Consider the following 144,179-nt stretch of genomic DNA (forward strand, 5'->3'; position numbering starts at 1 on the left):
ATTAACTGATTTTCGCGAGGACTTTATTTTGCCCTTTTTTACGTCGAGATTTAGTGTCGTATAATTCTACTGTACATTTGTTCAAATCATCACCGCGATAATTTTTCACTATTGCGAAATGGCCTCGACATAGGCGTTTTATCGTTTTATTGCACGGAGAAATATATTGTTTTGGATCGCTTATAATATCCAATTCAAGATAAATATGGTATTATTGGATATATCAGTATTGGTATTGGTATATCAGACTTGGTTACCACCCCCTTTTCTTCTTTCGTTGTTCTTAACAATATCGAAGTCAATATATATATTTTAATTATATACTGTAATCAGATAACATTATTTAACTTCGTTTAACAAGTTACCATGAAAAAATACCAGGAAAGTAAGTTTTTCCTTTTGAACACATTATAAAGTTTTGAAAAACCGAATAAAAATGTATAGCGCAAAGTAGGGTTAAGTTTCACATTTTATTCAAAAATCAAATTTCAGGTATTAACTTGATATTATTTGAACCAAAAAAAGGAAAGAAAAGAACTAAAATTACTATTACTAAAATAAAAAAACTATCATTAAAATTACCATAAAATCTCGATAATCAGCCTGAATCGAAAATAGGCCAGTTTTGAAAGTATGCCTTGTGTTTATTCACAGTCAAATGTATCTTGAAAATACGGAGGCTTTGAAAATAGGCCGGCTTTGAAAATAGGTAGGCTTTCAATATAGGAAGCGCTGCAAGCTAGGATTCCTTCCATGGAAATTATCGAAAAAGAAGTCGACTTTCATCTGAAGTGTGAACAATAAAATATTATCATCACGTTTTATGTTGTTATTTATGTGCATACATATACATGTATAAATAAAATCCAGATTGCTGAGCAGTTGAAATATTCCATACCATTTTGATTCACATATATTAACATAAATTATGAACAGACGCCATCTTCCTTCACCCAATCTGTGCATCCCTTCCTGTTTCCTACCCTATCACCTCGGTACTGATAATTTATAGAAAACATAATCAGTTCTGTGTTATATATATGGAGACAGATTAATATAAGAACTAGTGTACTTGTTTCTAAATTCAACTTCTCATGACATGTGTGTTATACTGTAAGCCTTATTGAATAAATTATTGTTAAAACTATTATGAATTAATACTTTTGATAATATATTGATATTAAGTTATCATTTATGGTTTCTTGTAGATTACTATCAGACAAACACACGACAATAGGCAGACTGTGCTTACATCGATGATGGTATTCCATTTTTGTCTTTATCTATCGCCTCATCAATACCATATCACTATCATTTAATATGTCCAATATCATTAAAAATATCATGTTCTTTTATCATTTATTTTTAAATTTTGGTTCCACATTTGTTTACTGGTAGAACTTCCGCATTTGGTAAATTCATTCTATTTTGAGTGGTTTTGTTATCATTTGGAGATATTTTTCAAAAAAATGCTTTTAGATTAATTTCATGCATCGCGTTTCATCTTCCTCTCTTGTATCAGGTTGGTGATGGAAATCTGATATCACTGATTCTGGGTTTTTACCGAGATATCATCAGGAAACATATTTGATATACTAAAAATATCATCAATAAAATCGATATAGCTTCTGTTTCCGTTGTAATGTTCGATTGATTGTCGACATTTTTTTTCAAATTTCGTACTATTCCGGTCAATTCAATTCAATTCTTTAATTGATTTTGGGTCAGTGACCCATCAGTACAAAAGTAGATATACACAATGTGTACAACATACATTATAATAAAAAAATTAACAAATTTACAAAAAGTAGTTAAATTATTATCAATAAGTACAGAAATAGAGTCATCATGAAATGTACTTTTGTACAAATATTGATCTATTTTTCATTTCTACTTACAAAAACAAAAATTATATAAAACATTTTTATACTAAATTTTCGGCTTCATAGCCTTTGTCGTGAAAACTCTTTGCAACTTACTCTTCAAGTCACCATCTTGTTAAAAATGTAATTTCAATAAACAATGAACCCGTTATGAAAACATAGAAATACTGTATAATTATTAATATTCAATTCTAAATGTAACGAGATTCATGCCTACTAAAGTTTATGAAATAAATATTTCAGAATCCACAAAGTCAATATTTGAATAATAGGTATCATATGAGTAGGCGTCCACATTCTGTTACATTTATACTGTTTTATTTGAAATCGATTGTTATTGTTCGGTGCATCAAACCACCGACATCTGTTTCTAATCTATGTAATTATGTATATGTCACAACATTTTCATCTTATCTGATGCTAAACTCTCACCTTTTACACATGTTAGTATCATTCAGGACATCGTACAGCGACAGCTGGTTATAGGTTAATGTGTCCGTTCTGTTTAATTATCCCGTTCATTCGTTTATTGTGTGCCCAGTCCTCAGAATGTGTTTAAGTGTCAGATGTGATAAGATCGGGTCAAATCGGTAAAAATAGTATTAAGTAGAAAATTACTGGTGATATACTTTTAAGTTATTTCGATGTACTGTCATTTGATTCAACCTTCTCTTTAATAGGCTTTAAGCACAGGAAGCAGAGACCATTCAAACTTTCATTGATGCTGTTTGGTATGATATCGTCCTTGGGAATGACAAATTGGATTTTTATTGACTCAAAAGAAATGGTTTAGAGAGACTTGATTGATTGCTGTTAGTACAATGTGACCAGGCTCCGATTTCTCGAAACAAAAGTACAGACTTAAGTCAAAACTTAAGTTTTTCTCCTTATGTAACTTACGTTGATAAAATTGTCAAATTTTGACTTAAGCTTGTTTCGAGAAATCGGGGCCAGATCGGGTGTGTTTGACAGTATATTTCTGTGAGATGGCACTATAAAACAGGATAAGAATTCCACTATCACATGGAGGCACACTACGAACGCATAACATCCTCTAATACACTTGTTCATATCAGATGCTATTGACATTGTTTACAGGGGAGGCCGTCCTTTCATGCCATCAGCTGTTAATAGGATGCTAAACAGGGGAGACCTTCCTCAATTGACATCAGCTGTTAATAGGACGTTATACAGGGGAGGCCGTCCTCAAATGACATCAGTTGTTAATAGGAAATTATACGGGGAGACCGTCCTTAAATATCCTTAGTTATTGATAGGTTGTTATACAGTGGAGTCCGTTAATAAGCGTTTGATTGTAAAAGGCGACTAAATTTAGGATATTGTATTTTTTTCTTACTGGCTTTATTCTTCGTAACGTCTCCCTTAACATCACCTCACGTTTGGCTTTCTGTTTGGCTGAGACACACCAAAGTGGTAGTTTCTGATCCTGCTTACAGCTTGGCTTACCAGAAGTATGGCGACTGGTTCGCCCGTCGTCAGTATAATGTTACCGGGTTGGTTGTGTTGTTTGCTTGGTGTCTTCGATGGCAGGTTAAAATGATATAGTACTATAAAAATGGAAAGAGTTCCACTATAGAAGAAGACACAAGGATATACCGCAGTCTCCCAAAGTCACCCACACTTCATACACTAGACACACCGCATACATGGAGGTCGTTGAGGACCCTGGCTTGTAATAGGACGTTAAAAAACAAACAAATAATATTAAACTAATCAAACCTACCTCAATACGAATATAAGTAGAAGTAAAACAAACTGATGATAACTATTTCCGCATCTTCGATATCTTTATTGTACAAATAAGATGTCAATTGACTACATAAAATAGAAATGACATTTAGATAATATTACCTCATATCATAATGATAATCATTATAAAGGCAAATATTAATTTCACATGCGCAGAATAAACACCATTGCCATAATTCAATAACGTTTCAAGATCATCGTACCACATTTATTCAGATGAAACATTTTTTTATATTGGCTTCATTCCATATTTTATATTTAACTTTTTCCTATCTTAAACAGTCTAATTCTGAATAATGAACTCACATATCGATACTTACGATTTTCCGATTTCCGCGAGTGCCTAATATTGAGTATTAAATGTCGACTCCAGAAACACAAATCCACAGCACAAGGTGAAAAGAATTGTTACAGAGTATGTATGATATTTGATTGCTTTGTGGTAGAAATATAATTCCAATGGGAACTATCAAATTATCTAGGCATAACGAGCGTTACGCTTAGTGATTCCATTGCCATTGGACCGCCTCACTTTTGGCTTTCTGTTTGGCCGAGACACACCAAAGTGATAGTTTCTGATCCTGCTTAGAGCTCGGCTTACCAGAAGTATGGCGACTGGTTCGCCCATTGTCAGTAAAATGTAACCCGGTTGGGTGTGTTGTTTGCTTGGTGTCTTCGATGGTAGGTTACAGTGATATAGTACTATAAAAATGGAAATAGTTCCACTATACAAGAAGACACAACACGGATATACCGCAGTATCCCAAAACACACCCGCACTTCATACACGAGACACACCACATACATGGGAGGCCGTCCTTACATGACCCTGGCTGGTAATAGGACGTTAAAAAACAAAGAAACAATATTAAACTAATCAAACCTACCCCAATACGAATATAAGTAGAAGTAAAACAAACTGATGATAACTATTTCCGCATCTTTGATATCTTTATTCTACAAATAAAATGTCAATTGACTACATAAAATATAAATGACATTTAGATAATATTACCTCATATCATAATGATAATCATTATAAAGGCAAATATTAATTTCACATGCGCAGCGAATAAACACTTTTGCTATAACTCAATAACGTTTCAAGATCATCATACCACATTTATTCAGATGAAACATTTTTTTATATTGGTTTTCATTCCATAATTTATATTTAAATTTTTCCTATCTTAAACAGTCTAATTCTGAATAATGAACTCACATATCGATACTTACGGTTTTCCGATTTCCGCGAGTGCCTAATATTGAGTATCAAATGTCGACTCCAGAAACACAAATCGACAGCACAAGGTGAAAAGGGTTGTTACAGAGTATGTATGATATTTGATTGCTTTGTGGTAGAAATATAATTCCAATGGGAACTATCAAATTATCTAGGCATAACGAGCGTTACGCTTAGTGATTCCATTGCCATAACCTTGACCCCAGAATTACAGTAGGACATGACCTTGATGAGGATGGTTGGTTTCGTCCATGAAGCAGACGACACCCTCGACAGAATCCTCTTGTGCTTTTTATGGTGTCTGTTTGTAAAATATATATTACCTCAAACCTCAGCAAAAAAAAAAAAACCGTTGTAATACTAGCAATTTTAGTACGGTAATCCTACTTACATGTATTTTCCAACAACTCGCTATATTTCGCCTTTTCATGTCTAACAGACTGTTCACGGAGCGTCATGATCCTACTGTACTAATTTTCGCGTCGATTCCTTTTCTTAATGGAAACCTATCTATTGTCGCAGTGACCTAATTTTAATTTAATATCATGCGAAAATCTGTTAGTTGACAGTCTTCCGCTCCATGAAATCATGGTGGTGATATATCGCATACTGTAAACTTACTTATTTTCGGGTGCGATTTGTTTTCGATTATTTCGTTGACAGCGAAAAGAATTCGCAAAGATAAATACCCAATTGGATTACCTCTGCAAGTATGAGTGTTTACCTGTAAGACGCGTAATCAGATCGCTTTCTCAATTCGGCCTTAAATCGGGTCATTGCCGAGAAAATGTCTTGGTTCACACTATAACGTGATGAAAATGAATATATAAGTTGTATGATATGGGTCAAAGAAGTAATATCAACAGATTCTAGATGACACGGGTTCCCATGTAACGTAAGTCTGTAGGATAAGAATTACTTCAAATAATAAATATGGGACAAAGAAGTAATTCCAACCGTGTGGACAAAACAATTGTCAAATTTTCGAGGCGATCTACTATACATCATCTCATTTTCGTGGAAACTTGATCTCGCATTTTGATGTCTCGGTTCCTTTTTCCGCGGATTTCACTCCACGATTAACAGTGTAATTACCTAAATTTCACTTGTAAAGTCACTTGACGTTTTTGGCGTCGATTTATTTTCGCAAATTCTAATAATTTGCGAAACAACACGAAATTCCATTGCGCACGAATAGAAGTTGGTATACACTATGTATTGTAATTGTCATATGTGAAATCGTACGTATGTCAGCAATACATATAAAAAATATTCTATTTGTGAAAAGGGGCTGCTGAGTAATGAGTTTTGGATTTAAAGACATCACAATAAGGTGAGTGTAAAAGAAGTAATCTGATAACAAATTCTTTACGCAACAGCTCCATGGCATTCTATCATATTGCCTCCCTTCCATTGCATTCACAGATCTGTAAATTACGTACTGCTAAATCCAATTCCACATGAGGAGTACACAACCTCATTTTAAAATCGAATGGTCGGTAACTTAACCTCGGTGTGTAGGACTAGTCAGACACAAAAAGTGGGGTATTTGATACATAGCCAGATTAATTTCCTACATAATGGTACTAGGTATCCCTTACTGCTATGATATGTAGCAGATTGTTATATTCCGTCATCTTCCGCACAGTAACTTAATGCCATAACTCAAAATGCAGTCAAGACGCGTAAGCATTTGTTGAATATTATGTTTCGATTCATAAAAAACAAACTGATGAATCATTCTTTGTGACAGACATCGTCTGCTTGTTTTCCTGATCTGTGTAAGATTTTGTCTGACTTGACTGTATTTGATATATTCAGTCTGGCTGTCTGTCTATCAAAAGGCGATGTAGGTAGATATGTTTTCTGCAGGTACTCTGGCTTTCCTCCACAACTTTACATATCCCTCGACGTTCCTCCGCCGACAGAGCATAAACGATACCCAGTATTTCAACAATGACTTATGTTTATTCCTGTATATATATATATATATATATATATATCTGATTAACACAAAAATACTTACGAAATCATTTATTTTGCTTTTGGTACACGCGCAATCAGTACTTCGTTCCATACAGCCGTAGTGCAGTCAAATTCTTTGGGGACACGAATAAATATTTTTGATAATTTTGTCTTGAAGTAAAATAAGAAGCTCAAACATTTCAATGATGGTGATTGTAAAGTAACTTTGTAACTAAACAAAATACTAATTAGACTATGCTCCGGTTTTTGATAGAGAGAAAAAAATGCCATTCGTCAGCGGTGCAGCATCTTTACTTTTTCAAAAATGTTTTCTTTTCTTCCTTTCCTTTTTCTTTTCTTCCATCTTTTTAGCAAATGGCTACCTATAATATTGTGTATTCTGTATAACACGCAATTTTTGTTGTTTAGATATTTTAGCTGTTATCGTGATCGCTATGGAACCACGAATATGAAAACAACGAATAATGTTTAAATATCACTATTATCGTTAAGCCATCGGCTAACCACTAATATTTCTATTCACGAAATGATTTGATAGCTCCAAAGCACGAAACAAAGAACCCACTAATAATTCGTGTTGTACAGTATATTAATTTCATTTCTTTTTGCATGTTTTTGAACAGTAAAAAGGTGTCTGATATGGGTTTTCTCCATGTTTCCTTCCTTATTTTTTCTTTTGTTTATTTTTGCGTTCTAAGAATAACATTGACGCTATCTCTGTGCGTCGAATGATTATATTTTTGTTAAAATGAAATAGGAATATCCTAAAAGATGTTGTCTATCGTCCAATATTCATTCCTTGATACACGAATCATTTAACTCTAATGACTTTGTCAATTAGACTGGAAATCAATTTATCGCCACCACTACCAGACATTTCACTTATACCACAGACAGAGCTGTTGTGTCGATATAATAAGTTTTGTGTATAATTGAAATCTTTTCTTTAGCGGAGTCGCCTATGTGGCATGGTTTTATACTCAAAGATCGAATATCAGTTGTTCTGTAGTTATCAATGAAATTAAAATAGTTTCTTAAATTGAGGTGTTGAATTCCTCGAAGTACATAACGCCTGATCTATTTCATGGCGTCTGCACATGTGACACAACAAACAAATCCATACCATCATGTATACACTTTATTTATCAATTCAAATGGTTCGTATTTAATACATAAATGACGTCACATCTCTGCTCCGAGATGCTATTTATAGCACTGTTAAGAATACACAACTTACGCTAAAGTATACACTCGCATTCATACTCTCATAAACTATGGTTCATATTCTACTCACAAAGCTATGAACGTCAAAATGCAAAGTCCTTTGATCTATGTGCATATGACAAAATAATTTGATTTTGTTTCCAATAAGTATATCTCAGCTATTGCGTAACGTCGAGATTTTTTTTAAAGAAAATCATATTGTATTGGTCTTTGAAATGAAGCAGTTTGTAAATATTTAGATTATGAATTCGATATACAGCATTGTCATTGGGCAATTAAATACTGATAACTATATTTCATTATTTTTAAAAGTCAAACATAAGTGCATTAAGTTTCGTATTAGCTTAATATATATTTTGTTCTTAACGTTACATTGTAGCATATTCCTATATGGCAATAATTCTTATCTACCTTGTATACAAACAACATTAGACTGGCATGAATTATAAACCTGCTATATAATTCTTGTGGTCAGGACTCCGGTGTTGCTCAAGACATCATATCGAAATAAGTATATGAAATAAATAAATTGATGAACTATGTAACAAATGCTAACATCACATATATACTAACACAACATATCATGTGTCTTTGACCGCGATAAAATCGGAAATCAATATCATCCAGTCACAACGGACTATTACATCCGTGAAATTGTAATTCAATTGTGCATGTAGCGAATATTTTTATTGGCGTAAACCCTCACGTTAATAAAACGGTTCTTCTGAATGGCCAATACATTGGCGTAATGGTTTCGTGGAAAAAAATGAGTCCGCCCATGAAATTTGTATTTCACAAAATTGTGTATAGAAGAGGAATTTATGAATGAGCTTTTCTGTGTTTATCTCATTAACATAAAATGTTATTAAAGTTGATCTTTAAAACACTACTTGGTCTCGAAATCAAAAGTTCTGTCACTCTAACTAGATAAAAGGACTATATATCATACAATTACTACGAAAGATAAATGTTTAAAATTTACATCGAGGTTAAGCATTATTTTCATTCCAATATTTTTTTTCACTACCCTTTTCAATATTGCCAACACAGAAAACCAATAATTACAGGATATGATAGAAACCTATTATGTTTTAAAAGCGGTATGATATAACCTCTGACCTCATTCACCTGACCTCGATTGGTGCGGGTTCACAGGCTGACCTCATTTTAGATATAATTAGAATCAAACCCAGATAGTATTTCGTCGGTTACACTCCCTCATCTTACATAGAAAAATTATAATAATCACAACTTTTAATAAAGAATCCATAACAGAAGCTAAGTTTTGAATTATTTTACAAAACAGTCTATTTGCATTATTATAGAGTTGTCTGCCCTTTCGCATAGGTAGTGAGTTTACGCCATGTTCTTGTGAGCATAAGGTCATACGCTATTTTCGTTTACAACGTAGTGACGTCAAAATAGATCTCTTCGCACAAGGTCAGATAACTCTGTAATATGCAAAGACGGATAAAAATACCATTTACTTATTGAATAGTGTTATATTATGCCATCTTTGATTCTCTGGATGAAAATCAATAAATATTGGTAGAATATTATTTCGTCATTTAACAGATAAATTAAATTAGTCTAAATTCTAATATCTACCTTCCATTGTTAACTATGTAATATCTATTATATAATATTGAGATTTTTTTCTATAGTTTTGGTAGATATTATCTCTGTATGAGAGACAAATGTGTCAATATTTAAATATCACTCCCACGTAAAGCTGATTGGCGCCACCACATTCGTTACATAATTAAATCTAACACATTCTAACAGTTACACTAATAAATGAACAGTTTATAAACACAAGTAATAACGAAATCAACATACATACGATACATCGACAAGACAGACAGCCGGACAATCACATGTTGCCAAGGAACATCTACCATGAACAATAATGTCACTTCCGGGGGAAACAAACTATACTCCACGTTGACGTCATCAAATACCTAGTCATGATAAACAAATACATGCGCATCTGAGGTAAATAGCGTCCAGTATATCTAATCATGTTTATCTAGGGGGATGAAATTAGTGACATGATGTTCAACCGTAAAATCATAACTTGTAGCGGAAACTTCTACCTATTGTTGAAACCACGGCAACAGGCACAGTAACACCGTCTGTCATTGGCTACAGGCAAGCGACAAACAAAGTCTTTCATTGGTTAGACGACTGACAAACAACGTTTGTCATTGGTCAAGAGAAGTGACAACAATGTGTTTATGTCGTCATGTTCTTATCGACCTGTCACATCCATTAAAGCTGGTTCCTTTCAAGATATCTAAGTCACGTGACAAACGTGTCATTTTGTGGTCTCGTGAGATCTCGACAGTTTGTCGTTCTTAACTTGCCTTCCAAGTTACGCAGATACTTATAATTTGGTGATAATTTTATTGTCCATCGGACAGTGCCATCATGAATACTTTCCATGATTGAATTTGTCAGTTTGGGACCATTATTACATTGATGTGCGAATATGAGACATGTCCTCGTGACGTCACGCTAGCACTAAGATTACGTCACATCTCACGTCGTGTGTCTTTCATGTCACGTGACGACAACACATCGATTGGTCACAGCTGAGAGACAAATGTTTTCATTGGTTAACGATGAAATGTTGTTTAATGTATAAAATAATCTCATTGGGGCATTTGTTGACCCATACATGGTCCCTGCGGTTTTCCCGGGGAATCCTCCTTTTTTTGCACTTTCTTTGCTTTTATTCTTCTGTTTTGGAACCAAATTTTGATCTGACGTTCAGACAAGTTAATGAGCTGGGATAATTCCCACCTCCTAGATTTTGAAATATATGTAGAGTTGTTGTACTCCCTTTCGAGTTCTGCTATTTGAAACTTTGAGTATGGTCTCCGCCGTTTTCTAAGTGTAACTGTTGTGGGAGCCAGTGTCGTAGATGGTAGATGAATCTGCTGCATTTCTGAAAAATACAAAAATGACGATTTTTAAGCAATATTATCAATTAGACAGTTAGGAATGAATTGTACATTATACACCAAAGTTACTAAGAAAACATCCAGAATCGTTCGTGAAAGATTGAAAACATTTATAGACCAAAGATGAAATGATAAATAAAGGCCAAGTAAGTTATTACTGATAATTTAGTTATTATGTAATATTTGATGATAGAAACATGAAAGAGAAATCATATTTTTGATATATGCAAACAACATGTCAACATGATATTTAATATTCGTGAGCCGATGTCTTGAATAATATTCAAGGACCGCACCGGATGGAAGTTTATGTTTTCTTCTTTAACGCCAAAGCGCCATTGACCACGATCGACGAACAGGCTTCAGAATATAATTTGCGTCGACATTTGATGAAATAATGGAAAGTTGACAATAATTTTTACTCTTGTTTCTCTTCGTGCAAGTGACCAGTCATCAGCGATCCTAGACGAATGAGTTTCTGTGGGAATCATTCTCTTTATAGAATAACAGGAGCTTTCATCATTGAAAAAAAAATATCAAAGTAAAAGTATGTGTGAGGAGTATTCCCGAGGGTCGGGCGGTCTACACGAGCTGTGGGCCCTTGGGGAGGGATGGGATGATGCCAGACGAAGATCTAGACTCTGTCAACAAACGTTCCGCTACAATTCAGCTCAGTCACAGTCCAATGAACAGCTCCCTCCCCCTTTGTGACAATGTGGAACCTTCATTACTTTGATGAGAATTGGCTCAATTACAGACATCATTGAAATGTTCCTCGATCAGATTTTACTTTTTAAAATGATGCAGACATCCAATATTTTACTCCTATTTATACAATTATTTTAATTAAGCACATTTGTAGTTTGGTTTTTAATTCTTTATTTGATTGGGTTTTTAGTAAATGGATGTTTAGCCAATGTCACAGTGATGCCCTAATGTAACATTTGTATGAGATACACAAACCAAAAATATCATCGAGATTATCATACCGATATATCTAGTCCAAGGTCAAGAGTAGATTAAGATCATGAATCGGCTACAACATGTGTCTTTGATTTCGCCTATTTAATTAGCTCTATAGACAGAAGACTTCAGAAAGCCACGAATAAATCCATTTTAACGAAAATGTTATCTTCGTTCTGCTTTCGATTCCCTAGGTAGGTGTTCAAGAAGGGGCGCCGAAAGGTGCAATATCCTATTTTTTTTTTTAGAAATCAAACGTGATCTTAGATTATGCTGCAACTATTTTTAAGTTTTGGTACAAAATTTCATTGGGAATTATTTTATAGTAAAAATATTGGCAAAATAAAAACAAGTTTGTTCTGAACTTTGCCTATATATATCTTCATTTTCCTTAACGATTTCTACATTTTTAAAATGCCTCTGTCGATGGCCCCATGAATGTTACGCTATCTATCCAGTCATGAAACAATTGTTTTGGACCTGATGGGAAAATTAAAATCCAATTGTGTTTTTTACTCTTTAACACGAATTGTTTGTGTATTTCATTTAAAGAAAGGTGATAGCAAGATGCGAGAATCGATCAAACGGAAATTGTTGCATTTCTAAAACATTTAATGAAGAGGATTCGATTGAGATATTGCGTTATTCGGGCTAGTTGACCATACAAGCCTATACATATAATCTGATTTCGAACCTTATCTTAGCTATGAATTAATTTGATTGGCCAGATAGCTAGATTAGTTCCCGATATCAACACGTAAAAAAAACCTCCAAACAATCAGTTTTGACACACAAAAAACGTGACAGTATCCCTTAATAATCTGAATAAATATGCAATGAAGATTATCTCAAAGTATTTAAGTCCATCTACGTTAGAAGGACTGCAGTTATATACATGTATGTGTTGTTGACTGATCAAACAAAACCGTTACGTAGTCAAGGTTATTGTGTATTGTTTCATAAAATGTATTGTTGCTTATTGTAGCTACATGTATGATAAACAATCACAATTTAATTTGTAATTGAAAACAGACATACACACGTGCGCGTCAGAAAACGAGAATAAAATGTCAATCAATGTAATGCCTAATAATAACTAATTTAACTTTTATTTTCATTTGTTAAGGCCAATAACTAGATAGATATCTTCTGTAGCAAAATCATGATAAATTGTTGAAACTGCAAATTACGGAATACCAAAATGTCATCATCGTTATATTAGCTATGAAAATCATCGAATACACATTGAAATAAAAATATACAGTACTAGAAATTGGTAATCACTCATTTATGAACCTGTTTAGATAGTCTCGACACATTTCTAGAACAGAAGACCAGTTTTTTTTCTAAAGAAAAGGAAAAGAAAGTCCACATGAGAAGCAAGAAAAAAAGGAAAAACTAAAATTAGAAGCGGAATGCGGAGGGATCAAGAGCCGTGAAGTCTACAGTCTGTCTCGTGACCAGTGTAGACAGAAGAGATCATGAGGAATTATTGATACTTTTCTTTGTTAATATTTGATGGGTGATATTGGGTGTCCCTATACGGAAACCGGATATAGTGTGAGGTATGTAACTGCGGAACGGATTCATTCACGGGTATTCTTTCCGGATAAATTGTGACAAAACCATTGACTGTTAATTACATCACGGTATTTTGACATATTGTAGAGTCTTATTTCGTAAACATTTATGATAAACATTTCCACTTGAATATACAAGAATAATACCCACCAATATTGAAAAGAACAAGCTCGATTGGTGATTGCGTAATTCAGTTAACTTTCGTCGGGTATTTTCATAATTTTAAATTAATGCTTGTTATATTTTTAAATGTTCGCAAGTAAGCACCGATATGCTTGTTCTTAAAAAAGCATGCCCATATAACCGAAAAAAACACCGACCTATCAAGAAGATTTAATTACCTACATGTATAAATTTATTTAATGACTTTTTAGCTTAAATTTTACAACCAAAATGTTTACCGATGAATCATGCATCGATAAATCTATAGGTGGCACTAATTAATTAATTGGAATTCACATTAATTAATTTTTATCGTTAATTGCTCTATAAAAAGTATGTGTGCAATAGGTACACATAATCACTCAACCGTATATATTAGGACATCCATGTGTACATCTAAGCGACTACCGCCAAATTAACATACATTAAAAACTTAAATTTGGAAACAATAATATACAATCAATCTGCTTTCATACAAGATTCTCTAGAATAACACGTTGGCTGATTGTGTATCCGTTAACAATGACCCGTTCGTCCAAAACGAAAGTGATACATTCTAGACTAAGTCCGCAATTTGATTCAGTTTTAAGATTACTGTCTATTTCTCGTTTTTTATCAAACAACTATATGCCTGCAAGGTGCGTTTTACGGGACTTTGAATAAAAATAAATCCAGATACTCTTATTGATTAGAGATATTTTTTTACCTGGCAACTTGTGTGGTCTCGCCATTCATCAAGATACCGCGAGATACCATGAGAGTACATTTTTTTCTATGTTTAGCAATGTAGCAATAAAATATTTAGCAATCTGATGCGCTGTCAGCCGTATACAAAATGTACGTATTTAGTACAGCTCTTTGGGTATACAGTAATATGCTTATACAGCCGGAATTACCAGCGAAAACAGATATTCTGTAAATGAACAATTACATACAATATATATTTTAGCGATGGCCATATTTTAGCATCATGTATTTCCGCAAAAAATTATTGTGCTACATGTCGTTATATCATGACAATTATTACGAACATGTGAATTATTTGCGCTTTTTCATTGCGCCAAAATAAATCAATTTGTACCAGATGAAAAATAAGTAAAAAAAAAAACAAACAAAAAAACACCCGATATTAACGTATCTTGTACTGGAGTATATGCACGGTCATTATTCAGAGGTTTGTCATTCTAAAGAGGTGATTTCAGATTAGATAAATCTTACATTAATACTGTTTATGTGGCCTTAAAAATTAATCAATAATTTGTTATTCTGAACAGGTTAATACAATTTATTTAGCATAAGCTTACCCTTTAATTGTAAAACGCTTACAATTCCTCTTACCTATCCCTGTCTGTCACACAATAAACATGAGTTTCTATTGTTTAATACTTATCATGTTCATGTGATGTAAGTTCTTAACCCTCCTTATGATAGTACGATTGTACATCGTATGAGGGGGAGGGGGCGTGTAGTCAAATTTAACGGTTAAAGAAACATAACCCACGCACAATAAAAGACATCCGTAGGCGATGTTCTAAGTTCTCAGCAGGCGGAGGCTAGACTGGTCACCAGACCCTAAGTTGTTGAGAAGACTTTACTAGATTATCTCCCCCTAATTTGAAACTTAGAATCAGTCATATATAGTAGAGACACAAATAATCAAGCCAAACTTAAGTGATTTGTTTTTTTCAATATTCTAGAGACTGGTGGCCAGTCTAGGCGGATAGAAACTAGCTAAGTTCAACAACACTGATAACTAAAAAAAATGTTTTCCGATCCCGAAATGTGTGTATTTACTGTATCATCATAGGAATAAAATACTGTTTAAACTAACTAAAGCAATGCTTCTTTTTTAGTGAAAATGTCTTAACTATAATTTATGATAATATAAATGAAGGCCTCTGTCACATTCTTTTCACATACCTGCACCTTCTTACATCCTATCTTTACCCTTCCCTTATCCACACTTTCACAAAATATACTATTTTAATGTTAATGTCATCTTGTATAATTTTGTAAGTGTTACCTAATATTGTATGGAAAGGGCTTAATGTAAGTTGGAAAAACTTGTGCCCAATCCTCTTGTACATATTTGATACAATAAAATATGTTTAAACTAAACTAACGAAAATATTACATCGATATCATCAACTTTGTAGCAATTTACTTGATTCTTTGGGTTTTTTTTTTTTTTTTTTTCGTTGTTTATTGATTAATTTATTTATTTGGAAAGCTAAAATTGGTAGGTATTTGTGAAATTATAATGACTTTTTAAATTCAGCAATTTTTCACAATTATAAACGCACTTTATAAAGCTAATAACACAGAAACTTTCAAACATTACAAACATTCAGAGCATACATACAATTTAAATCGGTATAGCTCTTGTAATATATGTTCAGTTCGTGAAGTTCATGTGTAAATTCCATTATTTGTGGAAAAAGAATAATCAGATGAATAGCAGATTACTATTTAAAAGGGAATCAGTTGGAACTCTATCAAAATCTAAACATAGTTAATATTTTGCCTAAACGATGTAAATTTGCTCAAGCCCCTAGTTCGATTAAGAAACATATTATTTTTTCTTGAAATAAGTACTATTCTGAACAGGATTCTATTATTTTTTTGTTAAATTTTATAATACAATGAAATATACGACCACACACACACTTTCATCCATAATTATTATACCTACACACATTTATGCATGAGCAATCGCCATATTTTATCATTTTAGATGGACAAATAGTTTCCTCTCGTCTTTAGGACTGAGGGGTGTCTAACTGGCTTCTTTGGTAGCGACATACACATGAAGTAATTAGCAATGGTCAGTGAGGTAGCCGGACTTAACCAGTGTTACTGTCCTTTAATGTGACTCAGGACGAGCAGGGATCGTCCCGCTCAAATTGATTTTATCATTTTGTTCTCGACTATACTATCCTATATATCAGTCTACGATTGTTATGAATAGACTAAATTGAAAGGTGTTAAGACGCCAAACGAATTCTTAAGATAAAGCAAGTTTACATTTCCTATAAAAATAGACATACAATTGATTCCACTTTTACGGATGACCATAAAATCACTTCTACTTTTCTCGTCATTGAATAAGGAATAGGCTGATACGCTAGCTAATTTCACGGCGAGGTTGATCACAGATGAGAAACGAAACGTGAACTGTCGTAAAATGAGGCCCATAAATTCTTAGGGCTCTCTCAGAACATTAACTTAGCATGCTGTTAAATTATAAGATCAAATTCTGACAAATCAGTGACGAACTTTCTAAGTCTGTTTAGTGCGTGTTTATATTCTTCTACGTAAATCTGAGATATTCTGTTTCTTTCATTTCATTCAAGATCTATCTCTAAATCAAACGAATTTTCTGTACCATGGAGATAGTCTTCGATATGACGTGAAATTAGCCCTTTCAGCTGTGGTCTCGCGCAGATCACCCAGGTGACGAATAACCGCGAGATTTTACGAGCGCAGCAAGGAACAGCACACCCATGTGATGAAAGAAAACGAGATCGGTGGACGGCCATTGAAGTACACTGAACAAACAACATAAAATCTTCTGATTCATCGCAGACGGACCAAGCTTGGTTATGTTTGTAAAATTGGATGAAAATAAAAGGAAACATGTTATTGCTACAAAGTTTAATGCCCCCTCAAATCTTTGTTTTCCTTTCGATATCAACTTGAATGTTTATATTCCGTACGAAGTAATAAATAATCGAGAATTATTCAGATTTTTTCAGTATTTTATACACGAAGATCTCGACCCGTAAAATCATCAAATGATTTTGAGTATTTATTATACATGAAGAAAAATATAATTTAGTTTGAGTTATGCAGGCACACATTTATTTATTTGGACATATTACGTATGCTTTTCTTTGTAAATATTTGAGCAAAACATTATTTGAAAGGAGATTGAACCTTAAATGTTTACATTTTCAAAAAGGAAAAATCGCATAAACTTACTTGACATTGACAAAGAAACGCGCGTTTAACATATAAAAAATCAAAGAACAATGCATTTAAATCAAATTTTGAAAAATAAAAGATGAGTTTATAAGACAGGCGTATAAATGAAATTAAATCAGTATCAAGTATGTAAGCTGTAATTTATATTTATATATCTACTTTATTTTTTCTCTTTGTTAAAAGCATACAATATGCACTTATACAACTCAAAGTGTCATTATAATCGAGAAAATACCCCGAAATTCACTAGCTTATGAGGTCAAAATACCATATGACAATTCATTATCGAATTGATCATTTCCGCAATTTATGAATAAGTAATACACTATTTCTATATATGGTATGTTTTAGCGTATAACACGTGTTTTAGTGATGGTTATCTGCCGATAAGAAGACATATCGCCACCAGATGTCGCACTAGATAACTGCTTGACACAAAACGACATGCGTAAATATTAATAGTTAATATTCTATAACTTTGAAGAGCCAAACAAAACTATCAAATATTGACATCAATTACTTTCTTTCTGTTTTGATTTATTTTGTTTGTCATGTTTTTTAAGTTTCGAATGGATTTTAATCAATATAGTCACGAAAGAACCTTGTCTTATGTCTTTTAAGTCTTTTGACCCCATCTATTATTTTTTTTCTTTTTTTTTTTCTTTTATTTTTTTTTAATTTCGATTTCAATCCCTGTAGGAACGAAAGCTCCCTGACTCATGTCTTAAAGTTTTTTAACCCCGCACATACCTTATATGGATGTGTTATGATACTAAAAAGATATGCTGACGTGACCTTGTAGCTTAGTTTGCATTTTTACGTTTCGAATCCTTGAGGTGACATCACGTGTTTTTTCTGGAGTTATCTGAAAGATCTTTATGCAGATATATGATGAATATTGATCATTAATTCCTCTGAGGTTAAACGCAAAGTTTATCAACCCGTATACGCAGTAAACAAAATAACAGATTTTAGAAAATACAAAAAAACATTTCGCTATGTTGTATTATCAATATTGGAAAAAATTAACGATAACAATTCCACTGTAGAATATGTTTTGCTATTGCATCAGGTGAATGCACTTCAATTTGATGCGCATGTATAATGGTCGAAACATTCAATTGTTTTACGTTGATGTGGCGATATCTGAGCAAAAAGTACAAAAGTGAAAACATTATACATGTATGTAAGCCAAGTTAAAGTGTATACTTAATTATGCAATTGTTAGCTTTTTGGCTAATTGATTTTCTTACTTTATACACAATTGCATTTTTAAATCGAAGTTTTTCTCTGTTTTGATGTGGTGTGTGTGTGTTTTGAAAGACTGTTATGTGATACTATGATCTTGTCGTGTTTCCTTAAACTCTATTAGTGAAATATGTGTCAATTTTATAGTGCTACCTCACTGAAGCATCAACTTAATATACCCAACAGCACATATGAAACTAACAACGAACAAACCAGTCGTCCCACTCCCTTTATGCTGAACATTTCTGAGTAGGCGTATAATTTCCATAGACCATGATGCACCTCGGCCAGTAAGCATAACCCATGCGCTTCCTAATGATTTGTGTTTATTGTATATAAGTAAAGATCAAGGTTTAAGTCATTTCTATGTTTTAACTATCATATGTATAATTTAATATGTGATAAGTAGCCTACCTCTCTATCTTTATTACAATCGCTATCATATTGCGGTCAAGGTTTCGAGAGTAACCTCGTTACGATTGATTGACACACGTGACCTTTCTGTTCATTGAGGTAAAGCAATGATGATTATTGGGTATATGAATAAAAACGCGACGGAACGTTGAACTGATCACACCCATGAGGGCGTGCGGAAATCAATTTAATAACGGTAGGTTTTTTTTTTATCTTCGACTGGTCAACTTGAGGCTAGCCATAAACTGATATATCAGATATATATCTAAATGTCGGCTCGGATGGCCGTGTTCCGGATTTTCATTCATTTCTATATCTCTTACTACCACTGCTTATTTGTTACTACTAGATATCTCTCTCACGGGATCTGTACCACCCTTACCCAGTTATCCCACCCCTATTTTCATCCAAAACAATGTCTCTAGTTTTACTTTTCTGTTTCTTTCTATCCACCCCTTTAGTATCTTTGTGTTGTTCATCAACTAGTTTATTATATTGACAATTGACGAATCCTTTCTAATCTATCTACCTGTCGCACTTGCCGCTTTGTAAATAAACGCGTTCCGATCGATACGAAACTGTTGTTCTAGCTCTATCAAACTGTCATAAAGTAAAGCTAATTTTATTTCATTAGCCACCTTAACTATTATCAGTAGTTTGTTTGCGGCTGTTGGTATTTTAGCGTGAGATTGATTTCAGATCAAATAACCTCCAGGTTCGGTGGGATGCAACACTTTCTTAACCCCAAACTATCGTCTTACCCCAGATAAGCGACATGATGTCGTAAAATGGCGATATAAAGGATTGGACTTGCTAAACTGGTGACGTTAACTAGTCATAACGATGGTTCGAGCCCTTAGATGTCTCACGTGTACATGTCAGGGCCCGGAATCGTACGTAACTAATCAAAGGGCAGCAGGTCAATAACAGATATGGATGACTTATTTAGAAAATTGAAGTTTCTTGATTACTTCTTTGCGTGAAATTTGTTATTAAAATACCATTGGTACAGAGATATTTTAATACATATTTAAAAAAATATAAGTTTATGTTATTATCTCGCGTTTTATAATGAAGACGACATATTAATATTGTTTATTTTTAAATTTCACTTCCTGGTAGACAATGTTTTCGGCAAGGTATATCAATTTTAGCAGCCCAGTGTTAAATGTGTCCACTTTAATGCCATTAAACACTTAACCACATTTGTGTCATAGTGTGTCTGTTTAAATTCTTGCTCTTGTCAAGTGATGCGTGAAACATGTTGCTAGTTTATTTGTAAATGAAAACTGAGGGGATATTGACTGATAGCAAGGATATATTTTCATGAACAAACACGCTCATTTGTGAAGTTTGTAAATTCATGAGTTAAGAAAACTTAATAAAACAATTTTATGAAATACGTTGTATGTTTTTAAAGAGACAATGCATTGATTTCAGCTATATGTTTTATTTATTTAAATGTTTACGTTGTTTGTTTGTGTTTGTAAATGTTTACTAATTAAGAATGAAAAAAACCGGCATCAACCACATATAATATTTCGTCAATCAAAGGATACATTTAATTAAATCTAAACTAATTACGAAACAGTTTAGAGTGAAATATTCGGGTACAATATCCAATTTACAAAAGGGTCTGAAAAAAACCCCGAATGACTCATAAAGGGAGATAACAATACTTCTAATTAAAGGGAAATACAACTGTTTTCTGCACGAATTAAATTAAGATGAAATATGAGATAAGTTGTTACGGTAATGACTTCAGTCACGAATTATACAAATCGTTTGTACTTCCTTTAATATGCCATCAAATCTTGCCATCTCCTTGTGAATTGATGTAATATATATACATTTGAAAATCTCATTTTTCTTAAATGTTTATTTTACACATTATGTGAAATTTGAATATTCAGATGCTCAATAGTTGTGAAATGATACGGAACACGGACTACTGACAATATCATCTTTCCATTCGTGGTTTGCTTTATAAATAAAGTATCGACTTTTAACACAGTTTCTCATTATTCTATCGTAATCTGATAATAAACCTTGATCACAAAAACCAATTAAATGTGACTTTCACATTTTTTTTTTATCTGTGTGTGAGAACTTCTCAATCCATTCATCGAGGGTTTCTTTGTATATTGACAATTTGTACATTTATCATATTTTTCTTATTTATCAAACCTGTCGGAAATATAATGTTTCACAACCTTTGAATTTATTGCTTCAATTAAAAAGACAATTTAAAACGGACAAAGTTGCCTCGGAGGAGTTACAGCAGACTAACTTTTACTTTTTTTTTTATTTATTTCACCCTTATTGTGTTTGATTTGTCACTGGTTTAAAATGATTTATGCTTTTTAGATTTGACTTTAATTCATCAGAAAAGCAATATAGTTCACATTATTATAATTTTACAGATATACGATAATGATTTTACGAAACTAACCGCCGTCTTCTCTCGATGTTTTTTTTTCAGATTATTTGACCCTTTTAATTTTATCTCATGCATAAATATATTTACATTCAAAGCTATCAAATTTTGAGGGCATTGTATCTTTGCAATCTAGTTTAATATATACTGAGTGAAATAATTCTTTATTACGATTCTGTGTCTCCATTCATGAGTGCGAAAATACGGCTTTGTTGACGGTGCATAGCTTTACATGTACAATACCATATATGTTCTATGACCACCATGAGAGATCGCGTTGCAAACCAAAACCAAATAAAACGAAATAATTTACACACATAATTCAGCATTCGTCACATCCTGCACATTGTAATGTTTACAAACTATTTTATGACAAAATGTCAATCTGATTCGCCCGAACGCTTGTCCTAGCTTGCTGCACCTGCAAGCTTGTAACAACTATCGACAACATCGGCTTATCTCTTGATTTGTTGCTACCGTGCAAAGCGTGTCATTGGGCCAGCATCTGTCACGGACAAACGTACAATTTTGAGGTAAAAGTTTATGGGTGTCCCGCATGTTCACTGTCAGATCGGAGTTTTGATTCTATCATTTTTCAACATCATTCATGAAAGCATGAAAGAGGTCTATCAAATTAAAGTACACATAGTGAATATATCTCATCTCATCAACGTGCTTGGCCATTTTTAAAACTAGAAAGTACACTTAGACTGGAGTTTCATTTCAAGAACCTATGATGCGCAGAACAAATTATGTGTTTTGATCAAATAAAGGAAATTGATCTCAGCATCGAAATCAATGATCTTTTCGAAAGGAAAGTAAAAGTGATATTAAAATTTTTATAACTGAACCCCTTGGGAGCCTCATACCTCTTTGTCATGTGACACGAGGACCACACCGACGAGTCATTAGTTTAGTAGTGTTAGGCCTGTGATCGTCGTGACGACTTTATAACATCTTCACGTGGGTTAACTCGACAAGAGAAAACAACTCAATAGGCGAACTCGATTTGCTCTCGGAATATCTCCCTGGTCATAGGCGAAAGAGCTTTCAGAATCAGAATTGAAGTGCTACAAATCGAGTGGGCGGAAGTTATATTCTACAAACAGAAGAGAGCAAATCGAGTTAAACTAATACTATATAATGTTACAACTAGGATTGGCGATTTCATTTATTGTTTTTTAAAATATTCTTTCCTACTTCAAATTTCTTATAACAGCATGAAGTACCATTTTAAAACATATTTTTAAAAAAAGATGTATACAAAGGGCGATATCGCATTTAACACTGATTTCTACGACATGTAATTGTTTTTATTCGTCATTAATTCATTTTTTCTCCCTTTCATGCACATTTGCGCTCATCGAGATTTATAAGACAGTTCTACGAGACGAAAACAATCAGTAACCAATAAATTTGACTGAAAATATTGCAATCATAATTTGAATGATAGTAATTTATATACCAGTATCATTTTTTTTAATATAATGTAATTTTATTTTGATAGTCTAGTCTTGGCATTATTCGTCTGTGGTTTTTACAAATAAATTCTTGCTTTTAACAAAGTCGCTATAATACGTCTTCAAGACGTCAACTTCCTTGCATTAAGATAGCGTGCGTGTCACCGACTTTGTTTAACCACAATTACGGATTCAATGCATTTAAAGCTGGAGTCAGTCATTTCCTTTATTAAATTACAATATTTCAAATTCGGGATCATCCCCGTGAGAACTTTCCAATGTGATGTCATAAATGACATTTATAATGATTAATTTGTCATAAGATACCAAGCTCGTTCCGGTCACGTGATTCAGGTGCGAATATTACCCGGTATCTGTTTTTGACTGTCACCGTCTGGCGCGTTCGATAAAGAAACACGAATACCTAAAAGTTATGGAAACTTAATGATAGTTGTAGACTTATCGGGTCGGAACAATGCATTTATCTATTGATTATGTTAAAACACGAGAATATCGGAATCATCCTTGATTACATTCATCAGCACGCGCCTGTCTGTCACGTGATTGTGGAATGCTGGGTAAGCAAGGGAGATAATTAACTCGATGCATTTCAGCGCCTTTACAAAAATGAAACATTAAAATCCATTATCGCTAAAACAATAATCTAGTGTTGATTTCTCATGTGTGGCAGAAAACGTTTAATGGTAAAACCATAAGGAATGTAGACTGAGTGAAGACTTTTGTATATATATGGGTCTTCAACAAGTTCACACGCGATACAGTAGATGCAAATCTTGAATCACAAATAGAGGAAGAAAAACGGTCAGACTTTTTTTGTTGTTATCAAATCATGTACATATCAAGTTCTATAAAATAATAAAATTACCATCATTGTGTTAATTAGAATTTCAACGGATTTAACACTTATTATCAAATACTGATGCGATTTACGAGATATTCTTTATTTCAAAATCTTGAAAACGTTTTATCACGATGTTACTTTAACTTTGAAATCATTCTCATCTGCATTTATTGTATTAACAAAGCAAATATATATATATTATTATAAAAATACACCCACAAATTATGTGAGGAAATATAGAAGGTTAATGATATTAACTAATTCATTTTTATTACTGTCAGAAAACATATATTGTACTAAAAGTCTTATATGTTGTTAAATAGATAAAAAAAAGAATTCATTTCAAAATAATTTAAAGAGGCTTGACAGTTAGATTGGTAGAAATAAATAAAAGTGAGAAAATCTAGAGATTTTAGGAACGCTGAGAATAATTTTAACCCCAAAGGCCAAGACTTATCCTTCAAATCTGACAACTGTTTTAGCATATAAGCTGTAAAATGCAACACCCTTTGCATTTACGGATCATGAATTGTATGTAAAAGAAATCCATGATAGGAGTAATACTATGCAAATGTATGTGAATGTATATAATATGTATATAGCTGTTAATTTCAACACCTAAGTGTTTATCCTGATCGTATTATTTATTCATAACGTTATAAATGTAGATTTTCGGCCCTTAGCCATCAAGGTAAATTACACACACTGTTATGTGATAAATTTATAGGCCAGACCGTTACGTTTTGTTCGCGGAAGTAGTATTCGTAGTGTAATTTACGAAACAGAGCCGGAGGCTGAAATGTATGCAAATATTGCCACCCAAGCAAACGCGACAATTTATTCCAAGATTCCAGCTATAAATTACAAATAATTCTAGAGAGGCACTATCGCTATTATAATGTACAAAACAGAAACGGCGTCTTAATGACTCCGATCCGGAATATGCTAATTAGCTACCACCCATGCTGTTATGTGAAGAAACAATACGCTGATTTAGCTATCACTGATGATTTACCATCCGGATATTTTTCACCGATACCCATTTTGAAATTATTTGTAACTTTATATAGATACCGTGCAACAAGACAATGGAGAGTGAATTGCATTTATCTTGAAGCCGCATTCTAACCAAGCAGGCTCCAGACTGACGAGGAATAAATGAAAAATTATACAGAAACTGGACAAGATTTATGAATTAGAATAAATCACATTCTAATTAAAAATCGTCAACGGAATGAGACTTCAGAAAACTGTGAAAATGTATCCGTCTGTTGTTATACCCAGTTTGAACTATTGGTCATACAGGTAGCAACCTTTCCGACAATAGAGTATAGAACTTCACGCCCGCACCGGAATGCTTGTCACCGAGTCCGTGTATTTATTTAGAATGTGCCCAATAGATCAAGCACTGCCACACAAACTGGTTGGTGTTTATTACTTAACAAAAGACCGGCGTAACGTTGTTTCATGGAGGTAATAGGACCCATTAATTTTCTGCATGGTCCCGGTCCTACTGAAGACCCGAGCCGTCAACACCGTGTGGCGCTTCTCACACTAATGGGAAGGGGGCCTGACAGCACCCAGATAGACTTTCTATTTACGACATGTCGTAAACAGATCGTCTCCACACAATCATACAAATAGGCTGGACAGAAAAAACGCGTGACTTTTTATTAAAACATTTTAAAAAGCTGTCGCATATGGATTGATATAAAATTAAATCAAGTGAAATACTAAACGGTTTGAATATTATAAATGTTTAAAATTGTTATTTTTTTCCCCGAAATATGTTTTTGCATTGAATTGCATTAAAATGCTATTAGATGTGTTAATGATTCTCCCCCGACATTTAATCTGTATCATGTTTCATATCGTTGTATAATGTTCATAAATGTTGTATATGCATTCATATTTAAAGAGACATTAAACTGTTTATTGCTTTAAAATATTTCAAACGCGTATAAGCAATTAAAGGCTTGTTTTAATGCCATTTCTTTTGTCATTTGAGGAGTTATAATTTGAGATGATGTGTTTTTTATTGTCAGGTTTTCATGTGGCCTAGAATTTCTTATTTTAGTCATGCCTTGATCCAAATGGAGTATAGAGGTTAACCCAAAATATATCATATGTTAGTTTATACTAAACATGTTTAGGTTGTTCTCATTGATTTACAAAGCCAAGGATTAGCATAGTAGCATTCCAAACAGCTGAAGAGATACAAATGTATATAATTTAGACGAATATGCCACCCAAATTCATAAACTATATCAAAAAGAACATGGCCGCTGTTAAAGGCACACTACCTTTCCGATATGGCTTTTAATTTTATAAGTGTAAAGCGAAATTGATTATTTTGTAGAGTCACAAAATTTATTAACTTAACGTTAAAACTATACTTATCGCTACCTTCTGAACAATTCAAATAAAATGAGTTTTGATTTCAATTTTCATAACGCGGGTCGTCTTATGTTTCCTGCGGTCGTCCTAATTACCGCGTGTTAGTTGACTATCACAGCGACAGACGGCAAAACAGCCAAATGAATCTTCACTCTCAAGCACGAGTTACACCGTGAATGAACATTTGTTTGGTGTTGTAACCCAATCTTAGGCCATCGATATCAGTTTTATTGTTTTAAGAAACTTTTGATTTTTGTAACAGAAGGTAGTGGCCTTTAAAAGGCTGTATAAATATTGTAAACTTATTCAAATTTTTGCATCCGATTTAATTTCGCGTGTTATAAGAATTCACGAAAATCAATCACCACAAATGAACTACAAGTTTAATAGAACTTCTGATATGTCAAACGTGAAACTGAATCGCCATGAAAATGTCGTTGCGAGAATAAGGCAGTTTGCAGTAGAAAGGCCCACGTGCAGTTCAAAATATTAAAATGCGTGCATTTATTCATCGATTGTCGCCCCACGTGCCTCTAAAGAGTACATTCACGTGCTCCCCATGTTACCACCCACTATTAACACATCTGTTTGGCTAACACTATACGCTGTATTATCTCCTCTCTTCTAAATTATCTTTGAAGTGGATCAACAGTTGAAGAACATCCGTCTAATTCCGTACACCCTAGAACACCGTCATCCGATCCAAAAACTTTGATTTAGTTTCTTTTACCTACTTCCGTTTATGTAACAGACACTGATGGCTATGACCTCAAGGCCAACATTTCAATTTGCATGTTGTTGTGAATGTATGATAATAGCATATCAGTCGCTGACTCCTCATTAAGACTTCAGTGTCCCTGCCCCCCGGAATATGGAGGCACTCGAGAGAGTCTTCAATGCGTTTGATGCTGTTATATAAACGCTTGATTTCACGAGGTGTTGCTTTACCAGTGATACGCCTGTCTCATCATGTTTTAAAATCCCATAAAGTAACAGGAATTCAATGTTAATAGTCTGTTTTTATTTTATTACAACGTTGTGCTTTGTGGAAGCGACTACCGTCACTTAGCAGAACTCGAATGGGTTTTCAATGATAAACTTTTGTGTTAAACAACAAATTGCAGGGTTAATTATATGCTTTTTATTTCATATCAAGTAAATATGTTAAAAACATTAAAAAGGCAATCAATTCTCGTTGATGTCTTACTATTTATCATTTCATAGTCCAATTATTTTATAAGTAAATGAAATTGATTTTTCACGCGCTCATAATATTACATATATAACGCCATTTTTCATCTAATATTGCGTTAAGAACAAGGTAGTTTGCAATTGTTTGTTAATTTACAGGCGTACACTACATGAATAATATAATACATCCCCAAATGACCTTGACCGATACGCAGGAACAAAATCACACACCTGAGTTATCCACATATGTAAACAAACGCCCTATCAATGTTTTATACGAACATTGTAACGGTATTCTTTTACCAGACATTGATAAATCTAACATCATCGGGCGACACGACATTACTTAGTGTAATAGCTTTTAAAAACCTATCTTGATTACATTCATTTTCCTCTTTTTCTAAAACTCAAAACAGTTCACATTAATTCCTGTCATTTTAATCGACTTCCGCATGGCGGTTGAACAGTAGATATTATTCACATTGACGGATCGATGTTAACCAGTAAGAGAAAGTGCCCATGATGACATAATTTGCGAAATGGTAGTAAAAGTCACATTTAATATTTTAAATGGATTTGATGCTCTTTAAAAGAGTCCTCATTTACATAAATGAACCGACTAAGATCATTGATGGATGCCTATTTGGGCCCGGTGGTACTTGTTAGAGATATAGACCCCTCTGCCCTTGTCAGATCCATCTTTGTACCTGATTTTTTTTACCTGAAGGGACATAACGACAATCGATACAGCACACCTTTGTACCTTTCTCATTATCTACACATTTACGCATATGTAATTAATAAAAATATTTTGACAACAACATCAGCTGTACACGTAAGGTATATTGTGAACCACCTGGAATGTTTTTGGAAGTGAATACGCTTTACCTGTCTGTGTAACATGTATTTCGTCATCAGATAAGTTTGAGTGAGTTTTCTATTACGCTCCATAAGAAAATGATGAAATATATGTCTTTCATTCATTTATTTGTATATTTCTGGTTTACTCTGTCGTTATCTCCTCATGTTTTTGCCAAACCTGCTCTCACGATCGCCTGTACATAACGACCGCCTGTGTATAACGATCGCCTATCTCTAACGACCGCCTTTTTAATTTTCCATTAAACGTACCTCACTTTCAAATGTTTCTCTTTCCATCACTCTTTTAGAACTATTTGTTGTCTATTTTCTTACCTTCACCAAATATTTTCCCTCCCATTCCTATTTCGATCCCCTCTTACTAAATTAATTTCCATTTCCTCAATTGTTCTCAAATGATAATGAAATTCATTTATGACGCATTTCTTTCCATTACAATCTTCATTTCTTTTATAAATGATCTCTTTAACACTTGCGGGCACATAACTTTATCTAGAGTTTATTTAAATACACAAAAAGTTCGAAATACTCGGCGGACAATAAATGGATATCGTATGTAAATTCATGGATCTCGGGATATACACTGCAGTCGTCATGTCTGGGGAAAACGGATGTTTTCATAATTAAACTAGGGTTGTAATGTGACATTTCAAGTTTATGAATGTACATGTAATATCACCTTCACGTTGTCCGTGTGTCCGTCTGTCTTTTAAATGGTTGATGCTTAGCCATAAATTGAAGGATAAATTTCAAATTAAACTGTTCTCTCGTTAAATCACATTATATGCTAAATAGTACGCTATTAATTTCTCCCGTTACAAGGATGCGGTATATGTAATATAGACTTGGATATATTTATATACAGTGTAATATATATGGGGAATCACAGACATGTCAATTTCGTAATAACTTTCGGCTAATATTAAATAAATAAATATCAAATGATAATAAAGCATACCAAAGAAAAAAGAATAGACATGATTTTTTTTTACTCGCGAATAGATTCGTGAACATCAATTTGATTTTGTTGATGTGCTATATATATATAGTCCAATTGTCATATGCCATGTTATTAACGAATGAGCACCATATATATATGAGCTAATATAATGTAAGGTATCGCTTTTTGGCATTGATTTTCTCGTTAATAAATTCACACTGTTGAAATTCACTTCCTGCGGAACCAAACCCTAAAACATATTCTCAGATTTAACAATGCATTTTGATTGGTCATTATTGTTCGGCACCTCATGAATATTCAACATGCATTTAGCATTCATTTTTATGCAGGTGTAATATGAAAAAATCTAGTTCTGAACGATCTAATTAGATTATAGTTTATTATTGCAAAAACCGTTTTCTTATTAAATCAAAAGTATAATCCATATCTATTGCTATGATGTACTACTGTATGTTGAAAATTTAACACTGGTATATAGCGTATTGAACTGTGAAATCATTTTGTATATATACATTGTGCGTGTTTAGGTAAAATATTACTTACAAGTTTATAATTAGATTAAAATCTAACAGTAGCTTTATTGAAAGAATACTTTCTTTACCAATCGTGGCTTTAAGTGCTGCTAAGGGTATTCAGATACTTAAAAATAATTAAATGTGCTAAAATGAAAGTAAATGAGAGATATTTGGTTTCTTATAAAGTGAAAAGTATAACATTTAAAGTAAAGATTATATAATTTTCTTAAGGCTATCCGAGAATTCTTAAAGTAAAAAGCTGTTTAAATTCATAAATCGACCCGAATTATCAGTAATTATAACAGAACACGATAGAGAATTGACTGCTTGTTAACGCTACATCATTTCCATATCTTTCGGTAATGCTTCTATAGTTGATACGTTTAATAAACTTTCTATCATCCATTTTTATGTTTAAAATTCAGGCGACAATTTCACTTTCTGGCATCACTTTTTATATTTAAAATTTCAGGTGACAATTTTCCTAAGTTCAAAACGATGGATTACCTGTCGTATATAAACCAACTTATTTTCGTGGATTTTGCGGACGATAAGAAATCCCGGAAATAAACCGTCGCGAAAATTAGTTGATTTGCGAATATCTTGCTCTCGAACTCCCTCTTATACAGTCTGTAACATATTACATAATAGAGTAATTTTTTTGGATGCTGTGAGAGAAAATAACGGCAGCCATATTGCCCGACACTTTTGTTATATAACGTTACACGTTGGTAGGTATATTAAACTAAAGTGAATTTGTTACTCAAGCGCAGACGAGCAATTTAAAGTGTTTGTTAACGCGCCGAATTTCAGTCAGTCCTCTCTTCATAACCGAAGGCGGTTAAATGCCAAGCGTTTATTTGATGTAGATCTAAGACGTTTTATGGTCAAAAATAAAAGTTAAATCGACGGTTTAAACGAGTGTATTTCCGTACCGACCACACAATAATCGGCGCCGATCGGAACGGGATCATCATACTCATGAAGCCCAGTGCACAGTTAACGATATTTTTATGTCTTTATGGCAGGTTTTCAACAACAAAAACTTCCAGAGTGTTAAAATGATCCGACAGTATGCCCTTAACTTTGAATGGTTATTTTATTGGTGGCGAGTTTTGTATGTTAAGGTGTTAAACGGTGAACTTCAAAGCCCACATCCCGTGTTGAATCCCACCATCGATATGGTGTCCGTTAAGTCTCTAACTAATAGTTATTCGTTTTTTATATTTCTCGCCTGATTTTATGAAGACTTTGAAGCTAAATCGACATATATAATGTTTTAAACAGACTGGACGATCCGGCAAATGAATTGGAATTTTATCTTCTTAGGATAACCTTTTACTCTTTGTTGGAATTAAATATCTAACCGAGGTGCGTTTCGCTTTATTTGGAATCTAATCCTATAAAAGTGCGAATGTGGCGACCCACCGAGCTGAGTCTGCCAAACCGGAAGTACAACCGAAATTTTCAGTCTACTACCAATGAGAAACATAATATCAAAGAAAGTTACGATGTCTTTGATTTGATTGATTTAAATGTTTGTGTGGCGTTGGAGATAAATTACAGATAGTATATTTCGACCATGTTTCCTACAGGAAAATGTGGAAAGCCCCCCCCTCCCCACCAGCCCCAACTAACAAACATACTCGAAAGACAAAATACCCCTCTCATTTAGGACTCATTCATCATGCATGTCAATATAATGAAGGAGTATAAAAAACCAATAAGTAATGCTCTGATGTATGACCCAGATATTACATTATACTTCCCAGGCATGTTGTGATCAGAGAAACAGGCAGTGGTATCTATCTTATTAGTAATAAAAAGCCGTAAAAGTCGAATAACTTGTTCTATAGGTAATACATAGCTAGATATACGTGTAGAACATGGCAAAACCTCCCAACTAGATATAACTTGACATGCATCCGTAATTACACGAAAAATGTAATTTTTCAGCTGACGGGTTATCATTTCCTCGATTTCCACCACGCTGTTACGATATGTTTATTTTAATCAGACACTGAACATCAATTTAGATTCATCCAAGTGGTATATAGTCAAAAGGTTATTGATTCATTTATGAAATAAGACAAGTAGTCTGCGTTTAATTAAATGATCATATCGTTCAACATTTCAGGCTGTGTGGATCGCAGAAGCGATGTATGGCATTCCGGATCGCTGAACAGTCATCCAATTTTAAACTTAGAATTTCTTTTATAACATATGCAGTTATTTAAGCGACATCATAAAGTTTACGTGTTTTTGAAATAATGTCTATGGTAAACAAATATTACTTTGCAGGGCGAATTCGGAATTGAAATGTTGTAATAATTCCTCTCAGTTTATCACAAAAAACAAGCCAGAACAATAAAATTAAGTTTAATAGCAATGACGTCAGAAATGTATGGTAAAAACCACCAAATATCGACAATAATTAAGTACATGATTAGAGATATTATCCAATTCACGGGATATACGAAATCAAACCCCTTTGGCACATCATGCTGATAACAGGAGTAATCTTATTTCTTTGTTTTGTTGTTTAAATGTAATGCTTTATGAAAAATGAACAAGTTTTTGGGTTTTTTTTTTTTTTTTTTTTTTAAATATTTGTATAATGACAAAATACAAGTATGAAATTTGTTTATTGTTTGTTTGTTTTTCTGTGATAGTTCTATTCACAACGAAGTCTTTCATTGGCTGGAAGAGGTTTATCGAATAGCAACTACAACGACAAATTGACCAACCACAACATATGTATATCATTCTCCGCATCTGTATCGTTTCCATGGAAACTGGCGATAGGGACAAAAAGACTATTCTTAGGTCTTTATGAATTAGGACTGCGCACAATACGTTACACGATTCGGAGTACTTTCAGATAGTGTTGATAAACTAGTTCATTGTATGAACAAAGAATGCAGCTCTTTTTTAAATGAAGCGATTGGATTTCATTATCTGAGGATTAGATTTGAATTCAAAATAAGACTGAATAAAATTCTATTTATCTATTCGCTATGTGGGCTACCTACAATTAAAGTGATTTATTGCAATATGATTTGAATAAATTATTTGTTTAGTGGTATATATATCGAGCACTCGGACTAATTGCCTGTTATTTCGTTTGATTTAGAAGTTCCTTACTGATTTAATTTATAATGTTATCGACCTACATGTACTGGCTACTGTAGTCGATTGACACCCCCGATACCTGACTCGCCGAAGGATACACTAAAACACACATCAAATATCAACCCTATGCTGTAATCTTTCTGTAACTATAATTACAATTACGACAGTTTATAGACTTCGTCAAACTGCGATGTAGGTTTCCTTTGAAGCTATAGTGAGCGTTGAGCTCCGGATTTTCACAGAAAGACCCGACCGACTCAGGTCGTTAGTATCTACCTGTTTGTCACGTGAACTAAATCCCTGTAGACCGGAACAAGAAACAAATTCCTATCGAACACACAGACAGACCGTGTCCTCAGGGAGCTGTTCCCTAGATTGAAATGGTTTTCATTAAAATAAATAACATAATTCACGAAATATCAAGTGTGCTTGGGTGGCAGCGAGATTGCCCGAGGTCAGAAACATGTAAAAAGAGATATTTCATGTTCCGCGACTTGCACGTGAAGGTGTTCAAAAAGTATTAGGTAAGAGCATGTTATTGAATGTTAAACATATGAGCAAACACGAGTCTGAGATGTGAGTTCCTTCTACACTAACCTATTCATTAGACACGAGGTACATTTGTATTTAATGATTCTTTTAAAATGTGTTTTAAGATTTTATTAGAACACTCTGATATTTGTTGTATATAGCTTCAAAACACCAAAAATATGTTCAAACTGATTCTTATATTTTAAATCTGATCGCACGAATTTCCAATTTCTCGACAGACTTTTTTTTTTTTTTTTATGCTATGAAATTATGCTGTTCTATCAGCCAATAAGAACTGGCGATTTTGGGTTATGAGATGAGAACGTCAATTTCTAAGCCAATACAAATGCTCGTTACAAGAAAGATTGAATTATTAGTCTTTCCCAATATCATGATCGACAGGCAACTAAAAGCTCTGAGGTGGCCCCATCAAATTTGTCCTCGTTTGTACTCTAGCTGACAAGGACTTAAGATGTGCCTATTGAATGACGACAGTAAGATTTTTTTTCGCGAGATGACAAGCTGATTATTTGTTTATGGGTGATCTCGAGGGTTATATGGGGACGAATTGTGTATAACATACAAAACCGACAGACGGACACTATCACACGGGTCGCTCCGGGCCGTCAGATCCTCGCGCAAAAACCGTCGCCTCTCACCAATGCTCGCCAAAACTTAGTTTAATTAAACTATGTTCGAAACGATCGTTCTAAATAAATGAGTGATTTTTATTCGTTCTTCTCGTATCTTTCCGTAATTACTTAATTATTTCAATTTACTGAAATAATGAATTATAATGCGTCTAAAATGAAACACTGAATGAAAAAAATGCTATGAATTAGCTGTTTGAACATTTGTGATTATTTCCAGACTTGTAATAGAAACAAAGAGCTAGATATAAAACAGATTCCGATCCGGAAATGTACTATACAAAGTAAAATTAGGTCCGGACCAGGTCTCCGCCTCCCACGTATAGGACATCGATCACTCGCTGTCTATAATTGATAGATTTTGTACCTTTATCAGTGTTGCTAGTTTTTTTACGTTCATGACAAGCCATAAAGTCATCGGGACTGAGTCGTGAACCATCCATCATTTGACAACAATGTGAGTCCTGTATAGAAATACGATATTAGGACACAAGATATTTTCCGGAAAATTTTATCCGACTTTGGCTCTGAGTTTAGAAATTGAAAAAGCTTATTTTTAGTTTTAAATATATAAAATACCAGAAAATAGAAGGCCATCAATTTTGATCACTTGATTGCAACGTAGAGTAGCTCAGCCTTATTCGAGAGAAAAAGAAAAAAAAATCATTTTTTACAGCAGTAATGTATCGCAATTCATAGAGCAGAGATGTATGTTGAACAGATTTACTTGAGTTTAAGCTTGTTGGGTTTTTTTCCCTGTCATTGTTCGTATGGCTGGGGTACCGTCGTTTCTTCTCTGTGGGAAGATCCAAATCAGAATTGACCTTTCTGTGCCAAAACTACAAAACGCACTTCAGAGATAATGACGACCGACTATTAGAATTGCCTTTCTGTGCCAAAACTACAAAACGCACTTCAGAGATAATGACGACCGACTATTAGAGATGCCTTGATTTTTACGAACGGACCTCCATTATCAAAATAGAAATCAAACAACGGCCCAAACACTCTTTTAATCTTAATTCATCCATGTTATAACTAATTACAGAATTGAGTGACGCTGATTTCGAGACTCCATGTCCGGATAAGCGACGGAAATATAACATGCTTTGTTACATACATTATTATTGTTTTCATTAAAACTGCCTCGCCTCTAGATTTACCACAAAAGTCAAAACAAAAACAGACCACACACGGTAGTAACATAAAAAAGAAATTAATTTCAAATGTAATTTATGCAAACGCTAATGTGTACTTTAATCTAAACCTATGAAGTGACCCTTGACCTTCTGTTAATGTCAAGCTCGTGGCGTGTGACCTAACAAGACATTCGTTTTTTTTTTATTTATTTTTAAATAGAGTATACTTAGACCAGTCGTTCTTGACAGTTGTTTGTATGTGTGGGCAGTTGCTGCTTACGCGTGAGATTTTGAGGTCAAGAAATGATGACGTCATAGAGTCAAGTTTTTTTTCTTTCTTTTTGAAATATTTTGCTTGCTTTTTATTTATTTAAAATTGCAACATTTAAACAAAGAATAATAATAAACACTTTTTTTATGTACAAAGTAAATCGCCATGTTTCACTAATGCTTTTTATATAGCATCCATTATTAGATTTTTTTCTGTTTGAAATTTAAATTCACACTAATTAATTCAATAAGGTATGAATTGTCTGACAAAATAATGCAAAAACAGGTGTTTTATCATAATCGAATAAAATTCTTGTAAGTACTTGAAAAAGGACAGAAAATGTTGAAATATACTGAAATTAATCAATTTTCAAGAGCTTTATATCATATGCATGATAGCATGGTCAGTTAGACTTAAAAATGTATAATATATGTTTTTAAAACAGCTCCCTGGATACTCTTGTATAATTCATTTACATATTTATCATAAAACAAGTATGATTTACGGAAGTCAGCTCAAAATATGCACGCAATGTAAAACTACGCAAGCAGTCACTTGTCAAACTGCAGGCGAACGAGGGGCTGACCTCTGACCCTCGGCGTTACTAAGATGAGCGTTATGCCTATGACCCCCGCGTTGTGACAGCGATAGCTGTCAGACAATGTCACCGCGAGGCGCCATCACTGACGAGCAAATTCGCCACTCACATCCCAATCTATCATCCTCATTAAGAAATTTTGTTTCATTTCAAAAGTGATCAGTGAAAAAAAAAGAGAGAGACATTGTTCGATAGCTGAATAGTTGTACCTACCGCGAAGTATACTTGTCCTAGATTGGTCGCTTGTATCACCTGACTGAATGGTCGCTAAAATTATAATCGTACTGTCAACAAACTACAACTGTTGGGAAATATAGTTCAAGTCAGTGGTTCTAGTCTGATTGGAAAATTCGAATATGTATTTATTTATCAATGTTTTATTTTCTGTTTTCAATTACTACATCGGCCGCTGAGATAAAGAAGACTCCGAAAATGGCTGATGCAAGAAGTTTTATTTAACCGGAAGTGGCCAAATTTTCGTTTATTTTACCGGATGTAGATAAAACTTAAGACAAAAAGCATGCCGTACAAAATATCTGTAACACTCCCAAGATCGTCTTCACACAATTAACGTCATAACAGTACATTATGTTTTGCCGGAAATTATACCTATAATGATGAATATGCTTTGAATTACAATCTGATTCTCGATAAGTGCGATAATGTGATTGATCTTTCAGTGACAGAACCTTATATCTTTCCAACAGTCAAATATACCACATTATATTATAAAAGCTTTAATAATGTTTCCAATTGTTTTGAAATGAAAACCATTTATTTTTTTCATTACAAAGACAGGTTTGACGGTATTCTTGTTGCTGTTTGTCGGTCTCGACACATGCGCTAGGTAATTAGTATCACGCAAACGACGAACTAACGACCATGTGGTCATAGACACCAATTTCATCAAAAAAAAATTAGCTATTGTGACGTTTTTTATGTCTCTGCTCAGCTTCTCATTTCTACCAGTTTTGATTAAGAAATTGAAATATTATACATTTTTTGAAATCCAAACGTGGGGTCGAGGGAATTTTAATGAACATGTATATATGTAATGGTATCAGGCTTATTGAAATTGACGAAATACGTATTGATTCTTCACAATTCAATTAATTTTCGAAAATTGCAATATTTTGAAAAGATTTCCATGCGATAGAGTCGCTATGGCGGAGGTTACATCCGGGACAACAACCCTATTTAAATGTTTTTCAGCACTACACTTGGTTGCGTTCAGATTACAATGTCAATGGACATTTCGTTTACGGCCAAAATAATCATAGCTTTTAGCGAACTTAAAATTTGTTTTTAGACGCTTTAATGGCCTTTATTAAACTCTTTTTTACTTCAATTATATTTAACGAGATTAACGCTGATATGACACGTGACCGAGATAAAGTTTCGTCATTGGCTACCCATGTGACTACGAGCTATCATTTTGCATATACAATTTGTTACAATACATGTCGGCGATATGGAGGAGTTAATAAGCATCCAGCCCTCAGATGTTCACCACACATCTTACTGAATTTAAAACCCATTAACTGTATATGACGTTTGGAGTGGTAAAGTTTGCGTGCTTCGGTGAAGATATTGAACATCTCTGTTTAAATATTTCTCATCATTATTTTTTATTTCACTCATCGCTGTTCACATTTCTCTCATTACTGATTTTTTTTATTTCACTCATCGCTGTTCACATATCTCTCAATGTTTTTTTTTATTTCACTCATCGCTGTTCACATATCTCTCATTAATGTTTTATTGTTGTTTCACTCATCGCTGTTCACATATCTCTCATTAATGTTTTATTGTTGTTTCACTCATCGCTGTACTCATTCCATTCCTTTTATCATTTATTTAGTCATCGTTACTAACGTCACATTCATCATTGTTTTTATTTCTCTCAAAGTTTTTTTTGCTGTCTGTTTAACTCATCTATTTTTCTCATCGCTCCGATCATACTCTTATCAATGCCATTACTATACATATGTAACAAATCGTGTTGTTTTACTCGCATATGAACAAGAAACCCCCACAGAAATATATAGCACATCGGTCTGTCCTCCGGTAACTCGAGAGACGCGTAAAGCCATAGCAACATTTTAATTATCAACCAAATCATGTGCATGCACGGGTAATAACAGGTCATGTGATATGTACGCGTAACCACAATGACCTCGTAAAATTACACATTTTACCACAGAATGAGGAAAGTTCGTACTTCTATTCGTGAGAGACACGCCCTTATCGTTCTTTCAAATAGAAAAAATCAAACTAATAGTTTTTCGTTACCAATAGCTTTCAGATTTCCAGTTCAAGATTTTTGAAAATCACTACCTCTTAATTGATTAAAAAACGTTATCTAAAAATTTAAAATCCCTATGAATTGGGAATTTATCATATTTCCTGGTGTGTTTTATGAAACTTGAAAGTCGTTTATAGGGGTACAGTGCAAAGAAAAGCAGACGAATATAATGTATAAGAAAAATAACAGCTATGAAAAAATAGATTCTGATAACGACATATTATTTGCAATGTCAAAAAGGAATTATTTTAAGCTAGATAGACAAGACAATGAAGATCTATGTTAGTTTTCAATACAACTTGTTCTTTCTGTTATCTAACTTTTGACTGGTGGATAAAATAGATATCAGATAAAAACCTAAGAGGCATCCACCGTCACCATCTTGATTCGAGCAGCAATCGCAGTCAGAGGTGCGCTTAACTGTCCCGGAAGTCTAGATAACTAAGAGTAAAGAGTTGCGACGACTATGATCAGCCAGGTATCAGCAGCGCGAGCCAGACCCTGGGGCCTTCACATCAAACAATTGCATTTAACGCGCCATTAATTATGTGATAACACACATGGTGGTCCTCAAAGTCTACATGTGTATCAGGGTAATTGAACTTTTTTTTCAGTTGTGAATTACATGTAGTTTGTAGCGTATTTTAAACTGTTTTATAGAAAATCTATACAGTACTATTTATAGAGATGCTGAATACCCATGCATGCGTATACCTGGCGACAGTCTAGGTAGGCTCAGAATCAATCCTATTTAATCAATTGAAAATATTAATTAATTCTTGATGCTAAAACATCGAAGCCGATTACATTTATTGTATCGAAAGACATAAAAGTAAAGGGAAAAAACTGATATCAAATATGTGAAGTATGGTATGTATACCGATCATTTGCCCTGAGATTGCTGCTGCAATTTATTCTGAACACGCATGTGGTGTACATTTCATCCTGTACATTTCATCTATATAACATTGTACCAACATCATGCTTGACACTCGATACTCCATGAGTTATCGATTGCTGCCTATTGCCGGAAGTGAAATAAGACAACATACATATTGCACGCTTTTCCGCGACGTCATGTTTAAGAGAAATACGAATGTATTCCTCGTCATTTCAAACAATGGCTGTTTTGTGTTATAGACATAAAATACACGCATGGATTACTGAACAATTTACATACTGCATCCAATGCTGATGTCACTGGATTTGAAAATGTCACCACACGAATCGATACTATCACAATTTTACCAAATGTCCACTTTAGACACTGGGTTAGGCCATTGCTTTGTCAATCTAAACATTCACTAATCACAATTGTGATTCAATCATCAGGTCTTGTTTTCTAACCGAAATTAATAAAGCTAAAAACGAAAATTCAGCATCCTCGTCTTTGGAAATAAAAAAATAAATATCTATAATGTTCTTGAATCCGGATTACCTATCATGAATGGAAAAGCTTCCAACAATAAATGTTTAAAATGCGAATTGAAATATATATGATAAAACGAAATAAAACTGTGATAAATGCATATTTGTCCCACACGTAGATTCACATTGTAAAGCCTAGTCTTCATGCACCCAATTCTGCGTTCTAGAATACCATTTCGGAGTAAGTCGTGCTTTATTGAATCTTTAGCCTTAATTTACGTTCTCTCTAAGTATCATTTCAATTATTATTTTTCAAATGATCTTGATTATACAAAACCTGTTTCATATTATCAAGGTCATATGTCTACACGTAATTAGAGAAAGCAATAAGATTCCATATGTTTCTGATGTTGAAAAGCCAAATCGCCTTACTGTAAACAATTGGATGTACTGTCAATCATGAGAAATCCCAATGGGATTTTGTTTCAAAATCATTAATTGACATTTACACTTGGAGAATAGACATTTGATATGGATGGTATCAAATCGCAAACTGGAAGACGAAAACATCACGACAGGCCATTGCGGGCAATCTATTGGCATTCAGCTATATGATACCGCTGTCGCAATTGTAACTACATGATTGTCGTTCATGGAAGGTTTGAAGAATTGTGAACTTAATTGTTTATCATAGGCGCATGAGAATAATTCTTCAACGTGTATTTTAGCAACAGTACATATGCGTATTTAAGGGACGTTTCTACAAATTTTGGTACCAAAATGAGCCAAAATTTGTAGGAAATTAATCTAACATGATTGCTGGTTAATTCGATCACATATAATAACACTTAACAACCTTAGAACGATTACAATTTGGTGCGGAAACTTGTTTTCATGTAAACAGTTACGTGGTTTTGTTTGTTTTTAGCGGTAGTTAGTGATACTTGAAATCAATTGACATTTAGTTTCATTTCGGCATTGACAAACATTTCAAAGTTGAGTTTGGTGAAAGGTGATTGTGATTGGAGAATTGACGTCCTGGTATTTCAGAAAGGGATCAGTATTGTCCTAAACACAAAACTGCATTTGGATATTGATAACACACTAGGTCAACCAGAGATCTTGATCATTTTCCAAATCCTGGTGCTTCACATACACCTGTTGATGTTAATAAGTACACATTACAAGGCGAAAAAGTAAACATATATTTTTAATGCAATATTTCAAAAGATATGTTAATATTTATGCTTTTAGGAGATATATTTATTGATAATAATGACAGTCGTTTTTATTTTTAAGTAAATGTTTTAATTTCACGTGAGTTGTGTCGAATTTCAGTCATCTGAGGGTGACTTGCCCAGTGTCACGAGACTTGGCACTAAGGGACTACCAAATAAGGAAGGGAGTTGTAAACGTGTTCCATATTGTAAATTTCAGAATAATATTCCGAAATAAATCAATATCCGGATTTTGTTTTTCAAGTTTGAATTATACTTAGAAATATGGAAGGGTGTTGTATTTTTTCATATTGCAAATTTCAAAAGAATATTGCTAAATAAAATAATATTTTGAGTTTTATAGTTTTACTAATACATCAATAATAAGCCATGTGTATATAAATATTACACTGTGACACAGTTTTGGGCCTCCCTGCTTTTAAAATGACTTTCATTAATACTGCATTAATATAAGACTCTGATATATTTTCAAATCCTCTTGCTTAGTAATGTGCCAATATCGATACTCACCGATATATTCTCAGGTCCCTAAGTTTCAGAGTGCACTTTCATCAATACCGTACCAAAACTGTCACAGAATCCAGACAGACTACACTGAACGAACCCCAAATCAACTCCTATATTACCAATATCCCCGGTTCTATTTATCAGGGCTTGCAGATTCCCTAGTACCAAATTAAGATAAGGATCTCCCCGAATTGTCGCTCTACCATATTAAAGCCATATTTCAACTGTTATCAATGGTTATAGTGCATAGCATGTATTGGATGTCTGTTAGGAAGACTCCCCACTGTAGTATGAATACCGAAAGACATGTAAAACTGCATATCTATGGCACAAAAATATAATTGGAAATACAAAAATGAAACGCTAAACTCTGTATTACAAGATTATCGATATAATTCTCCATAAAATGATTTATTTAGTTATAACAAAGAACAAAACTGTAATGTTCGTTTTAAATGGGTGTTATAAAATATAATAATCTTGCAATGTGTTAATCACTTATTAATGTAGCGTTTTTGTTACTTTGTGGGTGGCGGAATATTTTTGTCACTTAATCAAAGACAATGGACCTGTTAGTACGATATTCAGGACGAATGTTGCCGTGGTAGATCTCGCGTTATCTCAGTGTCTGTACGAGAAGATGAAAGGCATTGTCATCATGATCGTCATAACTCTGGTGCACGAGGTCAAGTCATTGACCCTTCCCGCCATCCTAATGACGTCACGATGGCAAGGAACTTCCAAACATGTGATCATGGCCGTCTGCTCTGGTATTGTTTTGGCAAGAAAATAAGTTTAAAGGAAAGGAGATTGCAGGAGAAATTTGACTGAACGGTTAATGTTAAAGCAATTTACCTATATCCTTTGTGTAATCTACAGTTTTTGTCAACAATCGAAGAATTAGAGAAATCCATTCAACATAATGCATTCAGTATGCTCACATGAATGAAATAGTATATTTCTTTGATAGTCAGTTGCAAAAACGAACCTACCGAAATAATAACCAAGTTTGTCAATAAATTTTATTCTTGATTTTAAACTCTTAAATAGTATAATGTTGCATAACTCGACACAGCAAAGTTAAACTTGATCTTATTTGATTTCCACTCTCTAGCCAAATGTTTTTTGTCAAATTGTACAACCAAAACGATCCTTCTGGCAGTTAATAAACATTAGAAGATGTGACATGGGTGGAGGCTTAGTAGGATAGCGACAGCGGGAGGATATCCGTTCGCTGTCTAAATCAAAATCAAAACCAAATATACATTAAACAAATTTATATTTTTTATAAATGATCCTTAAATATATTCTAATATCCTAGATATGTCCTCTGGGCTTTTGATAACAATCTTATTCATATGTTCAGATAAAGCTGTCACATGCGTCTGTTTTGATTTGAATTATTAGCAACTTAAACATTGACATCTATAATCAACATTTAACATCAGACATAAATAGTTCATGGAAGGAATGACACTCCAGATCTGAAGTGATTACTGTAAGATCGATAGTTTTCGAGAGCCAAAACGTTTTGCGGTTTTGACAGGAGACAAGAAAATTTTAATTTTTATCATTTTCGCTACTCCATGGGTTACTATCACTGTCGTTGTGCATATTACGAAAGTGATAGGAACGTTGAAATATATTCTATAATTTTTTATGATTTGAATATTTCAAGATCTGTGTAAATGTTTATATTTTATTTACCTATTTTTTATTATTTCGCGGACCAAATATTTTCGACAACATAAATGTACCACATCCATTGCCTGTTCTGTAGTAGTCATGGAATCATTTTTTTATTGACAATTAGGCGACATGTTTACCAACAGTTTTAACTTCTAAACACAAAGCATTTCCAATAACCTTTGTTTAATTTTCTCTGTAAAATGAGGACATCAAATTAGATCAACCACGATATTCCTTGGTGATATGACATAACACTATGAGCGTTGGCAGATAATTTAAGTCGTTAAAATATATGTTCATACAATTATACATGAGTTAAATAAATATTTAAGGTCACAGTCTCACAATCTACGCTCTTGACTGGGAGCTGTACTCGTATACGGAGAAAGGGGACCTAGCTGATCACTGATAAAAATATCGTTGACGCATCACCTATTGTGAGGAACCACGTGAAAAGGACCGGAAGTTATAAAGGACATATCAAATAAAGATATCACAAGTTTTCTTATCGTGTCAATAATAGACTTTAAACAACGTGGCACAATAACGAGTTACTAAGAACATCTGCATACAAAGTGGTTTATTCACTTCTGTTGACAAAACTAAAAAAAAATGTGTCGACGTTTCAGGTCCTTATACACATCTACCAAGTCGGATGCGCTTGATAAAAGGTTATATGTAACATGTGCAGTTCATGACAAGTATATTTTCTTCAGCTTGCATATTTTAAACTTAAATTTCCATTAGAAAAACATTAAATACTTTTTTCTTTATTTTCGTCATCTTAACCTGTAGAAGTATCACTTTACTTCATCGGTTAGATTGTCACCAACACGGTGGCACAAGCGTCAGTGTGATCGAGTCAAACACAAAATCGTAATCTTTTCATCGCTTAATTTTACGCATGGATATACCGTCTATATATCTGTAGCGATATAGACAAACTTGTTTATATAGATACGCTATCTTGCCTTAGGGAATTACAATTTGACTAAAACCACAAAGAAAAACAATTGATGCGTGATCAAAAAAGGTTTTAAGTACATTTAATTTCGGGACAAATCTTTAACGAAGAAAAAAAAGGAAATGAAGTTCCATCAGCAGATAACGGTTATTGGTAAATCAAACCTCAGGTAAATAATTTTTATAGCATGGAATGATGTGATCCCTATGCCACACGTAAACTTTGATGACATTTATGCACAATCTAAAATGATATATTGTCCATGATGACCCCAAATATTACACACATAGCACCTGTCGTTTGAGGTTCACTTTGCTAAACATTTTCCTATAACTACGGCGATAAACTTTATCAACCTTCCATAGAAAAATATCCTCAAATGAAAAAAACCTGAGTATTAAAGCTAGAACAAGAAACAGATAATTATAAAATGTAAATATTCCGAGCAAAATATTATAAGAAATACATAATTATAACTAAAATGAGCATTGATAATTTCAAGAAATATCTCGATTGATAATATTTTTGTGAGGCTTGAATCTCCTATACGGTTAAGATATGTGATTTGGAGACACTGTATCATACTTTAAGTAGTTGACTATGGAAAAAAACCACCCTACATATGTATTTTATATATATATATGATATCGTGTGCTTTGTCGACCATAAATCCCAGTTGTGAAAGGACCGTGCATGGAACACTATACACAAACATGTTCGTTTCACTTTAAAGGTGTTTGACAAGGTCGATTTAAATAATTTAAGAGTACAAGAAACCGCGTTATCTGAGTCGTAAATGTAATTTGGATCTTCAATAGTGCAATAAAATTAAATTCAGTATCATTGATATAGAATAATATTGGTTTTTTCTAGCATTACGAGATCGAAAGTGATAAATCTTTTCTTAACTTTTCCTAATTGGACATTAAAAAATCAACGTCTTTTCACGAAGACATAGATTTTCCGATATGTAGTTGTAAATATGTAATTATGGGTGACTTTAAAAAGTTAAAAATGTATGTTTTTGTGTGTTTTATGGACTAGAATGTACTTTCATGTACCAAACCTGATATGAGACAGCAAAAAACGATACGTAACAGTTATATGTAATATCATATTTGAACTAGCAACGGGGATCAAACTTTTTGCTATTCAATGCATCTTGATTTTGCAGCACGGAGCCAACGTTTATAGCTACGTGCAGTTGATATTTCACAGAATATTTTGACTCCTTAGTTTCAGAGAGCAGTTCACTAAGATAAAGGGCCGCTGATCAGACAATTATCTAATCAGATCGTTACGTAATGTCCACTGCAAAGAAAACTTTGACAAGATCCGACAGTGGTTGAAGTTACGGGCAAAGATCAAGGGGCGATGGACGGAGGTTGTGGTCAAGAATTATGTTGTCCAGAGATGTAAAGTGACGATTTTATGGTCAGAAGGCCCTGGGGATGTTTATGAAGTCGAGACGATGACCAGACATAAATGTGGTTAACAGACATATTCTCGATAAGAGCAAGGTAAGGCCCCATCACCCGAGATCTGATAACGCAAATAAGACGGGATCCCCCGGAAGTGTGGACTGATATCAAAAAGTTCAGAGGTCAAGGAACTACACAGAAAGGCTAAACATAGGGTCACCACCTTACACCAAGATGTGTACATTGGCTTCAGGGTAAATTGTAATGATATACGTGAGAAAAGCTTTGCCACCCAAACAATGATTAAGGATTTGAAAGTAGAACTGGTCCGAGCGATAGGGACTTTGACATAGACGAATATAGACGATATAAATCATCGGCCATGGTTTAGGGGTAAAATTGACCCAGATGTTAAATAAGGATTCAATGCAATCAATGACAAAAGAGATTTGAGGAAAACAAATTATTTTTGTACTGTTAGAACATTCAATATTTAAGGGTTATTTCATTTGTTGTTAGGATATTTCAGATAATTTCGTGGATATACATATTCATGTATATTAATTAATATCTGTAACAATATTTATAATAATGTGAAAAATAAAATTCACTATAAAAAAAGTTCATAGTTTTTATTCCGTGTTTCGATAAAGAGCTATGAAAACAATGAAAAAATCTAACAACAAAAATCCCTTGTCATGCAGTATAACAAACATCGTCACAACCAGTCTGCATGATTTTGACAGTTGGTGTATTGGGCAAACCGTTCTATTGACATTAAGTGACGGGTTTCAGAGTAAACGTATTATTTAATAATGTACAATATCAAAAGTAAACTCTATCATAAAATGAATTAAACAAAACGATATAAAGCATATCTTTCAGGAATCTTCGCATTAATATATAACATTATGCCCCTGAAGTGTGAATTACCATTCTGTTACCATGGGAGTGTCCCTTATGTTTAATAAGCAGACGTCATTGCATTGTTAGTTGCACTATTGTACACCTAGATACACCCAGAGAGGTCTTATGCGAATGCTTATATGTTTAACCAAATAATACACGGAGCGTCCTTTGTCTTTGCCCGTAAACAAAGCATGCTAGATAAGCCATAATGTCACAAATAATAAGTGATTAAATATGCATCTCATTCCGAAGGGAGCTACCAAGCATGGCCACTAGGCTGTGCGACTACTGGCACTCTTGGGGTTAAGCTTTGGACGCGTTCACTGAGCAAGTGTCAGAGAATTAAATATAGATGCCAATGGTGTCAACTCTTTATTTCGACAAGAATTGTAAATAATATTTTTATCTGAAGAATAATCTGCATAAACTATTTTTTTTGTAGAAAGGATATCGACTTTTTAGGAAGAATTTCAACTCACTATAGAATATTTTACTTTCAACTCTACATGGCATTTATGTTGTCACATATAATGCAATAAAATATCAGCTCATCAAGTCATCCTAACACAGTCATCACCGACTTAATTTATCAATCAAAACATTGAATTTCAGCTTACAATAATTATTATCCATGTTTAAATATTATTCATTCGATCAACACAATATTAACTCACAACTACGAGTAAGGTAAATAAAGCTCCATCTTCATTAAAGTGTATTTAACCTAAAAAATTACAAGATCATATGATGATGACTTCAATATTTCTTTTATTTGATTTAAACGCTTTTAATTCAAGAGATAATATTTCTTGATTTATCGTAATAATAAAAAAACATAATCTGCCTATTATTTGAGTCATTAATGCAGTTACACCATTCGAATGTGGTTTTATTAATTCATTTCACAGTTCTAAACGAACATCGTAAAGCTTGTCAAAACGAAGAAAAACAGTTTATTGTCTACTTAGAAACAATTAGAAGCTATAACCGTTTACATTTAAACTCTAAAAGATGGAGCTTTTCTATTAAATGCGCATAAATAGAGCCGCTTTACTACGTCCCTAGAGCGATGTATTCAAACTCGCTTCGGTGAGTCCGTAATGTATGGCCGGATCGTAACTCGCTCTAGCATTAAAGTGATCTTGTTGTCACAGGATGCTGATCCTTATCTCGAATGTGATGAAATAAGTAGGTAACAAAACAACTTGGTAGGTATCAGCGTCACATTAAATAGCTGTGGTCAGGTAGCCGTCAATATCGGTACTCCCTAATAAGTTCCTTAGGTACGATACAGGCCCCCCGTCTTTCTGTCAGAAATCGTATACTAGTATTGTCACTGAGCCTGTGTTGTTAAATTGTAATGTACGAAAGTTTTGTAGTTTTGGTTTGGGGTTTATGTATTAAACGTGGAGTGAAGGCAAAGTATTATTGGCCCATCGTCATTCAGAAATAGTAAGGTAAACTTGTAGTGTAAGTGAGCTAGCTTAAAAAAATTGTAGTGTATGAAGATTTTGTAGGCTAGATTTGGTAGTTTTGTAGGCCCACCGTCATTCTGAAATAGTAAGATAAACTAGTATTGTAAGTCTTTTTATATAGATTTAAATTAAAATGTATGACGGTTCTGGTTTGGGTTTGGAGTGAGTGTCTTCAGAAATCTTAACCTTGACGTCAAGACAAAGTGAAATAATAAGATATAGGCCTTTCCACGGTTTAGAAACCAGTTTTGTAGGTAAATTTGCTTAACAAAATTGTAATGTATGGGAATTGTTTTTTGTTGTTGTTTGTTTTGGAATTATAGTCCTCAGAAATCCTGATATTGTAGGTAGGATCATTTATATTTGTAAACCGAAATGTCCTCTTCCTGAAGTTTAATTGTTGTATTCTATAAAATTATAAAGCAATTCCATGTACTATTTATATTCAGTTGTTATTGAAGACGCTCTTTCTTCCGGAGTCTTTAGGCATACACCCATTGTTTGGTATTGTTATTGATTTTAGGGCTATAGTTTCTTTTTTTAGAAAAGCATTGAAGTCTGAGAAGAACATACTTATAGCAATATCTGTGAATCCGATTTAGTTTGAGGTTATAATAGTCGTGAAATATGTTAATAAGGTAGTCTATTGATAATTCCATATATTTTGCTTGAAGGGAACATTCCATAATTATGACTAAAATATTTCATAAAGATTGCTACATTTACACTAAAACATATCGATACTATATTGAAGGTTAGGCTTATATTATGTATATTTAAGAAATGACCCTAATTAGCTAAGCTAAATTAAAAAAGTAATAATCTGAAAAGGCTTTGCGATATTTATTACACAACGCTTCATAGGACATAATTGTCCCAGTTCATTTAAGGATCAATTTAGCTAATAGGTGTATCGTTAGTATGTGAGACTGAGTTAAGGCAATTGGATATTTTGATATTTCCAACAAAAGAAATAATCCTTATTAACCTGTTAAGACGTGCACGTCTCGTTGAACACAATAATCGCGTGCATTACGTAGTCCTAGTAAAGGGAAGGGATGTGTTAGAGGTTTTTAAACAATACTCGCACAAATCTGTGATTCATAATTGCTTTTCCATACACAATACACCTACATGTTTACTTTTCCTACTAAAGGTAGATTCAGATAGCATGTACGCCTGACTTCCACACTCTCGTGGTAACGAAGCCATATCATCATTTAAAATCAATCAAGAAGAATCTGTTTACCTAAATTTCTTTTATAAGTGTACAAGAACATTTTCGATGCCTTATTTATATTCATTCATCTTATAAGGAATTCATACGTCATATCTATTTTCCTTCGCACTTCTGTTATTGATTTGTTTAGTGCCTTGAGTATAAGAAGCATGGATTATGTATTTATCTCTGTGTTTTTATCAATTTGACATAAGGTACATGACATAAGATAATGATGATATATACATAATTATTAAGTTTATGATATCTTGTTATGTAAAATATAGGATATAAAATAACGATCATATAATATGTATATATATATCTTTGCAGATCAGTTTATGAATATCGCACATGAAATTAACACCCTATCTGGAAGTTTTACAATGTGTAATATAACGCGATAGGAGTGGGCTATGTTAAGTATGTATCCTAAAAAAGCTAACAGTGTAGTTCTGGAATTGCAATATAATACAAACACCTATTGAAACTTTATACATTTTGTGATATATTCATGTTTTTGCAAACTTACAAATAATATAAAGTTCCTATGTTTTTACAATAGTTTAACTATTATAATAAGATACTTAAAGTAAACGTTTGTCATGAAATTATTTTTTTCATTTTACAACTGAATCTTGCTCTGTGACCCTTAACTCGATGCTTTCTAAAGCAACGAAATAATTTGAAAATCATACTTACTGCATTTAAAATTGCAAATGAAGCAGATTTTTTGTTTTTCCCGATGCTATTTAAAGGCCATCCTGAACCTTTGACACATAATTAGATTTCGTTGCAACATGACACGTGCAACTATGACGTCACGTCTACTAGTAACAACAGACGACATCTCTTACCTAACGTGATACAGCCGGCACATCATAAAATCATTTCATTTACATTTATCAGAAACTTAAGTTTTCTTCAGTGTCGGTATAACTATTACCTAGGCCTAGTATTGATGAGCGAAACCAGGGAATACAACAGCAAAACTGCCATATTTACTGTGAACCAAATTCTTTTCGCGTGTTATCAAAAGTTACGTGAGGGCGATTTGAAATCGCGAAATATATCCCCGTGCTACAGGTAAAGTAGAACTATGTGAATTTGAATATCAAGATGAAAGAGTCATTAGACATGAAATTGCGAAAATAAGTTAACACAAAAATAAAAAAAATGGTTTATAGTATAGCTTTCCTAGTTCAAATGACATACAAAATGTATTATGGGTGCAAGCTCAGGCGAATCCGAACATAAGTGACTAATGACTAATATACTTTTCCCAATTAGATTTATAAGGATACAAAGTGTATATAGATTAAATTGCTTTCTTTCACTAAACCTTTGTTCTTTATATAATGAATGTGAGTCTGAGTTTAATGCTAATGTCTTATATAACTTTGAAAGCTAAATTGAGTTACGTTAACGTGTATTACTGCTTGTATGGATACTGTACATTGTTCCCGCGTTCACTGTGATTCAAAATTGCATTAATAAGTCGTTATTACCCAAAGGGCGCCAAAATATGAACAAACAAACATTGACTATTATACCATGCATGTATAAACATAGCTGTTGTTATTCAGGTAAATGTTTCGGTCATACTGTAGAAACTGACTACCATTGACATCCAAACAGTCTTCTATAAATCATGAAAATAAAAGACTCGATAACGACATAATTATCCCCCTACCAACTTTGAACCTATAATGCCACATTGTTAGAAGTTTAAAATAACATTTCACCAGGTGAGAACCGTATGTCTGACTTACTTGTGTTGTATTGAATTCTCTCTTCACTATTATGCATTATAGGGATATATAATACGGCCGAATGCATCTAGTTAATTATCATGCTGATCACAAGCTGGTTGCAGTGATAGGAAACGAAACAGTCATAGCAATTGAAAGATTTTCTGTACTTGTTATAAAAAATCTGCACAATAGGCATAATCTTACAATACCTCCCTTATAAACATTGTTGTATGAAACTGAACTCTTTTAAAAATTGTGTTCCAGACAGCATGTGCTACCTGTAAAAATTAGAGTTACAAATCCCGCCATCTTGTCTCGATACTAGCAAATGAAAGAGACAATTTCAAATAATCATCTCCCCAGTAAATGACACCCTAGGGCTTAGGAGGGATCTGATAGGAGTCACTACAAACGAAGCTAGACCTGTTTTACATCCTATTCGGGTACACCATTAATGGTAGATAGCGGTTTAAACTACACGAGCTGAACATATGGCAGAAGCATGTATCAGACCGTTTGTAAAGAAACACCAAAGATAGGGGGCGCTTCAGTGTTCCGAATCGTCAAAGATAGTGTCCGATCAGTCGACGAGAAGTCATATCTATTTCTCGGATTTATAAACGTACATTGACGCTTAAAATGCATTATAGTTGTAGTCTTAATTCGAGAGGTCTGAATGTGTTTTACAAGGGTAATTAAAACTAGCCTACAGCGAAGAAGGATGACGTTTCCTTTAGTACCAGACAAACATTAATTAGGAATTATCTTTGTACTGTCAAAGGCAGAACACATTAATTTAGTATTGTTCTACATACAATGTTAAGATTAGAAGTGTCGGACACAACCACGCATTAAGTATGATAATAAATAGCTACGTTTAACACTGTGAGTTGAAACAAGTAATGCAGTGCTGTGGGTATCAGTGACGTGGTTGTATGTAGTACTATGAGATTCAGCAATAAGTAGAAATACACTTATTTCATTCTATAAGTTTCAGCTTTGTGAACCTATGTCCCAGCAAAGGGCTTTGTTTTGAACAGAGTTTCTTTTAATACTTGATTTAATGATGCGAGTCTGAGCTATATGTTTCTATTAAGTAATGTGAGTTTCAGCTAGAATACTTTTAGCACTATGAGTCTTAGCTTATTTACTTATTTAACACTACGAGTCTTAGCTAGCAAACGTATTTAGCACTGTACATGTGTGTCTTAGCTAGCATACTTATTTAGCATTATGAGTCTCAGCTAGCAATACGTATTTAGCATTGTGAGTCAGTTAACATACTTATTTGTGAGTCTCAGCTAGCACTGTGAGTCTCAGCTAGCACTGTGAGTCTCAGCAAGCATTAATTATTAAGCATTGTTAGTATCAGCTAGCATACTTATTTAACTATATTTTAACACTGTGAGTCTTCACTATACGTACCCATTCATTATTATGAGTCTCAACTAGCATTCTTATCGAGGTCTGTGAACCTAATAGGAGTATTGTTGCGGTAATTTTAGTCTTAGAAATGTGTACCTGTTTAGTACCGTGAGTCTCAACAATGCGAGCTTATATAGTACTGTGACTTGCGACTGTGTATTTATTTAGTACTTTGGGAGAAAACTAATATTTCAGTATCTCCACTGAAACAAAGTTTCGGTTTGGTATCAATACATTATATCATACAATGAATTTATTACATCATCCTTCCATACATTCATCATAGCTGATTAAGGTAATATTCATCGGTATGAAAATTTCATATTTAGTCATTTAACATTGATAGTCTTTTGAATGGGATTTACGTATTTAACTGTTAAATATAAAGAGTTTGGAACGATAAGAATGTTGAAACAACTATTCTTTATTACTACTATATTACTATGTATACGTATTGTCATATGGTAAAAGTAAACAAAAGAATTTAAAACAATATACTGGTGGCGTATCTATGCATTGCCACTTTCTTTGCTGTGATTTAACTTTTGCTAATTAGAGTCGTATGGGATTAATTAGACAATACATCTATATTGGGCCTAACGCTAGGATAAGTGTCTTTAATGTTACCTGTCAAAGAGGCAATAACAATGAAAACTACAATAGAATTACGTTTCAAAGATTTAGTTAATTGAAGAAGCTTCATGGTAAAAGAATGTAATTTACATGAACTTGGAACATTATCAGTTTTATTACTGTGAATAAATAAAGGGCCACATTAAATATTCTTTATACGGTTTCTTTGCCTTCATTTTTTTATAAATAATTAAATAAATATACCATGAACAACGCACTTATAAGTCTCATCATAGTCTTAGAGTGAAGCCAAAAGCTCCATGAAGAATACGAAATGCTGAAATTATACACTTTTACAATTAATTACGTTGTTAATTGCTATTTCAGAGTTCCCTTCAATCGGTACTTAAGGATTTTGGTTTACTTGATCCGGCTGTATAAAGTATCAAATAGTTTCTGAACGCATAAAATAAATACCATTAAAAGATTAAATGCATTGCAACGCTTTTGATTACGAGATCATTGAGTGAATCTTGGTTTCAAAACATGTTTTTCAAACCAAAATTGGTTTTGGCAGCCAATCATGATTATACTTCAAAGTGGTAAAGACTATAATATTATTTAGGATAATTAAGACAATAGAAATAGACCAGGACGACAATGCACGCGTCATGAACCTGCGGTTGAAAACATGAGTACTAAATCGAGCAATGTCAAATTAGCACTTGTTAGAAACTGAAGCAGTAAACACATCCAAAGTGTTATTTTTGTTACCAGTTTTGAAATGATTGAAATTATGTATGCAATGAGCCATGACTTTTGCTTTGTTGTTTTTCTTCTAATAAATGTCATGCACGCAAATGATAAGGAAGAAGGAATGGATATATATATATATATATATATAACACAACCAAAACGACATTTTCAGAAAAAATCAACAATGTATAATAAATTTGTCGGTGAAATTAATATTTATAAGTACTATACAATATTTCCTATCAAGTATTGCCATATTCTTTTTGACAATTTGATGTTATTAAAATAAAAGAAAGGATCTAAACCTTTAATTATGGCTTATTTTTGAATTTTGAAAAATAATTTATATTATCAAAGTAAAGCGAAAATTCATCCGTCCGATGATCAGTTTATCAATTTACAGTTTTTAGTCTCTATAGGGTTTGAAATTTACAAAAATATATTTCTGGCTTTGATATCTACCATAACTACAAGAATAGAAGTAATAGAAAAAAATAGAACTTTTGAAAAATAATATTTTTTCTAGTATACAGTGACTTTGCTGGAATTAGTTCAGCTAGTTATGAATATTATTAGTGGTAGTCGAGAACATAACGGCAAATAATACTGTAGTAAAGTGTATACGAAATCAAAGAAGATAGAAAAAAGTTTTGATACTGTGTTTTAAGGCTGAATGAATTAGAATTATTGACCGGTTCATTATTATCATTATTATGTCATCAACTTATGAGGTATAAATAAATGTTTGAGGTTGTGATTATCAGAAATGAATTTAATATATTTTATATTTATTTATACATTAACTATTGGTTTGATAGATTGATGAACATGTGCTACGGTGTTCTATAAAAAAGATTAAATACATGCTGAACTATACTAATAATGTATAATTCTTCTGTATTTATATCCAGATGCTTCATCACGAATTCTTATTTCATTTTAGAAGCTTAATACAACTAAAGACATATATACGTAATGGAATTATTTGTTATTTTTACACAAGGTCTCTAAGCTAATTATATTCTTATCATTATAACGTTTGATCGTCATGTCAGTTTTATTCAGCGAAGATTAACCCTTCCTAGATGAAGCTTATTTCATCTGGAAAGTATCAATGAAACTACATTGCCTTGCATATGTGTTATCTGTATGATAAAACTCATACCAGGCCTCATTGTATTGGAAAGATATGTCGTAAGTTAAGCTATATCTTTTGGTGTTGCAATAAATGCTCATTTTATGTAAGACACAACATTAAGTGGTCTGCTGGTTTCTGGACTAAGCGATTAATAATTATCTGATTACAGTTTCAGTGCGACAAAGGGAACGATATGTTCGCTTAATACTGCCATATACTGATAGTATTATCGAGGTGTCGAACAACACCATTAATGTATATAACACAAAAGAGGAACCTTATGTAGATATGAAATAGGATAAGAAAGTTTCGAATACCAATTAACTACATTTTTGTATTTCTTTATACTATGGAATTATCTTTTAGATTTCCTAACACAACAAACTTCAATGTGAATAGTAATATTGTAGAAAAATACTATAAATATATGAAATATCAAAAGAAATGCATAACAACATTTCGCAGAAACTTTAATTTTCATTATAAGAAACATAATGTAATTAATGAAATAGTCTATTCCATTCCATTCTAAAATAATAATATCTTATAAATGATTATATATGCTTTTCTATAAATCATTATTATGCATTCTTCAATGTTAAAATTTATTTTTGTTACAAATGTAGGTTATGCATATTATATCTAGGTCTACATTCCCAATGCCCCAAATCGCTAATAATAATAGTAATTTTATTTTATCAAACTTTTGTAAAAATAATTTCTCTAAAATCTGTTATTCACGAATCTTATGAATTCCTGATTAACATGAAAGCATTTTACACAGTTATGCAAAAAATAAAAAAAAACCAACATATACGATATATCTTATAACTCTTTTGTTTCGTTTAAATCATTTTTCTGTTTGTAACGAAAATTTAATTTTCTTTGGAACAATGAAAGACGATATAATTGCTTTGGAATGACCTAGTTATCATGTTCATACAGGCCGTGAAGTATGTAAATGCCGATGATAATACTATGCATTAAGTAACCTGATTTCACATAGATCATTATGCATGTCCATGCATGCTTCTTTAGGGGCAGTGTGTAATGATACATATAGCCACACCTATTTCGAGCAAATAAATGCATTGCGACATCTGTTTAACAAAACTAATATGGGTGATATCCATTCAAGGAGTATATTAAAACATTAAAGTTCTTTTATAAAACATGAACCAAAGAATAGATGAACTATGAAAAGGAAATATCGCTAATCTATTTGTTTTCTATAACACCAACCCTCGCTTTAGAAGTATTTAACAGTAAATTATTTCATTTAGAAGCAATATATTTTATAATTCAAAATACGAAAAAAATATTATTTCTTTCCTTAACATGAGGTTGGTTGTATTTTATATTATAGATATATAAAAGTTTCTTATTTAGCAGGGATGTTTCCATATCACTCATCACTACAAGCCTGGCGTGTTTCTTTATTGAAAATATCAGTACATAATTTGTTCAAATCTGCTGCTTGTACCTTGATTGTAACTGCATGATCCTTCGAAATACAGACAATTCAATCAGACACAATTACTTGTTTATTGCCTATCGTCAACGACATCATAAACAATTCATTCAACATGGTGTTTCTTACACTCCTGAAAAATAACAGGAAATATAAGATTTCAAATCTTGTATCTTATTGAACAAGATTCTGATTAATTATTAGTCTAAAGATATCATAATGAAATATTCATGTAGCTATTCCTCTGTTTTATAGCTTTTAGCTTGACGATAAATCCTCCCAATTTCCAATAACTTACTTGTGGTTAAATATGGAAACCTTTTCGTGCAATGAGTATAACCACAATGCATTGCAGTCATCATCAAGTTTCAAATTCAGAAACCAATAAAATTCGAATACAAGATACACTGGAAATAGAATAGAAACAAAACCTAACATATTTTGTATTTTAAAATTCTGAAATAAGATAACGTCATTGTATTATAGACAAAAAATGATTTGTCTGCATGTATATCTCAAAGTTATTCTTTGAAATATTTTTTTATCAAAATTTAACATATCTTTTTGAAAGATGAAAAGGTGTATCGATACGTTAACGATGTTATTTCATAAGGCGAAAAAAATGATGACAATATGTTAATTCTATTTTCTTTTTATCTTTAGGAGCAAGGAATTGCTCAGTAAATTATCATGGTGTGTTATTTTCTATATGAAGTACTATCAATGTTTTGATTGAAATAGGAAACTCATTTAAACATATAATGAGAAACGACACAAAGGACTGAAGAAAAGCCTCATCAACTACGTGGTAAAACTAGCACATACGTGTTTCCATATTCTGTAGGTCGATTTATTTGTAATCCTTGTCCATAATTTCCGCGGGAAAATGATCAAAGCTATGCCGTCTTTAACGACTTGCTGTGATAAACAAGCTACATTGATTGTGTCCTTACTCAGGCGACATTTTGTGCAGATAAGAAGTGAAAAGAGAGTTTACATCTTGTGCAATATTTGTAAAACCAGGGCCCGTGAACGCGTGTGTGTGGCCTTTCTAGGAATCAACTCGCTATATGCAAGTTCAATACACACGGGTAAAACGGTGGGAATTTATAGTCCTAAGTCATACAACATCAAAACTATTGTGTTTTTTTTGATTAGCTTTAACGATAAATTTATAGAAATGAACACAAGAATCTAAATTTCGATTTTATCTCTTCGAGAAATCATAAATATTTTTTTCCAAAGATAATGGATTAAAAAGGAATAAAGTGGATAGTGTTTCAAAAACATCAATACTATTACTTTCACATTTCAAATATTAGTATTTTTCATTTTTATTATATTTCTTGAAAATAATTTCTGATCTTAAAATGAAATGAGGTATTGTCATTAATTTGTCATTAGCTGATAACAACGTCTAATAATATTAAATTAACTTCAGGAAATATTGTTATTAATAATTTTATCAATAACATTTAAAAAAGAACATTTAAAAATCTCCCAATTGTTATAAAATTGGACACTATTTGTTGTATTAAAAAGGTTGTGTGTTAAAATTTGGTTGAGATATTCAACATTAACAAAAAAGTAATTTATGTTTATTTATGAACATTTAAAGTGTAAAACATGTTTTTAATCTGTTTAAAGAGCTTTCAATATGCACATAATTCACATTTGAAAGATAAATTGACACTTCGCGATAAAAAGCCACAATATTATATTTATAGGAAGACTCGTTAATACGTTCCCTGCTTTGTTATTTTACTGGTCCCTCGTTTTATCCTTCCCCAATATAATATATCTGATGCATAAACCTCTCATGAAATACGTATATGGTGTCCTGATAAACACTCCCGCCCCCGCTGACCGCTCAACTGACCACACAGTTAGGACATACAGATCATAAACAGATACGACGGTAATAAATGTTATAGTAATTCGCTTTAATAGTGTTTTATTGCTTACGTCTACGTGTGTGTGCATGCTATATTGACATATTTTTTATGTTTATATGGATTCAACAGTATGATGTATCATTACAACGTTTATCATAGTGTAATTATATGTAGAATTATCAACTCCCCTCAAGTATGATAGCAATGCTATCAAGGAGGAAATAGAATATATTTTCAGAAATTTTCCCTTTATTTTATCTAATTTCATATCAATATAGGCCTATTACATTTTTTGTTGATAATTAACCATATCTATCTTTACGTGTGTGTATAATTGTTTTAAACTTATGGAATGAACTATTATTCTATTAATTCTGATAATCCTTTATGAATATAATTAATTAATTAAATAATATTAATATATTACATAAATTGATTTTCCATATAAGCCGACACACGTTAAATGCCAATGACATTTTATAATGATTTCTATAATGAGCAAATAGAAAATCTACTCCAAATCACATTGAAACTAACTTTTAGCAAAAGTTTCATAAAAATATATTAATCTAAATATCAGAATTTAATCGAGACTACGCCAAAAAATCAAAGAAAATATGAAACAATATGCTTTATTTGTGTCTTAAAAAGCGTAAGTCAAGTTCCGTTTACGAAGGGAGAAAATCGATAGTCTAGAGAGGCTTAAACGAACTGTTGTGGATTTATGATCGTTAGAGGGATGTGGCAGTATCTACTCGGGGGAACTCTCGCGACGATCAGGGATCATATAAAACGACCATTTTGTCGTAAAAAAGTCAGTGATTTTACATGAGAATGCGTGTGGTATAAGCAAACACATACACACATGCCGAGTAGGCCTTCGTGGTGCTTTGTATGTGTGTGGCATAATGTTACCTCTCAGATTAGCGACAGACAACGACTAATGCTAATTACATTTAGAGTTGGTTAAATTCATATTCAATGCAAGTGACTCGATTGTGTTGGAGTTATATCTTGCGGCTAAGGAACATTATGGGGATCAATCATATTGTACGGAAACGGTGCTTGCCGTGGGATATTAACTTGTTCTCGGATATACACACGGCATTTGATACTAACGAGCGTTAGACTATTTGAAAGTAAAGTTGATCTTATATTTTATGTCCAATAAAAGGCTTTCTTTTTGTTTATATCTTTCTATTTAGTTTCAGGTATCATTAAGGCATAAAAAGTTATTTACATTTTATTTATTCTATGTTTTAATAAATAAACATCCGAATACAACTAAAGTTTGATTGAATTTAATCGCCTGAAATATGATTTAAATTGTCAATAACATTAATTAAGATAAGAAAAAAGTATAAGTAAAACTTAGAAGTATAACTAAACTCTAAATGTTTATTTGATTTTATAGCAATAAAATCTCTTTAAATTCCAGTTGAAATAGTTGATTGATGGTAATAGTATTGATATAGCTATTTTTACATATTTCATAACAAACATCTTCTTACAGTGTATTACATAATTGGCATATTATTCATATCTTGATACAATTAATATGTTAAGGATGTTTCATAATGGATGTATAGAAAACAAAATAAGGTGAAGATATAACAGAATGTGTAATTAAATCGAGTTTTTACTCACATGCTTTAGGAAATAGAAATATTATATGGAAATGAATGCGATATGTTAAGTTTATTTAAATCCATAACCTTAATTAATCCAGCTCATTTTCATTTGAGGGGATATATCAAAATCAATACACTATAAATTTAATTTATAAATTTATTTTTCGAGATAATGTATCAACAAATTCAGTTTTATATTATCATCATCATTTTTATTGATGGTTTTTAAGTATATTAATAAAACCAATGCTGAAATACTGTTATTTTATACACATTGTTAGTATAAACTAACACGGTAGCCGGACCTAGTGGTCTGTCCACCAACGTTACCCTACAAATACGAATATGTAGATAGTTTGTAAGTCAAAGTCTTATTTTAATTGTACGCCGTATGATAATAAAATAACAAACGTGGGTGGTCCGACCATCATTTCTTACCTGTGAGAAGCATAGCCGGTATCAGACCAGGCCGAGACGCTATTGTCATCTAGCTTATTTCATACTATATATAATTCATATTATTTACTTTTATATAAACTACACGCGTAGAAGGCTAGTATTTATTTACTACATATAACTATGAATTGTCTACATATAAATGCATATATGTGGAAATATTTTGATAATTCAGTAAGCACTTCATATGAGTGCCTAATATAAATATACAATAGACTATATACGGGACAAGTAGGTTTATGCTATTACTAATGCTAAACACATCTTGGATTGAGTCAACCTTTGACATTAGACATATCCATAACAAAGATTTATAGGGAAATTAATGTACATTTATCATTGCAAGCCTTTGTTTTTACAGTTACTAAAAATTCACGCGGTATCAATAAATTAGCGCGGAAAATTAGACCTACTGTTGTGGTAATCATCGGCGTAAAGCGCCAGGTACAGGCGAATATATTTATCAAACATGTTTATATCATTGTTTGAACAAAGGGAATCTATAGTTGGTAAGCTATTCATCCATATCATGATACATTAATACTATAATGACTTCTTATTAGCACGGCCGAGGGTAATAAGTATAAGAAAATACTTAGTTGTTATTTATGTAATTAAATAAATGATCTTAAAATAATCTTCCTTGAAAATAAAAACGACACACTATATTTTTTTTGTATAATTCTTTTAAATTCTTTCTTTTATTTTACTAAAATGTAAATAATCTATGCCTTAAGGCTTCATATGTGCCATACATTTAGGAATAAATAATGTTTGATTTGTGCTTGTGTTTATTAATATAATTCATTTGTAATTATTGTTACTTTTTTTACAACAAAGTCGAAAATTAATGTATTAATATGCGTGTTTGATCTAATTCGTCATTTTTGTATTTTCTTATAAACCCGTGTAACGTTATTCTCAAAGTTCTCAAAGACCAAATCTATTTTTCTTTTAACTACAAAAAACAAGGATGGATATATTTAAGTAAACAAACAACACAACCCAGATACAAAATTTACATTGCCAAAAAGATCCTGGAAACTATGAACAGGATCAAAACCGATGGCGTGCTCGAATCATTCGTGAATCAAACATATCAGCCATACTCCCAATATCACTTTAAATTCAGTTAAATTGACATCTGTACCGGATCAAACGCAGTACCGAGAATGTAGACTTTTAGTCTCCTGTTGGCGAGAGATACACAAATAACTATATAACTGCGGACTGCAAAAGGTAATCAAGGTGTTGCGTTTGAAACAGATGCTTATTCTATGAACACATGGAACATCTTGTTTTATTGTTGTTTCTTTATATGCGTTTTATAGCTATTGTTTATCATACTGTTAATGCTTATCTGATGATGTATCAACTATATTTTTGAATAAAATTTTATTTATGAATTATTGTGAAATATAAATTTTGCCTTATGGTTTCGTATATGCATTGTACAAGAAAGTAATAGCATATATATTTGTCTTAACATAATATAATATCTTCGGCTCCATGTAACCTTATTTCGAATCATATCATCATGTTCATCTTCCTCTTTATAAATTATTATCTAATTAATATCTTCTTTTCATAGGAATATAATATTTCAAAAGCAAAACATGTGTTACATATTTCAATTTTGATTTCGATAAACTATACATTGTAAATGTGTTTGAATAATGTATTATATAATACTCCGCCCATTGGGACAAACATGCCAAATTATCTCCCTTTGACTATCGTGGGTGGAATGAATTTGAGAATTACGAATCACTGCGGTTTTCAGAAGCATATACTTATGTTTATTGTCAAAAATTGGGTTTATACCAAATCCATAATAAATAAACTCAATTTTCCAGTACCATATGTTATGTGTAACACAATCACAACATTCATCATGAATAAACATTAAAAGTTGAATTTTTAGTAGGAGATACGGCGGCTATAGTTTAACAAGTGTTCTCGTGACACACTTACTTTATGATTCATACATTAACAGAGATATCGATAAAATACATAAATGTAGAGCTAAATTTTTCGCCATCGAATTTTCCATTATGACAATTTCTCGCTACCTATTCAATACAACATTAATGTATCCTTCTTTCTAGTACCATTTATACCTTAACGTTTTCAGGAGGAAATCAGTTTATCAAAGTTCTTTTTTTTACTTTACCCCAAATGGTGTGAATTGCTATTCATGCTTTAATTTTTCCATAAATCATTATTATCTAGAAGGAGTTTAAACATCTTACATCCCCTGCCTGCTAATGCGTAAAGAACTGAGGGCTAAGTGACATGTTCGCTGCTGGATTTACCTTTAAAGTAGATGAAGAACATTTCTACCTATGGGCATTGACAATTAACTGTTATCGTTCACCGAGATGAATGTCGCGACAGTGAATCATAGAAATCTCTAAAATACGTCTCCGTCAAACTTATCTGATATTACAAATCCTACAAGTCTGACAACACATTCACAGGACATCAGAACTTCAACGATAAAACAGTCTAAAAGTTTGTAACTACGTATCCTGGCTGTTTCAGTCTTAATTTTCTTTATTCATTTATGCAACAGAAATAGTTCTTAAACTAGAAACGAAAAACGGCATTAGCTTTTTAAAAGGAAAAAATCTATGAGAGATAAATTAATGTGATTTTGGTGAAAAGGAAAATTACAGAAGTGTACTGTTTTTATAAAAAGGAAATAGAAAGTTATTATATGTTTGATATCATTACACTGTATCACTCAAAGGCACACATCTTCAAAGGCTTAATATTTATTATCTGTAGTCAGTGGCTATCAAACTACTTCCATTTCCCCGATAACGAGTTTCGATATATTAGAGATATATTAGAAGTATCCTAGAAAATGAAAATTTGAATAATGAACTAAGAAAACCGCAAGTTTCCCATTCATTTGGTGAATAGATTATAGTGGTTATGTGTTTTTATTTACATAAGCTTGGATCTCTAAGGCAGAATTAATTATTTTGATTTAATATTTTTTATCTTCAATACTTTTGTTTCATTTTTGTTCATTAAAAATCATCATCAATATATGATGCAGTGATACCTTACATTATCGCGTGAGATAGACAGTTTACAGATTTCTATCATTAGAACTATTTAAAGAGAGTACATGTCGGTATTAAAATATATGAGGTATATCGGGATGCAACGCGAATAGAAATTAATATAAAGATTTAAAATGTGCCATTAAATATATTACCAATTTGTTTTAACATTATGAACTAATCGATATCTTAAAACGTTTTGGGTTTCATACAACACATTAAATCTATTTCAAAACATTAAAACACTTTATTTGTACTAAAATTTATTGTTGTTTGCTTTGCTGTATTAATCTATCATTATGTATACGATTCGAAGCTCTGTGTCATATTAGAATTTAAATATTTTTGTTGAAGCTTATTACAACGTATGAATATAAGATTCTATCCTTTTAAAATATTTTATCAATGATTTTCCGAAATAAATTTACTATGGACTATGATAATACAAACATTACTTTTAATCCGTAGATAGTTGTTAATAATTTTTATGTTATAATGACCGAAATAAAGTTTAAGGTAATATGTTTGTTATTGTTTTGTTTTTATTGTTTATTGGTTATGAAATGACAGGAGAGTATATATATTTACAGACAGGTAAGAGAGGAGGACTACAGTATGACCTGCCATTGTTAATCCCTTACCTCTTTGGCAAAACGAGGGGTATGCTGATACTGACGATGCTTTGTTAAGGTCCAAGGCTGAGGGTACATCAGAAGAACCCCGCCAGGTATTGTCTAGTACATTCAAACGCTGATGACTGTTGCACGTGCACGAAATTGCACAACAACTCCTTTGTGGGTCCTCGCGACATGAATTTTCACATTCATTCCTGTTACTCGAAGCTTTATAAATCAAACTTTCATAGCCAGACTTCATAATCGCTGGATCACGAGGGGACGTACCTTCCGATGATGTGGTGCAGATAGATTGCAATTTCCAGTCGGCATTTCCGTGTTGTTTGGGTGTGTCCGTCTGTAGGGAGTACATAGACCCGGGTGGGAAGTACCCCGAGTGTGGCCAGGATCCATACATGTGGTAGTTTCGGTCACAGTTTGCCCCGTCCGCATACGAAGGCAAGTGCCACCCACGAAACGCATAGGGGTTCATCGCTGCCATAGTTTGTCCACACTAAGTGTTAAACCTCCTTGTGATTATATGCAGTTGTGATAGTCTTTATATCAGAGTTGTAGAGAATAACTAAGTCTTCACTTAATGCTGCTACTACACCATGTAACGGTGTAAGATATCTGTGACGTCTGATAGCTCTTTCACTACCGACCGTAAAATTCTATTGCTTTTCTCAATTCCCCTTCTGCTTGCTTGTCTCACAACTACTGTACTGTGTTCGTCGCTACATCAACAGTTACCACCAATGTTACTTGCCCTCCTCAGTAGCCTGTGATCGTGGAGCGACTGAAGTATACCACCAGCCAACCATGTGGACGACATAGATAGTGCCTATCGGTCCGTTTCTTTTTGTCAAACCAACTCATTAAAATAATAACTACACATCGATAGCAGCGATCAATTGATTGGTCCCTATGAATACAGAGTGATGGCGTATGTCGACTGAGCGCTAGGTAAGCCCAGTCAGGTCACCGTGCGGCTCCCGCTGTTGTCACGCTACACTAATTCGCTAGCCTGCTCGTGCATAAAACTAGGAAAAAACAACCATCCAGTTGAAGATATAACAAACTGAATAGCTAAATCGCTTTTGTTTTTCTATTATATATCCATTTGAGCGGCTAATTTAAAATTCGATAGAACTGCTCCGAGGCAGACCACCTACTGTCATTCAAAAAAACTTCTTAGAGATGTATGGATGCTTTCTTTCAATTTGATAATTTCTACAAGTACTTCTGAACGACCACAGTTGCTTCCGGACCTGATATATTGGTGTAGTTACCATACTAACCGTGTTAGAGGTGAGAAGTACTCATTCAGATTAACCGACGTACCTTTTACTGAGTGGTAGGGAGAAGAAGTGGCATTTTCTAGTTGTAGAAGAAATTAATTTTTGTGAAAAAAAGAAAATGTTGCTTTATCTTCAAAGGAACTTGTCGGATCGTTACTATTTTAATCGCTGACTTTTACTCGGGACGACAGAAGGATCTTTCGTATTTAGGTTTTATGTTCCGGTAAAGGCCTTTAAGTTTTATACATTGCTACAGAGTTCTTGTACTGTTGAGACTCTACGAGGGTTCTGAGATAGGTTTTCATGCCGACCGCTGCCCAGATAAGAGGAAACTATCGCTAATTACTACTGACTAGTGTTGTATTCCCTTCTCTACTTAAGTAAATACTACCAGTCTAAGTTTGTATATAGGATCTGGTGGGATGACTTTGCAGACAATGTATGATGAATTTTATTTTGTGACTAATAAAAAGTCGCTGAAGGGCAATATGATACTGAACTGTTTGTCATCAATGTCGCAATTCGATGGATTATAGGGAACGAATCAGTTGTAGTTTTTATAGCAAAATAACTGGCACACCACCACTTCAAACATTGTTGCGAGGTTTGTATAAATCTCTAGCTATACTACATAAACAATTTCTTTGTAATCCGATTTACATACATCTAACATCGACACAGAAATAACGATTTTTTATGAAATAGTCAATTTCTGTCGTTGATAAAAGGAAATCGGATACGCTGCACACTTAAAACTTAAAACATCAAAATAATCTTCAAATGTTTTTGTTCTTATTCGAAAGTTTTTTGTATTGTATTTTTTGACATAAAGAATAAATAGCCTGGCTTTAATTATTTAAAACTAAATTGTTTATCCATTGAAAAGTAAATAATACATAATAATAAAACAATACATTTTGTATATATTTCAAACAGTAAAATTACAGTTTTCTGATAGTTTTGACATGCTTTGTCTGGTGACAGATCTCTTAAATGATATCATGGATGCCAAAAACTAAAATTGAAGTTATACACAGACGACAGCTTTTTTCTTCGTCGGAATTTGTATCTATCATAAACTATTTGTGTTTTATTTCGCCTTTAAACTAGTATTCAATATTTTATATTTTCGTAAACACACATAAAGTTTCGTTATAATGATTCATTAAATATATTGTCGTTTATAGGGAATATATTCATTACATTCAACAGGAAGATAAAGAAATAAAGACAGTGCTATAGCTTCAATAGTTTTATTGTTTATATATCAATATTATATCTATATCCATGTCGGTTGGCTTTTTTAACCTCCGTGTGCTTCGCTAACCGAAGTTGTTTTCTGGGTGGCCTACTTTAAACATTTTGTCAGTGTATAAATTCTAACAAAATGTTCATGACGTTTCAATTTATGATGAAGTGATACAAAACAGAGAAACTCATCGATACAAAAGTTTATTTACAATATAAAATAATTTTACTACTTTAATGCTATTTAAATGCAGTAACACAGTGAATAGAATATCACAATATCGTACTTAAACACTGAATTTGAATTTATCTAGCATCCATTTTTTTGGAGAAAAATGTGTAACGTAGCTACAAAATAATCATTTTATACCTTTATACATAATTCTTTTAATAATCTGTATTTCTCTTTCATAAATATAAAATAAACTTTACATTTTAAAATAAAAATAATAAGACAATGCATTAGCTGTTTGGACAATGTTTCTATATATTCAAATTAATCTAAAAACAATCTATATGAGGTATTAATTAATTAAGTTTGTCTGTATTGAAAAGGGTATATAATATTTTATTATTGGAATTAAATGTTTCTGATTCCATATACAACTCATCTTCCATAAAGTTACGTTGGTTTTCTTACCTCAGCCTTGAGCTTTCATATTCCTCTAAGACACACGATATATGGTAATCAATAGGTAACATCTATCTATATATTTCACTCTTAGTCTACCTAAATGTTTTTGGTATAAATATATATATATATCTATATGACGAGAGTAAATGAATTACAACCCAACGGATAAAGTCGTAAACACTAAACCTAATCAATCACAAATCCTGACCATAAGTATTTGATTTCTTTTCGTGTTGTCGTAAATATTGTATTAAAATATGGTATCATATTAGCCATTGTGCCCAGTATCGAATAAATTCTAATGATATATTATTTTACATCGACAGAAATATTGATCTTGTAGTGAAACCATAACATATACACATAATAGAACTTTAAACAATACCATGTGTATTTCAATAACGGAATCTTACCAACACGTTACGACATGGACATAAACTTGTGTTTATATACGTATAACGTTTTATTGGTACATGTATATATTGATTTGTTATTATCATGTAACGTAATTTACAACTGGAAGTAAATATAATTTTGTTCGCGGACTGTGTGAGCTTTACTTCCAATGTTGTGCTTGGAATCGTTTATGCCCTAGAAATAAACATTTTGTACGTGACATACAGATGGAGTAAATAATGAATATCATCTTAAGCCACAATCCACACACAAATACGAATTTATTGAAAGACAATTGTCAACATTTACAACAAAGTTGTTTTAAGGCTAAAATTACATATTTGTTCATACGTATATGAATTATTAAATCAATTTTATTGACCTCTAAGAGGGTTTACTACAATCTAACCTATCTATAACTTATTTTACTTATATGTAAGATGTTTATGATAATTTCAATAACAAAATCTTAGTAATGAAATAAAATATGTGACTCTATAGCGAAGTTCACAGGCAGAGGGACGTATTGAAAGGATACATTTGCCTAGAATATTAAAGTATCTTACAACTCTACGCCACCAGACGTAGACAAAAGCAATAGTACAAATTAAAGCCGAATAATGTACTTTATAGTTTTACCTACATAGATACACAGAAATGATAGTCCATTGAACATTGAAACATCTTTACCTCTCATTGTGCTAGCGATCTTACCCTTGGGTGGCCATAGAGAAATAACCCTTGATATTATCAAAACAAGATACCGAATACTAATATCTAGAAAAAAACTGGAGATATGGAAATACTAGAAGGACATTAAATGTGAATATATTAAAATAGTAATTTCTTAACAGATATTACCTTAAAAGGATTTGAAATCAAACAAGTCGCGTGATTTTTTTTTCTTTCTCTATCTCTCGGTTTTGGTATTTGATATAGTTTTAAATAGTTTTTTTTTATTTTATTGTGTAAAATGTTACGTGAAAAAAAATATTACATGAAAATACTTAAAATTGGTAATTATAATTTTTTTTTAAAATAATGTCAAAATATTATTTATCACGCATATGTAATATCTAGAGAAAATATATCATTAGTTTAAACTGAGAAATATAAATCATATCCAGAGACAAGTTAAATTTTCTCTTCCTCCTTATTATATAATCTTTGTTTCACTAATTGTGTATAGGCGGCTTTGTATGCAATCAGATTATTCTTTCAAAACATTGATAAATGTTACATATAAGCACAGACTGAAGGCAATTTAAAATTGGAAGTGTATTCATTTCAGTTAAACAGAGCTAACATTAATATGCAAACACTATAAACGTCATATAGGTTGTCATATTCAAATTACAAATCGCATGCCAGCCATCAAAATGATATGCTAATATTTCTTTGACTTAATGTATTGCGCACATGGATACGACCTACAACGATAGAACTACATGTCACAATTCATGGCGATAGTACACGGAAAAATATATTAATTGATAATCATATTTTAATTACCGAAATAATTATTTCTTTTTTGTCGAAAAATATAGCTGTTAAGTTTAAAATTGATGACAAGTCATAATTTCTTAACCGATGAAATTTATTACACATTAAGATTAACTTTTAAAATAATAAATGTTTATGAAAATAATAATATTAATAGCACGAACTCTTATCACAGGAAATAATCTTATCAAATATATATTTTCTTAACTAAAAACATACTATCATGATGTTTTATTTTGATGTCGAACTAAATAGCTGAAAGAGAAATTATGCTGTCAAGTTATTAAGATTTGCAGTGCTGTTGTACTTTTGATATAAAAATATAAAAATATTCATTGCTACGGTAATCTATTGTTTTTTTAGATATATTAATTTTAATGTGAATATAAAATGATATTAAATCGCTGAGGTGATGTTATGAATGACAAAAATGTGACAAATATATATTAATATTTGATTGTAATGATCTATTAAATAACTGAAAAAAATACAGATAACATTCACATACAAGATATTTAACACACAATAATGAATGTCATAGCTGTTATCATTACGTATCTGAATAACAATTTAATTGTATATATTTATTATTAATTGACGAACTTATATTTAATATATATCATCAAAAATCCAGAATGGTATCTGTAAGTAATTTTTTGCTGGGGATTATAAATTAGTATATTTTTGGGCTCAAATCATTTGCTTTAAGCAGTAAAAAATGCAATATTAAAATTAAAATATTGCAATGATAAAATGCATTTTTATTTATATACAATAACAAATTCATTTACAATATATATCCTGTACCATTAAAAAGAGGGTTAACCTGGATCCTTTCAACTATTTCCTCCTTGATTAGTTTGGTAAAATTTTAAAAGTATACTTAACGGCCATTTATATGTATTTATACAGATCCCCGTTATACGAAGGAACAATATGCGATACATTTTGCAAAGAGATATTCCTAACAGCTTTTTAGGCTATCCTAAAATGTGCATAATATCAATTCTAAATTTAAGGAAGGGCATTTTATCTTAATGCTTGCATTTAATGTTTGGCTGCAATCACCCTTATATCGCCCGTTCTTCACTGTTGTCTCTCCAACATTCAATACTATCACTATAATTTTATTAGGATTAACTCGGAAAAAAAGGAAACTCGAGCCACACACGACGAAATTATAAAAAATACAATAAAATTTAAAGGAAAATGCAGAAATGCACATTGATTTCGAAAAAAATTAAATGTGATCACGTATGTTCAGTCGTGTTAGTTTAGGAAATGATGTCCATTTGTTCGGTGCGGAGCTTTCCCAAGGTGAGTTGTGGACGAGATGATATAAGCGTGAAATAACAATAGATAATTAAGCTAACAAATAAGAAATGACTGTCGATATATCACTTTACCTTAATTACTTTGTCTCAAAAATATAAATAACCCATTTATAATGTTTTCAAAAGAGAACTCTTGGTCATTGAAATATTATTCAAACAGGGTTTACGTCTCAAAAACAGTCAATACACATTGTTTTTGATGAAAACATATCCGCCATCCTTTGGATGTTGTTAATTACACCAGGACATCTAATTAACGGTGTCTATTTCTTGTTTGAATTCAGGCGAAGAACATTCTAATTAACCTCACCATGAAAAATGTGTCGAAGTAGCAGCTTTCTACACTGGATTGTTAGCTTCTTCAAATCTACTTGAAAAGTGCGATCTTTTCTAAACATTTTATTACATTGGTATACTGTTAATTGACAATTACATATCAATATAATTAAGCGTGTAATGTTATGTTTAAAATTAAAAGCGCAAATAAGTACATCGTTAACAACTGTTTTCTGGCTCGTTTGTGCTATATAGTTAACGAGAATATTCACAATATGAATTGGGTTAGTATGTTAGTTTGGCAAATTGGTTATATATTATTGAGAAAACATAGCCTCATTAATTTCAAGATTGAAAAAAAGACATAAAAAAGTCGTACAATGTCATGATAGTGCTAATGAGAGTGTAATGATAATTCGATACAATTCAATAATTTATTTATCTAATTAAATTTATAGACATATTTGTCAATGAATTCACAAGGTTACTAGTACATGTATTAATAATTTATATAGATATACTTTCATCTAGGTTTTTATCAGCCAAATACATTTATATGTTTTGGAGTATTCAGTTGATGCCAAAAGCAAACATATAGGATAATTAATTGTAGATACATTTTATCATTTCTGCAGAAATATTTCACCATAAAATGTAAATGTTTCTATGACTTTTTATCATAAATATATAAGTATTACACAATTCTAACACATGAAAAAAAATTAAATGTAAGCATGAGATGTTTCTATTTTTTTTTCAATCTCATAAAATGACATAAATATAAAATAATACTGACAATGAATAAAACATATAAATAACCTATCAGTTTTATAATGAAATCACGTATTCAAACTTGTAATAAGTAGAATTCCACATTTCCCATAATCCATAGAGCAGTACATCTAAAGTCGAAATAATTTATTAAAGAATAAAATATATATTTTTCTATAAATTCATGTTTTGTTTAATGTTAAAATATTTTTTCATTCTGAGAAGTACATAAGATAAAACTATCCGATATATTCCTTTAACGGTCTGTTATATTTACTTTTAAACGTTTTTTTCTGTATTGCATGTCAATTGTTATTCATTATTGATGCCCATATTGCGGAACCTTTAAAAAGTCGATGGTACTATAGATACTGTGTGCTTCTATAGTATCATGTTATCGTATAGTACTGTAGTCCCTCCTTAGTATCTGGTTATGACTAATACCGTCTGATTATTCATAAATATTCATATGCTGATAAGTCTACGGCTGGAAGCAAAGCTAGCAGTTATCTTCAGCAGAGAAGTAGCAGATTTCAATGAAATTATAAATATTAATTGATTAAATGGAAAGATGCTTAGCATCATGCGATGGAGATTTGAAATTGTAATAAAATATCATGCACGCAAGCCCAATCGATAAACGCAATAGTATGACGTAATTATGACATACAAAAATAGACATACATAAATCAAAACATATCAGTTGTAAAGTGATACATGCACATGCAAATATCACATTTGTTTATGAATTAACGTTCTTTTTAATATAATTTGAAGATTGAAGATTTATTTACAAAATAATTAGCGGCATTTCAGCTTTGTTAACATCCATACCTATTTGAGGACAAGCCAGGATCGGGTGATGAAAGCCGGAGGAAATCATTGACCTTCATTTAGATTATATGCATCCAAATTAATTAAATACGGACATTGTCAGATACTCCATAAAACAATGCTAAGATAAATGGTTTACAGCACTGACTAATAAAAACAAACATTTCAAAATATAATATGGTCATGCACAAACGAAGTATTTTATAGTTAAAAAATAGTGGACTGTTACACGAATATCATTTAATCCCACCTGCCGTTTAGCTGTAGTTTATTCCTTAAGAAACATAAAGTAGTTTTAAAGTGTAAAGTCTTGTGTTCGTTCGTCTTTGTAAAGGATTAAATATTTCTCTCCTTCAAATATATGAATGGAATAATAATCTTAACGATAATAGTTAACATAAATTTTACAGGAATTGATTGAAAAGTAAATTATGAAATTGTTTATGGTATTAAGCAAAACAATAAATAAAATACAAAAAAATCATTTATATTCTAACAAATGTATCGTATTCCTGATGTAATTTAGAATAAAGATTATAAAACTTGTAAAATATGAAATACTACAGAAAACCATATACAAAAGAGTACTATAAAACAGCCGAGCAGTAAGCTTCAAAAAGGTTCAAAGACATTATATAAGTAAAACCTCATTTTACTTTTGCAAGTAAATATGTTATTATTTGAAATAAGTTTTGTTTCGCTAAAATCCTTAGCAGTATCTTTTTGTAAATATTACATCCATGCATAATTTGTGATTTTGGTGGGATTTTTTTGTAATTTATGAAAAAAGATCAAATTATCTTAAACAATTTAATCAAATGACTACAGAATCCGCTGTATATATTCCAATGCATGATTATATATGTAATTCATTAATATGAAAATACTTATTTGTGTGCATTATTGAAAAAAGGTCTCCTAAAACGTAAACCTGGCTATCAACGTTTGTACTCACTCACAAGCATGAAGTAATATATATTTCGGATCCTAATACTCACTTTATTGAACTAACGACTTCAGATGGTGCCGCTATGTCGACGTTGAATCATTTCCCCCCTGAAATAAATGTCTTTCAAATAATTCCATAGTTGATAAGATGATTACAAAATGTGTTTATGCTACAGGATTCGAACAAAACACATACGATTATGTAACATACGATTATTTAAACTTTAGTTGAATTGTAGGCATGCCCTACTGTATCTTTTTAGAAGTCGTCAATATTGGTCATATTAAACGTGTTGGCTTACAGGAAGTTCAGAAATGTCGGTGGAAATATTTCTGATTAAATGTCAGCTTTCTAGACCTTTTGGCTTGTCCTAAATTGATATAAGCTTCTACCCACAGTTAGGAATATCTATTGACAAGGTGAATAGCGGAGGTCGAGCAAAACAACCATCCTTTTGTTACCTGTTCATGACAACCATGGGTCCTGAATTCCTTAACCATTTTTGTAGGGCTTGTTGCCCATTTAGACCTTTCTGAATTAAGGAAAACTGAAAAAAGATCAACCCCCCTCAAACGAAAATCCTAGCAGGTCAGATTACTGTAATATGCACCTTGATGTTGGACGGCTTAGATGATTTTGTTAATTAGTTTGATGAATTAGCTTTTGTTAATGCTTAACTAGAGTTTCATACACTTCATACTTGACATAGCGAAGTATCAATTAATGTAATGTAACACTTCCTTTGATATCTTAAAAAAATGTAAAATGACGAATTCCTTAATTATCGGATTTATAAAACATGTATCTTTCTGATTTTGTTACCGAAACACTTTACTAAATAGCTTGTCGATCATTTACACCTTCATTAATTCTTTTCATTGTCTCAATGTTGCGAATCATACCGCTTTTTTATGATTAATCATTCTAATTACGCGATTCTCTATACTATAATATGAATAACCTATAGACTAGCTCTCAAAGCGCACGTCGACCAAAAGTCCAAAAACCCATTAAGGAAGAAAGGCTTACTATCATATCAGCTAGACCGTAATATCATACTTAACCTCAATTTTGAGATAAAACTTACTCTTCTTTTATGTTTTGATAGTACCAGCAAAGATAGGAAATTTAACACATTGTAAAATGTAAAGTAAGCCTAGTTAAAAAAAAGGTTCACTACATATGGTCTTGCAATCAACCCGATCTCGCTGGGTTTGAATTATACCAATGTAATATATATTTATGGCTGTTCCATAACATATTACTTAAATCAAACTAATACGAGCCCTGGAGAAATTTAATATTTTTATATTTTATACATGTTTTTTTTATTTGAAGGGATGGGGCGCGGCTTCAATTTCATACCGTAGCAAAGAGCAGAAATATCTAAAAAAATGTTTAAACAGTTTTAAGATTTAAATAGTTCTAAGTGAAGGGTTTTAAGTTATTTTGTTTCATCTGATTTATATATCCGATTAAAGTTATGATTCATTTCCGACTGAACACACACATGCCATGCGTATTTGTAATACAAACCCCTAAAAGAGGTTCATACCAGTTTTCCTTTCAGCATTGTTTTACAGCCAAAATCTAATCAAAGATGGTATTTATACACAATATTTCATCAAAATCAGTAAAATGAAATTTGGCAAATGCTATTCTTTTACTTATCATTCTCATGCTTGATTGCGCTAATTAGTTAATAAGTCTCTCACATATGAGATCATTTGAGCGCTTATTGCAATTTCTGCTTCGTACCGAGTTGGGGTAATGCTATATTTAATTATGCACAATTAAGCGTAAATTTGTTTTATATCATCGATACAAAACAAAAGTTATTAAATTATAGAGTTATTTGTGTACGTTATGAAAGAACTGCGCCAATTCAGTAATTGGCAAGAACATTGTGAAATAAAAAACGTATTTATACAGTGAACAAATAGAAACACAACCCATAGGTAAATATGACCAAAAATGGCTTAACTGATAATGTGTTAAAGTAGAACTTTAACAGCGAAATAAATTGTATGCACTTGCAATATGATTGAAAAGGAATGGTATATTGTGAAATACAGATACATGCTATTTTAAACACAGGATTGAATATATTGGGGTTGAAATAATCTACCCCTATATAATCTAAACGTTTCACAAAATCAATATTATAATAAAAATTATAAGGATTTTGCAAATACCTTACATATTTAACAGGCAAAAATAAACAATCTACTAAACAATCATGAAAGTTCTAGAAAATCAAACATTGAATACACTCATTAAGGACAAATAAAATGTTAAGTTTCATGTTATAGAACATCCTAAAAACAAGTCTAACACATGTCAACTATCACTAAATGGAACCATACGAGTTGTGGTGTTAAAACCACATACACTTAATACAGCAGTGATAAATAGATCTATTAAGAGAGAACCATAGAACAAAAACGTTTGTAGGGTTTGCTTATTTATGCATAGCAGACAATACTTTACACTTATTTTTGCAATGAAGATTCACATTTATAAAGCGCAGCTTTAGTTTTATTCCATGGAAGTTATAGTATTTTGAATTCTTTCCACAGTATATTTATACATTTATGATTTTGATAAGACATTTACTCGCGAAGTTGTTGCACATAAAATGATCATTAAGAAAGAGAAAGCGATAATCATACGTTGGATATAGACTATGTTATAACCACTTTGACTGAATGTTGATAATTTTACAAGTGCAAAGAGCAATAGCAAAATTGAAACGGAGAAACACCGTTTCCGAAAACAATGCATATTTGCAGGAAATTTTGTAATATCTATCATAATTAAAAGATAGTGAATGCAATTAAGGTGTACTTTACTAAATATTGAACATCGTCTCATCATTCTCTGTAATTTTGCAAATAGTTAGCTTTGTGGATCTAATAAATACAGAGTAAAACAATGCGAAGAAATGAATACAAGAAAAAAACGTAACGTGAAAAATGACCATAATATTTTCTCTGAAGTTTTTTTCCTATTGGCGATCGAAACATATTTTCTATAATGATATCAATATTATTTATACAACTTTAATTAATTTAAATCCCTCATTGCAAAATAGAATATGAAACATATTGATAAATATTAATTAAATTCAAATAAATGATATTCGCTATTATATAGTATTGAACAGCATGCATAATTTTTGTAAACTTTGTTAAAAATTACCCAGCTAAAGTGTATACATGATAACCTACCATTGGACTGCAACATCGAATTATCAAAAATAAGATTATTTATTAATAATTTTGACAGTTTATAGACTATGATAAGTCCACAAGTTTTGGTATGAGCTATGACCTGATCGGTCTATAATAGCAAAAGGTCAATTTTACTTAATTCATTTGTATACGAAAGGAGAAAGTTAGAGTGCGTTGTTTTGGAAGTCTTGGCGTTGTTTTGGAAGTCTTGGTATTGTTTTGTAAAATGCTATGAAAGCATAAACAGTAAATTATAAATGTTTATCTAATATTATTATATTCACATCCATTGCTGGCTTGGTGTCATAGGAAGACGATTGGCAATCAAAACGTTAAAAACAAATTCCTTCCTTTAATTATCTGCATAATATATTTCGTTTGACGTTATTTCACATAACATTACGTAAAGTGATTAAGAAAGAAAATTTGTGAAAGTTCTCGATGCATGGATTTCCCTTGATTGTAAATGGTAAACGCATGGACATCAAAGAGGGAAAAAAAGTCGGGGAATCATTGGAAAGCCGGCCTGGTCAATTACATTCAAAGTTTTGTTTGCATGCATCACAAATACAGATCTAGAAACATTCCGTAATGTTTAAGATTTTAGTTCGTTTCTATGGAACAAAGTATACGTTAAGTATCATTATTTATAAAACAAAATATAATTTCAACACACTTAATCAACATTAAGTAACTTTACAATATTTGTTTTATCATTTTTGATATAAAGCTGACTAAACTTTTACTGGGATGCTTTTCGTCACACTCTGCCTTGTGTTTTGTGTATGCTGTAGACCTTACCGGAAATAAAACTTTTCTTATATTCATCTTGTATGTGTGTGGTATTTCGAAAAGAACATTAAAAAGGAAATAAAGCAATCCTTTTCGTTTGGCTCTGAAACGTATCTGCTCTTCTGAATCTGCGTTTGCACTTTCAAAGGTACGATTCATATCGGTGGCGGAGCCTGCATTGTAAGTCCTAAATTGAATATTACCCTGATTGAGTGAGAGAGGCTTTCAACAGATGACAAAATCGCTATGTCATATATCTTAATTTTATTGCAACACAAAATATCATAATAATATGCATAGTACACACGAGTAATAACAGATACTGGTAAGTGGTACAGATGCTAAACTGCGAAGCCACAACGTTTTAAGCAGATAAGTATAAACAGATTTGCTGATTTACATGACCAAATATTACGAATGAATCCCATTTTATCAGATTAAGCGCCATCAACCGAGGGGAGGAGTATTGGAAACAGCTTTGATGTTGTAACAGTAAAAAATCCCATCAAGTAGATTTGTAAAAGAAGAATATCATATCTATGACGGGGCAGGTGTAGAATAGTCGATTTGTGAGTTGGAAGGCGTTAACCTAATATAATTGAATTAGAATGTATCTGCACAGTTAATGCACTGCATGCATTAAACTGTTTTAACGAATTTTGCATAAATTTTATGTTATTAATTATGAGTCTGTGAAATGCGGTAGAGATTCTCTTTGGTCAATCATATAAAACTTAATCGATCGTTACTCAGTCAATGGGGGTTCTGATCAAATATAAAATGTAATCATACATGTTTGTATGTCGAGATGTCATAAAGCGTAAGTATTACAATTATCAAATTATGTTAAGACGCTTGCTACTCGGTAAATATCCATATGAAATCAGAAGTCATACCGCTATAGTAGAGAACAAAATACGTACTAATTATTGTAGATAATCACATCACGGTCATGACATTTTCAGTATTTGCTCAATACTTATGCCGCATATTTTATAATGCAAATAAAGAGCATTACTCTATAATCTTTAAATATCAAGATGTGATTCATTTTCTTGATAAACGAAATTTTCAGGAACGTCATTGATGCATATTTTACATAGAAAGACATTAAAGCAAATGAGTTGCGAAATGCGACGAAATGAATATGAAAGAGATGGTATTATTGATTCATTACTACTAAATGTTATTCCAAGAAAATTAAAGATTAATTTCATCAATAGATGTTACACCCCTAATACCCTGATAATAAAGACCACCCAGTCTAAAAGTGCAAACATAGGTTAACTACCTGGACATAATTTGCAATTAGCTTTCTAATTTCCATTCACCTTTTTGTGGTACTTGCGCAGCTTGTTATTATTATTTTTCAGCATAACGCACGAAGAAAGAAATTAAATGATCAAACTTATCTTTATGAGATATTTTAAATACGTGTGGTTTATATAAATGAACACATTAGCGTTTCTTGATTATTGAACAGATGACATATCTTTATTTGGTTATTGAAAATAAATTTCAATCTCATTTTGTTATTTATTCACAAATCAGCTTTATGAAGAGATACTATTCTTTGCTAAACTCAAACATGTATGGGTTATAGAAAACAGGAAATTCATTCACATTGTTATTGTAACAAATAAAAACATTTTATTATAACATCAACATACAATAAAATACGTGTCTCGATTTATGGCCAATTGCATCTCATTCATGCTTAAGCTATATGCACATAAAATTATATTTACATGTACGGAAATCTGTCATAATTCTTTGATCTGAAATGTTCAAAACGTCAAATCCTCGCGACCTAATTCACTACGATCCTAACCAACGAAATTACCAATTTTCTATTTAAAAATTAATGCGATGTATAATTTATTGCATGGTAACTTACATTTTCATACATAGATTTTTGGAAAATTATTTTAACATGAAAAATATTAAGATCATATTTAAAGTTATATATGCCGTAATTTTCATGCTCACGAACCAAGAAGAGCTTGTAATGTGTTATTCACTACAAAAATTTACATCCTGAGAATCACAATACTTACAATGCATAGGTTTTAATTTTACAACATCAAATAAGAGCTCAAAATTAATTTTGTACTAACAAAAAACGCATATTTTCATTTACAGTGCAGTAAAATGACTACACGCGGTTAAATCGGTTAAACCAAGAGGCCATGTTGTGTTCTACAATTTCATTTGATCTTTTTACGAATATATTAGTAATTATAAAGTGATTTCTTTCAAATATGTTTTCGTCTAAACATAAGGATTAAAACAAGAACTATTAGCGTGCATACATTCTGTGTTCTTGCAAATGTTTATAAAGTTTTAAATATATTTGTACGTACCAGGGTAATTCATCAATGTTTATGGTTTTCAAAGAAAGATGTCAAAATTTTCGTTCAGTTATGTCACATAGAACTTTAAGTTCTCTGTCATAAAACCAATTCTAACTCGGAAGATATACTGACTTATTTTTCAACACATACCATCGTATAGCACCATTTATCAGGATATTTTTGTTGGTATGGCAGATTATTGATACGTGTTTTGATTTCAATATGATCAGCGAATTTAATAAAAATGGAGTTATAATACATATTCTGTGATTGCCAGTTTTCGATTTCAAATTCATTTAAATTTGAAATTTTGTCATTAAGACAATCTCGCAAATATATTCATCAATATATATATAACATTTTAAGATTTAAGTACTTAAATACATGATATGTCAAGCTAATTGTATGTAGCATTTGCACCAATCTCAGTAAGATTTTTACACATTTTGTAGCATGTACTTCCAATAGGAATATATTGATATGAAAATATTGACTATAAATTTGTCTAAAATGTATAACGTTTATTACGTTACATATCAAGTGTAATTCTATTTCATAACGTATTTCATAACATATATGTGTAATTTATTAAAAGGTGATGAAATATTGATTTGGTTAAGACATGCCTTCAATGCAGGTCAAAATAGCCGAGCTAGACTTTGCTGTTAATCTAATGAATATTCTACAACGATGTGTATCAGGTTCCCATCCCTGCGTAGCCATGACAGTAGAAGACCAAATGAAATGTAATCAGCATGTTGTGTTTCGTTTGAGGTTCTTTCTCCTAAATTAAATATTATTCTGTTAAATATATTGTGTTGGATAGCGTCAACTTTGATGTTGCACTTTGTTCTCTAAGTAAGATAAACATGAACAAATGCCATTAGACTTATTTCTATTTAATTGAATGTATCGAACATGCAAAGAATCTTCCATGTTGGATCAAACTGAATTTAACAATAACGCCATGATAAGATAGATATTTGAAACAAGTACATGATACCGAAAACAAAATCAGTACATATTTTTGTATAATGTGTTTTCTATCTCATGCTGGGTATTTCTTTCTGGACACGTTCTGGAATGTCAGTGTTTGTTTGCCTTTAAAAATTACGCTTATGTATCTTTTACTCTTATATATATTACATTAAAGGTCGAAGTAATTCATATCCTACAGACTTACGTTTGATGAGATCCCGTGTCATATGGAAACTTCTGTTGATTTTACTTCTTTGACCAATATTATTTAAATGGTTAATACAGCCAACAATTACTTTCTTCATAACTGTGCATCTCTCAAAATATATAATTAATATTAATTAAAATTTCCTAATTAACGTATCTATTCAACTGTAAACCAACATAGTTTCGTGATCACATTTCATGGGCGATAAGAATAAATCGCCCCGAATATTTCCAAATCAGTTAAAGACAAACCAGAGAATTCTCGGTAGCGAAATCAAGTCTTCGTGAATGAAGTCGTTTTGCGCGAAATTGCGAAATGCATTCCTCGCAACAATAAGCTGGTGTCCACTTTCCAGTTACTGTATTGCTCAATGTATTTTTAAACCATATAAGTTTTTGAAAGAAAATTAAGTGATTTTAAGAAATAAGTGAAAATGGAAACAAATGCATGAAAATAACAAGTAATCGGGTAACAGCAATTTAAACGAGGGTATTTGAATTGCATAAGATCTAGCAACAATATTATATTATCAAGTTTCAAAAACCACCCAAACAAGTAATACTCCATAGAGCTCTGGTTTCACAAACACGGATAATTTAAACAATGACTGTAATGAGAGGTTGGCCTCTAGATCTGGATAAAACATGCATTATCTCCAATACTGGGCAAGGATATTCCGTGATTGATAGAATGATGGTAGCTCTCTGTTTTTTTTACTGGGACAAGTGAAACGCAGCTCACATTCGGTAGACATTGACGTGACGCCATCGATAATTCCGGATACATTTTATATGACGTCATTAATTACGACGTTCCATGATGATTAGATGAAAACGCATCATAGTACCTTTTGTTACATTTAATTTGTAAGGTGTAAGAGAAAAATATTTTCCCATACATGACCGGGTTATCCCGCGGTTGATAGGGAAAAATAACTGTCTTTTACCGGTATAGGGAAAAGATACCTCACATGCGCTTGAAAATGGCGTCATCAATATATGCAAAGAATACTGTCGAGGACGTCATAATGTTTGATTAATTGTTCTTTACAATATGGAAGAAAAATAAACAAACATGAGTCTGTCAATTGGGCAGGGATATTTCCACCCCCATGAAAGATTTTGGCGGCAGATTCTCAGCAAGTCCTAGGTTGATCAGCCAAAATCGTTCAGTCGGGTTGAGTTATCTCTGTCCACTTGATAGACCCATGCAATATTCTATTAATGAAACATGGACCTGAAAGACGGACAGAGATGTATCAAACTTCTTATGACATTTTGTCCGTCATCACTCGGAAAGCTTCGTGTTAACGAGCTACCAAAATAACAATCGGACTAGGATATCCTTTTCTATTGGTTATATAAACCTACGTATCCACAGAATAATGGGCGGCCCAAACTGATTCAAATTACTGCGTTTACGTTACATAGTAGTAATGCTACAATGAACATATGGGGTATTAAAAAATCATGCAAAGGATATTTGAATTCCTAATTATATCCAAGTTGAAATAACATTTAAAAACGTTGAAACAAACATCGCAGGGGGTGGGGGGTGGGGGGTGGGGTTAATATTAAATAATAAAAATATTATGGTGATTATCAAAAGAAAAACAGTAAAAGAAAAATAACAATATCTAGCATTGCTCATACTAGCAGTAACGCCACAGTTGTCCACGATTTTCCGTCTATACGCCGACAATTTGTGCCATTTTTTATTTTATCATTTAAGGTACTTGGCTTATCAACGTTCTATTGGAAGATTTCTCCGGTAATCTTATCCGTCAAAACGTGCTATTTCACTCTTTGAAGATTCAGAAATTATTTATTAATGGCTTTTAGTGTAATCTCCAGGAATAGTGTCTGCCATTTCGCAAATGATTATTACCAACTACATACTCAAAGTATTGATATTAATATATAGATAAATGAATTTAATAATTTTAATATTGTCATTTGCTTAAATTTGCACTACGAAATTGACAAGGGATCATTTCCTAGTCTTCTTAAAATTGAAAAGTAAAATGTTGTCAGTGGTAGTAATTAATGGCACACAAGGAGAAAAAACTCATCCCAATAATAAACTTGGCATTAAAACATTTGCCAATATAAATATCATATCTTGTAACAAATAATATTAAAGTCATTATTATCATATCACAGTTTCGTTAAGAATGATCTGATTGGATAAAACTTGATCACATGACATTCAGATAAGTTTTAAGATATTTCACAGGAATTGAAAGGTGACGGAAATAACCCCAGGGAAATAACCCAATGGGAGCCCCGCAAGTGACCAGAGGTGGACGTCGTCTGCAACCTCAACCAACTATGACAACGTTGTTGCTTAATGATTTTACGACAAAGATGCTAAAAATAAAACAAAATGAAATTAGTTATACGGTCATTTTTTACTTATATCATGGAGTCATCGCATGATACTGATGTCTCATTGACTGCTGTCCGACGGATTTAGCAACGTTGTTAGGAAATTTCTCTATAATTTCTTATACCAGATATTTAAATAGGTTTTGATGTTGAATTTACCAAATTTATGTATCTATTTTAATTTTGTTCGGAGTAATAAAATAATGATAACCAAATGTTTCGGGATGCATCTAGAATTGTCTTGAAATGTTCTCGAGGCCGAAGCCAGTCTCGACAGAGGGTCACTATTTTTTGGTTCATTGACCTTTCGTAACCCCCAAAACTGTTCTGATTTACATTACTTCCTGAAACCTTCAGCTCTCAACTCCGCAGACCTCTTTGAATGCCTGCTAGACCAGCCTGAACACGCCTGATAGAAAGTTTAATAAAACTATACTGTATTTGTACTTAAATGATGCCTTATTGTTAAAAAAAATAAAAATAAGAAAGAATAGTGAACTGAACGTTTACTTCTATAATATGGTTTGATTTTCAACATATGAACCAATCATCTTGTCGATAAGTATTTTGAAGTGTCAGGTTCATCTTCAGTTAAGAACAAATTAAGCTTAATCGAAATATTTTCTATCTTGGGACTACAGTGGCGGTTAAGTTAAAGTGTATACCCACTAGCCTTCCACTTTATTGTTTTGAGCTCGAATCCACGTGACGCAGTTGCTTGGTATTGAACGTAAGTCGGTGGTTTTTATTCGGACATTGCTGTTTTCATTCCCGTACTTAACCTGCATGCCTTTATTGTCCACACTTGTTAAGAGGATGTAAAACAAAGGCAATGTTTATGTATGTTACCATTACGAATCAAACTGAAAGGAATGCAATATACCATTGTTAATTTCAATTATACTAAATATGATAAAACATCTAAAGAATATACCAGAAAACGAAAATGTCACTTCTTTATAGGGTGTTATAAGGCAAAGATCGCTAAAATGACAGTAAACATGGATACGTTCAAACATCAGGCTTGGTGGCAAGTAAAAACAAGAAAGACTGTTATATCCATAAGCTAAACAATCTATTATGCGAGGCCTGCTGAAAGTAACCATATAGTTTCTATGACGACAATATATGAATGCACACTCATGATAAAGCTCCATCATATTGCTCAGCAAAACACGGACATCTATACAATTCGTGTTGAAGGAAATTGGTATAATTGTCGATTTGAATTTTTTTTAGATATATATATATATATATATATATATATATATATCTAGCTTTGTCGATTTAGCATAGATAGATAAAAGATCAAACGAATATCTATAAGTAAAATGTCATTGCCAATTCCTGATTCACTCCAACATCTCCTTGAATTCAAAAATGGTTTCAGAACATTTGATAAACCAGCGATTGAAGAAAAGGAAACTGCGAATATCAATATAGATTATTTTTGATAAATACTGTTTTTACGTGTGGAAAAGCAATATTTTCTTTAAGCTGCTGATAAGTTACGACTGTATCATAGTCTATCGTCAAGGTTTCCTTGCCGCTTGTGTTTCTTGTGGCAACAGACCACAGCTTCCATTAGCTTAGACATGCATACCTGGCCAATATAGAGATACCACTGGCATGTGGAATACACATATTTTCTTTAAATCTATTTTGTTTATTACACCAAAACGTGTTGTGAAATCTAAACATTTAATTGATCACTAGGACTCCTTTCCTACAGGTTTCAGTCTAGCACACAAAAATGTAATGAAAAATATCAATAAAATTTTAAAGGCCATGGTCGCCATACAGTGAATGTAGATATCCCCTTTTCCGATTGTATAGTCAAACGATTATCTAATTACGTGTAGTCGAACTGGGCGAAGGGACTACTTTATCACATTCTACATAATGTCTATCTCTTCACACAAAACTATCATTAAAATTCAGTCGATGTGTATGGGTATTGATGCTTAAGATCAAATTTGAAAAAAAGGGTGATTTGAACGCTAGAGAATTGTAGAACTCTTCAGTAGTCAGATGCCAACAACAGTAAGATCGAAGCTTGTGGCTGTTACTAAATATTTCAAATAAAGCCTTTAACAGCAAGATGAAAATCACACGATCGAATAATTTTGATTCCAGGTATAAGTTTATTACTACCTGTACAAACGATTGACAGTGTTATCAACATATTCAGGTTATGATAGAAATCAATAATATAATATCTAAATCAATTTGATTTGTAAAGAATCTTGAATGAGTAATCATTTCATATGAAATTTTATGAAACATGTATGTTTTTATTTTTGCAAGCCCTAGTGAGCAAACATGTTTGTAAGCCCTGGTGAGCAAAAACTAAATCTTCGAGACGAGTTTCATAAAATTTCAAACGAAATGAACACTAGACACTTTTTACCACATAACTACAACAGTTTACATTTCTTACGAATTTCCAAGTCAAACGTGTTGCAAAAACCCAGCGAAAGCCGCCATTTTGTCCTGCCGTTCTCGAAATCCTGACGTCACATTTTTTCTGGTAACTACATATTGTTCGCATAATAAGTTATAACAAATCACCAATCATTGATATTGTTGTTATAAAAATGATGCAAAATGCGCACCAATGTAAAGATTTAATGTCGTAAAAGGAAATAAAGAAAAAAATGAAGTTATTCACATTTGTACGCAGAATATTACGAAGTGTTACAAATAAAAAGATTTTATCTTCCATAGAAACAAAAATGAAAAATACCTTCATTTAAAATAAAATAATAGAATCAGACAACTTCGACTCATAATATGAGTAAATTTTAAACCAAAAATACGTATCTGAAAAATATCAATAAATAACGAAAACGTATTAGGAGAAGGAAGTGGAATGGGGAATTAAAATATCTGTTGCTACGCTTGATAATTAAATCAACGATTCAATAAAAATATTTATATTGACGATAAAAAAATAAATATATACTTTTCGTTTTATTTGCCTGTCCTCTATGTGTTGATATTTTCACAAGAAATCTTCTGCAGTATGAAGAGCCTGCTAGTTACATGAACATGAATTACCAATGTGCATATAATGAATTGAAATAATGTCACAATATTTAATGTGTAATCATGAACTTATACACACACCATTGCTTTTTATGCTTGTCTAGAGAATATCTCAATTTCAAACGAGAACTAACGAAAAGCATAGTGGATTACGATCCGCTAGTGAAAATAAGCAAATAAGCAGTAAAACCCCTGATAAAATAAAGCAAAAGTGGTATGTAAATATCTAACATAATTAAAAATATATATATTGAATAAATATCCTCAGATGGGCAAAATCATAATGATATGCTGAAAAGTACGACATCCACAAAACAAAATTGTGAAACATTTTACAATGGGTTAACTGTAAGGCCTAGCTTTCAACTGATTTTAGGAGAGTATACTATATATTAAGTATTGTATACAATTGAGTAACAAGGGCAAAGGTTAGAAGTTAAGTTTGTCCATTAGGGTATATTAACCAAAGCGCACAACTTCTATACAGGAGATCTGCACCACTGGGTTTTAAATGTAGTTTTTATATTTTGAAATAAAAAAAACGAAGGAGAGATAAGTTGCATAGTACATAGAGGTATCATATATTCCTCAATTTCGAAGTTGAATAAGAGACATCACACGACGAATCAAGTCAAGAAATTGACACTTTATGATTTTATAATATCACAGAACAAGTAACCAGAGGGTAAGTAGCAATTATTTTGTGATTTTTCATATACTTCTATCAGTAAGATTATTTTACACCTAAAGATTCTTAAAACATTAAATTAATTCAATGTGAGCATAAAATAAAACAAGATATTTCGGTATGTTTTGGTTTTGAAATTAAAAGCATTTTGCAGTTTGAATATATAGCCGCTAGTGGTTTATTCTGATAGGCATTTCAGATTGGTTCAGATTGATGCGAATTACATTTAAATCTATATCAATTCATCTTCACTGAGTGAGTTCATTTTATTTCGTTTAAGATAAAATATATGACTCAAATCCAAAATATTGAAATAATAAAACGTTGTATTTCATTTAATTGATTGATTTCAATGCAAATTTGTATAATTGTGTAAGATATTTAAAAAAATACTTTGAAACTTTTTAATAGCAGAATTTCAATGAAAAATAGGGGGAAATTATTTAAAAACTACGAACTATTTATAATCTATATTTCTGAGAAAAAAACATTTTAATTCAAAGAACAAGTATATCTAAAGTTTGTAAACAATAAGAATTAATAAACTTTTAATTTTGAAATTAAAAAAAAATCTTCTTATTGAAACTTGTTCAAGATATAATTTGTTACAAAGGTCAATTTCGTCTGATAATACTTTTGAAAGCATACTCGATAATGTTATGAGAATTGTTTTTTGATTTATTTTTCTCATATTATACCACATTGAATTTGTCTAAAACAAAGTTTATTTGAATCGTTATAAAGAGAAATAATTAAAAACATATTGTAAAAATAATTCTGTGGTATACTTTTACACGGTAACAATTTTAAGTAAAATCATTAACAGTATTTAAGATAATTGTATAATATTGTTTTGTTAAAAATTGTATTCAATTATCAATATCAATCAATATTTTACACCACATGTGAAATCTGCGATGTGTATAATTTTAACTTAAGACAGCGACATCATTTGATTTGTTTTAAATTTAAGCATTATTATACCTCGAGTTGGTTAACTAAATGTTAAACGTTGATGATAAAAATATGTTTATCTATTATAATTTTAAACATAAAAATATAACCGAATACAAACACATTTTCTTTTTTCATTTCATATCTGACTACCCTAATACGATTACCCTTTCGTATGAAATATAAACTGCATTTTATTGCAAAAAAAAAAAAAAACAAAAACCAAAAAACAAATAAAACGTTATAACGCAATATTTGTCATTTGTAAAAGAGCAAACCTAATTACTGAAAAATTGCTCCCCTAGTGTAGTGAAATAAATGTGACCGCTGATGACCTCTGTGTTCAGAAAACATTTCTCAATGTTTACATTCCTCCCAGAAAGCTTCAATTATACGGTTCACTCAATAACTCAATATAAGTTCAAGAGCAATTAAATTTGATAGATGCGTGTTTTAAAAGGCGTAAGTATTTAATGGTCAAAATACATTACCACAATATTCAAAGATGAAAAGGTGAAACTGACTTGAAACGATATATGGTCATAATTCATCCAAATGAAGTTTTTGAGTACTGTTTCAAATACGTGGTTGACTATTTTTTTTTGGTATATTGTTATATGACAAATGTTTCTTCTTTCTTTCTGCGGTTTATTATAAATCAGGTTGAATTAATTTGCATGAAGGACCCTCTACCGATGTTACTTATCGATTGAAGTAATAAATCTATACACATACATAATGAATGAGCAATATATGCACGGGTCCTTTATTCATTTGTGCATGTGCCAACCTTTTAACATATTTTCTTGATTTTCATAACAAATTTGAAATGCTTGCTTTTTATATTTTATGTATATCATCAATCTTCTAACAACGTGAAGTTTTGAAGGCAGAGAAAAGTCGCTGTACATGGAGTAAAACCACCGACCTGCGGTCAGTACCTTGCGGTCATGCCACGTATGAATATTAACATTCAAGGATAGCAATACAAATTGCAAGAAATTTTAACCACGCGACCATGATGAACATGAGGTTTTCCAAACCTTGGAATCTTTTTGAAAGAAGCTTGCCATTTTGGCCACTTTGCTATGCCAAACGCAAAGAACCCGATGTTTTCGAACCCAGAATCTTTCGAATAATTTACATTTGAGAAACAGGATTTATTTTATAGCATGCGTATTAATTAATGTCCAATCGATTGAACAAGTTACATGCCTTATTAAGTATTAACACTGTTAAGACGAATAACAAAATCAAATGATACGACAAAATTTGTACAAAACAAAACGATCTGTAACACATAAAATGATGACCGTGGATGCTTGGAGGAGATTTTTTTCAGACATTATTTTATTACGCACATTTCTTAGGTTATTTCTATCTCATTCAAGCGACGAGCAACATTTTTTAATAACCATCTCAGTACAACAATGAAAACAATTACTTTAGGTTTGTCTAGCTAAAAGTTGGTATCCTGTTACGTATTCTTTAAGGTTCGGCTAAGCATGTGAAATAGATTGATGGCAGTTTCTCATTACACTATAATATCATATAGGCACTTATTGCGGCCAAATAAGTAAAGATGATCGGAAAACCTCCAAAGGATATATTTTGATAGATTTATGTCTAATGTTTGAAGTTTTATGTGTAGATGTCTTATATTTTTAGGATTTCACTTTCAATTATATATTCATACCAGGCCTTTTCCTCAAAATAAAAACAATAACCGCCTATTTAATTCACAGTTTCGTCTTTGATATAATAACATTTTTTTTCATAAACCGTAATTAGCAATAACATCTATGTAATTTATTTTCAAAAGTTTTGCCGAAAGACACAAACAAGTAACAAAAACATCTAGATAGAAAAATAATGATCTCTGGGGAAATAAGAATGGAACCATGCATTCCTTAGGAGTAGCGCCCTGCTTCCCATCCATGTTCTAATGTTTGTAAACCTTTCACAAGAAAAAAAAATTCTACTTTTAGTTAAATATTTATATTACGAAACATTTTTATCATATAATTCTGAGTGGTAATTGATACTGTCAGTTGTTGTTGGACTCAAATTTGATTCAACAAGTACTTACAGAAGTTATTGACTCGTCGAATGTTTTAAATTTTTTGTAGAACTATACATTTATATTAATGTAAGTTTCACTTCACATGAGTGAGAATTTTGCATTCTTACAATGTGCTACTTCCATTTGCATATTCTTTTGATGACAAGTTTGAGCTCCAAAACATATCAATATTACGTGATGTCCCTATACATTATTGGTGGAATTCATCTATGCTAATTAAAATTCATGTGCACTTTAATGTAATATCGCATTAAACTGATCCCTAAGTCATTCAAGTAAATTTACAATAATTTTTAAAATACAAAATGTATATATTTCATGTATACTATATTTTTTCAGTATATTCGAATTCCAATGATATATATACATTTTTTAAATTTCTACTATCTGAATGATATGTACATATTTGTACATTGAACCTTACAAGTAAAGTATTATTATGACATTTTTCAATCATTTCCGAATGGTGACAGATATTTCAAATTTAGCCTCAAAATCACAACCAGTCCACTTAAGACTTAGAGTAAGTCACACGAGACGACCAAGTTCATTATTATCCTAGTTTTTACAAATTGAAAGAAGACATCAAATTAGTTAGCCCAACCCAAGGCTAATTAATGGAACAATGTAAAGCTGAAAGCATTTGATTCTTAATAGTTTAACTCAATCTTACTTTGACATATACTGTGAATATGTATATATTTGCGATAATTTAATTTCGCAATCTCTGTGTCTTAAAATTTCGTTATGTTTTTTTGTAAAAATCCAGTTTCAAGAAAACTATTATGAGCGGGAAATGTACATGTCTAACTGCTTTCGCGTAATTAGCGCCATTTTTCCCTGTTAATTTATGTTCAGTTTAGAGTGGTGGTCGCCGACCATTTTCAGAGGGAATTGAGGAACTTCTACCATCCTATTAGTAACGTTAAAATGATTTTGTGAAAGAAGTTTTTACAAATGTATGCTTCTAATAATTTAATTTCAATTATTTTGTTATTAATAAAGAAAGCAAACAAATACTATAAATGAATAAATCAAACTTGTCATCAGGCTTAGCCGTTTGGAAACTTACTTTATTAGTATCAACAAACTTTAAGAAACAAGTTAGTAGGAAAAACAAGGAAAATGTTAATAATGACTGTAAAGTAAAATAAAAAAAAGAATGAAAATAGATTAGTTTCGTCTTCATGATCAAAAGCTACATCAATCCAGCAAAACGTTTTGAAATGTTTGAATTTGTTTGAAGTACTTTTTTGTCGGTGAAAAGTGAAATTGATTATTAAGAGCATTTCTTTGTAAATGATTATTTCTAATGATAATAAACGAAATCGTCTTCGGTGTGAAACTTTTTAAATTATAGCCTTTTAATGTGCCATTTGTAAAACGTTTCATATAGATAACTATATTTTTTAACAGAGAAAAAACTATTATGACACATATATATATGATTAATTGTAATGAAATGCACTTTATTACCTTTTATCGTAAATTAGACGACGAAACTGAAAGATTTCAGACAACTTTTTGAATAATAGAATTATTATCTCTGACACTAAAGCAAGTGTAAAAGTGCGTCACACGAGTATCTATCATAACAGGAACGACATTTATGTTATATACGACACAATCGCTTAAATTATTAACCTATTGATTTGTTTTACCTAATTAAATAAAACCCACAAGTTCTGATGCAAAAAGCACCAGAAATAACATTTTAATATGCAGTATACTTATAATGATTCGTAACAACATTGGCTTAACATAATGTTCAAACCATCGTTTTTAATTCTCACTGTACTTCGGGTATATAAGAGTCAGTTTACAATTACTTATAACGCTATTAAATTTGAAGTAAAGTTATTAGAATATTACTTAGTTTTGTTGTGTGAACGTATGTACTTTAATGCAAAGTAGATGTTAATACAATGTTTGGCAATCGGACGAAATCTTTTTTTGGATCTTATTTGATTTTGTAAAAATAAATCTTATATATTGTGGGTACTGTAATTTTCAAGATATTGATCACTTTTGATGTTGAAAAACCATTAAAACAATACTTCGTAATTAATTGCCCATTTTCACCATAAACGACAACTAATAAAATATGTCGCTTTATGAAAACAATAGCATTTTCCATGCCCTTCCACTTATAAGAAAAACAACTCAACTAAATGCAATTAAAATGACATTTACATTTATTGTTAATGATCCACCATGTGGATTAAAACAAGAAATGGCGATTATTAATGCAAAATAGTTGCAACCATAAAATAATAGCAACTACAAATCACAAAAATACTAGCATTATAGTAAGGGTTAACCAAAAAACCGACACAAAGACCCATAGGATATACAATATAATGAAGGTCTGCCTTATGTCTATAGCTGATATAGAATATGAACCGATGCCGAAGTGAAGTTTCGTCTGGATTTGGAATAAATATAACCATTGAAATATTCGCTTGATGATCAAACTAAAATTTTATGGAAGATATGAGGAAGCGACACAACAGGTAACAAAGAAGAGAAGCAATATGACCAAATGTGTATATCGAACACGACTAATTCCTGTTGGATACTGAACAAAAACCGCACCACTTGTGCTGGTTCGATGATGTTGGCAAGGACGATGACGAAGATATATCAATATATATGCATGACCTTGCGACAAGGAAGAGTCCATATGCACTGAAAGAAAAGAAAATGTAATGGATGTAGTTATAATATGATTGGTTGTTTCACTGATCAAGGATAATACAATTTTATGTAATAAATGTAATCCTAGTAATGTCATTGGTTGTTTCATTGTCAAAACAGATAATAATTCCAGCTGTTGTATCTGATGCACGTGCTGCACACAAATATGTATAAATGCATTACGATTAACAGTGATAAACATGTAACAGGTTGATATTACCGCTTAATCTCAATATGTTAGTGTAAATAGGTGAAATTTTTCGAAATTTAAAATAATGTGAAATGAAGTATCTTGACTTTGTGTTCATTTCATGGGAGATTTTATGAAACTCGTCTCGAACTTCCTCGATACTCGTTTCATAAAATCTCATATAAAATTTACCCACATGAGATTTTATATATATCTTATACATAGTACGTCTATGACTTTTAGAATCATTAGAAAAATCAACTATTTGCACTATTGTGTAGATTTAACGATTTTCGCTGTACTTTATAAAATTGGACTGCGAGACAAGCCTACAAAATGAAGTAAATTATGTGAAATAAAAATCATAATACTTCAGTGTATTTTTTTATAGATTCGTGATTGTTTTATTATCATTATCCATGTCGGTATTACATACTCAACTGCAGAAAAATTCATTTCCCTTGGTTCTAATTAAATTAGTAATGGAGGTTGGAAATCGATGGCTTGTTGAAACGGTGCTTTAAATATCCACACAACATATCGTTAAATATTATCAATATTAATCTAGCATTGATGCAACTACTTTTTAACTCTATCGGAGTATGAAAGAAATTTTGTTTGCACATTGTTTCAATCCGCTACGCGGTTTCTCACAAAAGTTTGCAAACAGAATTTATTTCATCACCCGATCAAAGTCAAAGATAGTTATATCAATGCTTATAATTAATTTTTCAGAGTATTTGATAACGTAAGATACGTTTAAACGTACGATTCCATTGATTTTTTCTAAAGGATTTTTTTTCTAAATCAATACACAACGTCGACGTCACCATTATGAAGAAAAAGAGTCTGCCAATTAGAATGTCGGCGGATTTGGTATGAAAACAAATAATAATGAATCATTGCTATTTTAGAAAGAAATATATAAAAATGAGAGAAATGGGAATGGATGGATGAATGAAAACTTTCAAATATCTGAATAATAGCAGATATAGCAGATATAACTTCCGGTGTGTCAAGTCATTTTTGCTTAAAGTTTCTTGTAGGCATGTTCTGGTAATTGATTTATTTCATTTTAATTCAACAGACTTTATTGCATATAGGAAAGTATTTACATCGGACAAAGCCTATATAAATCATATTCAAACAGGGGCAGTAAAAATATCAATACAAGCAACGAATACCGACTGAAGAAGGTGATTTCAAGGAAAAAAATGGAAAATCAACTACAACTGAAAAGAAATACAAATTAATTTTGAAATATTACAACGAAAAAAATATTAAAGGGTTATAACCAGATGTTTCAAAAGAGGAGACGATCTTTGCTTTATAAAGGACATCCGTCATTTCATTTCTGGTTCGATCGGGGTTAAAAAATCCTAATAGTATTCTTAATTCTACTTAAAAGGAAAAAATTACACAATTTCCAAATTCTGCATTTTGAACTTAAACCTTCATGATTATCGTAAGTTTAATTTTCAAACTATTTCTGAACGTGGGTTTATATGTGAATTTTTATTTTCACTGCTTAAATAACAATCAGCTGTTCCATAATTTATTAGGCATTCATGTAAACTTATTCGATTATAACATTTAATTTACGATAATGTTATATGCATTAAAAGAACAGTTTGTCTCGTAATTAACATGTGAAGATCCAACAGGCGACTGTGAAGTTTTTTTTACAGCGAAGATTATCTTAAAGCAGTGATTAACAAACATGTTCCTACCATCCAACTGTCTGTTAGGTTGGTGTCTATAGTTATAAGGAGCTTATCCTGAAGAACATCGGTATCATATATCCGCAACAGCCTTTTCAAGGACATTTTAAGTAATTAAATTATGGAAACTCCTCAATCTTCTCTGATATGTGCATGTTTAAGTAGAGAATCTACCGATGATCAGGTTAGTGGGGAACTAGGTGAGACGATTGGTGGGGTTGAAGGATGGTGTGGCGTCCTTGTATGGCCTTATCGGTCACTTGAGGCATCAAAGTTATTGTTCTCTCAAGGTAAACGCCCGCTGTTGGGGATACGGATACCATTTCTTTATGTGTTTAGAGCTTTGCTATCGCAGCAAAGAGTAAACTAGATTCCACCAGATGTGATAATCAGCATTGATGGACAAATTGAATTATTATCCATTGGGAAGAGAGTGTAGTTGTTACATAATTCAATGTCACTGATCTGGTGTCAATTTGAGTAATGCGCTTTGGCATTCATAGAATAAATTATGAAAATGTTCACAGTGAATATTTACTTTGATATAGCCAACTTATTTAAAGTCATATGAGCTGCAATTTTCATACTCACGAATCAAGAAGAGCTTTTGATATTTTATTTACCATCAAAAATTACCAAAATTGTGAACATTACATTAGTTACAATGCATAGGCTTAACGAATAAGAGCTATAACATCTACACTACAGTGAAATGAGTACATACGGTCAGACCATGAAGCAAAGCTGTAGTCTGCAATTTCATGTAACATTTTAAAATAGTTTTAAATAAGGTATTTCTACAGGCATGTTTCAATCTAAACACACATAAGACATCAAAGCAAGATTTTCACAGTACATAAAATATGTGTTGTTACTACAGTTTATAAGGCATGTTTGTCAATCTATTTGAATTAGCTCCACAGCTTAATGATCGCTGAGGAAAACAAACATTGTCAAAAATCTCGCCCGGTTATCGCACATTTAACTTTAACTTACTTACTGGAAAATTATGCTTTTCATCAGTTTGTCAGGAGGATACAAAATAAAAGCATGATAAAGTCTGTATAAATTAAATATGGTAAGTTTTTATATTTCAGAATAATGCCGTTTGTGTTTTATAATACTATAATTATGATTCAATTTCTACTAACAACAAAATCTATTTAAGGATTTCCTCACCTATAAGCAACGTGGTACTCCTGCTTAGCACTGAGTGGGACGACTGGTTCGCCAGTTGTCAGTATAATGTGACCGGAAGGGGTATGTTGCTTGGTGTCTGACAAAGACACAGAACAGCACACCCCACTTTGTTACAATATACCGACAAGAGGCAAACAAATCGAAACACTCTTTCTACACTAAGAGCTCAACAGGAGCAGAATCTCCACATTTTTATGGACTAATATGTTCTAGTCCAGAGGACAGAACAAAGCGCCTTCCTCACAAGGATGAATGCTCTAATCAATTGCGAAAGTGAGACGGTGTCAAGGAAACCATTAGACAGAAGAAAATCAAGTGAAAAAGTCCCACATTTAGTCGCATTTTCAATTATTAATTTGAGGTTTGTTCTTGCCTGGCATATACCGTCTAATAAAACAGCCTGATTTGTTTGAATTAAAAACACATTCATTATGGTTTGAACATATATTAAGTATGAATTATTCTTTAGTGGAAAGTTGTTTTCAACTTGATTCTAATATTTCATAAAACACGCTCCTTCTCATCGATCTTTTCATTGTACAATAGTAAAGGAAATAGTTATTTGTTTAACTATACAAAAGTGTAGTCATATATTGTCTATCAAAAAGTACTGCGTTACTTCACATCTACCGAATATGTAATTAAAAAAAACCAAACAAACAAAAAACAAAAATGAAAATTAAGCTTTTATTCGGGACTGACACAATTAAGACTTGACACTCTAAATCATCCTGATTGTTTAGAATATACGATAATTGTATGTCTCTAGGACAGAATTTTCACAGTTCTGAAACAAAGAAACAAATAACGACTTTCATACAGAGCGGTGAATGTTCTTCCCATGAAGTAATATTCAAACGCTATCAAAACGATATTGGTGGTTCTAGGCGCTTCCGAACACGATTTAGATTTCAATGTCGCACTCAAAAGTGGATGAATATTAATTTGTTTCGTGTTGAACTTTTTGACGTATGTAATGGTAACGAGACATCAATTTAAAAAGGGTTGACGTAACTTTTTTTTCGTAACCTCAACGTCGTTGTGACGTTATCTACATTAAAAGTGTGCCGCTTTCATAGACAAATATTGAGGAAGACGGATATGGTAATCGGTGTATATTTTGAATGGATAATTCAAATCCAAAAATAAACAAAAATTAACTACAATGTTGTTTGATAAATAATACATGTAGATTATTTTGCATCTTAAGTCCAAACAAATTGTTACACAGTTTTGTCACATAGAAGGTGTTTTGAACAAACCAATGTGCACTTATCTCCGTCAGTAAACATACGCTGATAATGTAAATACAAATATGGTTGTAAGTGTAATGCTGTATCACTGATAAAATAACTATGTAACAATTTCTTTAGAATTAAGAAGCCAAATGATTTATTACATAAGTGTTGCGAAGTAACAAGTTCATTGAAGTTTATAAAGGAACAACCAAATCAGGATTAAATAATCTTTTGTGATATGTATTCGGACTGAAATGACGTGAAATTGTTGAAGAATGAATAATACGACTTATTTCATGGATGAAATATATTGTTATAAACAAGTATTTGAAACAGAATTAACACGACTTTCTCTTAAATATCTATAAAAATATTCGTTTATACTAGTTAAACTGTTTTGTTTAAAATAGCAATTCAATAAAACATAAATGTAATAATATAATATGTTAAATGTCCTAACCCATCTAAAATGTTTTACAGAAATCGTTTAACTTTATTACTTGCCATTACAATGCCACAAATATTTATACTTTGTCCTCCAGGATGGCAGGCTGAAAATAAGCGAATAAATAATGATTATGAAGTTATATTCATAACGTTCAGTTGAATAATTGTCAGAGTTTCTTAAGACGATAGATATCAACCCCATTTCATATTATCATAACAAATTGACGTTATTGACTGAGGTATTACTAATGTAACTGTTGTTTACGTATTTGTTCACATTATTGTCATAACTGATGTGAAATAAATTCAGTCCAGTAACTATAAGTCGTGTAATTGAGACAAACTAAACCACCGAAAAGAAATTCAGTGTTGGTAGGAACACATAAGACATATTTACACTGAATGTAATCAATTCCAGTTCATGATGTTTTATTCGAGTTAATGTTGAAAAAACAAGAAGAGAAAGAAAGAAATACACATATGGGAGACGCATTAAAATCAATTGTAATAAAAATCACTTTTACAGTCATTAAGAATAATTTAAAGACAAACTGACTCATATAATCTCCGATTACATGTATTAAAATATTAGGAATGTCTTTTTTGATCGTAAACTATATATTTGCGGGTAGGAAAAGAACATATTTGTCACTCATATTCATTTAATACTAAACTGACAAGCATAATTAAAGACTACCCTTACAAAATACAAATAAGTTTTATAAACAGTCTCAAGTTCTTAGCTAATTTCACTTTATAGAAACTGTAAAATTAATTTGGACGTGGTAACAAAGAAATTGCTTTAAATGTCAAGCATATTCCACCAGACAGTTGGCGTTAGTTACTGTTGTACAGATTTTTTTACTTGTTCTCATTGGCTTTATGGCAGGCATTCTTACAGTTTAGAAATGAAACAACATTTATTTCTATTATGTTTAGATAATTACTTTTTGAGAATGTGTTACAGATAAGCATTTATCGTCTCATTGAAAATGCCATCTTGGAAGACAAATGCACTTTTATAATAATAGATACCGTATGAGATTGTATGGATAATCAGAGATTAATCCCAGAAGTTACACCCTTAGAGTTATTGGATAATTCCGTTTTTTGTGACTATGGTAATTTTAGTGTATTGCACAGGAAATTGCATCAAATAGCAGAGACAGAAAAAGCGCATTTGTAGGAGAGTGCACCAGTTTGTATGCATATTAACAAAACCCCGTTTTATAACTACCCCATTGTAATTATTTGACTTCTGTGGAGTTGGTCTTCTGTATTTTTGTTATGTAATTATCCTCTTTTCACATTTTGTATATTTTCAAATAAACAACTTATGCTAAACTTGTTAAATAATCGAATTTCAGAAGAAATGACCTTTGTTGTGACAGTATTATAAACATCCAAAAATCGTATACCTATGAGTTTCGTTAAAACATTTTAATATTTTATATTTATAATCAAGTTGATTGCGTACTGTATCCATTATTCCCTTAAAATAATACCACACAATAAAGAGAAAATCAATCATTTTATCACTTTTGTTTTTAACAAATGTTGGTTTGGAAAGAAAACCACTATGTGCATGCAAGGTGTTATTGACGAAATAAATATTTCAAAAGAAAAAAAAAACTCATATGACTCAGTCAGTACATTATCATCAGCCAAATATCGCACGCCCTCGATCTATAGAACACATATTATGCTTGAAATTCTGTGTGAAATATCCGACATAGTTATTATACCTCAAGATCTGTTATGACTCTGTCCGTAACGGTTACTGCAAATACCCCATGATTAAAAACCAAGAATGTCCTCTTGTATTTAGCGATATAAGACGAAACTGACTCTTATTCTCATTTCTACAATCTTTCGGCTCATAAATATTGAACATAGCAGTCACTTTCAAAGCGAACGCGCCCGTTCAAATTATACTTGTAATTACCGTGGCACGTCTCGTGCTAAGATCCGGACGTGAACGCACGTGGGACATAAAAAGGATATTCATATCTGCACTTTATCGGTAGACAAAATCTCAAAACGTATGTAAAGAACATATGTATATACCAATAAATATATCAAAAACCCCAAACCGAATGAAAGAATGGAGCCTGATAATTGATGAGACTCCGGACTTTGGGATACTTTTCGTTTGTGTTGTCGTCTTCGACTGGCTTGGGTGGTGTGCTGTCGCCTAACAAATATGAGGCCGATGAAGAAGAAGAAACAAACAACCTATAAAATGATATTTGATTACCCGCATAATTAAGCAAGAATTTACACACATTTTCTGTACAGTCATTAAGTAGTGTATTTCTTTCTTTTTCAATTTTCCTCGACATACCTAATTCCGGATTCCGTCATGGCTTTGCAAATTAGTACCTTTAAAGAATTTCCGTAAGTCACTGAAATTATTCATGGACTAGCTTTGTGATAATACGTGATAAAATTAGGTTTTAATTCTTTTTACTTTGATGTGTTTTTAAAGAAAATTGCAATCAATATAATCAAAAAAATGCATAATAAATAATACTGTGTTAAGTAATATATTTTTTGTAGCCACATGTAACAGTTTTAATGGTAATGTACAGTAAGTCTAATACATGTTACATATACTTTTTGCGTTATCATTTTTTTATAGAAATATATTATATACTGATAAAACACAGTTCCTCCCAAAATAAATTACTTGGTTTGATCCGTAAATTCACCAATAAAACGCGCAGATGTTTGTTACGACATGTACGTTTCAATGTTAATAAAATTAATATCATTTGAATTGCTCTGTTGATTCAAACACATTTGTTATATTGTACTGTTATCATAATATTTATCGATTAATGAATGAGTGAGGATATACATCATTAACCACATATGTTACAGAGAAAGCTATCTTAAATGTTTAATAAAATCTACAGAAAGAGAAGCATCTTAAACGGAAGCTGCTCAAAAAACAGTTATTTGCAAATGACACGTGTGTCTTGGTTTAACCGCATGCTTTGCGATCCAAAAAGACATTTAAAATTCCAACATGTCATCGATAGGAAAACCAGAGAGCCACAACTATTACCAAGGCTAGCCTGCCAATGTTTGTGTTTACAAATCTTTGGTAAAGAAACGTCTTTGTTTATATAGCATTCACAACAAAAACAAGTAAGTGCGGTGTATACTATTTACACAAGACTTAACATATGTTTTTATTATTATGTTTAAACCTATATTAGGAATACACTGTGGTTCCAACGTTGCGTTAAAATGCATTAACAATATCTGTCTATTTTATAATCTTAAAATAAAACTTGTGTACTTAAATGTATGAAGTTCGTTATACAAAACAATATTTATATCATGTATAATATATCAGCACGGCATAACGTCGACATGATAACATACATTGTACGCGGTTTATTTAGAGTACACTCAGATTTTTGTGTTATATCTCCATAACATAAAAAAACTATTCAAGTTAATCCTTAAATAGATCAATTCAAATATATGGCATAATATGAAGTTACGGTGACTGAGTCTGTAAGATTTCCAATAAAATATTTGTAGTTCTTTATTCTTGGATAACTAGTTCGTTGCATATGTAAAACAGCTGTATAGTAAAGACCGCCGGTCGAAGGTTTTTCACATGAGACTCCTCAGATTTTCTTTACTTAGGAAACATTTCCATGTGAATCATTAAGGCTATGCTTGTATACAACCTTAATCCAATTGAGTTAGAGTCAGCATTAACACTCAAGACTTTGCTAAACTGTAATTTTTGAGACTGCAAAAGTGTATATCAGAAATTAAGGTTAGTTGCGAGGTAAGTAGATCATAAGAATTATCAAAGCTTGAAATTTACTAAGATTCACTCATTGATTATGTATTGATGTCTTTTAAAAAAATGAGAACACTTCGCAGCATAATGGGAGTGGGACGACTGGTTTGTTCGTTGTCAGTATACTGTGCCCTGTGGAGTGTGCGGTTCGCTATCATCTGCGGCATGTCACTATAAAAAAGACACGTTTTCTGTAACTGCAATAGAAACAAAACGAAAACTACTACAAATTCACAAAACATACAGACATTCAAACACGCAGTCTATTGTATACAGAGGAAACTGTTCATTATTTACTTTAACTATACATGCAATGTTAACCCTAACCTTCCACGCTCAAATACACATCGAAACTGCTTGTGGAGAATTGAATGGCTACCTAATATAACGTTCCTTCATTTCAAATCATGACAATTAAATGACGTTATTTATTTATATGCAGTTATCCATACCGAAAATTTCCTTAAATTTCATTTTGACGCTTACGTTGGTACATGTAATCATGGTAATCAAATGACATCTGGTATCCTAAGCAGGTATTTTTCATCCTTTAAAGCTCCTGATTCACGTTAATCGGAAAAAAGTTTGACCAATGCCCATTGTGCTTCCGTGGAAACAATACTACGAAGTTACGTTGAAATTGGCTAGTGTTTAAGGAGTAGTTTAATGGGCAAGATTGGGACAAGACACATTTTACAGTGTCATTTATAGTAGTGCAGTAACTTAAAAATGATTTTTTTTCTGAGACGCATTTCAGACAGTACAAAAAATTTGTTACTGATCAATATCATTTCTTAATTTAGACTTTGGTATTTTAAACTCATATTTGTTTTAACAGATGTTTTGATGAATTTGGCGACTAATCTGTTCACAGTGATAAATTTGTTAACGATTATTTTAGGTATTATAAGACATTTGGATTGGTCATTGTTGTCATTCAGAACGCCAATAAACTCGATAACACCTAAAGTTTTTAAGACATCTTCTTTATTTCTTTTTGGAAGTAATCCCACCGACAAAATATTAAAAATATCAGATTTCATGCCCAATTTTGCTTTCATATCAGAGCAAAATGTATCATATTTCATGTGGTATTGTTAACTTACATTTTGACATAAAAATCACAAGAATCAAATTTTATGAACATGGTTTGCAATACATAACACTATGCATAGACACAAAGCCTAAGTGTATCGTTGGTTGGCTGGCTGAGTGGGTGTAACGTCCTATTAACAGCTATGGCCAATAAGGACGTTTCCCTTGCTTTGTGTCTCTTTACAGTAGTGGACTTCTCACCAATGTACAACCACACTGAAACATACCGCCAATCCGCGAAGCAGTCGTCACACTCCTTCTATGCTAAGTATATTTCTGACCTTTTGAATATGCAGTTAATGTTCTCCTGTAGTTTATTCGTGTATAACAACAATTCCATTAATCGTTCTAAAACACCGTCTTCGTTTTTAAAATCAGTAGGGGACGAGACGGGTCAGATAAACTTATTTTTAGAAATGCAAATGAATTGTACATGCTATTGTTCATTCCAGATGTTTTTGGCAAAATCTTTTAACAGGTCGCAGGAGTTACATGAACATCAAGCTGATGGAACGATGGCAATACACATTGGCAGTCAATGAAGGAACACGATATAGTTTATGTGGAAATTCTAATCTGAAATCGGTGTGTATTACACTGATACTGAAGTAGGTAGTTAACTATTATTTGAGTTGTACGTGAATTTACGAAACAATAAGAGGTCCTTATTCACAAAAAGTATATTTATTCAGTAATAAATTTAAAGTCTATATAAGTAATTGTATTTTATAATCCACTCGACTTTGTGTAACTAATGTCTGATGATGTCCTGGCAGAGCTGGTTACTGCTGTTGTTTGCCAAACTTATTGGTGGTACAATGTACTTACCAACATAAGCCAACATCGACAAAACACTTGGATGGTGCAACCACACCCATTAATAGATTGAGTGATGTAGGCGATAAATCAATAAGTCGCTAGCTAACTAACTAACTAATTAACCAAGCAATCAACTAACTAACTAATAACTAACTAACTAACTTACCAATCAACCAACCAACTAACTAACTAGCTAACCAATCAACCAACTAACTAACTAGCTAGCTAACTAACTGACTAATTAACTAACTAACTAACCAATCAACTAACTAACTAATAACTAACTAACTAACTTACCAATCAACCAACCAACTAACTAACTAGCTAACCAATCAACCAACTAACTAACTAGCTAGCTAACTAACTGACTAATTAACTAACTAGCTAACCAAACAACTAACTAACTAACCAATCAATCAACTAACTAACTAGCTACTAACTAACTAACTAACTAACTAACTAACTAACAATCAATCAACTAACTAACTAGCTAGCTAACTAACTAACGAACTTAATAACTAACTGAGTAACTAACTAACTAACTAACTAAACTAAAAAACCAAGATACTAAAAGTATGAAATGTTTTTCTTATTGATCTTCCTAAATGTAATTTTCACAGGTAAGATCATTTATGGTACTGGGTATACCGACCAGAGACTGAAGCTAGGTTTATTGAAACATCGTTAGACAACAGAGATTTTCTTTCTTTTTGTATAAGTGAAATACATGCCCTTTTGATAGTGATATTACGCTGTGATACCCAACCAAAGAAAACGAAAACCCGAGAACTTACAATATTGATTGAAACTATGTGCATTTCTTGTATTATTCGTTAACGATTTTAGTTGTAATTTGTAGTATTTATTCAATGTTAAGATATATTTAGTGATTATGCATTTTGAAAATGATTACGATTGCGACAACTTTTCAATGTACGGTTATAGGATCAGATAAATACACAGGGAAGCATAACTGATCAAATTATTTGCAATGTGTATATTTCAGTATGACTAAACTTTTTTGTCTATCTATATTGTCTACAACAAAATCATTTAATTATCTGATATAATTAAATTTTTTTATCTTCTGCGGTCAATACATAAAATCGTCATTGTGAAAATTTCTTTTAAAAATCTTTACATTTCAACACGATATCGTGATGTTATACATCAAAATACTTTCGTATTTACCATAAATAGCATATATGAATTAAATGTCTGTTGTTTTAATAATATCTCTGAACAAAACACCAACATGAATCCATCTAAAAGCAAATTCTAGTTTCTTCATCATAATAACTTCGGTATTAAGATTTTCTTCACCCATAAAAGACTGTTCATAATGGGTATCAAGTCTTTTTATTATACCATTATTTTACTTGCAGAATACAAATATATGTGATGTAAATCAGATGGATTGAAGTTTCCTAGACAAAAGAGGTCGATCGATGATGTTGTTCAAGCTGACGGTGAAGAGAACATTTAAACAGAATATATTTTATCCCGGGTAAAAACAGATCTGTACACAGACTTATGTATTGTAATACAAACTCATGCTGTCCGTAGCTGCATGGAAGGGGATCTGGTGGAGAGGGGGGTTAAATGTGTTGTGTTCTATCGCTGACCCTGCCAAACATATCTCGGCTTAGAATAGGTTGAATCAAAATGTTGAATGCCAACCAAATTGCCATATGCAAATACTAGGTGTGAAGTACGATTTGCGTGTAGTAGGGAACTGCTCTATATTTGTCTTGTTTCGTCTTGTATAGTGGAACTAATGTCCATTTGTAGTAGTATATCACTGAAGCATTATCCGAAGACAGCAATCAAATCACTCCACCCGGTTACAGTATACTGACAACAGGCAAACAGTCGTCCCACTCTCATAATGCTGAGCGCTACGCAGTAGCATAAACTTCCAATATTATAGACTTTGGTGTGTTTTGGGGATAGAATCACAGGGTTGAGCGCTCAACCAAATGTTTAAAGTAAGGCAGTGTCAAGTGGGTAGAAAAAAGGGGGAAAGCCAATCAAGGTCCTCAATTTAGTCGCCTTTTACAATATCATGCAAAAGGGGCAGCAGGTACAATTCTAACGGCAAAGGCCCTACCTACATGGCAGACCATTGAAATACCAAATAAGCTATCACATTATCACGAAATTTGTACTTTGTGTTTGACTGATTGCGTTTATTTCCTCAAAACAGATTTATCAGAGAAAGAATTTCTGGCATGTAGGAGGAGACATTTGGGTCGGTATTGTGCAATGGCTCTGCTCATGGGTACCTCGAACTCGTGATAAGTATATCATTATTTTATTATTTTATGGAAGTAACTATTTTGCCAATGACCTTGTGACAGGTTTTCTCGATTCTGTTATCATTATGTTTGAATACAAAATGTAAATATTCTGACTCATAAAAACGCACAGATCCTGTAACTCATGGATTGTATGATCAATTTTATTGTTTAATTATAATGATATTCTATTTGTACCCTATTTTAGCCACAGTGGATTTGATAAATGATTGCAATTAAACACTGCTAAAGATTGACCTTTGACACAATGGACAAGTTCCCTGGGTCTATTTGAGAAATAATTTGATTAATTTAAAACATTTGCTATCTGTTTGTTATATCTTATTTCTGATTTTGTATACAGAACTCTCCCGTTATACAGTTACTTTTTATCCAGAGCGTACAATATAACAGGGTTGGGGGTGGGGGTGCAATGGGGTTTACAATATGTAGATCCCAATCACTATCGATCGCGGCGACCACAAGATACATGCCGCTTCTGTTCATTAAGTAAAATTAAAACCTAGAAACACATGCATAAATATCGTATATTTTAAAGAAACAATTGAAACATGAGAATATCCTCTTTGCTATATTTACATGCCAAAAATACCAACAAATATTATCTATAATTTATGAAGTAGCAAATTATGTTTTCTTCTTGGTTAACTTGTGCCATTTTACGTAAGTATCAGGGTTTTGCTATTTAACCTAATTCCTAATAGATACTCTCATTTCGTCCTTTCTTCATTAAAGTTCTCAAAGTCGTGAAAGCGGAAACAGTAAGTCGCTGATTGAAGATATATAAACACATTTCAAAATCCAAAATGTTAATTATGGTATTAAAATAAATGAAAACAAGAGGCCAATGGGCCTTAACGGTCACCTGAGTTCGGATACAGAATGAACCAAAGACTTAAAAACACTATAAATTGGCCAATCAGGCCTTTAGTCAAAATCAGTGATTTTATAAATTTGACTTGTTAATCTATGGAGAGTATTTGGTTCAATAAAATCTATGAATTCAGATGAAGATATTTTGAAATTTTAGTCATTTTGACACTGTTTGGCCCAAGTCCTCTGGTTCCTGGGGTCAACGAGGACCGATAAGGATATGTTAAAATGCTATATCTCAGGCTAATAATTCTAATTCAGCTTTATTATTTTCCTTTGAAAACTGGTCAAGTTATGTTCATGAATGTGTTTTCCTATATAAATTTTAGTAAATTTTACCCCCTTCACAGAGGGAAACGTGAGACCTCAGGGTCATATAATTCACACATTTTGTAAAGAACTTAAAGACCTTTCCATCTATAAAGAGTACTTGATTCTACAATTTCATGATAAGATTTCAATTTTTTTAGCCTATTTGACCCCTTTTGACCCCGCTCCTAAGGCCCCTGGGGATCAGTCATGAAAAAATTTGTAAATAAGGTTCAGTTGCCATCTCATACTGGTAATTAAGTCTGACAAAATTTGACTCATTTCCTATTTCAGATGACCAAATTATGATAAAAAATATGGTTTCCTTATATAAACTTTAGTAAACTTAACCCCCTCCCCAGGGAATAACGTGAGACCCCAGGGTCATATCATTCACAATTTTGGTAAAGGACATTAAGACCTTTCCAACTATGAGGAGTATTTGATTCTAACATATCTGTGAGTGGACAAGATTTTTTTTTTAATTTCAGTCAATTTTACCATTTTACCCCTCCCACAGCCCCTTGGGGGGCTATATAATTCACAATTTTGATTGACCTTATGCCTTAGAAAGCTTGTGCGAAATGTCGTTGAAATTACTGTCGTGCTTTTGGAGAAGTCGAAAATGAAAAATTGTTTACGGACATACGACGCACGACGGACGACGATGGACAAAAGGCGATAAGAATAGGTCACATAGTTGAACACACTAGTCTGTCTGTATTTTATCAACACTTTGTTATGTGGTTTAAAAAGCAGTTCACACACTCTTAGCAATAGAGAATATCTAAATAACATTTTAATTCATATCATCATTGTTTAAAAGTTATTTAAGTTTTTAATTTGAATTTTTTCTTTGATTTCATCATTCAAATCAAAATATTTTCAACAAATGGACGTTTTATTCCGAGCAGTTATGAGTATTGTCTATAACAAAGACTTGAAATAAACAGAAAAATAGTGATCAAACGAAACTTTTTATTTGTACACCTGACATACCAAAGACTTTAGATGAAGTTTAATTTAAATAAAAAGTTTTCAAAGTAATATATTTTAATAACGATTTCTTTTGTTGATAAGAATGCAATTTCTTTAACGCTGTCTTTCATATTGCAGACTGTTTAATTTACTTCGCTTTGATAATTTTTTGGTTGCTAAACAATTTTTGCATTTTTGAAAAAGATATTTGTTATGTTTCAAATTTGACGACCGTAAAGTGACCCTCTTTCAAACAAAATATCAAAACATGAACATTTTTGCCATTGGCGTAAATACAAAAAAAACAATAAAAGTACTTTATGAGTGTTTTAAATAATTTTTCAATGTATTTTCACGATAAAAAGATGATTGATATTGCAAATGATGTTCTAGAGCTTCTCAAACTCTCAAGTTTTCATCGTTACATAAAATTATTAACCGATTTTTGTGTGAAAAAAATGACCAGAGTGATGTATTGGTTGTCATGTCTCATTTTAAAGCCGAACGATAAGCTTATTTACAGTGCTATCCAAATGAATCGTACTATCAACAAGAACACTAATCGCTATGGTCATATCATATACTGCCATGTATGCTCTGGGAAATATCATGCATTCGATCATTTCGTTTTTACCTTTAGTAAACATAAGTTCATTAAAGACGGGTAATTTTCAAACAATGAACATAATATGATGGCTTCGTCAGCAAAGAGTGTGGTACTATTTTAATTTCTTATATCATTAGTTCACAATTAGTAGGTTTAAGCTTTGCCATTTTCAATGCTTAAAAATATTCAACATTCTAAGATTTCAAAAAACGCATATGAAGTAAAATTTTCCTGCCTATTTAATAAATAATAACAACTTCCCTTCTATTCACATATTTTGTTAAGAAGCAAATAACTATAATTTGCTTCTGAATTCCCCATTTCAGTGGAATTTGATTTTTTATCATCTCATTAAAATACATGCCATTGCGTCGCCAACAAACAGACAACATGTCAAATTTATTTTATCCAGGAACTAGCTGTACTATGGATATGGAAATTTATTTCAAATTATGGGCTTTGAATCATTTTACCATAAAGGAACAACACAAATTATAAACGGTCTGTTAAGGTTTTGATAGGCATATTATATAGCTATATGTCTGTAGTAATGTACGTAGGTAGATAGCAGATGACATAACATGTCCAGATTGAGAAGTTTTAAGTGCTCTGCAGTACACTCTTACTGTTTAGTTGTTAATATCGTGGGGTTTAATTTTTGCTAAATCCATCCAAATTCGCGAAATTTATAACCTCGCATAATGTATAAAAAATATGGTTTTATGCATTATATAGTCTGTCGTATGACGCTTTCAAAGACAACAAAGCTATTTTGCGAAAATAACCACTCGCGAATAAGTTTCAAAAACTAAATCGTGAAATTTTACATCCGCGAAATTACTGAAGAAACATATGACTGTTTTTAAAGATGTTACATCGCTGACGAATGATATTAATTCTCTATCAAATCTAGAGCAGACGAAGTAATATTTTTTTTTCAGTTACAAACTTTACTTTCTTTACGTACGAACGAAGAACAGTTTGAGCTTCTTATATTCTAAATATAGTTAAAAAATAATTTTAGTTAATTGCGTCCCGAAAAAAATAATCCATGACACTATGCCTTATATGGAATGAAGTACTGATTGCGCATGCATTAAAGCAAAGTAAGCTATTATGTATTGTTTGTTGTTCAGTAGACATTACTTCCATGAGTAAACCAACAATTATTGTTCAATTGATGAGTATCCTTTATGCTCTCTCGGCAGCGGAGCACCTTTTTTGAGCTTTGTAAAACAGAAATACATCATATAAAAGTGTAGTATCATGCATGGTCAGGAAATAGTAATAATAAAACATTAATTATTGTGATTCACAAAGACTTTACCTTAAGTAGTTCTATGATTTCGAGCCCAGGTAAACTGTTTACTGCGTTCATTTTATTTATATTTTATTACAAGTGCAACCTTTCCCTCTTTAGTTGATGATTAAAATTGATGAACTCAAGTAAACTTACTAAACATACATTCATTCATGTCATTGTATGACCTGGCCTAGAGCTATTAAAACCAATGAGACAACTCCGATCCACGAGACAGGGGTACACGATGTGAAAGTATTTTTTTTGCTCTGTTAATGTTAAGAATTATGTGAGGGGCGGGCGACAAGTTTCTTCCTCCCTACTAGTATGGGGTAAAGTTCTGTCCGTTGTCTTTAACAAGATGCTTCACTGAGATAGCACTTAAATTGGCAAGAGTTTCCCAATATACGCAATACATATATATCGCAGCCCCTAAGCATTGACATTCATACATCTAACGAAGGTTCACTACACCACACTTGTTTTATGATTGATTGAAATCCTATTTCTTATTCATTGAAAGGGGAAGAGTATTTCTATTAAAAAAACATTAAAATAATGATGCAATACCATACAGCTAAAGTATTTTTGACATTAAGGAGCTAGTTCTCATTTTTGTGTTGCTTGTGTACTTTCTATATATATACTATTGTATTTGTCTGTATTTCTTACAATTTGTTGCCATCTTAAGAAGAAGACTTAATATTAGCCTTGCCTGCTGTCTTATCCTTTTGAATGTAAAACACGAGTGTTGAATGTAAAAAATATTTGTGAATAAAATTTATTGAAATTGAAATTAAAGCTTAAGTTAGAAAAAGACCAACATAATATTGTAAACTTATTTTCAAACATTCCGTTTTACATTGGTTCAAAATATTCTATCAAGAAGTTTAGTTCTTGAACATAAACAATACATGTACTTTCTTCTTGAGAAAAAAGTAAATGCAATCCAACGCCCATCAGTGATATATGACATATAAAATAGCAAAACCAGAAAGAGTTAACGATATGTATCTACATGCCTAATGGTTATCTGCCTCTTTAATTGTCTTAAAACGTCGGCGCAAAGAAACACAGAAAGCGTTTCACCATCACTAGGCACTTTGAAAATACACAAAACCGTTTTAAGTTTGATTTATCATCGTTAGAATACCGACAAGTTCTAGCTTCAAAGCTAGCCTTCTGACTTGTTGTCTCGTGTGTATGTTTTCTCGGTTTAGGGTGTTGTAGTGGTGAATCTGTCAACATTCTTCTCCAAATTGATTTATACTCCATCATGTTGAGTTTCGAAACTTTCTAGAAACGATGAGCAATCCTTGTTTGTAATTATGTTTCGCTGTATTATAATAACATATCAAAAATATTCATCTATGATAATGAGGTGAAAACGGTATAAGGCTAGTATATTAATAATCCGAAATAAAAGGCCAAAATAAATTCAAATTAAAATCAAATCATTTCTATGGAATATATTTTCAGCCCAGCCACTATAGGGCCTTCTTCAGTCCGAAATAACACTAACACAACGTGTTCGTCTACATGTTTGTTTACATCTATAGTGCGCAGGTACGAAATGTCTCGGCCCCATCAACCCCACACACCCCTATCTACTCATCTATGAATCTATATAATTAAAAATCATTTTTAAATTTTTAAGGTATTCTGTGTATTTTATGCCAGATCTGGACAGATAATTAAGCTGACTAGCCATTCTACAGGTAATGATCCAACTCCAACGGAAGGCGAACAGTCGTCCCACTCTCATAATGATGAGCGCTACGCAGGAGTATAAACTGCCAGTGTTATAGACTTTGGTGTGTCTTAGCCAGGGGATAGAATCACAGTAGTGAGCGCTCAACCGAATGTTTAAAGTAAGGCGGTGGCGAGTGAGTAGGAAAAAGGGGGAAAGCCAATCAAGGTCCTCAATTTAGGCGCCTTTTACAATATCATGCAATAGGGGCAGCAGGTACAATTCTAACGCCCAACCTACAGGGCAGACCATTAAAATACCGCATAAGCTATCACATTATCATGAACTTTGTACTTTCTGTTTGACTGATTGTGTTTATTTCCTCACAACAGGTCAGATTTATCAGCGGAAGAATTTCTGGAATATCGAATAAATTTGGGTCAGTATTGTGCAATGGCTCTGCTCATGTGTACCTCGAACTCGTGATATAAATATCATTATTTTATGGAAGTAACTATTTTGCCAGTGACCTTGTGACAGGTTTCTCGAAACTTCCATCATTATGTTTGAATACAAAATGTAAATATTCTGACTCAAAAAAACGCACAGATCCAGTAATTCATGGATTGTATGATCAATGTTATTGGTTAATTATAATGATGATTTATTTGTACCCTATTTTAGCCAGCATTGGATTTAATAAATGATTGCAATCAAACAATGCTAAAGATTGACCTTTGACACAATGAACAAGTTCCCTGAGTCTATTTTAGAAATACTTTGATTAATTCAAAACGTTTGTTATCTGTTTGATGTATCGTATTTCTGATTTTGTATACAGTACTCACCCGTTTTATAATTATTTTTGTCCAGTGCGTATAATATAACAGGGATGGGGTGGGGGTGCAATGGGGTTTACAATATGTAGATCCCAATCACTATCGATCGCGGCGACCACAAGATACATGCCGCTTCCGTTCATTAAGTAAAATTAAAACCTAGAAACACATGCAGAGAATATCCTTTTTGCTATATTTACATACCAGAATTACCAACAAATATTGTCTATAATATATATACATGTAGTAGCAAATGGTGTTTTCATCTTGGTTAACTTGTGCCTTTTAACGTAAGTATTAGGGTTTTGCTATTTAACCTAATTCCTGCTAGTTCTCTCATTTCGTCCTTTCTATATTAGAGGTCTGGAAATTATATAAACACATTTCAAAACCCAAAATGGTAGTTTTTGTATTAAAATACATGTAAACAAGAGGCCAATGGGCCTTAACGGTCACCTGAGTTCGGATACAGAATGAACCAAAGACTTACAAGCACTATAAATTGGCCAATCAGGCCATTGAAGTCAAAATCAGTGATTTTATAAATTTGACTTGTTAATCTATGAAGAGCATTTGGTTCCATGAAATCTATGAATTCAGATGAAGATATTTTGAAATTTTAGTCATTTTGACACTGTTTGGCCCAAGTCCTCTGGTTCCTGGGGTCAACGAGGACCGATAAGGGTATGTTAAAATGCTATATCTCAGGTGATTTATCATCGTTAGAATACCGGCAAGTTCTAGCTTCAAAGCTAGCCTTCTGACTTGTTGTCTCGTGTGTATGTTTTCTCGGTTTAGGGTGTTGTAGTGGTGAATCTGTCAACATTCTTCTCCAAATTGATTTATACTCCATCATGTTGAGTTTCGAAACTTTCTAGAAACGATGAGCAATCCTTGTTTATAATTATGTTTCGCTGTATTATAATAACATATCAAAAATACTCATCTATGATAATGAGGTGAAAACGGTATAAAGCTAGTATATTACTAATCCGAAATAAAAAGCCAAAATAGATTCAAATTAAAATCAATATCATTTCTATGGAATATATATTCAGCCACTGTAGGGCCTTCTTCAGTCCGAAATAACACTAACAGAACGTGTTCGTCTACATGTTTGTTTACATCTATAGTGCGCAGGTACGAAATGTCTCGGCCCGTTTGATGTATACGGCGGGTTATTTCGACCCTACATGTTATGTCTACTAATTAAACCCCACGCCTCCCTATCTACTCATCTATGAATCTATATAATTAAAATTCATTTTTAAGGTATTCTGTGTATTTTATGCCAGATCTGGACAGATGATTAAGCTGACTAGCCATTCTACATGTAATGATCCAACTCCAACGGAAGACGAATGGATGTTTGTCGATGTTTTTTACCGGGACACTTCGACTCTGTTTTACATTTCCAAAACATGGCGGTCTTTAAAAACTCCCTGACTGTTTTAGGACCTTATAGCGAATTGATCCTAACTAAAGCCTATTTGTTATTCAAATATTAGTGGATAATGTTATGTAAGTAAAGTGTTTTGGTTAAAGAGTACCTTTTAGCTCAAAATGCTTTTGTTTCGAAGTCATAATCAAATGGAAACCCGGATCATTATGGCAAGATATAGACCTTGATTAGCAACAAAATGCACCGAATACCTTATACTTACGATTTACAGTAGAGATTATGAATCAAAACAACATTAATTATGCAGGGCATGGGAGAGTCAGAGTCATGTAAGTATTGTGGACTTTTTAACCCAAACAGTATTTTCAGAATTTATTTCAGAATACAGTAATACAAAATGTAAGAAGTGGGATTTGGTAATGTGTTCATTTCCATTTACAGTGCATCCGATATTGACAACAAATACTTTAGTATTAACGGTGCGTATTATCACTGTAATGTACAATGTATTCTGGTGTCTCGGACAAAAAGCTTCCCCTATAGTCTCAGATAGATGCCAAGAAGATAAAGTGGTAAAGGAGAAATTTAGGCAATATCTCTTTTATAAATAATATAGTATAAATAAGAGAGTTTAGTCGCCTGTCACAAGTATGACCTAATGCCTTACCTACACAATACGTAAAGGCATTTAACAAATCTAAATTGTTAGATTAGTTTCAAGACGAAACAGAATAAACACCAAAATACATTCATGTTTAACATTCTAATGTTCTTTTTTCTCTTCAAAATATCAAATTGAATCTCACTGGTTGTTTCATTTAGTCAACAGCCAATATCATTTAAGACGGTCTCCTCTGTGTTGCGAAAGGATATCATTTACTTTGTAGGGTTGTCGGGTTTCTTTCATCAATTTTAGTGATACTGTTATTCGTAATAATGGAACGTTCTATCTTGTCGAAACTAGTTATCACAAACACTGCTCAGCTCACACATCCCGGTCACTGAATACCGTCAAAAGTGATGTCAAAAGAGATATTTAAGAAAAAGTAGGAAGAAAAGTAGACTCCAAAGATGACTAATTAAGTCGCCTTTAAAAAATAAGACTCTTATGATTTCTAATTTAGTCGCCTTTATTAAGTAGACTCCTAAGATTCCTAATTAAGTCGCCTTTATAAAGTAGATTTCAAAGATTCCTAATTTAGTCGCCATTTGAAACGTAGACTCCAAAGATTCCTAATTTACTCGCCTTTACAAACGTGGACTCCAAAGATTCCTGATGTATTCGACTTTAGAAACGTAGACTCCAAAGATTTCTAATTTAGTCAACTTTAACGATTATGGGCGTCAAAAAAGGACTGTGATTCATGTATTACACGCCTTGCGGAAAGGAAGTGCGCGCGTGTTTTGGGAAATTACAGCACGTGTCTTGTAATTGTAATAGTGGTCAAGTGTTAATGTTTATATATTGTTAATGTTTATATATATATATATAAACATTTTGATTACTTATTTTTTTTTAATTTTATACGTGTGCTAAGGTTTTATGCTACACATTGGGTATGTTTCGGAATTTATCGGTTTTTATTTTCGAAGATTTTGTATTTGATATACACATTTAGACTATTATAATTTGTATGTTAACTACATAATAGATCGCACGCAGATACCATTTTTTGTTTAAAACATTGTAATCATGTTGATCATGTTCATGCATTGTTTGGAAATTAAAATACATGTAATCTGTAGCAAGGTATCTTGTTATAACATATATGAACACGAACTTTTTAATTCAAATTTTCTAAGTGTGGGTTGTCGCCACAAGCACTGTGGGTGGTATATTTTATTAATTATTAATAATGAAAGCATAATACATACTACATACCTACCAACGTCCTGTCTTTGATCCACACCTGACAATTCTGTCTCACTTTGTTCCGGAGTCTGATCATAATTTTTAATTTGAAATCAACGAAAATTTTCCTTACGTAATGAGTAAACATCCGCATTGGGATATATGTAATGATAGAATATAATCTGTGTCAAAATAAAGTAAAACAATCTACTGAAATTGATGAATTGATAATGACTATAATATATGCACAATACTTTATGAAAAGAAATACTGCATCAAAAATGCCCCACTTTATTGGGTAGATAGTATGTTAGAAATATACCACCAGTACCCTATAATTCCCACGGGATTTATACTTCAATGGCGGCGACAGGTAGGACAAGGATGGGATACAGAGGCATTAATGTTTTATAGCGACTGACGGCATTGTTATGCCATTGTAAGGTACGATATCATTGATCCCAGCACCCCAGGGGTCATATGACCCACAAAGAGGATATAGTTCATTGTGAAATCCGCCTTACGGTTTTGTTTTAACCTGTGTGTAGGCTGTTGTATATATATTTTCATAAATAATACGATTTGAAGATATCTAGTGTTCGTTATACCTTATTCTTATCTTCTATTGATATCATTTCACATTAACAGCATGAACAATATGTAAATTAAACTTTTAAATATTTTCATTTCCTTTTGGTTTAATTTCCCTAATTTTACTATTAGCAAATTGACATACAATATTTACCATATACAAAGTGAACCTTTTGAATAATCAGGGGTTTGGTTTGTTTAGTTTTACGTCCTATTAACAGCCAGGGTCATGTAAGGACGTGCCAGGTTTGTTGGTGGAGGAAAGCCGGAGTACCCGGAGAAAAACCACCGGCCAGCGGTCAGTACCTGGCAACTGCCCCACATGGGATTCGAACCCGCATCCCAGAGGTGGAGGGCTTGTGGTAATATGTCGGGACATCTTAACCACTCGGCCACCGCGGCCCCAAAATAATGAAGATGACAAGAATAATGATATTAATTTCAAACTTCTGTTTTCATTTCTTCTAATGTAATGAAGATGACAAGAATAATGATATTAATTTCAAACTTCTGTTTTCATTTCTTCTAATGTAATGAAGATGACAAGAATAATGATATTAATTTCAAACTTCTGTTTTCATTTCTTCTAATGTAATGAAGATGACAAGAATAATATTTCTTCTAATGTAATGAAGATGACAAGAATAATATGCATTATTGTAGTAATACGTTTCCACCTCTATGCGCGCTTAAGACATGGATTGTATTGTTTATGGACATATGGCAGCCAATTATAGCCTTTGTTACATAGCGTTAGACCAATTACAATCAATGGCACATCGTCTATGCATTGAAGGGCTGCTGATACAGCCTGACAACCTCTGTAATTTAGTAGCGGCTCGTTATATTCGTTTATAACGTACAAAAATCGTAATGGAGACAACAGCAAGTATCGATGAATTTGGTTTTGGCCATTTGATAATCTCCTTAATAAACATAAAATGTCAAGAAACATATCAGGTTTATAGCTAATTTTCTTTTGTGTATATTCATCCTTATCCCGTATACGCAAAAGAGCATAAACCCAAAAGAAAATGAGCAATAAAATTTAAATTAGATTTGTTCGTAATGAAAGGGGTTAATAAACTTTTCTATATAATCAGAAGAAATGCCGGGCATCAGGTGGTAACACTGTGCCAGTACCAATAAACAGCACTGTTCGATATCATCTTTTTCTTTTTAAAGAGGTATTTATCTCGTATCAAATGGCCATAAGATAGGAAAAAGTAGGCCTTAATGTCACTGCTTTGAAACAATAAATTGTGTTACTCCTACGGACTTTGGAAACCTTTCCTGATTTATCCAAAATGGAAGGAATTTAATTTCCCAGATAATTTGCTTCATTAGACTTCAGTAGGTATTTGTTTCTTGTCGTTAAGATGATGCATACATGGTAGATTGCATTGCGACGAAGATGTGTTGGAAATTGGGTCGTTGCAGCGTTTGTATGTATAGGGATTTATCTTAATGGTGACCGGAACTTCCGCCGAGTGAGCCTGTAAATTAATGAATACCTATTAAATGTATTGATTGTGTATTTCAATTATTAAATAGACAGTGATAAAAGATGTATACATCCAACGATAATATTTAATCAAATCAAATTAGTGAAAGAATATAATTCGGTCGTGTGTTATAGAAATTCTCTTATTGAATCAAGTCTAACGCAGACATTTTTGGAAATGAATTATGTCAGGATCAAAATTTATTAGGTATATAAGGAAACATACATTAGTAATATCAAACAATACGCCAGCTATAATGTTAAAAGGTAGGACGTTAGATGTGTACATGCTGCCCGTATTGCATTATGTCAAAAGGCGACTAAATTTAGGATCTATCATGATGTTGTATTTTCTTTTCTTCTACCTTTTTTCTTCCTAACGTCTCCCTTGACATCCCCTCACTTTTGGCCTGCGTTCGATTGAGCACTCGCCCCTGTGCGGAAGGCTCTAGGTTTTATCCCCTAGCTAAGACACACTGTATTCTCTATAAGTGGTAGTTTATGTTCCTACTTATCGTCCAGTGAAGGGAGTGGGGCGACTGGTTTGCCCGTTGTCAGGATCCTATGACCATGTCGGATGTGTGTCTCTGACGGCATGCTTCAGTGAGATGGTTCTAAAAAAATGGGCAAAAGTTTCCACTATCGCAAAGAGACATAACAGTCACAAACCACAGGCTCCTTAATTTTAGACATGCGCATTGTATATACGTGAGGTTGTCCTTTATTGACCTGGCCATTAATTATGACGTAAATATAACCATCAAACCAACATAATTGTGTGACTCATTAATGTTATCGACGCTTGCCATTTGTCAGTTTACTGTTAACAGTAATAGTATGTTGCAGCGAGGTAGTACTATAAAATGGACGAAACAGTCTCTATTTGAAGACAAAAATTGAACCGTCGACCAAAAGAAGGAGCACAGGCAATATATTGTATACAAGCGAGTACCTAAGGCTTATAAGTCATTTGACTTGTTAGCACAATCTTAAATTCTCACATACAAAATAATTTCAGAATAAAATGTACTTGATTTAGCGCACTAAAATTATAATACCGCTAAAACTATTATACGTATATTCTTTTCCTGTATGTATTTGTAAAATGACCACAATGTATACTCACTAGACAAGGCCATAGTTTCATAAGTTTGTTGGTAAGTTTGATTAGGTTCGAGTTCTATTACAAGCTAGTAGGACCTTTCACGGACGGCTCTGCAATAGGGCGTTATAACTGTACTTGCTGCCCCTATTGCATGATCGTAAAAGGCGACTAAATTTAGGATATTATCTTTTATCTTCTTCCTAACTAACTTAATTCTTCCTAACGTCTCTCATGACACTGTCCCACTTACGTTCTTCTGTCCCCTGGCCGAGACCCACCAAAGTGTATAAAAGTGGTCCTCCTGATTAGCGCTCGGCATACCGGAATGGAGTGGGATGACTGGTTCGCCCGTTGTCAGTATAATGTGACTGGGTGGGGTGTGTTGCTTCGCGTCTTCTGCAGCATGTTTCAGTGCACTATAACAAGGGCAAGACTTCCAAAATACAAGAAGACATGACATTAATTTAACGCAGCCTCTCAAAACAAACCGCATACATGGAAGGCCGTATATTACTCTGGCTGTTAATAGGACGTTAATTAATCAAACAAACAGACATACTTAACATTCTAAATTAACGACAAAAATAATTGAAATTTGATTTCTTTTACATTACAGCAGGCGTTTTTGTTAATGAGTACCGTAAAATGAATGTATATCGGTACCCGTTAGCAATTAAATGATTCAAACTAAAAAATATGTGGTTTTATGTACAAGTTTATTGATTAATGTTTAATTGGCGTGTTAGATATTACTGAACCTTGCCATGCAAACACTGTGGTCTTACTCCTTCAATCCACTCACTTACACATCATATCCTGTCGCGGTATAAAACGGCAAGCGCGCACACGCAAAACGGAGCAAATAAAAGTCCGTTAGTTATAAAAATTACTAAAGTCTCACAGATATTGCGACAAAATGAACATAAAGAGATCCCACCAACGTCAAAAACCCACGTTATTTCCTATTCTACATAATATTGCAAACTTACTAATAGTCTATGGCGCCTCCCTTCGCAATAACTGTCTAAGATGAGGTAAAGCTACACTTTGTTTCGTATTAAATTCTTACCCCAATCGCTTTCATTCTTATAAGTGTAAAAGGAAAAATACATCATAAAATTTATACCTGAAAATCGCTTGTTATCCTTTTTTATTGGTATTGTCGATGTTCAGGCCTTCACGTCAATTATTTCAAAGAAAGTCAGAACAAACGAATGAACAAAGAAACAAGCCGTTACATTAATTTTTCAATATACCGAAATACGCATTCATCCCCTCTCTTAAGAAAATGTCCTATTTGCCGAGGCAACGGCAAAAATAAAACGACCATGAAATTGGCGTTATCTAGCAGGGAATGAGAGTTTTACAACCTTCATTATGAAGTTCCGTTCCTTTTCTCCATTCCGATTTATCGCCTTAACCACCCTTTAGCAAGACCAATCCCCGTGACAGAAAAAAGGCTTCTAGATTCGGGCTGATTTATGGAGGCGGGAAGAAGCGAGGCCAAACTAATCAAATACTGGTCTTCTCTTGTGGTTTACAAGACTGCTTACCTAACCATTGAAACAGAATTTCGCTAAATTTTTCACCGGCTGTTCTGCCGAAAGAACGTTTATCATCGTTGACTGTATCTAAGCGGATTATTTGTTTCCGAAAATAAAAAAATAAATTAAACAAACCAAAACTTATAAGCAATGCCGATGCATTGTTCGTCATATTGTCTTAAAAACCAGAAAACATATTGTGCCAAAACTTAAATTACTTTCATTGTCCATAATTAATTTTAATTAATATCGCAAGGAATAGGGTATACTTCACATAGCTTCTTTAGTTCCTGTCATTTATTTTCAAATTTACATTTTACCGAGGTAGTTTTCTTTGTCAATTAATAAACAGAGACGGCATCAAGTCTATTCGGGTTTCCTATAATACCGATACTGATATTTTACCGACCAGTTGAAAGGCCGGTTGAGTACATATCTAAATAAGAAAATTGCTGAATAAAAAGGGACTTTTCATGTTTTCTGAAATATAGAGCAACAGAAAATAATGGGATGTGTCAAGTGGTTGTACACGTGGTAAAATGAGTTATTAGCCACAACATTGATAATTACCATATCGATGATGTAAAGATAAGTTTCCACTGCTTAATTCCTCTGCGATTTACGTTAAAACAAGTTCGCAAAATTAACTTTTGCAAATTAAAGCAATGAATGAAAATCCTTTTCCTTATGTATTTTTCGATATTAATTTCAGATGGACTTTACTTGTACCGCGGAATTCGCGAACGTAAATAAAAATGATTTTTCTATAGTAAATTGATTCAACGTTATCACAGGTGCCAATAAGTCAATGAACTAAATCAACATTTTAAATGGGCACTACGAGATTAATTATATAGCATACATGCAATTACTACACGCTAAATCTAGAGATGTAGAGCTAAAAAGGTTTAAAAAACACTTTCTTCGGTAAACCTGTTTAGTTATTGACACATTGCGTATTTTATTGCATAAAATATGTTGAATTCAAAATTTCAAAACGATCTAATTTCTTATTAGTATAAAGGCTTATTATCACTAAAATATGAATAATATCAATAATTGAGTACCAATTGGGTACCAATTGTAATTAAAATAATATAATACAATGTTGCTAGATTGTCGCTTATTCATAACATTCAATCCTACAGACTGACCGTTCCCATGCTACCAAAAGTTTTTTTTTTCATTTTTGAGTTGTTATAGAAATCATTAAAAACGGCAACCAACCATATTTAAGTTTGGAAATACGTTGTACACCGATACAAGCTCTAACACGAAAGAGATATATTACAAATGGTGCCAGATACACTGTTAGGTTATCATGGAAAATGCACATTTACTCTAAATCTAGTCGGTAGAAAGGCGCTAGGTCTACTGCTACAAAGGATAACACATGATACACATGTATACACACACACATACACACTGTCACTCAACAGCTGTCAACATTTGATTCTTCCTGTCAAAGGGGGACAATCCAAACAAATCGATGGGAATCATAATTCACAAACTTGTCTTTTTGTAAAATATATTAAGAGATTAAGCTATTCAAAATTGACGACATTTGTGTTGTCGACAATTTTCATTTCTGTAAAAATTGTTTAAACCCGTCCATGTATGTTTCTTCAGGTCATTGCGTCATTAGGTTTCATTTTGTTTGGGAATAGTTTTGTTACTTTTTCAACAGAACTATACTTGATTTGCTCTAATAGTTTTTTTTTCAAATGAAAACATATATAGACTCCATGAATGATACAACAACTGTCGAAACTAAAATTTGATATTTATAATAACTTAAAATCACTTGTCGGCGAAATAAGTTTAACAGTGTTACGTACTTTTATTTCTGGTTTATGAAATAACAACGAGAGAAATGTAACGTAATAAATCACAAAACACAAACTTATCAAAGCATATATATATATTTTAACAATTGAAATAAACAGAATATATATGAAACTGATTTGGATACGAATTTAAAATATAAAATATGTATGTAAATGAATTTTTCATAGAAATTACAGCACATACCAAAAAGCATCTTTCGTATTTTTTTACTCTACAGCAACAGGAGTTAAACGTTAAATACATATGCTTGGAAGCATTTCCATTACGTTCAGTAAGTGACAAAAAACCAGCGCGGGACGCAAGCAAAGCCCCCCACACACCTCAATAGCCATCAAAGTTTATTGCACCATTGCAGCTTCTTTGTCCAATAATTATTATAGATAAGAACTCTTTGATGTCGGAGGAAGTTTTGGTCATATTGGTATTTGACTTGAATGGCAGTCCAGGCAGAATCGCTCGAACAATAACAAGGAGAGACATAAAATGAACATAAAATGTCCATAAGATGTCATTTTATTTGAGGGCAAGCTTGATATGAGTGTAAGCTAGGGACTTCACCAGTGGTATTGAAGAGGCTGTAAAATCTGGCCACTTAGACTCTGTAATTGGTAAGCCGTTTCTTAAAGCCTACGGATAAAGACTATAGAAAGGATATAACACTATAAATGTTAGGTTTGTGTGACTTATATAACTATCCTTCCTTAGCCCCGCGCCTCCCAGCCTCCGGAGCTGTGTAAATGGCGGGAATACACATCATTCTTAATGATGTTTGCATGTGATCGCTTTTTCACTCTTATAGAGTACAGACAGAAATGATTAATGAAACCCAAAAAGTCCATTACTAATAAAAAGAATACAAAATACTTACCAATCCTTATTAAGAAAATACTTAACTCGCAACCGCATTTTTTTGAAATTATTTTGTAATCTAAACGTTTAAACATTAGTTATAAAATACATTCTAAGAGAGAAATTTGTTTAAAAGACACGTACACATCTATTGCAATTTCAAAATATTATTCAATTTGGTATTTATTCCTACTTAATACTTACAATTAAAATCCAAATGCGGGGGATAATAATGAAAAATAAAAAAGTGAGTAATCCAAATCAAGATTAAACAACACTCATGAAAATATTACGGTTTGTTAGTTTGTAGCAGATTTTAGGATAGAATATCAGATATAATAGAATAAATGAAATCATTATGACATTCTAAATTAGAATAATTAAATCAAATTGAACGATTTTGCTGTTCAAAATATCTCGAAAAAAATATACTAACAATTGTAGACGTGAAACATTCGTACAATATAGAATCTATGTATCAAATAGAAAACCATATGTTACCGGATCCCACGGGTGTAGGCCATTGCTCAAGGGAAATCACTCTCGCTAACTCACAATGACATTATTGACAACAGCTCAAGGATCAAGTCAATTTCATCTCGGTCCCTCTACAATATCCGGTTATTAAGCCCTCCTATATTTGTACAAATACGTATTTATTAGCTCATCACTAGTTCTCCCTACCCCTAAAAGTATTTCATTGCCTAATATGATAATAATAATCTGAATTTGGCAATGTGTAAAGCCTATAAAAGATTTCCCTTTAAAACAGATCACTTCACAAATATTTAATGTTATATTCATTTGTGTTTAAAATTATCATTCTCTGACGAATTAACCAATTTTATTGTCCATATTTTAGATCTTAGAATAATTATTTGATTTTTTCATATTCAAAGAAACGAAATCAACGTTAAATCAATGACACCCCATCGATATTCATAACCTGTGTACAATATCATCATAACATTTATTTACTATTTGTAGTAATATTTGAGATAAAACAACAAAAAAAATCACCACTAATCATACTTACGCTTAGCCGTGCTTTAGCATTCAAAAACAAACAATTGACGTTACTATTTTTTTTCTAATTTCATAGGGGTATGAACGAAATTTTTTTGCAAACTATGAAAATCTGCGTAGCGTGAAAAACTGAGTTGAGCGTAGCGGATTCTCTCAAAATTTTGAAAACAAAATTTATTTCTTAAGCCGATGTGATTAAACAACATCGACATCAAATCTTATAATTGTACAGGGGCAAGATCACAAGATAACAAGAAAAATAGCAAACTAGCAAACATATTTAGTTACACAGCACAAGTTATCCTATTTAAGGTCAAATCTGTGTGAAGTAACTATTTTCGATTTGACAGAAATCGGAGTACACGTCCCAGTTTCATCAACTTAAAATACTCCATCGGTAAATACTTCAGAATTTAGAGAGAAACTATAAAGTTGAGGACATTTCTGGTATTCTTTCCTAATTATCACTTTAAATTGACATGTTTCCTCAATAAAAAAACACTCCTTATAACACAAAGCACAGATAAACAAAAAAAACTTAACGACAAAATTATTTGATCACATACGTAAAACAACGAAATGTTAATTTCAATCACGTTAATGACAACAACGTTTTAAAAAAGAATAAAAACAGTTTCAGGTCAAGCATAAAAGGGCAAGAGTTCCACTATATCAGAAGACACAACATGAACATACCAAAGTCTCCCAAAACGTGCACCGTACATTTATGGCTGGGAGGCCGTCTTTACATTACCCTGACTGTGAATAGGACGTTAAATAATCAAATAAACACAATGCATCACAGTACAGCAATGATCTAATTTATCACATAAAAACGAATATACAAAAATGAGCAACGTTATATAATTTGGATCAATGTGACAATAGCATGGTTAAACAAAATATAGTGTTAACATTTTTTTTTCGCTACGAAGTACAAGGACTGTCGACCAAATACCCCGGAAGAGTGTGCGATTTCCTCTTATTGACGATAGACATTATGAAATATTAGGTCAAAAGCTAAAATTAGGTAAATTATTACTTTTATAGAGTCTTCAATAAATATTCTCAACTGAATCCTAGATTGCTTTTTTTCCAGCCAGTATTCAATATGTAACGGAAACTGACGGGATCACATCCCTACAATTTAAAATCAATAGATAAATGAAAAGAGAATGACAGAATGTTACTTATACCAATAAGCGTAATACACAATCCATTCAATTGATAAATGAATTAAGCTGATAAATAAAGTAGCAATATATAAATACGGCACAATAACATGAAAATCCTTGATCCACAAAGTGAAAAACAAATCAACAACAAAATCGTTCTTTTGTGTCTAAAGGTATAGCTCACAGTGAGAAACAGGTTATTGAAAATACTACAAGACAATTATACCAACTATTTCAGAGATACAATACTTAAAGTAAGTATGGCAGATGTGTCGATTGCAGTTTTTGCTTTGAGTTATTATGTAGCAGGGAGAAATTATTTACAGAAGTTTGCAGAAATCAACACATTAAGTACATATGTTTACTGAAATCACAAAATGATAACTAAAAATCAGCTATTGCTTCTTTCTATGCCAAAATTGATCCGATATATATATATCAGATCCGATAAATCTGTTCATAGTACTTTATTTATTGATATTTCGATGGTTCACCTAAAGATGGGTTTCCATATATTTGCGCTCAATTTTTCGTACTGCGCCAACAAATTACTTTTTGTGTGTGTTTTTTTCCCTCAGGCATGCGTCGTATAAAATATGAGCTTTTCGTAAATACTAGAATCAAAATATATTTATTTCTATGAATTATTTTAAACTCACCAGCAATACATAATCTTACGAAGTATTTCAAAGATGTCAAACACATTTGCTTATTGACACTAACTGAAGCACAGCTATGGTACCAATTTAGTAGATACGTATTGTCCTTAAGATGTAGACAGCGTTTTCACCGATTTTTTTCATATTTTCAAACATAAGATAATTGTGGAAAAAATGCTGGTATTTTGGTGAAATAAAGCTTGAAGCCATTGTTTTCATTCATTTTTTTCATTGCTTATGCAGTTTAATACAGTTTATCGGTGACAATTCGATTCAAATGTTGAATTATATTTATCACAGAAAGAAACCATATCATTGACGTTTTTGTTAATGGGGTTTGGGAATGGGATATAATTAATTATTAATATTTGTGCTTCGTCATGGGTATAATTTTACACTTTAACATTTAGCGAATGAAAGTCCCTCATCATATGTGTCGTAAGGTCGTATTGCCTTCACCTAGATGGATTTATACAAAGAACGACGTGCCCAAACCTGATGGTAATGCAGAAAAAATCCTGACAATTTATTCTTTTTATATATACATAGGACACAAATAAAGGTCAGAGTGACCTGGGTTTTACCTAAGTAGATTCACATACAAATGTTCACTACGCAAGGTTTGGTTTGTTTAATTAAAATAACGTCATATTCACAGCTAGGGTCATGTAAGGACGGCTTCCCATATGTATGCGGTGTGCTGCCTGTATGAAGTGCGGGTGTGTGTTGTGGGGGACTGCGGTATATTCGTGTTGTGTCTTCTTGTATAGTGGAACCCTTACCCTTTTTATAGTGCTATATCACTGAAGCATGTCGCTTAAGGTTTCAAGAAATTTATAGTGACCAATAATATAAAGAGAGACATCAGATGAACCTTTTCTTGATTTCAATTGAATAATATTGATTTCAACTAGATTTATCGAGAAGAAGACACTTAACACTTTGAAACACTCATTGTTCTTTCTCATATGTTATTTTAATGTTTCTTTGCTTATTGACGATAAAGAAGATCATGTTCTGTTTTTTCATATGCTAACCCCTAATGGAATTATACACATTGCCAAATAGAACTAAGTTAAAATAAAGAAACAGTTCTTGTCTTGCATTTTCCTTCAGACCATTTTATGTGCAATGTCCAATGTATAGTTAGTAAATTTTTCAAACCCTTTCAACACAAAAATACTTTTAATGAATAGATGCTTCATAAAGAATAATAAGTAGTTTATTTTTTGTTTTAGTTTAGTACTTATGGCAACTATCAAAACTAAACTGCAGATTGAGACTTGAAGATCTTTTATCAGCGAGTTATACAAGAATTTGAGACAGAAAGAAAAAAAAATCGTAGCAAACACGATACTCTTGTTTGACTGGGAAATCTTCATAGGGTAGTCACTGACAGATTCTGATCAAAGCACCACTGACATTTTACCGAAATCAGTTTTGACATTGATTTCCCCGGATATCTTACTCCGGTGTACTTTAAAACAACACAGGAAACATTCCTGGACCGCACACGTTTACATAAGATATGTTGGATGGACGTCGGAAAGATTATGTTCACTATTATGACAGACTTGAACTTTGGTTAGATTATATTATATGATTCCAAATATTTATACAACACAGGATGGATTTAAAAATGAAAATAATATAATGATGGTATAAGTTTCAACATGAAATTTGATTGTCTTGGAAAGATAAAAAATTCATGAACCAAATATAGTCAAACTGTCGATTAGTTATCAAAAAACTGTACAAAAGATAAATTTATTCAGACAATTGAATACAAATGACGTAAACATCGGAGTTTTGCCTGAAGGAAATATAAGAACCAGAACAGAGAGAAATACATGATTTTAAAACTTTCAACAATCGAATGACTTACTTATGTATTCAATTCGGTTTTAATTGACTTTTTTACAAAAATGCGATGAAATGGATCCTTAATCGGAAGTCATCGAATGTAAAAAATTACTTCGGGTGTACGAATATGTAAGAGAATCAAACATTTCATTGGTATGAAAACCTAATCACGCCCTAAGAGCGCAAAAGAAAATGAATGATTATTGAAATGTTGAACTTTAATAGCTCTATTTTAAGAAATTTAGTTAACTTTTTTCCTTCGAGGTAGACAATCGATGAACGGACGCTTGTCGAAAGGTAGTTTTAAAATGGATGCTCTTGTATCACATCCGAGGTCTAAGTACGGCAGTTACATCCGTGGCGTTTCGAAGAATTGGATCATAGGTCCGACAAACGCTTGGACTCAACGTCGTATTGAAGCAGAAGAGTATTTTGAGGAAAACACTTTTAACGATTTACGTTTCAAACGGAAAAAACGTCGTTTTAAGTCAAAATTTCCCGGTTTGGTTATAGCAGCATCGGGCTGCACAAAATGCGTGAGGGAGCAGAGAAGAATTCTGTCTCCATGATCACGAACGAGAATAAAACAAAAACAGATGACGTTACAAAAGTTATATCATGGTTTTTTATATATATATATATTGCCTTAGCAAAACCTTAATTTTAAGACTCTGAAGTCTTCTGATCGAAGAGCAAGATTTGAAGAGAAAATGATCCCATTTGAATACATAACAGTCTCTAATTAAGCTATCCAAAAAAGAACCCCTCTAGAATTTATAAGTATTTATCCAATCTAAACTGTTCAGCAGTTATTTTATCTTTTAAAGCAGCCAAAAACTTTCGATTACGACTGGATGTCTTTGTTATCTAAAAGTGGATGCTAGATGACTCCGATAAGATACTAGATATGGCCAAAAACTAATTTTTATAAGCTATTCGTATACCACATTTTCGTTCCAATCATTTTATATTTTTCGATTTTGTTTACAGGTATCCCATTTCATCAACAGCTCTTATCTGCAGCGTCTAAAGTCCAAAGCAACAGCTCTGAAGAAATGTACGCAATTTTTGTCTTGACTGAAATAAACCTTAATATTTTCAGCATCTGCAGTCCAAAACAATAACTTTGAAATTTACCCTTTCTTGTCTTGACTGAAATAAAGCCTTTGTTTTATGTGTAAGCTTAGATCGTTTCAAAGATGATAGCTGCTTTGTTCTGACGCATATCTACCGCTTTATTATATGACTGGTGTTTTTGCTGTATTTTGATTGGCCGATACGTTTCTCAGAAGTATTCATCAACTGCAATATCAACCCCGAAATCGGCGGCGAAAAGCACGCGAGGTTAGTGGACTCAGTCCAGATACCTCTCGCGAGTCCAGTAACCTGTGTCAAATATAGATCTAGGGAGACTCCCTTTAGATGTTACGTCATAATCATTTTTGACGTCGAGTCATACCCAAATATAGCGTAACGGGAGTTTCCTAATTCAATGACGTCGGATTAATATATTTTGACGTCATTATTATAGTCGGAAACAAATATTTGGCGGAAGGCAGCAAGTTTACTGCGATCAACGGTGATCAACTCAAAGTTCAATTTATGGAAAACGTTCAAGAATGCTAGACGGGCAGTTGATGCAGCGATGAAATACTCCGGTTCTACCAGTCTAATACATAAGCATATATGTAATGGATAAACTACTTTTGTAAAAGAACATTTGTAAATATTATCCTGTTTATTGAAGTCTTTTCGAATAGCCGGGTTAGTATCTTGTAAATGTCATATAATAAAACTGTTATCGACCTATTTCAGGTGGATACGGTGAGTTATCAACCCTCAAAAATGATATAACCCTCGGCCTCCGGCCTCGGGATATATCACTTTCAACCCGGGTTGATAACTTACCGTATCAACATGAAAATAGGTCGATAATTGTATAGTAATACACTAATTTTAGCAGTATTCGTATTTTGATGCCTTTCGCGCTCTCTCGTCATTGCGTAAATTTAAGTACAGCGCTAAACCATGTCTTTGTTTACATGCATATATATAGTAAAGTGTAGTGTTTGCGCGAATGTAAGACTGCACTAATAGCACTTTCTCAAAGCATTAAAATTTGAGTGGGCTATTTTTTAGATTTTTTTAGATTTTTTTTAAAATCAAAACATAAAATCAACAATCACACACAGATTCATACAAATTTTAGATTATAATTTCAAAAGGGATATCCAAATTTTTCTTTTTATACAGTATTTTATACCGAAGGATAACAAACATTTATAATTAAAAAGAAAACAAAGACAAGAATAAAGAGCGCTGATTAGGTAAACGTACAATATTGAAGAACTGAACTGAGAAAAAAAATACTGTACTCGTCAAACAGGAAATCAGAATATGTCGGGTTTTAGAACCCGAAAACACGACCGGTAATCAAACGTACATGTAAGGCCGGCCACCGGCAAGTTTAACGTAGCGATATACGAGGTTCGTTATTAGATTTGATTATCATATTCTGTCAGTTTCATATAGGGCCAGTGTGTTTACGACCTTTCCGTCATGTTCAACAGATTAGTGATATTACTAGCGGCTACTGGCTCTCTTCTGTCGATAGCCTCTGGATTATATATGACCACGGGTGAAGTGATGGGCTACACCATGGCATATAATTTACACTAAGAGCAGAAACATATGATCTTACAGGGGTGGTTATTTCACATGATATTTTAGGACACGATCGAGTCCAAGAAGTTTTATTGTTTTTTTAATTGTTTTTATTTGTTTTGTTTTATTTGTTTTTGCGAGTCGCAGCGAGCAAAAATCAAAACTTCAAGACTACATTCATAAAATCTCATATGAATAATCAGAAAGCTAAGAGCTAAGATACTTTTGATATCATAAAGAGTGAAGAATATCATATCAAAATGTGCCACCGTTCTTCAAATCCTGACGTCACGTCATTTTTCCTGACGTCACTTTATTGGTTCTGTTATGACGTCTCAATAGGTTCGTCAATCGCGGACTAGAGCTAGTTGACTCAATATACCTATTGAAAGAAAACGATTTGCGAGAAAATGATTTGCGTCTAAAAAGCTGAACATCACCTAGTCAGCTTGTAATGTAACGACAATGGTATATGAAAGTATGCACAATGCTTGCATTGATCGTGAAGTAAAAAAGGCGTTTGAATTTGCAGTTTTTGCAATTGCTTATGGCGCTCAAAGTTTAGTTTTTTAATTGATTGATTCAATTAATATCCTATTAATTGGGAGACTAATTACCAGTCGTAACCTATGGCAATCTAAATATTTCAGGTTTGACCATTACTGCCTTGTTATTTTATGTGTATGACATCACCTTGCAGTACCCCTTTGGATATTTGAAAGGCATTTTCGCCTCTAACAATACATGTAAACTAATGCTGTACATTTCTGACATTATTTATATGATGTAACAAACTTCACGTCTGTTTACATAGTTACGATGGCACGAAGATGGTTAAAAACCACTTATTTGACCTTTGAACCGAATGTGAAAAGGTATCCTTTTTTCCATATAAATTGATAATTGAGTAATATACACTACAGTGACCAATCTACGTGTGTATTTCGAATCCTGGACGCGAATCATTAAAAAAAGTAATTCTTGAAAAAATGTTACTTTACAAATTATACTGCCTGATGCATTGGCGAAATATATTTGTTTGTTTGGTTAATTCACGTCTTATTAACAGCCAGGTGCATGTAAGGACGGCCTCCTTTGCATGCGGTGTGTTGCGTGTATGACGTGCAGGTGTGTGTATTGGGAGACTTGTTTAGTAAAACTATTCACCTTTTATAGTGCTATATCACTGAAGCATGCTGGCAACACATCCCATCCGATCACATTATACTGACAACGGGCGAACCAGTCGTCCAACTCAATTTATGCTATATGCTGAGTAGGAGCAAAAACTACTACTTTAATAGACTATGGTGTGTCTCGAACCGAGAACATAACCCAAAACTTTCTTCACAGGGGCAAGCCCTCAACACAAGACCAAAACTGAGATGGTATCAACGGAGACATTACGAAGACGGAAGTAAGGTAGGAAGAAAGAAAAGATATGATTTTAAATTTATTCGCACTGTTTAACCCCTATCGACAAAAAGAAATAAACAAACATTTGATTTGTCGAAGTTGGATAAAGCAGAAAACTGGCATCCCTGTTCTACTCCTAAAGACAAAAAGAAATATTATTTAAAAAAATAAATAAAATAATTAGTCGAAGTCAGACGAAGGAGAAAATTGGCATCCCTGTTTTACCCCTGAAGACAAAATGAAATCTTTACAAAATGAATTGTCGAAGTTGGACGAAGCAGTAAATTGGCATCCCTGTTTTACCCCTGAAGACAAAATGAAATCTTTACAAAATGAATTGTCGAAGTTGGATGAAGCAGTAAATTGGCATCCCTGTTTAACCCCTACAGACAAAAAAAAATAATCAAGAAAAAAACCCTTTTGATTTGTCGAAGTCAAACGAAAAAGAAAATTTGCATCCCTGTTTAACTCCAAAATACTGGGAATAGTCTGTTAATTTGAGATGTCTAACGTATCTATAAAAATGAAAGTAAATACATGGTAGCAACAATGCTCATTTTGTAACATAATTAAACAATATTGATTTCATTGTTATGCAAAGTACGCCCATCTCAACAATAAAAAATTAAACTAATAAAATTATTCTCGCGCATGGTTTCGATTATTTCTAATTGCACTTAATAATATCAATACTTAAAAGTTCTGTGAGGTAGGCACTGGGTTCTGTCCCCTACCTGAGACACAACAAAGTGGTGGTTTCTGTTCTGGCGACACTGTAGGTAGGGCGTTTAGAATTGTACCTGTTTACCCTATTGCAATGATCGTAAAAGACGACTAAATTTAGGATATTTTCTGTTCTCTTCTTCCTAAATTGTAACTGACCTTTATCTTTCTGATGCCTACCCTGATGCCTACCTTGGCACCGCATCGAGTTGGCCTTGAGTTGAGCGTTCGCACCCTGTGAGGAAGGCTCCGGGTTCCGTCCCCGTGACGAAGCCAGGTTCTGTCCCCTGGCCGAGACACACGAAAGTCTATAAAAGTGGTAGTTTCTGCTCCTGCTCTGCGCTCAGCACACAGGGAGTGGAACGTCCGTTGTCAGTATAATGTGACCGGGTGGGGTGTGTTACTTGGTGTCTTCGGCGGCATGCCTCTGTTATATAAAATTAAGCAGCGGTATATTTGTATGCAGGTATGATGTTAGAAATGTACTTGTGGCCCCAATGCATTGTAAAAAGGCGGGTCAATTTGCGGGATTACTTTTCCTTTCTTCTAAGTTTCTTCTTCCAAATGACTGCCTTGATAGAATCTCATTTTGGTACTGAGTTACACGGAAGCTTACGACCACATTCTGCATTTATTGCTTTGTTTTTATCTTTGCATTTTATTATTCATTATGTTTCGGTCTTAATATTTGTTCATTTGGCATATTTTTGGCTTTGTACCTTGAACATACATTTTTCTTACTTGTTATAATTTGTTATATTTATCAATTTTTGTTTTTACTGTTAAGTTATGTTCGTCTCTGTATTTCGTTCATATGATTCGTTTTGGTATATTTCGTCTTAGCAATACATACGGTAAAGACTTCATCTTTTTGAAACCGTTCAGGGCAAGTTGCGAATTGAAGTCCCACTCTACAAAAAGTCCAATACTTGATTTGGTGAATGCGGTCACACAAGGCAATGCCGCTCGACGGCAAAGTTCAATATAAGGTTTTGATTCAAACAACAGATTTGATGATCAGCTGGCTATCCGGCTTGGTCAGTCAAAGGGGCAATAAATTTAATGTGTTAATCAATGTAGATCAGCTGTTGCGATAATTAACGAATCAGATCACGGCATCCGTTGTGGATTTCCCTTGACTATCTGGATAAAAGCAGCCGTCGAATGTTGTTATCGGGATTATTTCTATGCAAATAAAAAAAAAAAAAAAAAAAAAATTGTCTTTTTATTTATATATATATAATTAGATTTTTTTTTCATTTTAATATCTTTACTGTTGTAATATTAAAGTCTTTTATTTTAGTAATAACAGTATGCTACTATGTATGTTACAAAAAAAATTACTTGAAATAAATTCAATATAGAATTATTTCATACACATCACTTGTTGTTATACAAGAAAATTAAAGTAATTTGAATTAAAACCGAGCTATTCAAGGACGGTATATTTTTTTTATTTACATACAGTCTATTTTGTAAATATGTGTTAATTGTATCGCCTTTTCCTTTACGCTAAGCGTTTATTTCATTTCAAAAAATATATACTAAAACGCTGTGGAGAAAACGTTGAACCACACAAGGTGAAACTAATAAACGGACGGGAATGTATACGGATCTCTGTACCCAGCTGTGAGAGTATATCACAGAAAGAAATTATGGCAATAAAATATGTAAACATAGAGTATATTTTGAGTATGGTAATATTTATAAATACTTCATGGCGATTTCACAGTGATCATAAACCTCTCATGAGCTCTATTAAAGTGTTAGCAGAAACATTAAGCAGGGATAGGGCTGTGATTATTATCGCAAGAAAAAAAATTAGAGTTATGCAAATGTAATATTTACCTCATAATATGTCTCAAATTTTGAAAAACATTAAAATCTGAGGGCAAAAAGATTCCCTCGATATGTGATACGTCATTGGACCACCATCACAGTCAACGAGACCTGATTTATGGCACGATTACAAAGCCTTCTGGGTAAGGTTTAACTCTCGTCGGCCATTAAGCTAATATGGCCACAGCCTGCGCATAACCCTTATTAAATATGATAACATTTATCTAATGGGTTTGTGAGCCTTTAATAAACCAGTTTAATATCATAGATATAAGTGTGTGGAGGAAATAAGTAGAGATGAAAAGAATTTTGAAAAAAAAAATCAGAAATATCCACAAACAGTTAAACTTAAATTTCCTTTTAAACTTCCTAGATCCTTGTGTTCCGCTTTCTGAAAGGTTTTTTTGTATTCGTTTATCCGTTTTCAGGACAGAAAGAAAAACAGCATTCCTTTTTTGCTTTTCAGTAGAATAATTATTATTACTATAGTGTACTAGAAAGAAGCAAAAATCAATTTAAGAATAAAATTTTATTTATGGACGAGAAACAAGCAGTTGGACGATAATATGTGTAATTTTAAATTTGGCACGGGAAATTTCTATTTTTTGAGTTATAATTAACATTTCTATTTGGTATATTCTAGAAGTCTGTTTCTATCATGTTATGAAATTTTCATATTATTCATTGATATACACATCTTATATCATTTGAAAATTGGTAAAAATGTTAAGATAATTAAAATTTATAAGTTCTTTTCCCAATTACATTAACAACGATTATTTGTTTCGAATCAATATAATCGTTACAATGCAATGGGATAACTAGTATTTAAAAATATTTTATATATCCTGGGAAAATCTATCAATTGTTAAGTTTATAATACAAATTGTGTCAATTTCAACGAATAATTATCCTAATTAAATTTTTATTTTAAGCAGAAGAACAAAGTGATGATATTTCAGTGATTTACGCATCTGTTATATTATAAAGGACTAGCATTGAAGCGATTTCCTTTTGCATACTTGAAGCTTTAAAATGCTCGAATTGTCATTTACATTAAAAATATTCATGCTATTCTTAAGCATTGGTTTGGAGACAATAAAGCAGTCAACACTATCTTATTGAAGTCCTAAACTATATGAATTCTGAAACATTCGTGTTTTGTTATAAGGTATCGCCTTGCTGTTTTATTTGGTGATTTGCATTGAAATAGACTTGCATGTCGAAATACATTATTATCGCCCTACTTAACCTGGAGGCATCCGATACATATATAGATCGGTGGAGTATGCCTGCTGGACATCATAAAACAATAATTAATAAATATGGATTATTCTTTTTATTATACATTTACACATGCAGTGCACATGCATAATTCATTGTTCAGGAAAATGAACTAGTGGTAGAATTGGTAATCGATATATAACAAGTCATCAAAATGGTCAAAGGCAGAAGGGCAAAACCATTTTATTGACACAATATCATGTAAAATCAGAAACGTATTTGGAATTAATTTTGTGTAAGCAATGTGTCATTTTAAAACAATGATATGATATACCAAATGTTAACCAACTCTCTTTAGCGGATATGCATTTCGCGATTCCCATTTCAAAACAAGTTCGCGAAAATAAATATTCGCGGATTTAAGAATGGAAGGATAATTGCTGTTAATAGATAATAATTCGCGAAGATGAAATTTCGCGAATTTACCTGAATCGCGAAATTCGCGAACGTTACTTGCACGCGAATGAAAGGTGGTATACAGTTTGAGAGACAAAATGAGACAATTTTAAGTCATTTGCGTATGCGGGCAGCAAGAGCTGCTTGGTTAAGTTATGTTAAAATGATTTTGTGTGTACGATTTAATTTCGCGGTTGGACATCTTTCAAATGCGAAAATATCTTCATCACGGGTACATTAAACCATACAAGTCGTGTATTTATACCGCCATGGAACTCTTTACGCATGCAAACATGTGACTAAGTTGATGCAAAAGTAATTTGGTTTATGTGGTGCGAAAATAGCTGTTGTGTTGACATTGGAAAAGTAAACAATAAATGTATATGTTAAACTTCTGTGAACATTCTTATTTCAGAGATAGTTTTATTTTAGCGTTTTTCACGCTCAATTTGAAACTCTAATTCACATTCGGTGCTAAATTTGATAAAACCTATACTTCCAGTATTGAACCATTGAATTGCGCAAATTAATAATAATTTCTACCGTTTTTCGAAATTGCGTTTAAATCAGACGCTTACAGTATTTACCGTGGATGAGGAAATACGAGGTATACCCATCAAGTTATCGAGGACAAAAACTGCATGGCACAAAATAAAAACAAATGGCCATAAATCAATAAATTTTGTAACCGGTAAAATGTCTCGATAAAACTGACTGGATATGGAAGATTCTTGTAAAGGAAATTCAGTGATTCAGAAATGATTCCTAGAAACCAACATATTGCAGTGCACAACGTGCGTAGCTCTTATGAAGGAACAGAAAAAAATTGAAACGGGACAACGGGAATGCTCCACAGAAATGAACATCTTGAAGATGTTCAGGCTTACCTATAATGTACAATATTATTTTTTGATACAGTTACGACGCAAAGTAGGCCAAAAAGATTATGCAGTGCCTTTAGAAATCATTGGTATATCGGGAATACATGCTAAGATATGAATTAAGGTATTTTAGTTCCTGTGTAGGCATATGCATTATAAGTAATTATCATATCTATGTGAACATATTTGCGAGAGCACGTATAACATTGGTTTACAGGAGTATACTAACGGCATGTTTAGAATTAACTAATAATTAAGGCTGGTGCTAAAGCGCGTTATGAGCGTTTAAAAGTACATGGAGCATGGATTTTATTGTTATATCTGAAAGATGAAGCAGATTTCTAATTTAAGCATGGGATAAATTTCAAATAAATATCACGAATTCTGATTACAAAGAGTGAGGTAAATCTACAAAAAAGTTTGTTTTATTCTGAAAAGGTGGTATATCTTTACTTTTCATCAACTTCTAATTGAAAGCTACCCACAACTCAACACCGTTATGTTTCACGGGCCTGGATACGTCAACATAAAATGACTGTGCGAGATATAAATATGCAAAGTGAGACCACCGTACGAGGGGGCCCATGCAGGAGGACAGCTCGGTAGATATTTTTGTTAATATATTTCTGATTTATATGTCTTGATCTCTGAAGTTACTAATAATGATATTTTGTGTAAATGTTTCGTATATTATGAAGGAAAAAGAGATATTCATTTGAAAAGCATTACATACAACCAGGTTATGTAGTTTTCGAGAAATGCGGTGCGATTCATAAGGCGGCCCAACAGGAATCGTGTGGGTTATTTTTATGGGTGACAGATTAAAAAATCACGCCACCCATTGCGATTGGGTGAGTAATATGAGATAATCATATCGCTACAAGCTAGGTCCTCGAGGCAAATCAGATGAGTATAATGTCCAAAAAAACCGTTTATATCGTGCTGTATATACCTTCAGAATCAGTAAAAGCATTGATGGCAATCGTTAAGTAAAAAACTTAAGATAGGAAGACATGATTCCAGCGACTATTACTATCGACTTATTCTTGAATGAATGATGAAAAGTGTGTTTTTGAAATTGACATATTAAGGCATTGTAAGGGTTGTCTCCCGTAGTTTTGTAACTGAATAAAAAATACCACAATTTACCTAAATAAAGGTGTCTTCTCGTTTACATTTATGCAATAGCGTAAATTTCTTAAAAAACAGTCAGCTGATTGATATACAGTAATTAATTCCTTGGTAGATGTCTATTGCATTCTACAAAGATTTAGTCACCAAACTAAAGCGTTGTCAAACACAAATTAAATAGTATTTCACCTTCATTTACCTTTTGTGAACCTAGGTTACATTCTGAACGACATACACATACATTTGTCTACAACAAAACGTTTCGTTCTTTTGAGAAAAAAATGATCTTTTGAAAACGGAGATGTCCCTTCAGTTTTACAATAGTTGATGGCAGTGTAAACATAAGCAGAAAATAATCTTTCTGGCGGAACATAGTTCGTTAGAACGGACAATCAAGATCCTTGTTTTTTTCAAAATCTCAATTGGAAACGTGTTCAAATATTGTTACAGCTCCACCCAAACGCTTTGACAAACAACGCATGGACATAGAAGTTTGATGAAACAAAGGTGTGGTTTGCTTGTTGTCTTTCTAATATGACCAGATGTGGTGTGGTTTCGCTGTCTTGTTTGGCAACACGTTTAAGTGAGAGAGAACTTTCAAATGGCAAGAATTTCACTTACAAGGACACGGCACAAGTAAACTGCATCCACTCAGATGCTACATTTCACGCACGGGGAGGGAGATTGCTGTTCTGAAATGACCTTGTGACCTTGACTGCTAATACGACGTTAAACATAGCAAAATAATATTAATTTGAAAGCTCAAAACCATGAAAGATAATACAAACGAATATTTTTTTATATTTTTGTTATATGGTATCTGATGCTTTATTCATAATGTGTTATGGTAATTATTTATGAGTAAATGTTTGTCGATATCTGAATAAAGATGTTGTATTTAATATATATTTAGCCGAACACATGACTCATTTTAAATTTTGAAATGAAATCTTAGTAATCAATAAGTTTCAACTTTATTTGTTTGGGGCTTGCAACCTTTTTTATTTCGCCGATTTGTCTCTATAATTAAAGAAAAACTCAATATTTATATAAGATCTAACACTGATCCAAAAGCTAATTTTGAACACAGAATTCGGTCCCAAAATGGTTAGTATGTTTTTTACTACATGCAGCGGCCATTTTAAACAGCTTGTGTCATTTCAGGAGAGTCAAATGATATTTCTTTTATCTATGCTAGCACACATTCCCGAAGGGAAGCAGGCATAAAGAATCACCCTGGTTAAAGTTGTAAGGTCTATCACTTTCGCTCTTTCTGTCATAGTAAAAACTGCATAGATGATGTACTTTCTAATTTTACCATTCTTTTATAAAATTGCAGCACTGGAAGTAATTTAATTATAAAAGTTAAAAAAAAATCTTTTTAACGTGTACACGTTAAAAATAGGCTCGAAAGATGCCGAATCATACCGAACTCTTCCGAACATCGTCGCGACAATCTCGAAGTAACACGAGAGTTGTGAAACCAAGAGAAGTGTTAACATTTTGTCGTAAACAAAACATGTGGTCGACCTCAGCAGACTGGATCTACAAAGAAAATAATGCTCGTACATTACAATATTTGATACACACAATATTGAATTACGGCAATGTGTGAATTAGGTGTTTCAAATACTCGCTCTGTGGACATATACCAGCACTACTTGCTCCTATTAGCCAGAAGGAAAACGTTAACAATTACATGTGCGCTTACGCTAGTTACCTGGATAATCACGTGCATGATGTGTGGACCTCAGTCACGTGATACGATTCGAAATTCCGACAAAACCCGAAGGTTCTGAACATCGGGGTGATTGAAGGCGTTTTATTCAAAACCAGGAATATATGACACCTAGATTTCGGCTCTCTTATAGGATGGTTTTGGAGAGTTAAATCATTAAGATACATGACCATGTTCAAATATCAAATTTTAAAACGACAAATTGTTTCAGTGAAAATTACAAGAAATACAACTTTAAGGTTTTGTATAAGAATTGAAATACTGTAATCTGTAACATCTGACATTGATTTCTACAAAAATAAGTATTGCGATGGGTATGGACGGTCATTTTAAGACGGAAAAGCAGGATTTTTAGAATTTCAAGAGACCCAATCGGCCGCTAAATTACCCGGTTTACGTTTTGCATCAAGGTTTGATCCTTCTCACAGGGACGAACACTCAACTGAAGGTCAAAAGTGAGACGGTGTCATGTGATACGTTAGGAAGAAGAAATTCATTTAGGAAGAAGACAAAATATTGGTTGAAACTAGCCACAACTTACTGGTCGACGACTAGAGCGTCAGACTACCAATCAAGAGGTCCCGTGTATGATCCCTGGCAGATGCAGTGATTAAATTTATTTTAAAAGTCTGCACCTTGTTACATTGGCGTCGATGTCCAATGATATCCAACGATACCGGTGAAGGAATAATTTTGACCTTGTAAACTCGTGGACGAGTTCATTCTTGGAGGGGGGGAAACCTCTGGTCAATACTAACCGCAATATACCGCTTGGCTAGAGAGAACTTCTCTTTAGCTCGATCAGTTGTCAGACTTGTAATCCAGAGGTCCTGAGTTCGATTTAATTAATTATAAAATCCTGCATTCTGTCACAGTTGCAGTAAAGGTACAATTATAACGCCATAGCTTCAGGGGAAACATTATAAGGTGGGTGATGAAACCTACGAAAAACTGATGATCCCCGCCAATCAAACCTAGATTGCACGATTCAAGGAAAATCTGAACACGACATGTTGGGAAATACTGAAAATATATTATGTTAACGCAAAAGAAAGAAATATTTCCCATTAAGATTCTGAAATCGAGTGAACTAATCTTTTACAGCTTTCCATAACCTGCATACCTTGAACCCGTATAGTTGACTAATCCCAAAAAGTCGACATATCTCACGAACGACATATGATGATCTGAAGAAGTTCTTAAGTATCACTTAAGTATCAAATAAACTGAGCATGCACACATCGTTGATTGAGGATTATTGTATGTTGATATCAAGAAACGACCCCCCTCAAACAAATACAAAATACAAAACAAAACAAACACGTCGAAAACAAATTGTTGAAAATGCATAGGATATTACATGATTGTCCTCACACAGGAGGAGATTTTTGCAACACAAAATCATATGTGATTTGAAAAAAATTAATTTCTTTGAACATTAGTTTTTAATAAATTGATATGCATTTTTGTACACATATTGTAGGTACTTCTCAGCTACAGTAGGATTCCGGACAAAGTATACACTTTTTCAGTTTTGAAAAATCCAAATCATCTCGGTCGATATATATCTGGGTTTTAAGCTATCACTGTTAATTTTGCTGCACCTTGAAATGAAATCCATGTAAGCTGCTGTTGGGAATCTTATCTTCAGGATTAATAGGGATAAATGTATTGATCCATATCAACACGGCCAATAAAGTAAGTTCTTTTCTTTACTAGATAAGATGTAAATTAATGCACGATGTAGTGGAAGGTAATTACCCGTGTTCGGGATAATAAAACTTGTCGACGAATAAACCGTATCGAGTGATTTTATTCTAGCTCATAAGGTGATTTCTATAAGTATAACGTTTTCCCTCTCTGCTACCCAATTTCATGATCGTGAACGGCGACTGAATTTGGTTTACTCTTTTAGACGACATCAAGCTAAACGCTCGTCCATAAGAGGCAGGTTCTTGTTTCAGAGTTCTTATCAAGACACAACATAATATATGAAAATATGAAGTTTATGTTCCTCCTGCTTGGCGTTCAGCATAAAGGAAGTGAGGCGGTGTGCTGCGTGTATGATGTGCGAGGTGCGTGTTTTTGGAGACTGCGGTATATTCATGTTGTGTCTTCTTGTATAGTGGAACTTTTGCCCTTTTTTATAATGTACGATAAAAAGTGATAGTTTCATTGTGCATATTAAGCTCCAACTTTATACAGATCATCCATTAACACCAATTCTTGTTCTGGTGATGATAATTCGGGATTGAAGATAACAAGGTTATTCTTTTTCTGAAAATGTTTCCATAAGGTCACGTAAAGATGCAGTTATCTCTTTTACTTCTATGATGTTCCTCCTTCTCATTTTCATGAAGTAAGTGTCAACTACCTGAGTTAGTTTAATGATCTGCTTTCGTTGTCTTGAAACATTTTATTAAGTCGATGCTATACACATTTTTAAACAGAATAAAAAGAAAAATACGTGAGGAAAGCATCTTTAAATTCAATAAACAGATATGCATGAACCATTACCAAAACAGCGAAAACATTTATTTTTAACTCTGACAAGTATATCAAAGTTGCAATAAGAATGTAACTGATTGATCTAACCGTTTTGCGTTGGAATGAAACATAACAAAATAACAGCCCCCTCCTTCCCCTAAAAAAGTTCACATGATCAATTCAACGTCTTAACGCAAAATGTGTATGACTGTTATGCAAATATTCGAGGGATGCTTTTGTTATCACCTTCACCTGCAATTCATTAAATGGATCTCATGCAATAACTTACTTTTCATCCTATAGCTATCGCGTTAGCGTTCCTTAATTTAACGGTTATCCCTACGTAATCCAATGTTTCAATTGAGTACTGTAATAAATAGCTTTCGTTTGCAGAGTCTTGTATAATGACCTCTTTTTTTACTTTTTTCCCTAATGCGCCCCTTGGCATCGCCTCACTTTTGGCCTTGAGTTGAGCGTTCACCCCTGTGAGGAAGGCTCTGGGTTCTGTCCCCTGGCCGAGACACACCAAAGTCTTTAAAAGTGGTATTTTCTGTTCCTGCTTAGCGCTCAGCCTACAGGGAGTGGGACGACTGGTTCGCCCGTTGTCAGTATAATGTGACCGACAGGGTGTGTTGCTTGGTGTCGTCGGTGGCATGCTTCAGTGGTATAGCACTATAAAAAGGGCAACAGTTCCACTATACAAGAAGAAATAATATGAATATACTCCAGTCTCCTAAAAGACGCACCTTGCACGACATACACGCAAACACATCACATACACGGGAGGCCGTCCTTACATGACCATAGCTGTTAATAGGACGTTAATGAATCAAACACACAAACAAACACGGTACCTAAACTCAGAATACCTTAGTAGGTTCGTCATTAAATATGGTTGAAGTTCGTTTTATATTTTGAATGTTGATCGGATATTGTTTTTGTCAATGAACACGAAATGTATTCTATGAAATATGCCCATTTAGGTGATGTACAGACATATGGCATGTAATTAAGTGAATACATAAATAAAGTTTGATGTATCGAATTGTAATAGACGACAGCAAGGAAACAGGATGTGGATGGACACCAATGATATCGAGGTTCGAGATATTGAGTTCGAAAAAGAAGCCACAGATCAGGTCAACTTTCTGTATTAATTCGTTTTTCAAAACTCACACTTATGATTTATTTTATTAATGTTGATTTGTATAAAGCAAACATAACAAGCAAGATTCTTTTAATGATGCAGTTGTTGTAAATTTTATTTGAATGCATTTGCTTCAGTTACAAATTAAGAATGTTAGAAATCGAAACTTCTTGAAACATTGCAATATTTAAGACTCCCAAGAACTAACTAAATTGAATAAAATGGTATGAACATGTTAGACTATAAACAATGACCAATCGTTGAACACAGTTACATTACGTTTCGTATACAACAGTACACTAAAATGTTAACCATGTACAACATGAATGGTTCATTAAATCCCATTAACAAAACTTGTAGAGATACATGCCATAGCTTATAGCTCTGATGGCTTCACAGTTTGATTCGGGCTATGTTTTCATTTCTACCGATAATCTAATCATGCAAAGCAGGGATACATGATGTGTTCCCGACAAGTACGGTCAGTTCAGTGACATTTATGTGTCAATATACTAATGCCATTGTTTGGCTAGAAACTACAAACGTACGTATTTTAATCTAATGTTAGCGCAAAAAACTATCTGGAATAGGGTATTATTATCGTGGTT

The 144,179-nt window shown here is 32.6% G+C and overlaps 1 protein-coding gene across 1 annotated transcript; it reads right to left on the reverse strand.

Annotated features, from left to right (window-relative positions):
* Positions 1-8,006: 8,006 nt before the first annotated feature.
* On the reverse strand, positions 8,007-65,273 carry LOC138321836 (homeobox protein Hox-D9-like). Its single transcript, XM_069265828.1, has 2 exons — positions 64,357-65,273; positions 8,007-11,056 (listed from the first exon to the last, which is right to left on the reverse strand). Exons 1-2 carry the CDS (start codon positions 64,829-64,831, stop codon positions 10,761-10,763), a joined length of 771 nt encoding a protein of 256 aa, XP_069121929.1. The 5' UTR covers positions 64,832-65,273; the 3' UTR covers positions 8,007-10,760.
* Between the last annotated feature and the right edge of the window lie 78,906 nt (positions 65,274-144,179).

Source organism: Argopecten irradians, chromosome 4 (genome assembly GCF_041381155.1).
Source record: "Argopecten irradians isolate NY chromosome 4, Ai_NY, whole genome shotgun sequence".
Taxonomy (NCBI): domain Eukaryota; kingdom Metazoa; phylum Mollusca; class Bivalvia; order Pectinida; family Pectinidae; genus Argopecten; species Argopecten irradians.

Excerpts from the sequence above, each read along its gene's own strand:
- LOC138321836 (XM_069265828.1), bottom strand. The coding sequence starts at position 64,831 with ATGGCAGCGATGAACCCCTATGCGTTTCGTGGGTGGCACTTGCCTTCG. Across the intron at positions 11,057-64,356 it reads CCCCTCGTTTTGCCAAAGAG|AAATGCAGCAGATTCATCTA; the intron begins GTAAGGGATTAA and ends TGTATTTTTCAG.